This window comes from Panicum virgatum, chromosome 1N (genome assembly GCF_016808335.1).
Source record: "Panicum virgatum strain AP13 chromosome 1N, P.virgatum_v5, whole genome shotgun sequence".
In the NCBI taxonomy this organism is placed as follows: Eukaryota; Viridiplantae; Streptophyta; class Magnoliopsida; order Poales; family Poaceae; genus Panicum; species Panicum virgatum.
The window spans coordinates 44,965,597-45,089,001 of NC_053145.1; the positions used below are offsets into that span (position 1 = coordinate 44,965,597).

At 46.6% G+C, this 123,405-nt stretch overlaps 7 protein-coding genes and 2 long non-coding RNA genes across 14 annotated transcripts; 5 read left to right on the forward strand and 4 right to left on the reverse strand.

The window, feature by feature from the left end:
* Window positions 1-23,727: 23,727 nt before the first annotated feature.
* On the forward strand, window positions 23,728-24,931 carry LOC120656038 (vegetative cell wall protein gp1-like). The gene has a single exon (XM_039934019.1). It carries the CDS (start codon window positions 23,785-23,787, stop codon window positions 24,361-24,363), a length of 579 nt encoding a protein of 192 aa, XP_039789953.1. The 5' UTR covers window positions 23,728-23,784; the 3' UTR covers window positions 24,364-24,931.
* A 20,325-nt stretch (window positions 24,932-45,256) lies between these two features.
* Window positions 45,257-45,942, reverse strand: LOC120654108. Its single transcript, XR_005666988.1, has 2 exons — window positions 45,832-45,942; window positions 45,257-45,730 (listed from the first exon to the last, which is right to left on the reverse strand). It is a non-coding gene; the product is annotated as an uncharacterized LOC120654108 (long non-coding RNA).
* A 12,054-nt stretch (window positions 45,943-57,996) lies between these two features.
* LOC120656039 (protein PSK SIMULATOR 1-like) lies at window positions 57,997-62,859 on the reverse strand. Of its 2 annotated transcripts, none has more exons than XM_039934021.1 (13): window positions 62,333-62,859; window positions 61,844-62,216; window positions 61,224-61,549; window positions 61,014-61,106; window positions 60,841-60,931; window positions 60,548-60,641; window positions 60,230-60,327; window positions 60,036-60,105; window positions 59,842-59,939; window positions 59,245-59,361; window positions 59,084-59,160; window positions 58,932-58,976; window positions 57,997-58,829 (listed from the first exon to the last, which is right to left on the reverse strand). In XM_039934021.1, exons 2-13 carry the CDS (start codon window positions 62,162-62,164, stop codon window positions 58,298-58,300), a joined length of 1,962 nt encoding a protein of 653 aa, XP_039789955.1. In that variant the 5' UTR covers window positions 62,165-62,216; window positions 62,333-62,859; the 3' UTR covers window positions 57,997-58,297. The 2 variants fall into 2 exon arrangements, with proteins under 2 accessions (XP_039789955.1, XP_039789954.1); XM_039934020.1 differs by having other exon boundaries at window positions 58,005-58,829; window positions 62,329-62,842.
* Window positions 62,860-73,136: 10,277 nt separating this feature from the next.
* Window positions 73,137-74,274, forward strand: LOC120656040. Its single transcript, XR_005667804.1, has 2 exons — window positions 73,137-73,857; window positions 74,010-74,274. It is a non-coding gene; the product is annotated as an uncharacterized LOC120656040 (long non-coding RNA).
* A 3,035-nt stretch (window positions 74,275-77,309) lies between these two features.
* LOC120656041 (zinc finger transcription factor YY1-like) lies at window positions 77,310-80,682 on the forward strand. Its single transcript, XM_039934023.1, has 6 exons — window positions 77,310-77,692; window positions 77,797-77,855; window positions 78,618-78,817; window positions 78,923-79,012; window positions 79,747-79,890; window positions 79,959-80,682. The coding sequence occupies exons 1-6, from the start codon at window positions 77,649-77,651 to the stop codon at window positions 80,463-80,465; spliced, it is 1,044 nt and encodes a 347-aa protein (XP_039789957.1). The 5' UTR covers window positions 77,310-77,648; the 3' UTR covers window positions 80,466-80,682.
* A 1,058-nt stretch (window positions 80,683-81,740) lies between these two features.
* On the forward strand, window positions 81,741-87,643 carry LOC120653569 (putative multidrug resistance protein). The gene is made up of 6 exons (XM_039931284.1): window positions 81,741-81,974; window positions 82,097-82,151; window positions 82,243-82,882; window positions 82,985-83,525; window positions 85,302-86,192; window positions 86,279-87,643. The coding sequence occupies exons 1-6, from the start codon at window positions 81,741-81,743 to the stop codon at window positions 87,641-87,643; spliced, it is 3,726 nt and encodes a 1,241-aa protein (XP_039787218.1).
* Window positions 87,644-95,329: 7,686 nt separating this feature from the next.
* On the reverse strand, window positions 95,330-104,141 carry LOC120656042 (putative multidrug resistance protein). The gene is made up of 6 exons (XM_039934024.1): window positions 103,890-104,141; window positions 103,765-103,819; window positions 103,019-103,658; window positions 102,372-102,912; window positions 96,875-97,747; window positions 95,330-96,786 (listed from the first exon to the last, which is right to left on the reverse strand). The coding sequence occupies exons 1-6, from the start codon at window positions 104,139-104,141 to the stop codon at window positions 95,422-95,424; spliced, it is 3,726 nt and encodes a 1,241-aa protein (XP_039789958.1). The 3' UTR covers window positions 95,330-95,421.
* A 638-nt stretch (window positions 104,142-104,779) lies between these two features.
* Window positions 104,780-105,778, reverse strand: LOC120656043 (alpha-amylase/trypsin inhibitor-like). Of its 3 annotated transcripts, none has more exons than XM_039934026.1 (2): window positions 105,346-105,778; window positions 104,780-105,300 (listed from the first exon to the last, which is right to left on the reverse strand). In XM_039934026.1, exons 1-2 carry the CDS (start codon window positions 105,753-105,755, stop codon window positions 105,072-105,074), a joined length of 639 nt encoding a protein of 212 aa, XP_039789960.1. In that variant the 5' UTR covers window positions 105,756-105,778; the 3' UTR covers window positions 104,780-105,071. The 3 variants fall into 3 exon arrangements, with proteins under 3 accessions (XP_039789960.1, XP_039789961.1, XP_039789959.1); XM_039934027.1 differs by having other exon boundaries at window positions 104,780-105,296; window positions 105,342-105,778; XM_039934025.1 differs by having other exon boundaries at window positions 104,780-105,778.
* A 2,210-nt stretch (window positions 105,779-107,988) lies between these two features.
* On the forward strand, window positions 107,989-118,083 carry LOC120656044 (putative multidrug resistance protein). 3 transcript variants are annotated; one of them, XM_039934030.1, is made up of 3 exons: window positions 107,989-108,811; window positions 115,471-116,358; window positions 116,440-118,083. In XM_039934030.1, exons 2-3 carry the CDS (start codon window positions 115,492-115,494, stop codon window positions 117,808-117,810), a joined length of 2,238 nt encoding a protein of 745 aa, XP_039789964.1. In that variant the 5' UTR covers window positions 107,989-108,811; window positions 115,471-115,491; the 3' UTR covers window positions 117,811-118,083. The 3 variants fall into 3 exon arrangements, with proteins under 3 accessions (XP_039789964.1, XP_039789963.1, XP_039789962.1); XM_039934029.1 differs by lacking the exon at window positions 107,989-108,811 and adding an exon at window positions 113,870-114,383; XM_039934028.1 differs by lacking the exon at window positions 107,989-108,811 and having other exon boundaries at window positions 113,871-116,358.
* Window positions 118,084-123,405: the final 5,322 nt, after the last annotated feature.

Consider the following 123,405-nt stretch of genomic DNA (forward strand, 5'->3'; position numbering starts at 1 on the left):
TGTTGCCACTTCATATGATGCATGTACCATGTCCTCTGCAAGTCAGATAAGCTGTTGGAGATTCTCAAACCTAGCCCTAGCTTGTACCACCACGTTACCATTGGATCCATAATGCCAAGCATTTCTTCAGTTCCGTGCGCTCTGAGTTCTTCAGGTTGACACTGAGCAAATGAGATCTGAGAGGACATGTACTTCGAACAATATTCAACTGTTGCCACTTCATATGATGCATGTACCATGTCCTCTGCAAGTCAGATAAGCTGTTGCTTTGTTGCTTCTATGGCGATATATCCAACACTGTTCTGGACCGTGCCAACCGTATTTATGTGACACGTTGTTGAGCAAAGCTAACCGCATGGGTTTAGGTAACTCCTTAAATTTCTGCCATACATTTAGGAGAAGTGGCATAACTGAGAACCCTGATCGTCAATGCGCAGATGATCCCCTCTTAGAGCTGAGCACCCTGGTTTTCTTTCCTTAATCTAAAAAAAATTCAGGTGCTTAAGAGAAAGAACACCCCGATTCAACTTGAGACGACGCATCAGTGCACGTACGGTTAGTTGACAGCTGGAGATGTCAGCATGCATGATGCATGTATTGTTTGCCAACTAGAGGACGACGGAGAAGGGGCAGCTCCATAACGCTGCCAAATAGTAAAGCCTCAAATGATTGTCCTAAACAAATGGTCCATGCGACCATGCATGGGATTGTGCCTGAAACCATAGAGTATGAGGCTATGAGCTAGTGAGACGACGTCTGAAGTTTTTCATTATTGGATCCCATGCATATGGGGGTGACTTCATTCATCATCAATTCCTTCCTTTCTCCTCCGTGTCCTCTTGCTGATCTTCCGCCGTTAAGCTATCCCTATCCCGTCCATTCCTGCATACGCAATTCCAGAACGCAACGCAGCCGGCGCCTTATACGGATCATGGATCCGAGTACGTACAAGATCGTCCCGGAAAAAGAAAGACCCAGTACAAGATACAGCTAGCCCGGAGGTACTTAAGGCCGCGTACGACCGGATCCAACAGTATTCTGATGAGAGATCGAGTTGGCGTCTGGATTACATGTAATTTATTGTTGCAAACAGAGAAAAGATGATGCCTAGACTAATGATTTCTGTCCATCATGCCGTCCGTCCGCACGTTTCTCTGCTGCGCAGTCGCGAGAGCTAGCCTGCTGTCGGTGTTGTGGTTCAGTGTCGCCGGTTCGATCTAGCAGCCTTTCATCGTCAATTGCGAGCTTAACTCTGATCGATCTCATCACGGCCCATCACATCGCTACTGATCGATCCACACCTGAAGTAAGATACTACTAGCTCGATCTGGGCTGGATCATGCATGCATGATTCATGAGGATGCGGTTGATGATGAGCGTTGTCTTTTGCAGCGGGAGAAGGTGAAAGAAAGAAGTTAGGAGGGCTCGATCGGCATCGTCGTTGATCATGCATGCATGATTCATGAGGATCGTCGTTGTCTGTCTCAGCAGTGGGAGGAATCTAACTTACACTAAATATAATGGCCCCTCCAAGTACACCTAATGATGCACTATGCATGTGCATCGTCTGAATTTTTTTGGATATTTGGAACAATGAATTTTGGGTTTCACATTTCCACCGAGAAGGTGGTTTGCATCTAATATTTTACCAATAACCTGAGCCTCCCCATACCATTGTCTTTAGATAATGGAATAGTGTCGGCTCGAAAAATGATTAACTATCAAACTACTCGATTGCTAGTGTGTCGTGTGTTGGATCGGATATGGTCTAGCACACAATGACTCGAGAATTTAGACTGGTTCAGGCCGAAAAATGCCCTATGTCCAGTATGGGAGGTGGTTCTCTTGCTCTATTGCTCGAACCCAGGTGCTCAAAGTTAGGGGGGAGCTTACAAGCCTTCAAGCAGTGGTTCTCTCGAACTCGGAATGAGTCGAGAGTCGAGAGCCGGATGTCGGATCATTCCCTACGTGGGGGGCTCTCTCCTTTTATACTTCAAGTTGGGGCCCTCTATTTACATATTTCTATTGTGGTGTCTTGGTCCGCCCGGGGGTCCTTCGTCTTCGTCAGTCGGCGGGCCCTGCCCGGTCGGTCGGGAGTGGAGAGGCTTATGTCAGGTCGGTTTTCTTGGGTGACGGGTTGTCAAGCTGTTGTCCCGTCTTTGGTCAATCGTAGTGGCTTTGCCACTCGGTCGGGGGCTCGGCGGTCGTCTTCTCTCTTGTCTGTCCGTACGGGTGCCTCCGTCCGTATCGCCGCTGCGCGTCCTACCTTGGGTGGCTTCTGACCGAAGGATGGCATGCCCGTTGAGGGGCGCCCTGCCATGGTCAGGCGGCGCTGCCCTGTCACAGTTGCTGGCGTAATGGAGTGGTGTTCAGGGAAAGCCATTATTACGGCGTGCGGGACGGAGCTCGTTGACGCCCTGTCCTATCTCCCATCCATTGCGTCGTGCAGGCTGCATGGCCCGCATTGTGCCCCTGTCAGGGGATCCTGTGGATCATGCGGGTGTGGCGTGCGGAAGAAGTGGGCAACGTGTGCAGACGTACAGGGGCTGGCTTGACCAGCACGCCCGTTGTACTGGGCGGAGTTCTTGGAGCGCACGACCCGGGTCGCTAGGTACGGCGCTGACCCCGAGGGTCCTCGGTCAGGAGGTCTCCATGTGTCCCTTAGAGGGTCGGCAACTAGCCGGGCCGGGCTCTGAAGGCTGGCGTTCGCCCGTACCCTTTGTGGGCTTTGTTGGAATGCGCCTAAGAGGGTGTTGGGCTAGTATTTATTAAGGCGGGTCCATTATGGATCCTGGGTTTACGCCACCATCAAATAGTTTAATATATTATCCTCTATATTACAGTGCAAGTTGCATATAGCTAGAGTCCTATACCTTTTCAGTTGGTCCAAAGGAAAGTGATTTATATAAGAAAACTTGACGGGGGGATTAAGATGGCCCGCCGTTTTTTATTAAGAGGAAGCGACTTCAGCTTCCCGTCCGAGAACAACCCCCCCCCCCACCAACCCTAACTTATGTGGCTAGTGAGGGGGATTTTTTAAACCCAGAACCTGAGGAGTGGTACCGGAGCCATCTAACCAAGTCAGCTAGAGACCCTTTCGCCAACAACAGTTCTTCTTGGTAAATGCTTAATAATGATTTCCAGAAAAAGGAAGCAGCCAGCAGCTAGTGAGAAGGACAAAGCTCTAAAAGAAAACTGAGAGCGCGATTTCTCAACTGCATATATATGTTTTCTTTTCTCTAAAAGAAAACATGATATTTGAACAGAAGTAATATCATTGGGACCGATGCGTCTTAATTGATCTCTTTAGCATTCTGTGGTCCTGATGAGGACGTACAAGGTGATGCCAACGGATCAGAACTGATGCCCTACTTAAATGGCAAGTGAAGCCAGCCACTCTTATTTCTCCTTGCACGTAAGTTGTTGGAGTATAGATTGTGCTGTAGCGGTGTAGCCATATGTACCATGCATGCACATCACAGTGCTTTGCTTATTATCATTGCCCGCGATGATGTCCTGCTGCAGCTACCTAGAACCTCATATAGTATTGTCATTCAGTGATTCAGTGATTGGTGCCCGTTGCCGAGTCTGCTGTTCTGCCCTGTATTAGTGCTAGCGGAACTAAAACACTACCTAGTTCCTCATTTTTATTTTAAAAATCAGTGATATTTTTCTTAAAATGTGCTTAGATGAAATGAAACTGTTGCTCCTTTAATTTGTGAGAACATTATTAACGAATAATCTGAAGAATTCTGAAAAGATGATACTATATATACAAAACTCTCCTATCGGATCGCGGGATCCTGACACCTGGCGGATCTCACGGAGTCTAGTGGCGTGCCTCTAGACGCCCTTTGTACAGTTTTTTGACCGCTGTTTTTTCGTTTTTTGTTTGTTTAGCCTTCCGTGGCTCCAACTTCTTTATTAATAGAATTGGGCACAGTCTGTGCTCATTCGTTAAAAAAAAACTCTTCTATCAATGATTCCTCGCCCAAGCAATGGTATCTGTAGGAGACATCAAAAGGTTCTCTAGTGGAGATGCTTTGGATGCTTTCAGGGTGCACGCCCTTTTACAAAGGCAATATGACAATGCATGTACCGGTGCCCCATATGGTTAGCCGGACCACTGCTTTTTGTTTGCTTACCTCTGCGATGTTTCTCTCCTAGCGAATGTGAAGTCGACCTGATCGACTAGCACCAACAGGAACGCCAGCCATGTTTCTCTTGCTTGCCATGTGAAACGGCTGGACTAGCTGATTCGTTTAAGCAAAATAAAACCACGGGCAGGACTAGCTGCTTATTACTCAACCTGCTAGACCCTGATGCACATTTAGCGCATATAGCTGATCTGTGCACCTGTTGATCTGTTGCATATAGAGCGCGCTGTAACGAACATGGTCCCATTTAGGCCATTTCGAGTGATTTTGGTGATCGAGTGACAACGCAATCCATGGGACTAATGATTTTGCAAGATCATATTTGTAGGATTTCTTAGGTTCCTTGGATGACATCCAAATCCGAGACGTCTAATGCACCGTCAAGACGAGATGTCCAATGCACCGTCGAGACAAGACGTCCAATACACCGTCGAGACGAGGTGTCTAACCCAACGTAGAGATATCAAGTCGTAGTGAAAAAGCAGAGAAGTTGGACATATGCAATGATGAAGAAGAAAATAGAGTAAGCTCGGATGATCCGACGACCACAGGGTCGGATAAACATGTCAATGCACTCGGATTATCCGACGCTACCAAGAAGCAGGTCGGATTGTGACTCGTAGCATTCTGCAGAGAGCTTGTCACGCGGCTTGGAAAAATGCCTTCAGGGTCGGATTATCCGACGGTGAGAAAAAGTATGTCGGACAAAGGCTCGGGTGATTCTGCAGAGAGCATGTGTTGTCGAGATGGAAAATTACCTTTAGGGTCGGATGATCCGACGTGGTGACTTCGGAGCATCGGACTAATGGGCAGTAGCAATGATCAGTGACCGTTGTTTGAAATTCAAATTTGGCAGTGGCACCGGATGATCCGACCTGTGATTCAGAACACGTCGGACTAATAGGTCGGATAAATGACGTCAGCAAAAGTTGCAAAGGGTAACGGCTATCGTGGAGATCGCAGTGGGGTCGGATGATCCGACGCCCTGGTCAATGGACAGGTCGGATTATCCGACGCCTATGCAGAAAAGGCATAACGGCTACTCAACGGCTAATCTAAGTTGGTGGCCTATATAAGCGCATCTCCCCGGCCATTTTAGAGTTGCTGGAGTTCAGAGAAGTCTCACACACATCATCAACACCTCCAAGCCAACCAAAGTGCTTATTGATCACATCTTTAGGTTTAGCACTAGTTTAGCTCTTGAGTGAGTGAGTGAGCAAGGTTGTGTACCTTGTGTCGTGGTTCTAGGAGAGAACCATCTTGTACTCGGTGAGCCGGCCATCCTTGGAGTCTTGGTGACTCACCGGCAACGTCTTCGACCCTCCGGCTTGGTGTGGAGCGGCGACGATAAACTTTGTGCGAGGGACGTGGAGACCCCCTTCCTTGGTGGAGAAGCTCCTTAGTGGAACCCGGGGCCAAGGTGACCGTGAGTGTTCACGAAAGCGACTTGATAGCCGAGAAGCAATACTCTTTGTGAGTGCTTCAACAACGTAGATGTAGGTGTGCTTTTGTGGCTAACCGAACCACGGGATACGTGTCACAAGAGTTTGCGTTCTCTCATCCCTCTTTAAGTTTCCGCATTTACTTATTGCAATCTTTGTGTGCCTTTACTTTCTAGAGTAGAATCGTGATAGGATTGACTATAGGTTGTATAACCCTTTTGGGATGAGGGTTTTCATACTAGAAGAACACTAGTTGTATAATCTTATTTTAATTTATGTGCAAATAGTTGGAGCTTGAGGTTAAAGTTTTTAGTTTGCCTAATTCACCCCCTCCCCCTCCTAGGTTACGAGCACCCAATTCCTTTCATGCGCGCGCCCACACACACACGGCACCTTAGATGTAGCGTTTATTCTACACAGTAGTTAAATTATTGACCGAACTGACCAAAAATCGATGCGAGTTACCGAATGACAAAATCACGTTCAGTAAAATGATGTTTATAGTAATTAGTTAGATGTAGCTACATCTAGGGTGTAGAATAGCACTTGTATGTGTCTGTGTGTACATACGCTCACGCGTACACACTAGGTGTAGAATATTATTCTGAGGAATGTTGAGTACTCTATCCTGCTTGTGATAAGTGAATTGTCAACCGTGCGGTGTGATCGTGCGCTTGGTCTTTGGGTTGCAGGTACACGGGCGTCGAGTGTCGACGGGGAGCTGCCGTGGAGGTGCTGTGGCCGATGGACCGTGCGGTGGACGGCGGTGAAGGGCAGCCGGGACCGGAGCTCGGACCGGGCGGCAGCTGTGGCGTCAACTCCTGGATCGAGGGCGCAAGCGGCAACGAAAGGCGGGTTTCTTGGTTTGCGCCACAAAACCAAGGAGGCGGACGGTGGTTGAAGACGCCAAGTCGTGGAGGCACAGGCGTCGGTCTCGGGACTGACGGAGGCGACGGGCGTCGACAGCGTCTAGGGTCTCGCTGTGGGAGAGGAGGTGACGGGCGTCGGGCAGCGTCTAGGGCCGTCAGATGGCCGAGGCGGGAACGGCGTCTAGGGCCATGGCGTGGAGGCGGGAATCTTCCCGCGCGTGAGGTTTTGGCGGTTTTCTCAAAACCGGCCACCTATCCGGGTTTCGCGGACCCTCCAAAACCACGGACTGGATCTTCATCAAGACGGCGGCATCGTGGAGAAGACGTCGTTCCGAAGAAAGAACCTCGGCCGTCGGATGAGATCGTGTACAGGGGGTGCTGCATGCCAACCGGTCTGACCGGTCCCTGGCACCGGTCTGACCGGTCCCGCGGGTATAAATACCCCTTCACTTGTGTTAGGTTAAGAGTGGATTTTAGAACTTGTCCGTGAATTGTCTATTCCTCCAGGCCGCCGCCCCTGTGTCTCCCTCCCTCTGTTCCTCTCTTTAGAGTAGGTTTTGATTATGGATTTGTGAGACTTTGTATTGGAGTTGATTGGGAAAGGAGGTCCCATCCTCCAAGTTTTCGGGGGTTTTCTGGGTGCCACCGGTCAGACCGGTAGGCAAGACCGGTCAGACCGGTCTGCTAGTTTTTGAACAGACTCGACCGGTCAGACCGGTCCTGTGCACCGGTCAGACCGGTCCAGGCAGATCAATTCTGCAGTTTTTCCGATTTGCTTCCGATTTACTTCGTGGTTTCGCTCGCTCGTTCGAGACCTTTTGTGTTGGTTTAGCTTTTCAATAGCTACTCCAAACTTTGGTCAGAACGCTTAAGGGCTTGGGCGATTTTGGGACATAGGCCGACGATTCGAATTTCGAAGAAATTTTGATCGGCTCCCATTCACCCCCCTCTGGTCGCCGGCTTCGGTCCCTCAATTGGTATCAGAGCTTGGTTGAGGTTTTCAGTACCTTAACCGGTTCGAAAACCACTCGGCGACCATGGCGAGTCTTGGTAAGATCCCGGTGTTTTCCGGCGAGGACTATGCCTACGGGAAGGTTCGCATGAGAGCCTTCCTGCAGAGCATGGGAGCCGATGTCCGGGAGATTACCACGAGCCAGCTTTACGAGGTGCTTGCTGTTCGGGCCACGCCTCTTCAGGTGACCCAGCACGAGGCTAACGCCAAGGCCATCAATGCCTTGTTCGCTGGCGTTTCTCGTGCGGAGTTCTCACGCGTCCAGGGTTTTCAGGAAGCCCACAAAATTTGGACGTGCCTTGAGAACTACCACGAGGGTACACCTCAGGTGAAGGCCAGACTGTTCGAGACTCACCGGCGTGAGTACGAGAACTTCACACAGGAGCCGGGTGAGAGCATTGACTTGATGTTCAGTCGTTTTTAGTCGATTGTGAACAAAGTCAATGCGAACAGATCTGCTGGTGCCCTTGAGTACACAGAGCACGAGAAGGCCCTTAAGTTGCTTTACGCACTTGATCGCTCTGTGTGGGATCTCAAGGTGAACACCATCATTGAGTCTGCTGGCTATGAGACTCTGATGGTGAATGAGCTTTTCAGCAAGCTCAAGGCCACGGAGGTGGATAACCAGACACGAGCCAAGCTCAATGGTGCCCCTCCTTCCAAGAGCGTCGCTCTTGTGACTGGCCCAGGTGGTGGATCGAGCTCTAACGCCAACTCTGCTCTTGGCTTTTCTCTTGCCTCTTTGCCTTCTGTTTCAGATGAGCAGCTGGAGACGCTGGGCGACGACGACTTGTGCCTCCTGATCAGCAAGTTCCAGCGCGTCTACCACAACAGGCAGAGGAAGAAGAACCCCGGGTGCTACAACTGCGGCGATCTGAACCACTTTGTCGCCGATTGCCCCAATAAGTCCGGCGGTGGCTAGAACAACTCCTTCGACTACTACCGCCACCGCCACCGCGACGAGGGAGGCTCCAACAAGGAGCGTCGGTGCCCCAAGCACCGCAGTTGGGACTGGGGAGGACGCTTCGACAAGGAGTCGCTCAAGAAGCACTTCCAGTACAAGGCCAAGAAGCGGGAGAAGGCCTTCCTGGCGCAGCTCAGCGACCTCGACAAGAGCTCCGACACCGACCGCTCTTCTTCACCGACCTCCGACGACGACGACAAGAAGAAGAAGAAGAAGAAGCGGGACAAGGAAGCCACTGGCTTCATCGGCCTTTGCTTGGCGGCCGGTCGGCGCAAGAGCTTCTGCACCATGGCTGGCGAAGCCGATGGTGCTCGTGCGTCTTCGGATGGACATGCTACACCGACGCACTCCGGCTCTTCTCCTGGATCCGAGAGCGATTCAGAGGTAAACTCCACGATCGACCTGCTTGATACAGAGGTTAGAGAGTTGTACGCCGCTCTCGACAACCAGAATAGGCTGCTTAAAGAAGCAGCTAGAGAGCGTAGAAAGCTTAGGGCTGAGCTGGCTTGTGCTATGGAGAAATCTAGTGAGGATGAGTGCGCTGGCTGCATATCTCGCATGAATGATCTTGTTGCTCTCTGTGCCAAGCATGATGAGAACGTCGCGAACATAGATGTTGCTAAGACTTCGCTTTTCTGACGTGTCTCACGAGCTAGCCAAGGCCAAGCATTAGCTTGAACTTGTCAACGACGCTCCCATTGTTAGTGATGTGCTTGAATGCGATGAGTGTCCTATCTTCAAGTCTGATCTAGCTTCTTTGCAGTCCAAGTTTGCTACTGTTGTTTGTGAACTAGAGGAGCTTAGATCTAGGCCTGCTTTGCTTGGTGCTTGTAAGCTTTGTCCCACGCTTAGGTTGGAGCTAGAGGAGAAGAACGCTTTGATCAAGTCTTTTGGAAAGACTAAGGTCGTAGAGTCTAGCCCACCTATTGACTACTTTGTTTGCCCTGGTTTGATTGCTGATTTAGATAGTCTTGCGGTAGAGAAAGCCAACTTAGAGAATGAGAATACCTATCTTAGGGCGATTCTGAGTTGGGTTTCTAGCAGTGAGCCGCAGTTGGGCATGATGATTAAGCAGTTCAAGCGTGGTGATGGGTTTGGGGTTGGTTACACATACACGAAGTCAGACTTTGACAGGTTGTATGGTAAGATTGGCAAGGCTGCTGGGAACACTGCTAGCACGAGCACGCAGCCTTCGCTTGTCGACCCCGTGGATGGTGTGCTGAAAGAACCACAAAAAGCACCTCCACAGAAGCAGGTTTGGGTTCCAAAGCCCAATGAGCTGAGGAATCCCCTCGACACGCTCCCTGCTGCCACAGCCCAGGTTGCCCAGAAGAAGAGGGCTGCTCCTCCCCGTCCGCAGGCTAGGCCTCCACCTCCCAAGCGTGAGGTGAGGTACCACTGCGAGTTCTGTGACAAGGAAGGTCACCTGGAGGAGTTTTGCTTCAGGAGGAAGCGGGCTGTGAGGAGAGAGAGCAGGAGAGACGGAACGTGGACATGTACTCTGCTCGGGTGCATGATCCTTCTCGGCGTGGTGGTAGGCGACATGCTAGGGCACGCCGTGTAGGTGGAGGTCAGAGAGACGGTGGTGGTTATCGTGCTCCAGCGGGTGGTCGCTTTGCCGGTCGTGCTCCTGGTCGTTTTCAGTACGGCTATGGACCACGGGACCGAGGCTTTGGAGGAGGTTTTGAGGCTCCACGCTTTCCTCGCGGTGGTGTTCGTCAGTCACGCGGTAGACGAGATGGGGGATACGCTTTGTCTGGTTTTGCTAACCCTTCTGTAGAGCAAATGGCTCGACACTGGTTTGCTTCTCACTTTGCTAACCCCAGTGTTGAGACATTTGCTCACCCCTTGTCTCACTACTGATGTGCACGTCGGAGGCATGGAGAACAGGTGGATCATGGACTCCGGTTGTTCGCGCCACATGACCGGGAATGACAAATGGTTCTCCAGCCTCACCCCGATGCGCTCAAAGGAGTCATTGTGTTCGGGGATAATGGAAGAGGAAAGGTGCGTGGACTTGGCGCTGTTCGAGTTTCTGATCGCTTTACCCTGAGAGAAGTTGTTTTGGTTTCGAATCTAGGTTTTAACTTGCTCTCTGTTTCGCAACTTCTTGATGAGGGGTTTGAGGTTCGCTTCAAGGAGGGTTGCTCGCGCGTTTTGGATTCCAGGGGAGATTTGGTTTGCCGGATTACACCTCGTGATCGGGTTTTCTTGGTTGACTTCTCTGGAACCCATTTTGGCCCCTCTCATTGCTTGATGGCTGGTCCTTCTTCTGATCTGTGGAAGTGATATAGGAGACTTGGACATTTGAGCTTTGACTTGTTGTCGAGACTGAGCTCACTTGGCCTGATCCGAGGATTGCCCAAATTGAAGTTTGAAAAGGACCTTGTTTGCCATCTGTGTCGCCACGGGAAGATGATTTCCACTTCACATCCGCCTGTTAATCAGGTGATGACCTCTCACCCTGGAGAGTTGCTACACATGGACACTGTCGGTCCTTCTCGGGTGATGTCTGTTGGTGGGAAGTGGTAAGTTCTTGTGATTGTGGACGACTTTTCTCGCTATTCTTGGGTCTTTTTCATGAGAACCAAGGATGAGGCTTTTGAGTTTGTTCGAGACTTGATTTTGAGGTTGAAAAACGAGCTACCCCAGGCCATGCGAGCGATTCGCAGTGATAATGGCACAGAATTCAAAAACGCTCGTTTTGACGCCTTTTGCAGTGATCAAGGGCTCGAACACCAGTATTCTTCTCCCTACACTCCCCAGTAGAATGGAGTTGTAGAGCGGAAGAATCGGACGCTGGTTGAGATGGCGAGGACGATGCTCGATGAGCATAGGACTCCTCGCAAATACTGGGCTGAGGCGGTTAACACCGCTTGTTATGTGTCCAACCGCATTTTCTTGCGTGCTTTCATGCACAGGACTTCTTATGAGTTACGGTTTGGACGCCAGCCCCGTGTTGATCATCTTAGAGTTTTCGGTTGCCGGTGCTTTGTGCTGAAAGATGGAAATCTTGATAAGTTTGAGTCTCGCTCGTCTGACGGTGTTTTTCTCAGTTATGCTTCTCACTCTAGAGCGTACCGTGTGCTGATTATTGATACTAACATTGTCAGAGAGACTTGTGAAGTCACTTTCGACGAGACTGCACCGTGCAATCCTTCTGTCTTTGAAGTTGCAGGACATGATGAGCTCGGCACCTCCATCTTTGAAGATGAGGAGGAAGAAGCTGCAGATGGCGAGGCTGAGGCTACCACGCGTGCTGTGGACCCAGTCGTCTCTGCCACGAGCTCGGACGATGATGACGGCCCTGATCCGACTACGTCTACTTCCCGGGGGCTGTTCGAGGAGGTGACTCAGGCTTCACCAATTGCACCTGAGGAGACACCAGCTTTGGTTGAGGAGGAGGCGACTTCGACACGGGAAGCACCGCGACACATTCAGCGCCGCCATCCACCTCAACAGATGCTAGGTGATCTCAACGAGCGAGTCACCAGGTCCAAGGTAATAAGTATCGCTGGCTTTGCTCATTCAGCGTTTGTTGCTTCTTTTGAGCCCAAAGATATTAGACACGCTCTTTCTGATTCTAATTGGGTCAATGCCATGCATGAGGAACTTGAAAATTTTGAAAGAAACCAAGTTTGGGTCTTAGTCGAGCCTCCACCAGCTCGTAATCCCATCGGAACGAAGTGAGTTTTCAAAAACAAGCAGGGTGAGGATGGTTTGGTTGTTCGAAACAAGGCTCGTCTTGTTGCCCAGGGGTTTTGCCAAAAAGAGGGTATTGATTTTGAGGAAACTTTTGCCCCTGTTGCTCGTTTGGAAGCTATTCGAATCTTTCTTACATTTGCTGCTTCTAAGGGTTTTAAGGTTTTCCAAATGGATGTTAAATCTGCCTTCTTGAATGGTTTTATCGAAGAAGAGGTTTATGTGAAGCAACCCCCTGGTTTCGAAAATCCCAAGTTTCCAAACCGTGTTTATAAACTTCAGAAAGCTCTTTACGGTTTGAAACAGGCACCTAGAGCTTGGTATGATAGATTGAAAACCTTTTTGCTGGCTCAGGGCTTTAAAATGGGATGTGTTGATAAAACGTTGTTCCTCATGCGATCTGGCACTGATTTTCTTTTAGTTCAGATATACGTGGATGATATTATCTTTGGTGGCTATTCTCACGCTTTTGTCTCCAAGTTTTCTAAGCAGATGTCTAGGGAGTTTGAGATGAGCATGATGGGTGAGTTGTAGTTCTTCCTCGGGCTGCAGATCAAGCAAACTCCTCAGGGCACTTTTGTCCATCAAGCCAAGTACACTAGAGACTTGCTGCAGAAGTTCGACATGAGTGACTTGTCTCCTCAGCCGACTCCGATCAGCACATCTACGGCGCTTGATGAGGACTTTGACGGCGAGGCGGTGGACCAGAAGGAGTACAGGAGCATGATCGGCTCTCTCCTGTACCTGACGGTGACGCGACCGGACATCCAGTTCGGCGTCTGCCTCTGCGCGCGGTATCAGGCTTCGCCGCGCACTTCCCACAGGCAGGTGGTGAAATGCATCTTCAGGTATCTAAAATTCACCCCTGAATTTGGTCTTTGGTATTCTGCGGATTCTTCTCTGGTTTTGGTGGGCTTTTCTGATGCCGATTTCGGTGGGTGTCGGTTGGATCGCAAGTCGACATCCGGCACTTGTCAATTTCTCAGTACATCTTTGGTGTCTTGGTCCTCTCGCAAGCAGGCTAGCGTAGCGCTTTTTTCCATAGAAGCTGAGTATGTTGCCGCTGCTAGCTGCTGCTCCCAGATACTTTGGATGAAACAAACCTTGCATGATTATGGCTTGAGTTTCGGTAGGGTTCCCATCTTTGTAGACAACATGTCAGCCATTAGCATTGCAAAGAACCCTGTCCTACACTCCAGAACCAAGCACATAGACATCTGATTCCATTTCTTGCGAGACAATCATGAGAGAGGACACAAAGACCAGATCCATGTCCCTTCAGAGAGGCAAACCGCAGATATCCTCACCAAAGCGCTAGAGCAGGACACCTTTGCTCGCTTGCGAGGGGAGCTTGGGGTTTGTTACCCCTTTTGATCGCTGCCTTTTCTTTGGTTAGCTTTGTAGGTCTTGTTTGCTCTTCTTTTTGTTCTCTAGGTTTGGTAGTTGCATTGTGCATATGCATTGTACATGTTTGCATTTTGCATTGTCTCACTTGCACTAGCATTCTTGTATACACTGCTATGATCTTCTACTACCTGCTAGTGTGAGTTGATAAATTTGATCATGTATAGCTTGCTCCACTGTGTATATGACATCATCTGAGTTAAGCTATTTTGATTTGAAAAACTGAAAACATGATCACCCTATTTTGGCTACTAGCATGTTAGGGCGTGTTGATATGCTTTGCTATCTTATTCATGCTAGTGTGGCTTTCGTTCAGCAATTCATACTTGAAATGATTTAAATCTGATAAAATTGCTTGAACTGTTCTTGAAATGGATTGAAAAGATCCAGGTGGGATTGCTTGTCGCAGTGATCGAGCTTTCGGGACGGCTCACTTTGCACTTGTGAGAACCCGGGCAAGGCTGTGCATGACTGAAACGAGTGCTTTAAGCTTCTGATTGTCTTTTGGCATAGGCTTGGCCTTGTTGCTAAGTAAAGCATGGCAAGCTTTCAACCCCTGGCATTAAGAATTGCTTGATATAAATTTGATTGAAAAATGAATGTTGGCAAGTTGTTTTGGCTGGTTTGGCTCACCTGTATGAGTTTGATTAGCACTGATTTTCATTCCCTACTTGTTAGTGCTAGATCATGGGTGATGCTTTTATTTCTCCTAAAACTGAACTTGCCTAGCTCTAGACTGTTTTGATATACTCTGTTGAGCTAGATGCAGGTCTTGTTTATGGATGCACACGTGCTTGTGACTAGATGTTGCTCATATCCTTGTATCCCTGAATGCTTTGACTTACACCTCCTGCATTGCATTCATTGCATAGCATCTGTTCAGGGGGAGTTTCAGCTTCAGGGGGAGTTTTAGGTCTTTTTAGGCTTGATGTGTGCATGTGCCAACAAGGGGGAAAATTTTGAGAGAAGTGATCGAACAAGGGGGAGACTTGTTTGATTTTTGAAAAAAATTGTTGTGCACAGGGCTTCGAGAGTGCATCATTTTGGGAGAGTTGCACTTGTGAGAGGGAAAAGCTTTGCTTGGGGAGTTTCTGCTTTGTTCTTGGCTCGGCTTCGAGAGTGCATCATTTTGGGAGAGTTGCACTTGTGAGAGGGAAAAGCTTTGCTTGGGGAGTTTCTGCTTTGTTCTTGGCTCCTGGTTTTCCTCGTTTTCCCTACGCTTCTTGCATGACTGCGTCGAGCGTTACCTCTGTCTTTGAGGAGTCATATTTTGGCTTTTGATCGATTGCGTCGAGCCTTTGCCCTTGTCTTAGGGGATCGATTTTGCTTGAGTGAGTGACTGTTTCTGCCTTTCTGAGCCTTTTGTCACTTGCTCGTGCGTCTTTGTTCTTTTCTGGTTTCACTTCTCTTGGTTCGTTTGGGGTGTGTTGACAATGCACTCATCAAGGGGGAGATTGAGGAATGTTGAGTACTCTATCCTACTTGTGATGAGTGAATTGTCAACCGTGCGGAGTGATCGTGCGCTTGGTCTTTGGGTTGCATGTACACGGGCGTCGAGTGTCGACGGGGAGTTGCCGTGGAGGTGTTGTGGCCAATGGACCGTGCGGTGGACGGCGGTGAAGGGCAGCCGGGACCGGAGCTCGGACCGGGCGGTAGCTGTGGCGTCCACTCCTGGATCGAGGGCGCAAGCGGCGACGGAAGACGGGTTTCTTGGTTTGCGCCACAAAACCAAGGAGGCGGACGGCGGTTGAAGATGCCAAGTCGTGGAGGTACGGGCGTCGGTCTCAGGACTGACGGAGGCGACGGGCGTCGACGGCGTCTAGGGCCTCGCTGCGGGCGAGGAGGTGACGGGTGTCGGGTGGCGTCTAGGGCCGTCAGAAGGCCGAGACGGGAACGGCGTCTAGGGCTACGGCGTGGAGGCGGGAATCTTCCCGCGCGTGAGGTTTTGGCGGTTTTCTCAAAACCGGCCACCTATCCGGGTTTCGCGGACCCTCCAAAACCGTGGACTGGATCTTCATCAAGACGGCGGCATCGTGGAGAAGACGTCGTTCCGAAGAAAGAACCTCGGCCGTCGGATGAGATCGTGTACAGGGGGTGCTGCAGGCCAACTGGTCTGACCGGTCCCTGGCACCGGTTTGACCGGTCCCTGGCACCGGTCTGACCGGTCTAACCAATCGGTCTGACCGGTCCAGCGTACCGGTCTGACCGGTCCCGCGGGTATAAATACCCCTTCACTTGTGTTAGGTTAAGAGTGGCTTTTAGAACTTGTCCGTGAATTGTCTATTCCTCCAGGCCGCCACCCCTGTGTCTCCCTCCCTCTGTTCCTCTCTTTAGAGTAGGTTTTGATTATGGATTTGTGAGACTTTGTATTGGAGTTGATTGGGAAAGGAGGCCCCATCCTCCTTGTGCCCTTTGGGCTTTTGAATCAATCCAATCCCCTAGTTTTTGTGCCCTTGTGTGATGGATTTTGATTTCGTTTTTGGTGCACATGATTGCTAGGATTCTACGAGCTCTTTGTTGTGATTCTCGTGCTTCTGATACTGTCCCAAACCCTCTGGAATCACGAGCTCTTTTGAATTGGATTTCTTGAGTTTTTGAGAAAACCTCAATCCTTCTTGATCTCCCCTCGAATTCTCGGGATTCTTTGATCTTTAGGACAAGATCTCTTGGGGATATGTTCACGGGGTAGGGGCGAAGGAATCCCCAAAGTTTCATCGATTTTCGTGGTCGTTTGGTTGAGATTCATCGTTTGAATCCAAGTTTTCGGGGGTTTTCTGGGTGCCACCGGTCAGACCGGTAGGCAAGACCGGTCAGACCGGTCCTGTGCACCGGTCAGACCGGTCCAGGCAGATCAGTTCTGCAGTTTTTCCGATTCGCTTCCGATTTGCTTCGTGGTTTCGCTCGCTCGTTCGAGACCCTTTGTGTTGGTTTAGCTTTTCAATAGCTACTCAAACTTTGGTCAGAACGCTTGAGGGCTTGGGCGATTTTGGGACATAGGCCGACGATTCGAATTTCGAAGAAATTTTGATCGGCTCTCATTCACCCCCCTCTTGTCGCCGGCTTCGGTCCCTCATATTCTACACCCATCTTCTATTAGTAGCAAAAATAATTATCAAAATACTAAACTAAATTTACAAATTACTGAACAATGTTCGGTAATAGCTCGGCGATTACTGAACTACTGAAAATTTGTTTAGTAATTCTGCTCATTTAGCTGTTGGTGTAGAATAAACTGCTACACCTAAGATGTAGAATATAATATAGCACATGGGTATACATACATACATATGCATGTACATATACATATATACATATATATTCTCTATCAAAATCATTTTAATTTTACGCCTTCAAGTATAAATAAAATAAAACACCTCTCGTTTTACTCCATGATTCATGATTGGGAGGAACAGAAATCTGACAAGGCAAGTGACAAAATGATGGATTTTGACGGGGAAACAAACTCTGAAGTAAACACCTGCCGTCTCTCATAACCTAACCCAAGAATTTGTTCCTTCTACGAGCCAAATCCCCAGCGAAGGGTTAGGTCAGGTCTGCAGTGTGCGCCACATGGCCCGTATACAATGGCCAGAAAAAATAATTAACCTGAAAGTGAGAGCGGAATCACCCCGAATTTCCATGGATTCTCGGCGCCTGTCTCCGACGACCCCCGTCCTCCTTTTCCGGCAAGGCGACGCCAGATGATGCTACGGGATGTGCATCGTTTTCAGGCAACTTCCGGGGCTTTGTGATCTTGCCCTTGTCCGTTGCGGGCTGAAAACGCTCGCGCACTGGAAGCCGGTGGAAAGGCGCGCGCGTCCGTATGCGACGACGGGAGAGGTTGCAGACGCAGGCGAGGCCAGGGTTGCGTAGAATGGGGTCGATAGATGTACATGCAGAGCAGATCGATGAGGGAGGCGATGATGACCGTTGAAAATGAAAAGGAAGCCAGCATGTGCAGAAACACACTGCACCCTCATTAGTTTATTTTGCAGAGATCGTTGTTTGAATAATTTCACGAGATCATCATTTTTCGTTTTTCGATTCCTACGTCCCAAACAGACCATATATAGCCTGTCGGTTGTTAAGTAATCTATCAGGACAACATGTTTTGATTTCACCAGAGTTTCTTTAGTGTCCGAGTGCAGCCACTAACCTAGTTCATCATGCAGGAGCGTGTTTCACCCATTAATCTTATTCGTCATGTGATGCGTGGCATGGCCCATGGCCTCACTACTAGAAAACAGATCCTTAGTACCGGTTGGAAACCGGTTTTAGTCCCGGTTCTCCAACCGGTACTAGGAGATTGAGACTGAAAGTCTCGGTCTTCGTGAACAGATATTCTACCGAATGCTAAAGGCCATCTTTGGTACCTACAAGTGATTCTTTAGTATCGGTTGGTCTTTCCAACTGGTATCAAAGTGTTTTCACTATTTTTCTAAATCCTTGTATTATTTCAATTGTTTATTATTGTTTGTTCTTTCAAAATTATATTGCTACGCATACCCAAACTATATACAACTATACGTCTATTAGTCACGTTTGAGTTAAAATAATGTATGAACTGCCAATTATGTAATTAAGTTATTTAGATATAATAATAGGGTGGCCCGCTGCCGCCGAAGGTTATTAGCTTAAGGTAATTTTTTTGACAGCAAATCAGTGCAATTATAGACCATGTTAATTGCCCCCAATCTGCAACATAGGTAAAGTGTGTGCTCTTTTTTTATTCTTGTGTTCTAAGTGATCGTGTGGGTTTTTATAATGAGTGGTGCAGAGCCAACCTCTGACGAGCACACTTCGGCTTTATGGTACGGATTCGTTAAAAGGTATAGGAGGACCCTTTCATGCCCCTACTTTTAGAGCATCTACTAAATTTGGCCAGTGCCAAATTAGCCATAGTATTCCTGGTCACATGCGCATGCTTGTTCACCGCCTTGCTTCAAACCACTCAAATTCCGGTTACATGCATGCTTGAGTCTATATAAACAAACCAGTGAATGCAACACATGGAGATGAGAGCAATACAATAGAGGATTATTGAGTTTGTTTCCAGTTTTATTCTAGCCAAATATGCATCATTTTCGCCTGAATTGTAATCATGTGTCACTGTGCTTGCTTCGATCATGGAAGACGGGATTCTTGCTCTAGGCAAATGGCAGAAATGTTCTTGCCTTAACCAAGAACTTGTCTTCCATGGTCAGAACAAGCACATCGACACCTGATTACATTTCATCCGGGGAGAGCGCCGTGGGAAGAGGATGAGCCTTCACACGACTCCTCAAAAATCAGGCCTTTGCTACGGTACTCCAATTACCTTTTAGGAGGTAAGAGTTCAAATAAATCTTAGCCCTTGAATATTAGGAGAAAAACTAAATAACTAATTAATTAAAGAAAAGTCTGCCGGCCATCCTAACTACCTGCATGATGCTTCCGTGGATCTAGTAGGGGCTTGCAACTTTGCATGTACGCATGCATGAAAATCTCGATATCCTCCCCTATTTTGTTAGGATTCAATTGTGTGCACGTTTCTTACATGCTGGTAGCTAGACACATTTTGTTACATGTCGATCTCTCTTGTTTGGAAACATTTTTTTTTCAAGTTTGTCATACACATCTCAAGATCTCATATCATTACAAAATAACATTATAAACTCACGGTGGTTCCTTCCTATGTCACAAAAAATGATGCAAACTCAAGTATGCAAAGGCTCCAATCATGTTCGTGTCATTCCCCAAGGAAAACAAAAAAGTAACACTCACACATGTACACAACTCCATCGACGTATCAATCATGTTAGATCTAACTTGTGCATGATATATGATGTATTTATGTTAAAACTCGTGATGGCAAAAATGTTGCATACATCATACAATCTGCTGGGTATATATGTCACGCGCATAGAGAATAAAAAATAATTCTTGTCTCAATTTAATGGCCCGCACATCATGTGGAAAAAAACAGAAATATGAGATCTCAACTAATCATGCATGCATGTTAGATCTAATCCTATATTTTCTAATTTAAAATATATAGAATAAATATCAAAACTATTACCTTCTAAGAGGTAATATGACATTAGATAAACAGTCCACAGTTATTTGGGTGTACCATAGCAAAGGCCCAAAAATCAACTAGCAAGGTGCACAAGTTAGTAAGTTTGTAGATAGTAAATATCAATATGAGTTATATTATATTAATGTTTGCACATTGCTTATTCTGATTGATACTCCCTTTTTCCACGTTTATAAGGCACACCCGCATATTAAGATTCAAACCTTCTCATCTTTGACCAATAATTTGACTATTAATTTTTTTTATTTTTACAATGTAAATTTATATGATTGGATTCGTAATCAAATATAGTTTACAATGGTTATAAGTTTATAATCATAAGTGATATAATATATAATAAATAAATAGTCAAAGTATTGTTTAGAATATTATGTCATGTTCTATCATACCTTACAAACGTGGAAGGAGGGAGTAAATCTTAAGACTGATGAAGTCACCATAGTACCGTACTAGCTACCCGCTTCCTCGGCTAGGGGGATGCCGTCGACAAGTTTCAAGGTGGGGAACGAAAGGGGGGAAAGAGGTAGCACTTTCTTTTGGCGCTGGCCCTGATCTCTTCCGGCAGGTTCCTTTTCCGGAGAGGTACCGGTTGCTTTGCTTTCCGGGTGTTTTTCTCGCCGATGCTTAGCTTGCTTGCCCAGCTGATGGAGATGGCAGGAATGTTGTGGTGTACGCCGGTGGCGCTTCCAAACTGCCATGCCAAGGGAAGGAAAGAGAGGCACTCGGCCGGTTTGCTTGGGTGGAGAAAGAATAATGTCTTGGCGTAAACCAACAGTCTTTTTTTTTCTTTTTTCTTTTTACCGTGGATGCGTCTTACATTTGTTCCGTAGTTTGTAATTTACCCATGTCAGTAAAAGGACGGCATCCCGTGTCTTGTAGTTTCCGTCCGTGAAGCTAGATTCGGAGGCAAGCTAATCTTTCGTATCATATAGATGCAATAAATAAACACCAGTAGGGACATTAACTATAAAGAAACAGTTCACTGTAAAAAGCTCTCAGACAAACAGGATACGGCCGGCCAGGATACGAGAGAGATGGATGGGTCGTGCATCGCACTCAGGTGACGGCAGGAGGTTTGATCGACCGCGTAGGCCCTTACTTGCATGTACTGCAACCCTAATAATAATCTAACTGTCCACTTCTGCAGTTCTGCCGTAGTTAGTATTGTAGCTCAACAAAAGCTCGCTGTTCTACTACACCCTAGCTACTAGCTGCTCACTGGATCGGAGCTGCTAGTAGCGGAGACGGAAAACGGCAGCAACCGCTCGTGTCCTTGTCTCGCGTACACGTGTGCGCTAAAAATAATACTCGATCGTACGCAGAGCTCGGTAGCTGCATGCTTCTTTTTTGAACCTAGCTCATCACTCTCTCACACTGGCCGGGCATGCAAAAGAGGACGGATCACCAGCTGAACCTCAAATTGCAAATGGAATACTGCTATAATTTTCTTGAAAGCATGCAGGCCGAAAGGGTTGAGACCGCGGTGCCTTGGGTACACCACCTCTCTCTGGCTCTCTTTCACCTTTTTGGAGAAGAAAGAGACCTGCTCATCCACACGTACAGCTGAGTATACTTGCTGCGAGCAACGAAAGAGTCAAAGAGCCATGGCTTTAATAGGGGGCATTTGCATGTGAGCGACCATCCAACCATATCATCCATATAGCTTTTGCATCTGATTTTGATATACACAATCCTTTTGACTTTAAAAGGAGGAGAGTTGCGTTGTATGGCAAGAAACAGTATGATATATGATGATTTAATGCATGATTTACGTGTTGTGCTGCTCTGGTTCAAATGGCTTTTGTATTTTCGCAGTATCTATCATCACTAGATGAAACGATAAGGTAGAGACTCCTTTACCTTTTGATCCGAAAAAGAAAAGAAACAACATGATTTAGAAACGTCGACGTATAAGAATAAGAGTAAAATTCACGGGCGGTACATGAACTTGGCAAGCAGTGTCATTCCGGTCTCCAAACTCTGAAAATGTACATCTAGATCCCTAAACTTGCTAATCGGTTCACGTGAGGTCCAAATCTCCATCGCCTCATGTCAGGTCAACCTTTCTTCTTCCTTCCTCTCTCCCCATCGCCTCGATCTCCCGCCGGTGGGTGGCTCTCGATCTCCCGTCGGCTCATTCCACGCGGCGGCGGTGCCTGGGCGCTGGAGGAGCGGACGGCGGTGGCGGTGGCGGCCGGGCTTGGGACCGGAGGACCGAAGGACTCCACTGCTTCCTCCGCCTGGGCGCCGCCCCTCCCCTGCTCCCTCTGCCGGAGGCCAGCACGGGGCGCACGCCGGCACGCCGAGGCAGGGGCAGCCACCTATGCCAGCGAGCAGCAGAGGGCGGAGTAGAGCGCGGGCAGGGCGGCCTCCCACGCTAGATCCAAGAATGCGCGGGCGGCGGGCCTCGCGGCGGCCATGGGCAGGGGAGGAGCAAGGGCCTCCCTCCTCGGTGGCCTCCCTCCCCGGTGCGGTGGGCGAGCGCGGCGCCGAGTCCCGGTGGCCATGGGCGGCGCGGCCCTCCCCTGCTCCCTCGGCCGGTGGCCCGCGCGGTGGCCATGGCGCATGCGCGGCAGTGAGGCCGTGGGCGCGTGGCGTGCGCGGGGCGGAGCAGTGCAGCGTCGCGGCGGAGCAGGGGCCCCGCGGCCGGCGGCAGGCCTCGCGGCGGCCATGGGCAGGGGAGGAGCAGGGGCCTCCTTCCTCGGCGGCCTCCCTCCCCGGTGCGGCGGGTGAGCAGTGCGGCGCCGCGGCCAGCGGCGGGCCTTGCGGCGCCATGGGCAGCGGAGGAGCAGGGGCCTCCCTCCTCGGCGGTCTCCCTCCCCGGTGCGGTGGCCCGCGCGGTGGCCATGGCACGTGCGCGGCGGCGCGACCGTGGGCGCGGGGCGGAGCAGTGCGGCGTCGCGGTGGAGCAGGGGCCCCGCAGCCGGCGGCGGGCCTCGCGCCGGAGCAGGGGCCCCGCGGTCGGCGACGGGCCTCGCGGCGGAGCAACACGGAGATTTGGACCTCACATGAACCGATTAGCAAGTTTAGGGACCTAGATGTGCATTTTCAGAGTTTGGGGACCTGGATGACACTGCTTGCCAAGTTCATATACCGCCCGTGAATTTTACTCTAAGAATAAAAAGTAGAGTTACAAGTCAATTGGTGCCCGGAACATCTTGGTCATCGGTCCAAGGGAAAGCAGGGTTCTATATATGCCACTCGTCCAGATGATGTCGCAAAATATATATGTGTAAATTTTAAACATATTGTTTGAGTGGAAGGGTTGGGATATTCAAATTTTTGATTGAAATTGCTTTTTTATGTGTTCAAAGAGGAATTGCATTGTATTAGGGAAAAAAAGAGAGCAGCATTATTTGTGATTTGTATGTTGTGCTGCTTTAGTTTCAACAGCTTATGTATTTCAGAATCTATCAGTAAATGAAACGATAATGATGATAATCCTTTACCTTTTGCACCGAAAAGAAAAGGAACCCAATGACCCAGTAATGTCGACATATCAAAAGTAGAGTTACTAATCAATTGGTGTATTTGTCCAAAAAGTAAATCAATTGGTGGCCGTAACATCTTAGTCGTTGGTCCAAGCGAAAAAAAAGTTACACACCGGCCACACGCCCGAACCTTGCACAAAGATGTGTAAAATATAAATTATTCAAGCGAAAGATTCGAAAACACAAACTGTAAAAAAATTTTGAATGCGCTTGAAATTGTTGCTTGAAAGTTGAAGCTCCTTTCGAAAGAGCAAAAGTTTATCTGAAATGGTGAACACAAATTGTTCGAGCAAAAGTTTAAAAGTTTTTCGAAAGAGCTGAGCTGACAAGCACGCGGAAGAAAGAAGCAGCCAGGCAGCCACGTCAGCGTCCCACGTGGCGGACGCGGGGTCCTATAATTAGGGGTGGTAAAGGGCCCAACATTTTGAACTAGAAAATCTAAGGATCGGGCCCTAAAAGGGTCGAGCTCTAAACATATGTATTTTTGGACTAAAAATTTTAAAAGCTTTATTGAACTATGAAGAAGCCATTAGGGCCATGGCCCATTACCACCCCTACCTATAATATTCCTTCCCGCCGCGCGCGCAGCATAAATCCCGACCGAGCGACCCCAGCGGCTCACCCCACCAGGCCACCAGCCACCACCACCATACAGAGCTTCCCCCCGATGCCCGCCTCCCCGTCGCATCCCTCGCCGGCGCCGGCGACGCCCTCCTCCGCCGTGGCCAGGCCCGGCCGGCGCCGGCGCCTCCTCCCGTCCAAGTCCAGCCACCACCCGCCGCCGTCCCTGGCGCCGGGCTCGCCGTTCTCCTTCTTCCCGCCGTCGTCGCCGTCGCCGTTCCACCAGTTCCTCCCCTCCCCGCTGCGCGCCTCCGCCGTGCCCTTCTCGTGGGAGCACCGCCCGGGCATCCCCAAGACGCCCGCCCGGGCCCGCTCGTCGTCGTCCTCCAGGAGCAAGGCGCTCCCGCTCCCGCCGTCGCTGCTCGCCAGGTCCTGCGCCGGCGGCTCCGACCCCTACGCCTCCGTCGTCCCCGCCGAGTACGCCGCCGCCGCCGCCGCGACGGACCCGCACCCGCCGCCGGACCGCGCGGGCGGCCGTCTGGGGTGGAGGGTGCGCTGGGGCCGGCGGCGGTCGCCGCGGCTGGGCGACGCCCTCGCCCAGTGGCTGTCCATGCTCAGCCTCTACCGCTCCTGCAAGCGCGCCGCCGCCTGCTTCGCCGCCAGGGCCAAGTCGCCGGGCGCCTGACAAACTCCGACCTCCGAGAGATAAGTTCCCCCGCAATCTGCTGCTGCCGCGCCCGCCGCGACATCGATCTCTGAACTCCGATGATCTCTCCCCGCGCCGTTCGCGCGTGTGCTAGCTGTGTTGAAATACTGTTGATAGCAAGTAGTGTGATGGGGTTTGGATTTGCGACGATGATGATTCGCTGTAAATTAGTGATCGATCAGGATTCAGGAGGAGGCAGTGCATACTAGTAGTAGTAGTATACGGGTACTATATGATTCCATTTGATACATGTGCGTAACTGTTGATTAGTGCTGCTCCAATAATTCGGCAGGCATTTAGTTGCGGTCGATGGAGTGCCGGTGCTGTTGTTGACTTGGTGGTGGTGGTGGTGATGCATGGTGGTGTGCTTTAGCTAGTGAGGATTCATCATTAATTATTGGGTTTATTTCCGTTCAAAGTTTACAGCTGAGAACTTTAAGCTTGTGTGGTTGAGTTACTCTGGGTGGACGACAGGGCCTGGGATCGAAAGATGAAGCCTGTAATCCAGAAAAGCTGAAAGGTGATGAAAGCGTGCAGCAATGACATACTTGTGACGTACTGTGATTTTTTTTTTGACATGGATATGGTCTCAGATATGCAGCTTTGACTTATGCTCCTACTTTTTATGTAAAGAATTACTCCCTCCGTACCTATAAAACACCTATAAAACTTGACGTTTTGGACAAGGTTTGGATCAAACATTGAGAATATAAATCATCAATAATTTTTAAGTTGTTGAGTTTGCAAATGTGAAAATTATATGAATAGATTTGTCTTGAAAAATACTTTCATAAAAGTATACATATACCACTTTTTCATAAATATTTTTATAATAACAAGTGGTCAAAGTTATGTTTTGAAGACCGTGTCGTTGTCCTAAACGTCAAGTTTTATGGGTACGGAGGGAGTACACTTTTAGGCTATGCTTTTAAAAGCACGTACTGGGTCCTTTTGACATCAAATTCTACAGCTACAAGTATAATTATGTTTCCCAACATTTTTTTTTAAAAAAGTGGCTAATATATAGTTTCTAGTTACTCCATCTATTTTTATTCACGTGCCATGTTAGATTTGTCCTAAGTCCAACTTAACCAATATTGATCGAATTTATAGAGAAAAAAAATAATATTTAGAATATCAAATTTAATTTATTGAATCTAATATAAAATTTATATTTATATGTTGTGTAGTCTAGTAGTTGTTATATTTTTCTATAGATTTGGTTAAAGTTGGCTAACTTAACTTAGGACAAACCTAACGATAAAAACAGAGGGAATATTTTGATAACTAGCTACCAAACTATGTAATGAATTTGAGGGACATTAGTTGTAGGTGATTGGCAGAACAGAATTGTTGGGATGCTTGAAATTATACTAACATAGTGTTAGAAATTATAGTAACAAAAGTGTTTGGCATTCCATGGGCCACATACAAAATAATTGTTGCGAAAGAAACTCTTATAGTGAATTGCATGCTTTTGACAAAGATTATTTTGTTTCAAAAAAAACAATGCATACACATATTTACCTTTTTATTGTAAATATTTTTTTCTGCGAACTGAAATATTACTATTTCTAATTGTGGTTTTAATTTAGAAGAAGCTGTAAAATTATTATGTTAAAACCGACTTTCATGGAAATTTATTAACAATACATACCCGATAACTGAATAAAGTAATAGCACACGGCATGATATCGATCCAAGTAATTTATTTCGGAATGGTAAAAAATTATGGAGTTTATCCTGCCTTAGTGGACACGCAAAACAAGCGCCATGTTTTATATATTACTTAATTAAAGAAGAAAACACTACTACTAGCGCCGGTCCGCCGGATCGGAAGCGACAGGGAGGAAACGATCGAATTTTGCGTGACGAGGGGTGCGTGTGTAGGTATAGCTTTTACTAATAATTAATTAATTTGCGTTGATAGCGGACAGCTTGGAGCTTGAAGCGCGCGTGCACACATACCAAATCACGCACTATTCTGTGGTTGTCAGGACAAAAAAAACACGAAAAAAATCCTCCCCTTTCCCCATGCATGGTATAGAGATGCATAGCAGCTTCGGACACATGCTGTGCAAACAGGCCCTTTCGGCTGAACAGATAGCTAGCATGCCCTGGAGAGGCTGTGCCTTGCTAGCATGAGACGACCATCCATCATCTGTCACTGCATCGAGAGCGGACAAGAGCGGTCGTCTTTGAAGCAGTTGGTGATCGATGACCGGCCGGCCGGACGACGGACGCTCGAGTGTCCTGACGCCAGGGTCTACCTATAGCTAGCGTGTTTCGTACAGCATGACGCCGTCATGTACTAGTACGTGCGCGCGTCCTTGTCACTGGGATCCCGCGTGCGTGATCACGGGATCAGTATATGATATGATGCCCTCCGATCGATCCTAATGTCAATGGGTTGTCGGTCAAAACCCACCGGCGAGTAGCAACAGGCAACACGAATAGCCAGAAGGCTGCCGGAACGCTGGCCGGCACCGGTCCCTCGGTCAACGGCCTAGATCCTGGTACACGCCGATGCTTCCGGAGATGCAGGGCGTGCCACCTGACCTATACCCGATCAGAAAGGTGCGAACGTGCTTTCGACGATTTGCATGCATGCATAAACACGTGTAACTATTAGTCCGAGCCGTGGTCGGCTCCGCGGGACGACTCTTGCATCGGCTTTTAAAGAGCCGATCGAGTCCCGGTGTCAGATCAGATCTGTATATATCCGAATATTGACAGTTAAAACAGATAACAGTAAAACTTGCTTTAATTAACTCTAGTTGATCCACTCCACGACGGTTAAAGCTTCACTACTAGATCGGATCATCCTACATGTAATTGGGCCTAATGAGCATGATAGATGGCTAAACCCTAACCAGAACGGAGGTATAAGAACTAGCAAGAGCCGATTCCCGGAACAAATCCCCATTAAGGCCAAAACAAAGCATCTGACATACCACCGGAACATGCAATCCGTTTGCAAGGCCTAACCTAGTAGATATTGAGCCAATTCTCAAGGAACAAGAACAAACCGTAACAAATCGGATCTACTAAATGAAACAAAGCAAGGTATTATCTCTGCACGACTAACTCTACGTAACGAGAATTAGCATAAGATTAGAACATGATCGTACAGAGACATCATGATGTTCACAGATAATAAACAAGTAAGCGCATAATGAATCTACTAAAACATACTGCGAAACATCAGGATAACTAGCATTACTCGCCATCAAAAACGCTTTAGCACGAGTAATACCAAGATAGAAGCAAGAGCAATGGCGCCCTGATCACGAGGGGCAATCAGGGCAACATGACACTTACTTGGATGAAACCCTAGAATTAGGGGCGGCGGTGCGCTGAGGTGTTGTTGCAAAACATGATGACGTTCTCCTTTTTACGAATGTCATAAGGTACATATTTATAGTCCGGAGACTTGGAAAATAATCTAAACTAACGTGTCCATACTGGACTCTATCTCTAACTCAAACTGAACTTAAACCTAAAGATACATGACCCAAGTGGCCCGAACGCCCACGCAGGAGCCAATTCGTAAGCCTCCTTTAATTTCTGCATTAAGCCCAACTCACTTGCGGCCCATTAATCAACCCTGTTAATTTATGGCGATAACACATGCCCTCCTGGTTTTGGCAATGATAATTCCAAAACCATCTCGTTGCTTCATCTCCCTGTTGATGCTCATTAAAACGCACTACAACCACCATGGAAGACGCAACGTCTCTGCAGCCGGCTCCTCGCAGAATGTGAAAGTGCCGATTCATCTTCCATTTTTTTTCTTTTTAATCTCACCCTGAATCGACTCCTTTCACCACAAACTCGTCTTCCTCCCTCAGCCAAATGGCGTAGAGCACCCAAACCTCTTGTAGCCATGGCGATCTCCTCCTCCTCTGGCTCCAATTCCATCGGCTCCCCTTTTCCCCCTCTTCCTCGAATTCCTCTGTCTCCTCCCTCGACCCCATCTCCAAGAGCCGAGAGCCGACGCCGGAATACAACCCGACGGCGGCGCACGAGGCGCTCGCTCCTCTGCATTGGGATGTAGAGGAGTTCGACTTCGGGGTCGTCTCTGAAGACGACGAACCCAAGACCAACGGCGAGGACCTCCGGCTCCTGTCCCAGGAAGAGCTGGAGGAGAGTAGCGACGACCACTTCTCCTGGGACGGAGTCGATTCCTGCTCGGAAGAGGAAATTGACTCCTCCTATGACGAAGACGACCCGATGGCCGGAAGCGCCTTCCAATTCCTCGGCTCCTCCGAGGAGGACAGCAAGGAGGAAAGCAACAGCGGCGGCGGCTGGAGCAGCGACAACGAGGCCAGCGACGGCAGCAGCGCCGACAAGAGCGGCGGCAGCGACGACGACGGCGACGACAGCGACGGTGGAAACATGGCGGCGCGAAGCCCCAAGCACCGTAGGCTCCTAGGTACCTACAGGTGGTAGATGTAGGTAGTACTGTAGGAATAGTACTATAGTGTAGATTGAGCCGAAGGATTCGCCCCTTTGTCAAATCGGCTCTTCCTCTTGTAAAAACTTTATCTTTAATGAATAAAGTTCCTTATCACTTAATTGCTTGCTTGGACAACCCTCCAAAAGCCGATGGCACCGCATCGGGCTTTACCAATATCCAAGACCTGACGAAATTCAAAACCGGAAGTAACCCGCAAAAGAACAAAACCACACCCCCGCTCTGAATCCGACTCGAAATAGATATTCCAAATCCGAGCGCAATTCGAGAATCCCGCTTCATAAGTTCGAGCGAAAACTCACAGTATCCAAAACTTCAACCAGAGCCCGCAAAACAATCAAACCCTAAGTAAGCAGATCTGAACCATGGCGGACTCTGAAGCTCAAACAACGAGATCTCCAATCGTAGATACAGCAATCCTCGGCCTGGAGGTAATATTCAGCCTGTCCTTTCAACTTTCCTCAACTCATTAATCCTCCGAATGAATTAAACTCTGAAACATGACACCATGTATAAATTTCTGAATTTCTGAACTCCTGGTGTCAGTCATCCTTTTGCCTCATCCTTCCAATCACAAATCCTTTTGTCTTGGCCCACGATTTTATGAAAATCCCATAGATTTAATCTCCTGTGAAGCGAATAGAATCCCCTTCGTAAGTCAAGAAATTAATTTAAATTCCTGGGCCGACTGCTTAAGAGCCTGGCCTAATCCACCCGAGAGCTGGATTGCATGGTACAGCAGAGTAGCAAAAACCTATATGCCCTTGTGGCAAGAATTGAACATAGCAGATGCACTCAGTTTATCATTATCCCCCGTTGATAAAGATGAAACCTTCTGAAAACCATCGGCTATTTCTGGTTCGACGCTCTGAACTGCTTCCTCTTTGGTCATGGACCCTTGACCCCTACTCTGCTAGAAGTTACCATGATTACTGGCCTTGACATTAGATCCCCTGATCCTGCAGCCCACAGAATGGTAGAAGTCCCCTTCAAACTTTCATCCAAGGCAGACTGCACAAACTGGAGTACTTACATGAACCAGCACATGAAGACAAAAGGTCCAGTAACTAAAAAGGAACACACAACCTTTTTAAATCTTTGGTTAGAACATTTTATTTTCTGGGGTCCTTCCTTAGCTCCAACTAAGAATTACCTTCCTTTGGCTTACCATCTGGCCCATGGCAACCGCACCAGCCTAGGCAAACTTTTTCTCGGAGAAACATACAGATGTCTCCATCTGATGACAACTAGTTTGCTCAACCAAAGGAAACTCAAAACTGGAGGCCCTTGGTGGTTCATTCAGCTATGGGCACAACTCTACTTCCAGCATCAGATTCCAAACTTTCAAAGCATAGCCAAGAATTCCTTCCCCGATGAGAATGGCAAGCAAATTAGATGCACTAGCTATGGCCAAGCCCTATTCAGCCTTCCTGGCAGCAAACTGAACTCGACAGATGCAGCAAACTGGTTTAGAGTCTTCTACAAAGGTCTAGACAATCCCCTCTACTTTCCATTCACTGAATCTGAAGCCTTTGAGAACCCAGCTACCTTCAGGCTGGACAGCTTTGCCGATGACGACAGCACTCGGCATTTATATTCCCTGATGATCCGACCTGTCTTCCTCCCTGTTGGCATAAGTACTTCCAACAGAATCATCAAACCAGGTTATGAAACCTATCAACCAGTCGTAGCAGCTCGGCAATTTGGCTTAGGACAAGTCCCTCCCCACTTCCATATTCACCACTTGGTGGAGAGTAGATCCGATTTACCTGATGGTCTTACCAGTTCAAGATGCTACAATATGTTTGACAACCTCCACATTTCAATACCAGCCGATCTGTCCTTTACTCCCTCGTCAATCGGTTTTAACACATGGTGGGGAATGTAGAAAACTCATGTATTCAGAAGAGCTTTAGGCCCTCTACAGCAACAAATTGTTCCTGATTATGCAATCCCCGAGGAAGAGGTACTGAATCCGTGCACTTTTTCTAAGTCCTCCACCACTTTACTTGGCTAACCCTACTCACCTTGCCTACAGCAACAAGATGATCCAGAACCCATGACCAATAACGGGGAGCCATTCTACTTCCTTCCAACCGCCCCTGATGTTCTTTTTTGCAAGGAATCACCACCAATGAAGAAAGTAATAATAACTGTTCAGCCAGACTCACCCCAGTCGGCTTCTAAGCGGAGACAGACCTCTGGAAGTGCTACCCCCCGAGTCCCAACTAGGAAAAGGAAGATCATCGCTAGATGAGTCATCAAGAAAATAGCACAATCTTCCGCGAATCAATCAGAATCCAACACCAACCAGGTAATTCATTCCTCCGAAACTTCTTCCTTACGCATATATATTCTGGTTGAATGTAATCCTATTTTCAGGACGCAGCTGGAGACACCTTCAGTACTGGAAGCCCAACACAACAGGGAACCACCGTTCATGAAGCCGACACAGGAACAACTGAAGTCCAAGAACAGCAAGAACCAACCATCGTTTCAGCAGAATTTCGCAGCGAAGGAACTGCAACAGCTGATGTATCGATGGAAGTTCAACCTGGGATTCCCGATGCTCCGATGGAGGTGCGTGACGAACAGGCTGACATAGCCGATGCCCCTATTGCTGCCTCAAACCCAACTGAGCCGATCACACCTGGACCGACCATTGCTTCTTCCTCAGAACAGGTAACACTACATGAGCCGATTCTAAATCAGCCGATAACTCCATTAATGCACCTTGTTCCAAAACTAACACTGATATCTCCACAGGGCTTCAATATTTCAGATTTGCTCTCCTTTGACCCAGCATCAATGGGTCTGATCGCCCTTGGAGCGAAAGTACCACCATCACAACAGCCGATTGACCTCGCAGATCAGCTTCAACACATCAAAAATCTGCTATCTGCTCCAATTAGTACCCTGGTTGACGATTCCAGTGAAATAAAGAAAATCCTCGAGCAGATAGAATCCCAACTCCCAGAGTCACTTCAGGTCAAGCTCTGGCCAGACAGCCATCTTCTCTTCTTTCGGGCAGAGGTCAAAGCAGCACAATAGAGAATAGAACTACGTCATTCTCAAATTCCTCTGAAAGCCGACATCGCTCACAAGTGCAAGATGCTCAACCAGAAGAAAGCAACTCTGGACGCCAAAATCGATATCTTCGCGAGTACAAGGCGACTCAATCTCCTGGAGAAAGAACTGGTGGAACTCGAAGAAAAGGTCCGCACCACCCAGAGACTAATCCACGAGGAGAAAGCCTCGATTGCAAACTCCAAGCAAGAAGCCCAAGAAATAACCGAGCAAATAAGGGCAGAGTTCGCAAAGATAAGCACCTTGAGTCAACAGATAGTAACAAGCGATGACAAGGACGATGAAGCGATCATAGCAAGAGCCGACGCCATACGCGCAGAAGCCATCCATGCCATAGAAGGCTTCCTGAACTAGTAGAACAATTCAGAGAACATTTAATGTTGCCTGTTAAATCTAAAACTCGTACCTATTAAAAACATGTTAAGTCGATGGTTACACATCGGCTGCCTTGCTTCTCATATATATATATATATATATATATATATATATATATATATATATATATATATATATATATATGGCCAACTCAACGTGTTGGCCTCTCTCACTTTTTTTTACTGGCCAACTCAACGTGTTGGCCTCTCTCACCTTTTTTTTTATTGGCCAACTCAACGTGTTGGTCTTTTATAATACAGCCAGATGGATTTCATCGGCTCTTGTTATTCGTCTTCCCACATGCTCGAGAAATATTTCTTGAGGTGTTGGCCATTGACGGCTACAGGAAACTTGACATCGCCCAATTCTTCAAGCATGTACGCATTTCCAGGCAAGACTTGATCAACCTTGTACAGCCTATGCCAAGTTGGAGACCACTTACCATACTTTCTATTTTTAGTTCCCAATGGTAGCACTGCCTCCCAAACCAGGTCTCCAACTTGGAAATCTTTTGGCTTGACCTTTTTGTTGTATGCACGAGCATCTTTAGCCTTGTTTTCCTTGATCTTCTCAAGTGACCAAAGTCTTAGCTCCGTGAGATCCTCCACATTGTCGCTCATCAAGGCTGCATACTCCTCAGCCGACAGATCATTCTAGAACTCAACACGCCTCGATCCGGCCGTGATCTCCCATGGCAACACAGCGTCTTGACCGTAGACCAGATGGTATGGTGACGTCTTGATGGATCCGTGACACGAAATACGATATGCCCACAAAGCCTCTAACAACACCTCGTGCCAGCGCCTAGGATATTCATCGATCTTCCTTTTGATCAGCTTGATAAGGCTCTGGTTGGATGCTTCAGCATATCCATTAGCCTGGGCATAATATGGGGATGATCTGATCAGCTTGAACCCCGTGTCATTGGCGAACTTCCTAAATTCCTCCGATATAAAGACCGATCCTCCATCGGTCGTAATGGTCTGGGGAATCCCGAACCTATGAATGATGTGCACCAGCTTCCAGGAGTAATTCCATCCCCTTGCGAACGGCCTCATACTCTACTAAATTATTGGTGCATGGAGTGGTCATCCTGATGGAAAAGGAATAAGTCGCCGCTCGAGGCGATACCAAAAGAATTCATACACCGCACCCATCATCACACGCCGATCCGTCGAAAAACATGGCCCATGGACGTATGAAAAGTGCAGCCACATCAATGCTGACCCTGTCTGCAATGAGATCTGCTAGTGCCTGTCCCTTGACCGCCTTTGCCGGTTGATATCGGATATCGAACTCTGACAGCACGAACATCCACTTTCCGAGTCGGCCTTTCAGAACAGGAGATGACAGCATATGCTTTATGACATCCGACTTGCAAATAATGATTGTTTCCGCCAAGAGCAAAATATGACGAAGCTTTGTACATGTAAAGAATAAATAGAGACAAAGCTTTTCAATATCAGGGTACCTGGTCTCGGCGTCCAACATGCGCCTGCTAAGGTAGAACATAACCCTTTCCTGTCCGTCATGCTTCTGAACCAGCATCGAGGCGATGGAGTTGTTGCCTACAGATAAGTATACGTAGAAGGGCCTGTCTTGCTGTGGAGGAACCAAAACTGGAGGCTTCGACAAGTATTCCTTGATTTCATCAAAAGCTTGTTGCTGCTCTGCCCCCAGTGAAATTCATCATCGGACTTGATTTTCACGAGACCCATGAATGGCTCGATACGTCCAGACAGATTGGAGATGAATCGTCTGACAAAGTTGATTTTGCCGATGAGCTTCTGCAACTCCTTCTTCGTAGTAGGTGGCCTCATCGTCCTTACAGCTTCTTGACTTTATAGGCCGATTTCGATCCCTCGCTCATGTACCAGGAATCCTAAGAACTGACTGGCCGATACACCAAAGGCGCATTTCTTCGGGTTCATTCTGAGCCCAAACCTCCGAGTCCGCTCCAATACCTTACGCAAATCTTCCAGATGTCCCCCAGCCGATGTGGACTTGACCACGACATCATCAATGTAGATTTCTACCAGTTTGCTGATGAGATCATGAAAAATGTAATTCATGACGCGTTGATATGTCGCATCGGCATTTTTCAATCCAAAAGTCATAACCAAGTACTCGAACAAGCCGACCGCGCCTGGTACTCTGAACGCGGTCTTGCTTATATCCTCTGGGCCATGAAGATCTGGTTGTAGCTGGCATTATCATCCATAAAGCTCAGCATTTTGTGACCGGCAGCTGCGTTGATCAATATTTCCGCAACGGGCATCGGATACTCGTCCTTTGGCGTTGCTCTGTCGAGGTCTCTGAAATCCACACAGACTCGCCATCGCCATCCTTCTTTTGTACAGGGACCACACTGGAGATCCATTCTGCATACCAACATGGCCTGATGAACCCTGCATCCAACATCTTTTGCACCTCTTTCTTAACCTCCTCTAGGATTTCGGCCTTCATCTGTCATGCTCGTTGTTGAAATGGCCGAAATACTTTCTTAAGCGGGAGCCGATGTTCGATGATGCTTCTATCTAGACCGGGCATTTCAGTATAATCCCACGCGAAACAATCCCGGTATTCTCTCAATAGTGCTATCATCGACTCACGCAGGCTCGGGTCTAACTCCAAATACGAATTATCTACCTTTTGGGGCCGGTCGCTGGGACCGGCCTCTCTAAACCTGCTGAATTCCATCGCGTGCCCAGATGTGTTTATTCTGTGAGGCCAGTGGATAAGACCAGCCTCAATCCATTTTTTGTCGCTTCGATCCAATCACATTCTTCTAGCACAATCCCTGAGATCGGCTCTTGTCCTTCCGCGTCCCAGGCGTTCATGTCTGCGAGCGAAACCTCGCTGGAGTCATCTGCACAGACCACCTCCACTTCATCACCATCCCATTGAACCAAACACTGGTGCATTGTGGAAGGAACACAATAATTGGCGTGAATCCAATCCCTCCCAAGCAGCACTGTGTACGTGCTCTTACTGTTGACGATGAAGAACGAAGTTGGGATGGTCTTGCGGCCAACTGTCAACTCCACATTGAGGACGCCCCTTGCCTCCGATGGCTTCCCGTTGAAATCATTGAGCATTACGTTGGTCTTGATAAGGTCAGCAGCAGAATGACCCAATTGGCGCAGCACTGAATACGACAACAAATTAACTACGGCGCCAGTGTCGACCAACATCCTGTTCACTGGCTTGCCGTCGATGAGGCCCTTGAGATATAACCCCTTCAGGTGTTTGTAGCTTTTTTCCTTGGGCTTCTCGAAGATGATCGGCTGGGGGCCAAGATCGAGCTGCGCGACGGCCAACTCCTCCGATTGGGGCGCCCGAAACTCTAATGGGAGCACGAACACCATATTCACATCAACCGATGGCTTGCCATCGGCTTTTGGCTGCTTGGGGCGCCACTCCCTCCTTGGAGGGCGCCTTTCCACCCTTCATGGGTGCCTGACTTGCTCCGCGAGATCAGGACGCGCCTTCCTCAGCACGTCGAGGTACCTTGCTTCCGCCTCTTCGAGATTGCTTAAGCGCTGCACTCTGCGCTTCTGCGAGCGACTGAGTCTGTCAGGACACCATCGTGGACAATGATACTTATCCTCTCCTTCGAGCTCAAGATCATCCCTGGATGGCCGCTCAACATGGTCATCGTGACGCGCTTTGGGCCCCAAGCGCCGGAACACCGACGTCTCGCCTGACTGGCGTCACCGAGGCCTGCACTCCAGGCAAACATCGATAGTAGGCAATCGGCTCATGCCGGAATTCCAACAGTACCTGAAGAACGGGCAATGCCAGTGGTCGCGCACAGCCTGGCGCCTCCCCAGCGTTCTCCCCGCGCGGTGCTCGTACTCCTCCTCTTCCGATTCATACCGGCGACGCAGCTTGTACTGATACTCATATTTTTCAAGAAGCCGATTGGAAGCTGGGAGTTGATTGCGGATGTGACACACTTGTTCTTCAGTAATATGTTGCTGCTTCGACTCGTCTTCATCATGGAGCCGTTTGCCAGAATCGGCCTCTCTAAACCTCTGCTCGTCACGGCGGCGTATGGGCCCCGCCATGTTAATCTGGAACGCAAAATTCTGGCCCTCAGGTCTAAGATCCAACAGCTCCACCACGTTAGTTTGTGGGAACGGTTGACTGTCAACCTTCATCGTGTGTTGGGCTAGAATTAATCGGCCTTTAATCGACCTTGCTCAATAGCCGATTAGATCTGCCGATGCAGCTCCTTGCAGTCATTCGTGGCATGGGTGAACGAGTGGTGCCACTTGCAGTACGGCCTCCCCTGCAGCTCTTGCGTCGTTGGCAGCTTGTGATTCTCTGGGAGCTTCAACTGCTTTTCCTTGAGCAGTAGATCGAATATCTGCTCTGCCTTGGCCACGTCAAAGTCAAAGCCCTTCACAAGCCCCTTCTGTTTGACCCACTTACACGGGACGGGGTTTGCCCCCCCGGGTCCATTCTGCCACAGCCACTTTTTGTTCCCCGCTAGAATCATCAGAATCATCTGCTTGGGCCATATTCACATGGCGCTTGAATTTTTCTAGGTACAGCTCTGGGTGATAGTGTTCATACGTCGTGAGCTTCTGTACCATGTGCGCAGAGAGGTGAATTCCAACTGAAAAGCCAGATCCTTGATCGGCTTAGCGAGCCCCAGAACTGCCAAATCGACTGCCTCCTTTTCTGTGATGCGCGATGAGTAGCATCGATTATTAACCTCTTTGAAGCACTGCATGTACTCCGACACACTTTCACCTCGCTTCTACTTGACTTGGGCGAGGTCGGCAATCCCGGCTTCAGCAGCCTCTGAGTGATACTGGGTGTGGAACTGATCTTCCAGCTGCCTACAAGTGCAGATCAAATCTGGGGCAAACGATGTGTACCATCCAAAGGCTGAGCCCGTGAAAGACTGGCAGAAGAACCAGACCCTCAGAGGATCCGATACTGAAATCATCCCAAGCTGAGTTAGGTATCGGCTCACATGCTCGATGGAGCTGGCCCCTTCTGACCCACTGAACTTGGTGAACTCCGAGAGCCGATACTTGGGTGGCAACGGGATCAAGTCGTAGTCGCTTGGGTTCGGCTTGGAATAGCCGATCGCCTTTCTATTGGGCAGAATGCCGAACTGGTCCCTTAGTATTGCGCTGATCTGCTCCACACTAAGAAATCCTGGGGCCAAGGGCTCAGAACTCGGCCTGGTAGCGTACTTCTCTAGCCATGCTTGTTTCTCCGCATCTGTCGCTGAAGCTCCTGTACTCACCAGTTGTCCCGCACGTGTTGGGTTGATGTTGTCAGGTATGTACACACACATGTAGCCGTGTGGGATCTCCTTAGGCGGCTCGCTCAGGAACTGGCCCTCCCCAGGATCACCGCCGATCCTGTAGACGATGTAGATCGGCGAACTCTACGGCCCTGGAGTTGTGAGAGAGTATGGCAATGGCGGTCTAGACTGAAGTGGGGCCTCTCCCCTGTGACTCCCTAAGATTGGTCCCGATGGGGAGTACTGGTTCTTGATCACCTCCTGGACGACGCGATGTGCCACACGCTCGAGCTCGTTCACCAGGCTTTCTGACGGTGAGTGAGTGAGCCACCATGTAGTTCATCTCCTAGCGCAGGGCTCTGGTGCGCTCCTCTGACGGTACGGACAGGTCGACGTTGTCAAGAGCGCCTTCGGTTGAGAACCCCTTTCACCTGATGCCGTGGTTGCGGGTCTTCTCGAAAGAGCCGATGAGATCGGCTTCGAACTGAGCTTTGACCTCATCATACTTCTGCTGGTGTTCGGGGGTCAGCTCTTCATACGTGACAGGGTTGGTGGTCGGCGGAACCGGCGCTTGGTTCTGAGGTCCAGTCATCCCAGCGGTGGATGTTGTTGCTAATGAAGGTCCCACCAGGCGTGCCAGAATGTGTTGTCAGTCAAAACCCACCGGCGAGTAGCGACAGGTAACACGAAGAGACGGGAGGCTGCCGGGGCGCTGGCTGGCACCGGTCCCTCGGTCAACGGCCCAGATCCTGGCACACGCTGATGCTTCCGGAGATGCAGGGCGTGCCACCTGACCTATACCCGATCAGGAAGGTGCGAACATGCTTTCGACGATTTGCCTGCATGCATAAACACGTGTAAATATTAATCCGAGCCGTGGTCGGCTCCCCGGGACGACTCTTGCATCGGCTTTTAAAGAGCCGATCGAATCCCGGTGTCAGATAAGATCTGTATATATCCGGATATTGACAGTTAAAACAGATAACAGTAAAACTTGCTTTAATTAAATCTAGTTGATCCACTCCACGACGGTTAAAGCTTCACTACTAGATCGGATCATCCTACACGTAATTGGGCCTAATGAGCATGATAGATGGCTAAACCCTAACCAGAACGGAGGCCTAAGAACTAGTAAGAGCCAATTCCTGGAACACATCACCATTAAGGCCAAAACAAAGCATCTGACATACCACCGGAACATCCAATCTGTTTGCAAGGCCTAACCTAGTAGAAATAGAGCCAATTCTCATGGAACAAGAACAAACCGTAACAGATCGGATCTACTAAATGAAACAAAGCAAGGTATTATCTCCGCACGACTAACTCTACGTAACGAGAATTAGCATAAGATTAGAACATGATCGTACAGAGATATCATGATGTTCACAGATAATAAACAAGTAAGCGCATAATGAATCTACTAAAACATGCTGCGAAACATCAGGATAACTAGCATTACTCGCCATAAAAAATGCTTCAGCTTGAGTAATACCAAGATAGAAGCAAGAGCAATGACGCCCTGATCGCGAGGGGCAATCAGGGCAGCATGGCACTTACTTGGATGAAACCCTAGAATTAGGGGCGGCGGTGCGCCGAGGTATTGTTGCAAAATGTGATGAGGTTCTCCTTTTTACGAATGTCATAGGGTGCATATTTATAGTCCGGAAACTTGGAAAACAATCTAAACTAACGTGTCCATATTGGACTCTATCTCTAACTCAAACTGAACTTAAACCTAAAGGTACATGGCCCAGATGGCCCGAACGCCCACGCAGGAGCCGATTCGTAAGCCTCCTTTAATTTCTGCATTAAGCCCAACTCACTTGCGGCTCATTAATCAACCCTGTTAATTTATGGTGATAACACAATTCCAACCCAAAACACTACTAGTAGTTTCTATATTTGACATGTCATATAGACACTACTCATAGAAATTACATCCCCAATGGATGGTTTCTTCAAAATAAATTGATATCCAATCATATTTCTTCTCTCTCTTTTCTCCCTCCAATCACCTCTTCTTTTATCTTAATTTTCGGGTAGACATAGTTTCTTGTATGAGATCCGGTTTCTTCATGTTTTTTCTTCTTTCCTCATTAACTCACTTGCCAACTCAACTTTTTGCTTATGTGGCACAATATTTAATACTATGGAAACCAGCTGAGATTGAGGGTTAGGACTGCCCCCATGTCGCTCCGGCTACATCTATGCATGCAGTTATATTGTAGGCTCCTTGCATCGTATAGTAGGCCAGCACAGTGCCCTGCCTGCCATGGATTCCGATCCATCGATCGGGCGCCGGAGCGCCGCGCGCCGCTTTCCGACGGTGGCGCAAGACATGTAGGAAAAGAGGCGGACGGAGCCTCCGCACCTACCACTACCAGGTAGTAGTAGTACGTAGCTAATCACGGCGACTGCCGGCCAATCTATCTGCCACATGCGGCTGCTCGCTCGCTTCGCTCGCTAGCTTGGCCAACTAACCATAGGCATGGCTGCTCCCGCTCTCTTCTTGGTTGCTCACATCGATCTGTCCCTGCCTGAAGGTCAGAATGGATGTCCTTCTCATTCGTTCGTCAAGAATGTTTGGCACCAAAGACACATGCAGATGTGCACATCGACAAGCTATTCGTGCCCCTAGTTTGGTTCCCCACCTCAGGTCTACCCCTAATTTCTTTCCTACCTCAGTTTTACCCTCCCACGCGACACAGATCCCTCAGTTCTACCCGCACAGACGGATTCCGTCTTTCATTGACAAGTGGGCCCCACATTTTCACCCAATATATTTACTGCGTTGTCTCACCGACCAGCGGGACCCACAAAAACTTACCCACGATTCACTTTCACAGCGGTGATTCCCGATCGGATTGGATCGAGCGAGGCCGGCAGCTAGGTTTCCAGGCGGGCCGCCGCCGCCGCATCCCCGCCGGCGGCCGCCTTGCCGAGCCTCCCCACCGGACGCCGCTCAGCCGAGACTCCCCACCGGCCGCCGCCCCGCCACCTGCGTCGCCGCTCCGCCCCGAGCGCCCCCGCCGCCTGTGTCGCCGCTCCCCTGCCTGTAGCGCGCGGGCGTCGCGTCCCCCGCCGTCGGTGTTGTCGCGCACGTCCCTGCAGCACCGCCGGCCTCAGCTACGTGGCTCCCCCGGCCTCCTTGCTTCGCCCGGCCGTCCTCCGCTCCCCGACACCGAGTCCAGGCGGCTCCCCGACATCGGCCCCTTTCCTGGCGCACGCGGCTTCCGCGCCCCGCCGGCAGCCTCTGCTCCGCAAGTCCAGGCAGCTCCCCTGGCTGGCCTTCTCGCTTGCACGGGGTGGAACCTCCCCTAGCCGGCCTTCTCGCTTGGGCTCCTCCCTCCAGCTCTCTGCTGCTGCGCGCTCCTCTCTGCCGGTGTTGAACTTGAAGGTAGTTCTTAGTTCTTTGCTCTATCTTGATGCGGATAAGCTAACTGATAGCTTGTAATTGCTTGCCTTGTTGTACTTAATATGATAGTAGTTTATTGGCTTGCTTTGTTGTACTCATAGTAGTTCATTAGGAATTGATTGCTCTTATTAGTTGCTGCACTCAAATAATGGTTATGAACTGATTGCTTCTATTAGTTGGTGCACTCAAAATATTCCTCTTTTTTTCTCATCAAATAGGATGGAAGCAAATACTTCCGAGCAGCAGCCACAGAATCCAAGTGAGACAACAAATCCACCGGCTCCATTAGATGTGTTGCCTGATGATGATGAGAGACTTTATCCTGAGCTTGTTAACAGTGTTGCACAATTCGAAGAAACAGATGAAGAGGAGGGGGAGGAGAATATTAACATGGCTGTGAATGGGGATGATGACGATGACATGCCAATCATTGAATATGACAAAGAGAATCCTTCCCTTGATGAAGCCAGTGTATTTCCATCAATGGTCGCTTTACGGAATGCACTTGCTACCTACTGTCTTAAGAATGAATATGATTATGAAATTGATAAGAGTGAGCCAAAAAGGTTGACTGTGCATTGTGTATTCCAGAGGTGTCAGTGGAGGTTGCATGCCTCGCCAATGAGGAATAGTAGAATTATTCAAGTGAAAGTGAACCCGCATCGTCACTCTTGTCCAAGTGCTGAAAGGAAAGCCTCAATGAAGTTGTGTAAGAGTAGGTGGTGTGCTGATGTAGTGTTGCCATGGTTGATAGAGAATCCATCTATTGGTCCTGCTGAATTGGTGAAGAAAATCAAAGAGAAGTATGGTGTTGAGGTGCCTTACATGAGGGTCTTTTATGGAAAGGAACAAGCTCTAGATATGATTTATGGTCCTTGGACAGAAAGTTTCAAGTTGTTGTACACTTACAAAGCTGAAGTGGAGAAGGCATGCCCCGGAAGTGTGGTAGAGATTGACCACCATCCAGTGGAGTACAAGATGAAAGGCAGAATTAGGGAAAAGGAATTCTTTAGGAGGATTTTTATTTCATTTATGGCATGTTGGAAGGGGTTTCTAAATGGTTGTAGACCCTATTTGGCGGTGGATGCAACTTCTTTGAATGGACGGTATAGAGGACAGCTTGTGGCTGCTTGTGCAATCGATAAACATAATTGGTTGTTTCCGGTTGCTTACGGCGTACTTGAGGCAGAAACAACCGAAAGTTGGACTTGGTTCCATGAGCACTTGCGTGCGGTAATTGGGCACCCTGATGGGTTGACTATACATACCGATGCTTGCAAGGGCTTAGAGATTGCAGTAGATAAAGTGTTTCCTGGAGTGGACCATAGAGAATGCATGAGGCATCTTGCTGCAAATTTCGGCAAGTACTATAAAGGCAAGACATATGATGACAACCTATGGCCAGCATCTTTAACTTATAGCGTAAGGAAGCATAACTTTCATTTGAATCAGATGTGTGTAAAGCCAGAGGTGAAGGCATACATGGAAGCCGAGCACCGAAAGATATGGGCTAGAAGCAAGTTTAATGGAATATGCAAGGTAGACTATGTGAACAATAACCTTGCAGAGTCTTTCAATTCATGGATTAGGCACATCAAAGGGTATCAATTGATTGACTTGATAGACAGGATTAGGCAGATGCTAATGGCCAAGTTTGAGTTGCGTCAAAGAATTGCTTGTGAAAAATTTGTTGGCCACAAAATAATTCCGAGTGTAATGAAAGCACTACATGAGAACACTAGATGTTTGAAGATGACCTTGCTTAAGCGCAAGCCTTTAGCGGCAGAGGTGACAGTGTTGGATAAAGAAAAGAGGGAATTTAGATATCCAGTGGACTTGGAGAAGAGGACATGTACTTGTAGAAAGTGGCAGATTAGCGGGTTGCCGTGCATACATGCCCTCTTCTTCATTACTTCTCTTCGTGGTTCAGCAGCTGAAATAGATCAGTATGTGCATGAATATTATTCTATGGACAAGTTTAAGGCAACCTATGCTGAGAATGTGCCTTCTATAGAGGCAAAGCACCAGTGGGACATTGTTGATCTAGGCTTCGTGATGCATGCTCCAATTCAAGGAAGAGCACCGGGAAGACCAAAAAAAGTTAGAATCAGATCAAGTGTTGAGGGAGCTGGACTTGGGCCTAGAAAGCGAAAATGCAAGAGATGTGGCAGATTTGGACATTTTGCAAGAAATTGTAAAAATGCAGTTGATCCATCTTTTGGAGAAGATGAGCATGGGAATGAGGAAAATGCACTAGAGACACAAGAAAGTGCACTAGTGCAACAAGATGGACCCTCTAGGTATATTTGTCTATTCTTGGTTATTATACTTTTAAGTTCAGCTACTACTTCCTCCAATGCGTGTACTATTTTGGGTAACCCTACTATTTTTCAGGGCAAGGAGTGCCCCTAAGGGGAAGAAAGGGAAGGGAAAAACTGAAGAAAGATTGGAGAAAAGCACTATGTAATGTTGGCTGATTCTTTGTTACTGATTCTTTATTGTTGATTTTTATGTTTTTTACTGTTTTTATGCACATGGCAAAGAATCCACCTAAAAGGAAGAAAGCAATTGAAGATGGTCCATCCAAAGGAAAGAAAAGGAAGGGAGGAACTGAAGATAGTCCAGCCAAGAACACAAGGAGCAAGCAACTCAATATTGCAAACAAGACAAGAAGCAAGAAAAAACTTGTTGTAGACTGTTGATGTCTTTTGACTTGTAATTTGTGGGCTGTGATATTGATGTATTTTGAATTTAGGAACTTATGGATGGTATCTCATTGTTGGCTGACTTAGAGACCCATGAATGGTAGTAGATTTGTAGCATGCTTGAACATACTATTGGTTTGATTATGTTACTTTTCTGATTTTATGCTGTCAAGAAATTTTAAATTACGCCAATATTAGGAAAAATACTGTCAAAATTTTTAAAAATTATACCGAATTTAAGACGTATGCTATCAAAATTCAAAATATTATAAGAAACTATCAAAGCTTATTATGCCAGACTTTTAGGACCGTATTTTACGTTTAAATGAACATTATGTTCAAAAGTTATGTAGATGAAGGACTTCTTTTTAGTTTAAACTTGAAATTCCTACTAAAGTGTCTCTGATTAAAATATTATACATAAACTGTTGCTAAATCATTTGAAATTTTTATGCTAAGATTCTAGGACCATATTATCACTTCATGCCAATTTTCAGAATTTTTGGATCACATTAGACAATTATTATTTATTTTATCTAGTTTAACACCTATAAATATGTAGTAAACTATTTAAGCGTTAAAAAATAATAAATATCACTGAATTACATAATGTTTGCCTTTAAATGAATATATAGTGCAAAATTGAAGTAAAAATAATTGAATGTTTATTGACTCTAGTTCAAACTATGAACTTCAAGTAGAATCTTAGGAAACCTCTTTAGAGATGTTCCCATTTGTGAACAAAGTATATATGAACTGTTGTTAAATGTTTCAAATTATTTATTACAAACTTTTAAGATCATATTATGACTCCATGCCAAATTTCATTATTTTTAGACCACATTTACATATTATTTTAATTTTCTGAAAATAACTACAAAAATATGAATTTTGTATTCGGTTCCATATATTTGAAATTTTGAACTAATTTTGGATATGATGTATAATTGTGTATAAGTAATTTAGTGTATATTTTTTATGGATTTTTAGAAACCTATTTGAGGTACCTATAGTTCAAATCCGAATTCTAGCAAAAAGTTTTCTGTAATTCATTTAATTGATACAAACTAGTTCATAGGATAACTATGTATGTTACACGTATAGTCATCTTCTAGCACTTCTGACTGGTTTGGTGCATGCGGCAAGTCCTTTCCCTTGGGGTGCTGGGTTCGAAACCTGCCAGCACTGTTTTTTCTATATTTTTTTCTATATTTTCTTTTCCCGCTGGTTCAGTTCAGTACAGGGTGGGAGGGGAATAGCGCTGGTTCTAGCCCGTTGCAGAGGGTCTGATCACAACATTAGGACATGCCCTATGCTAATGGTGTCTATCTTGTTGAGTTATTATCATATACAATTTGTTATTTGACTTGAGATATCACTAATTTTGGCGGTCTTAACTGCAGAGAGCTTCAGGTTCACGAAATCCTTCACAGCAGCAGTCAGGCAATGCAAAAAGTCAAGGAAGTACCACACCTTTGGCAATAGAACCTGCACCATCCAAGCAGTCTAAAAGAAAGCGTGCAGCTTCATCTTCAAGTCAGAGCAAGTTGCTGGCAAGTGACACGACTGATTCATTATATCTATTGGAGACATGCTTACATTTCAGAACATTACAAAATCAGCCATAGGCCTCCACCGATTACAATACAGAAACACAACAACAACATAATGCAACTACGTTGTTCACTAATTGTAGATTTCAGTTCACGAATTTCTTTTCATGCTCCCTGTCGTTGAGCATACATGGCATCCCATTGTTCAGAAGAATTCACAAATAACTCTATCATGCTCTGTCTCAAAGACACCAAGTCTTCGATCACCCTTCTTGCTCTGCCAGAAAACTCTTGGTCGATCCAGTACTTGAACTCGCATGGCTGCTCAACTTGGGAGCAAGACAAGAACCTCCGACCTACAGTTGAACCAGACCAGTTACAACACAAGATTGGGTACAGCCCGTGGTGGCATCTCAACCCAGTTCTGACCACCATCCCTTCTCTATGCTCACCAAGTAGCCGTTCAAGCTGCAAATTAGAATAACAGATTATTCTCATCACAAATTGACCCTTACATCCTCAATTTCAATTGAAGCACATGACCTGACCATGAGTCACAAATACGTTACCTCCAAGTCCATGCCAGTCGAATCCGAAGCTTGAGCGCCGGGAGCTCTTTCTTCCTCAACCACACCACGCGCCGCTCTTCTCCTTGCCTGTGTTGCACCTCTCGGGAGCGCTAGAGGATAGTTCGAGGACGAGTTTGACTATTCTGCCAACCAATTTCATCAAGCAATCCATCTGTTGTAAGTAAAAATCAAGAAACTAAGTGTACATACCGTGCTCGTCTAGGACGAGAACAATGATGAAGACGTCGGAGCCAGGACCAGAGCTGCGCGAGGAAGGATGGTGCCGCAGGGAGGCGGTCGATGGGGACCCGCACACAGGAAGGGCGCCGGCCGGGAAACGCGCGAGGGAGGCCGTCGATGTGGGGACCCACGCGCCGGGAAGCGGCCGGGCGATCGGCGACGGTTAGGGTTCCGCCGCGCGCGCACCCGAGCAGGAGAATCGGCGCGCGGCGCGAGCCTAGTGGCGACAGGCACAGAGGAGGCGGGGAGAAGGCAGCCGCCAGGGAGGTGGGCACGCGGCCGGCGAGAAGCAAGCGGGCAAGCCCAGATCCGCCGGGGGGGCACCCGGCGCGATGCCGCGTGCGTCCGGGAAGTGACCGGGCGGTCGGCGGCGGCTAGGGTTCCGCCGCGCGCACCCAAGTAGGAGAATCGGCGGCGCCGCGCGAGCCTAGTGGCGGCTGGCGGGTAGGAGGCGGGGAGGAGCCTCAACCGCAGGTAGCCGAGTACAGGAGGCGGACGGCGGACGACAGACGGCGGAGAGCCTCGGCCGACCGGCGGGGAGGCTCGGGCGACCGGCGGGGAGGCTCAGGCGGCCGTGACCGACCAGAACCCTAGCCGCCGCCGCTGGGAGATCGGGATCGGGATCGGTCTCACCCGTGGGCCATGGAGAAAGAAAGAATGGGAGTTCGTCGTGGGTCCCACTGGTCAGTGAGTATAGAGATGAATATATTGGGTGCAACTGTGGGCCCCACTTGTCAATGACGGACGGAAGCCGTCTGTGCGGGTAGAGCTGGGGGATATGTGTCGCGTGGGAGGGTAAAACTGAGGTAGGAAAGAAATTAGGGGTAGAACTGAGGTGGGGGATCAAACTAGGGGTATGAATATAATATACCCTATTAATAACCAGTGGCCGATCCTCTCCTCCCTCTTCTTCTCGATCGGTCTCGCTCGTTGGTATAGTACTATAGTAGTAGCACTGCTATCACTGGATTTATTTCTGGATTAATTATCCGCGTCTTAATCGAAATCGCAGGGGGCCGGGTCCGTATCGAGTTTAAGGGATAACAAACCTTCCCATTTGCCAAGTGGTAACTATTAGATGCCCCTCCAACTCTCTCTAGTTCATTTTTATACTAATTCTCCAAAATCATATCTTAATTTGAAAATTAGTACAAAATTTTGAACTAAAGAAGATTGGAGATGCACATAAGGGTCACCCATTTGCACCCCTACAAACCTTCCTTGGGCCACGCTGAGAGATCGAGCACCCTGGAGCCATGACGAAGACATGCGAGATCAGCCGTATCATGTGGCCTTCTTGAAGCCCTTACGCTGACTTTCAAGGTCTATTTTTTGGTGTAATTTTTCATATATATATATATATATATATATATATATATATATATACACACACACACACACACGGCAGCGCTATTCTACACTCTAGGTGTAGAATGCCATTATACACCTAACCAACCCAACAAGCCAGCCCAGGTACACCCAACCCGGCCCATCCCCCAACCTGTCCAGCTTATATGTCCCGCGAGCGGCGAGTGCGAGTAGTCCCAGATCGACGGCGCGCGGGCAGCGGTGGGGCCAGCGGGGGCGGAGGCTGCGACGGCGCGCGGGTAGCCGCGGCGGGGGCGGAGGTTGCGACGACACGCGGGGGCTGCGGACGACGGCTGCGTGCGGCGGGATCCGTCGGGGGCGTTCGCGTTGGCCAGCGGCAGTCAGCAAGCAAGGGACAAGCCGGCAGCACCACGCAGCGGCTGCGAGATTCCGGCGGCGAGCAAACGGCGCTTGTGGCTTAGTGTAACACGCTGGGATCCGGTAATTGCGCTTCGTAGCACCTAATTTATAACGCCTATTGAGTTGTTCAGCATTCTGCCAAATTCTTCTCCCTCTTAGTTAGTTCTCTTCCCAACACCTAATTTCAACTACTCTTACCAGATTATTGTGGCTATTGGTGATCTGAAATTAAGGTACCTAGGTTAGGAGGGTCTCCACTGCCTCTCCTTGCTAGTGATTTGCATGGAAGTAGAACAAAAAACCCATGTATCCTAGTAACTGCAAAATTTGCTGAACTTTTGGCTTAGCGGACTATGAGAGTAAATTTGGATTACTGAAGAATAGGATACTAATTGTGCAAAGTAATGAACAATAATCTGAACTGAGAACTGTGAGTAGAAATATCTGTTGTTAGACTGAACCCAATTGTTACTGAAGCTGATGGGATGCTATTTAAACCAAAAGTCCAAAAGGATGGATTACTAAAAAGCTGCTATGCATTACTGAACCCAAATAATAGACTACTAAAGGTTATGGAAATATGGAATGCACTATTGAACAAAATTCACAAGTGATGCTCATAGGATCTACTGAAAAAAGGATGCTTTAGAATTACTGAAAGGATGGATTACTGAATTATTGATGAAATTTGTGCACTGCTTAAATAGTGCCAATGCACTACGTGATCTACTGAACTAAATGATTTGTTGTTGGTTGCTGAAATACTATGATTGCAGGATGAAAAATAGAGTGAAAAGTCAAGGGATGACTATAAAACAGAGAGAAGGAATCTAAGCGGGATGGCTGCAAATTAAAGAAAATTAATTCGCCAGCAATCGAGCAATCCCTACGAATGCACTAGTTCAGGAGTTTTTTTATCAATTATTGAGGTCTCTCAATCTTATGTAGCTTAGTAGTCCAGTAATTTGTAATGTGTCGTGTGATGGTGGTAGTTTATTAGTTTTTTTTCAGTAGCCCAGTAGTCTAGTTATTCAATTACTTAAGAAATGTATTTGCCAGATATCGGCAATTCAGTAGTATTTTTTTAGTTCAATATTTTTTCAATCAATGCATTCTCTCAATCTATTATTATACAGTATTTCAGTTAATTCACGGGGAGCAGCGATGGCGCGTATCTGGAGGCGGGGGATTGCTGAAAGGCTTTGCTAGGATTTGAAGTATCTAGCTCTAGATGGTTTATTAATTAGCTTATTCAAACTATGCTGAGTTATTGAAAATAAAATTTCACAAGCTCATCAGTAGTTTTTGTTACTGAGCTCTGTTCAATCCCATGTAGTTTAGTAGTATAGTATTGTGGTTTGATCCAATAGTTTCTAAATAGTTCAATATTGTTAAGTTAATTGAGCTTCCTCGATCATCTGTATTTTTCAGCATTTCAGTAGCTTACTATTTTAGTAATTCAGTCGTCTAGTATTTTTTTTCCAGTAGTTCGTGAGGTCAATTTTGAGCCATTGTGTAAGAATTCAAATGCTCATTGAGGGGGAGCACAAAGCCGAAAATCACCGCAAAAGACCTCAAAATACTGAATAACTGGATCTTCGCATTACTGAACTCAAACAAATGTACGGAAAATCCCAAATCATCCAGAAAATGTGAGAAAATCAACTGGATGCATGCAAAATACTGAAATACCGGATCTCTGTACTATTGAATTCAAAATATACATATGTACTGATAATGGATCTCTGGATTACTGAATCCATGATATACATAGGTACTACTCTGTGTATTACTAAATCTACATATGCATAGGTATTACTGGATAACTGAAACTCTGAATTACTAAATCAAGCATGTAAATGGATACTATTGAAAATTATTCCTCAAAAACGTGAAAAATTACTGGAAGTGTGTAATACAAAACAATTGATTCTCTAGTTTACTTAAAATCCAATCATATACATAGTTGGCGGTGAACATAAATATTTATACATATTACTCACGATTAACAGTCTCATGCAGCCTCCCAAAACAAATCTACAGATAAATAATGTACATAGTTGGCGAGTGAGAGACGTCCTCGGATCGGCAGCGCATGGGGCCAGTGGGAGCTGTTGCGGCAAGGGCAGCGTCGGCGAGGTTGCGGGCGGTGCACAGGCCGGCGAAGGTAGCTGCGGCGCACAGGCGGGTGCAAGGCTGAGGCAGCGCAGGCCGGCGAGGGCAGTGGCGGCGCGGTTCAGCACGGCGGCATGCAGGCGGGCTATATATACATCCAAATTACTAAATCAACATAAAATCATCCCTCCTCTCCCCTCAAAATTTGCAACAATTACTGGCCTGCATGGAATACTGATTAACTGGATTTATTGACTACTATGCTTGCAATAACTACTGATTAGTTTCAGTAGTTCAGTAATGACTAATGATTACTGAACTACTATACTAACTCAGAGCATCAAAGGTTTAGTAATGACTGAAAATTACAGATATTGTGCTAACACAACTATTTTAGTACTACTGAAATAATAAAGTAATAAGCTACTGGATCAAACAACTACTATGCTTGCAATAACAAATTACTAAATAAGATCATTGAGAGCGAGAATAACTGAAATGCTACATTGTATTACTGGGTTACAGAGAAATACTGAAAAACACGCAAGTACTATTGGGGTATTGACGGATTACTGATATTTGTAAGTATTACTGGATTACTGGAGACATCGTAAGCGAGGGTTTAGTTCTTTGTCATCAACAATCGGTAATAAAACAAAAAAATATTGGGCTATCTACAAATTACTAATACTAAATCCTAAAAAAATACTAGCCTAACTAGCCAACATTGAATGTGGTTTAGAGCATTGATAAGTTCAGTAATCGCTGACAAAATATGGGCATATGATTTTTGGATATTGAACATTACTCCCACTGTTCTCACCTCAATTTCTCAGTGTCGTTGACTAGGCATGAATTGAACTACTCCATTAACCAATTACTAAAACAAAAAAATCCCATGGTGCAACAAAAATTGTGTTGCTGAACTAACAAATAAAAAGTCATAGGTGCAAATCAATTATTGAAGCCAAAATGCTCACATATCTGCTAGGGCCAACTCCTTGAGGGATTACTGAAATGCTACATTGTATTACTGGGTCACAGAGAATAACTAAAAATAACAAGTAATACTGGGGTATTGAGGGATAACTGATATTTGTAAGTATTACTAGATTGCAGGAGACGTACCGTAAACGAGGGCGACAGGATGACCCCATATCCGGAAGAATTGGGATTTAAATCTTTGTCATTAAGCATCAGTAATAAATAAAAACTGCTGGGCTATCTACAAAACCTAAAAAATACTATACTAAAATCCTAAAAAAACTACTAGCCTAACTGAGTACAGCTTAGATTGTCAAAATATTCAGTAATCGCCCACAAAAATGGGCATGAGATTTTGGATGTTGAACATTACTCTCGTTGTTCTCATCTCAACTTGTCAGCATCGTTGCTTGCTTAACTCCTCAGTCGCTACTAAAAAATTATTGAAAAACTAAACGCTTCCAATGCATGAATAAATGCTAGCATAAATTACTGAAGTACTGGAATTAACGACATCATGAATTACTGAACTGCCAATGCAGTAGTTTGTTAGCTAAACTTGCTTGTGAGGCCGAACTACATTTTGAATTAATGTTGCGCTATGGCTAGAACTAGGTGAACTGAAATGCAGAGAACAATATGCAACAGAGACAACATCACACAAAAAAACGCAAAACTAGGTCACTGCTACTTTGTGACCAGGCTAAAAATGAGTTAATCTGCTAGAACATCCTATTCCAATCAATCAATCATTCGTGGGGTGCTATGAATAAAAAAGGTGGGGTGATGCACACCAGAAAAATGCCACGCATGTAAAAAAGGTTGGGGGGAGATTCCCAAGTCATTGACTGCTCTGCCGCTCACCGCGCTGCTCCTGAATCGCGCCGTTGAGAGCGTTCCCCTTCCCTACCTCTGCTCAGCCGCTGCCTCCCGCTCGAGGAGGCCACGCTCTCCAGCGAATCACGCCGCCGAGGGCCCTCCCTTCCCCTTCCCCTGCCTCCGCTCAGCCGCCGCGCGCAGAGGGAAATCTCGCGCACCCGCAGCCCCCGAGTTCCGCCGCCGCTTGCGGATCACGCCGCCGTCACCTCCTCTGCCACCGATGGCTACTGGAAATGAGTTAGGTCCCCGGGGGTCTGATCGGGCTCGCGGGGGTGGGGTGTTGGGCTGTCTGGGCTTGAACACGTGGGCCGTGACCGAGATGGCGGGCGGGTGGTGCGCGCGAGTCGAGCTGGGATGGTTTGTCTGGCTGGTTGGGTGTAGAATGCTATTCTACACCTAGGGTGTAAAATAGCGCGCGCGCGCACACATATATATATGTGTGTGTGTATATATATGTATATATGTGTATATATATGTATATATGTGTATATATATGTATGTATATATGTATATGTATGTATGTATATGTATATGTATGTATGTGTATATATATATGTATGTATATATATATGTATATATGTATGTATATGTATGTATATATATACATATATATGTATGTATATATGTATGTATATGTATGTATGTATATATATGTACATACATATATATACATACATATGTATATAGATATATACATATATATACATATATATATGTATATGTATATATGTATATATATGTATGTATGTATATGTATGTATATATATGTATATATATAATAACTTTTATTAACAGTAACCGGAAAGACAATATAGTGACAGCCAACTAACACAACGGAAAAATCTACCTACACTATTCCAACTAACTAATTCACGCGTGGTTTGACTCCGCATGGTCTTCCAAATAGAAATTTACTCGTACTTTCTTCTACTATATACCCGCATAATGTTTTTAGATCAGTACCATGCATAATAAAGTATTTTTTCATATATGAACCCAATGATACCATCTTTTGTATGCAACGATGTTTATATCATGCCTAGCTATTTCTTAGTTTAAATTACGAGTTTTTATTTTAAAATACTAGCTACGTACGTGCATGCCTCACAAAATGTCACTAGTTGGTTGTGGTCAGAAACCTGCGCCTATGGGTGAGACTCTTTGCCATGACTTTCAAGGTCCTTTTTCCCTAGCCATATACATTACCCATCAAGTTTTTAACCAATATGAAAAAATGACTATGATCAACTAACCTTGATGGGAAATCTACTAATATAATAAGGGTGGCTAGTCCTAATGCATTCTTTTCTGCATATTAACTTATTAGTGCTATATATGATCTTAAGATGACATGGCACAAAGTTAATAATTGAGTTCCAACAATGACTACTCTTCTCTTGTTTGCTCATCTATGCTCTTAAATTAAATACACGTCTCCTCATCGAAGAATGTCATATATCGATATAGATGAGCATCACAATCCCCTTTTTGCTTATAGCACTATCATTGCATTTTCTTTCAGATTCTGCCCCATTAATTAAAATTGCAAGGATCCATATCAAGTTAAGGCCCTGTTTAGATCCAAAAACCCAAAATACAAAATTTTTGTAAATCACTTGCATTGTGTACTAAATGTATTCGAAAAATAAATCGCATTACACAAATGGACTGTAAATCGCGAGACGAATCTAATGAGCCTAATTAGGTCGTGTTTGGACACTAAATTGCTACAGTAAAGCTGCAGTAAACATGTGCTAATGATGGATTAATTTGGGCTCATTAGATTCGTCTCGTAGTTTACAGACGAGATCTGTAATTAGTTTCGTTATTAGTCTATATTTAATACTTCAAATGTTGAAAAATTCTCTGTCAAAATCTCAAAATTCAAAATGCAAAGTGAACTAAACAGATCCTAAATAATGGTAACCGGCCCCAGATAGAGCACCCGTTGCCATGATATATATGTTCGGACTGTCAACACTGAAACGAAGATATAGGGCCTGTTTTTTTTCCTATATATAGGTTGTGTAATCTACTAGCTTATATATATAATCTCACATGGATAACAAACACTGCATACTTCCATATCATCATATACTCCCATGGCCTTTCCAAGGTATGCTTATTTCTGATTATATAATCTACTACATAATCTGGATTATATATATAGGCCCTCTTTTGTAGGGCTCCGGCTCCGACTCCAAAACCGGCTCCAGCCGGAGCCCTGCCAAACGGTGGATTTCGCAGCCGCTCCACGTCTGGAGCTGCACCTGGAGCCCCTCGCGGCTTCCACGCGCGAGGCGGAGCCAGGAAAAGGTAGCTCCACGCGGCTCCTGCTGTCCGTGGACACTCTTGTCCTTCGAGGGAAGTGGACGGTGGGAGCGAGGCTGCTTCACGCGGCCCAGCGGGGAGGACGGCGGCGTAGGGACCTCGCGGTGGCGGGGCGGCCGGCGGAGGGAGGTCGGGGCGGCGGGGGTCTCCGAGGAGGCCTGCGATGGAGGAAGCTCGCGGCGGCGGCGGTCCCCGAGGCAGACGGCGACGTGTGGAGCAGTGAGGCGGCAGAGGGAGCTCGCGGCCGACGGCGATGCAGCCCGAGGCGCGGCGCGGCTGGGCAGAGAGAGCCCAGATCACCGGCGAAGGGGAGGTGGGGCGGGCCGCCGGAAGGGAGGAGGGGCGGCGGCCGGTGGGGCCGAAGCTCGCTGCGGCGGCCGGCGGGAGGAGCCGGTGGCCTGCGCGAGGAGGACCAGGAGGTGCGGGCGGCAGGAGGGAGGTGGGTGGAGAAGATAAGGCGTGGAGGGAAAAAAAAGAAAAGGGAGAGAAAAAATCAAAAAAAGAAAAAAAAAGGAGGGCAAGTTAGACATTTTACAATCTCAATACAACAGGTGAAGCCGTTTTGCCAAACATTTTTCAAAACGGCTCCAACTCCACCAGAGAAGCCGCTCCACCAGAGGAGCCGGAGCCATTTTTGGAGGAGCTGGAGCTCTGCCAAACAGGCCCATAGTCTGACCAGGAAACAAACAGGACTGTAGTTAAACACATAAAGATTGCAGCCTTTATAGGCTGTAATAAATCAAGAATTAATAATGCATGTGGTTCTTGGTGCAATCGTTTTTCTGTAGCTATATAAATTAACCTTCGAGTCGTTACTAGGCACTAGTAACCATTAACTATGTCAGAAAAACGTAAATGATAACCAACTACTTTGATGCCAAATCTAATAATCTACTACTATTTGATTCCGTGTGACTCTACGCCTATTCTAAAACCTCATGTTTAAGAACAGGTGCTGCTGTTGCAATTCATTACTAGGTGGTTTTGGTCAGAAAGCTGCGCCAATGGGAGGCGCTTCCTTCTGTCGTTAGTGATCAACGCGTGTACTTGAGGTCTTGAGCCCCAAACGCATATGGCCGGATTCGTAATACATGATGATGTGTTCTCAACTTCTCATCACGCTTTCCGTTAGTTTATTAATCATCGCAGGTGTGTGTACCACTTTGCACCCTCAGTAGCTAGCTAGTATATTGTATCAAGGTATTCAACGTTCCCTCCTCTCGATCGCTGCTGCCCGGAAGAGCGGAGCATGGAAGTTTGGTATTCGGTGGCGCTACACTTAAACACACTGACGTCCACATCCGCCACGAGACACGGGTACATGGCATGCGGCGCAGGCAAGGCAGACGCCCCTGCTGGCACACGGGTCCAGCTCGATGGGTCTCACGTGCCTGTCTCGACGGGCACCAGGGCTTAATTTGGGGGTGTGTATGAAAGTGATCGGGTGCTCTAGCCTAAGAGGGGGAGGGGTGAATTAGGCACTAATAAAAACTTAGACCTATGGCTCCAACTAGTTTGCACAAAACTTAAACTAACACATACTATCTAGATGTGCAACTAGGTTGTTCTAGTGTGAAACCCCTATCCCAAAAGAGTTTAGCAACCTATAGTCTTTCCTATCAAGAAACTACTCTATGAAAGTAAAGGCATACAAATTGCTAGTATGAAATGCGGAAGCTTAAAGAGCGGGATATGAGATAGCAAACTCTTGACGCGGGTGTTTATCCCGTGGTTCGGTTAGCTACAAAGACACACCTACATCCACGTTGTTGTAGCACTCACTAAGAGTATTGCTACTCGGCCACCAAGTCTCTTCCGTGAACACAATCACGGTCACCTTGGCCCCGGGTTCCACTAAGGAGCTTCTCCACAAAGGATGGGGGTCTCCACGTCCCCCGCACAAAGATGTCGTCGCCGCTCCACACCAAGTCGGAGGGTCGATGACGTTGCCGGCGAGCTTCACGCTCCAAGGTGCCGGCGCACCAATCTCTTGTTTTGGTTCGCTAATGAACCACAGCACAAAGGCTTGAAGCCTTGCAATCTCACTCACTAAGAGCTAATCCTTTACACAACACTCTCAAAGTGTGCTAAGGGCTAAGGATATGATCTTGATGTTCTTGTATGGCTTGGAGATGTTCTTGGGTGTATGTGGGATGTCCAACAACTCCAGCAATCTTCAAATGGCCGGGGTGAGGCGTATATATAGGCCACCAAGTCTTGTAGCCGTTGCTCCAACGGTCAGCAGAAAATCTGCGTATCACCGGATGAACCGATGCCTCTGCCTGGGGTAGCGTCGGTTCATCCAGTCACTCATAGACCGAAGTAGCCGTTGAACTCCTGACAGCTGACACAGTGACCACCGATTGAACCGATGCTTAGCCGTCGGTTAAACCGGTCACTCACAGCACTCAACTCTTCTGCTGACGTCATTACACCGATGGTATGCACCGATGCACCACCGGTTCAACCGGTGCTGAAGACTTGGCTCTAGCGCAACTTGCATCGTCTCTGGAATATAGTACGCCCAATGCACCGATGCCCCTTTTTGAACCGTCGGTTCATCCGATGCCTATAAGCTGACTTGGCTTCGATTTCCTTCTGTACCAAAATACCATGGCGTCGGTTCTTCCGACAACCATCGGATGCACCGATGCCCATGCGTTGGTTCTTCCGGTGCTACTGACCGAAGAGCTTTCAGGGCGCTGCCCTGAGACCCGCGAGGGGCGGCTCCCCCTCGACCCTCGTCCGCTAACCGGGTAGCGGAACCCTCGTAGGGGCGGCCCTTCGGGCCTTGCTACGCCTATCTTTTCTTTCTCTTTGTCACATCACTTGAACCTAAAAATCTGAGAATAGTCATCTTAACAATCATATTAGTCCAAGTATTGTGTTGTCATTCGATCACCAAAATCACTCGAAATGGCATAAATGGTGCCATGTTCGTTTCAGTCTATCTACAAGCACGCGCGGTTGGTCATGATTCCATCACAGAAGTTGTCCCTGCTGCTCCACCTTCCACCGTCATCCCTGGCGGAGGCGCCGCCCCAGCGCCTCCGCCACCACCGCCGCTAATAACCAAGCTTACCATTGCGCTGCCCATCCACTACCGTCGTCTTTTTGCCCCTGCTGCCTGCCATCGTCCATTGGATGTCCAGCTACGCCTGGCTGGCGGCGCTCCTATGCCGTCTCGCCCTTCGCCGGCCAACCCGCCACCACCGCCAGGCCGCCACCGCCTCCGGCCCACTCGTCGACTATCGGCCATGGAAGCCTTGGTAACCCAGAAACCCTAAAGTTCCACCGCCTCGACCCCCATCCAGACCACCGGCGACCCCCTCCTCCACCGCTCCCCGGCCACGCCCTCCTCCCCCTTCTCTAGCTCGCCGGCTGCCGTCCATCCTCTCCTTGCTGGAGGTAGAAGATGAACATGGTGGATGCCGCGCGTGCAGCAATGGGTCGGTAGGAAATCGCACGCATGAATAAACTTCCCGTTCATTTTGGCCCTGGACTCGAGTAGTCGAGTGATCGAGTCGCCCACGTGATGCGGCACAGACACGTACAGCCGAGACCCCTCCATCCACCCGGCTCCGGCCGGCTGGTAGAGTAGAGCCGTAAGCGAATCTCATCATGCGTGGGCGCGTGGCGCTCCGTTCCAGGTCTGTTCATCATGGGATATTGGGATGGGATGTGTTGCTGGCCCGGCCGACTGGAATCCAAGCTTGCTGATGCAGCAAGCTCACGGCTCCTGCTGTCTTCGTCCCTGCTGCCGACGGAGCGGAGGATTCCATGTTCCTTCTTCTTCCCCTGGGGCTCATGGCATGCATCCACAGCAATCATGTTTCGATGGCTTCCCAACAACCTCAAGATCCCTGGACAAAGAGACCGCGACACTGCAGTACTCCTCAACTGCACGCCTATGTATATATGTGACTGCAGAATTTCTGCAGGCATTATGTATGCTATACAATCTCCTAACCAACAAGATCGCTGACGCGAGACCATGGTTCCCAACACCTGATTTTGGCCTGGCCTCTCCCTTTCCTCCATAATTGCATCACACTTCACACTGACAAGCCGTTCGATCACACCTTGCTGCCTGCCGTGAGAACCAACACCTGAACTTTTATTTTCACTGCGCTGACTAAAAAAACTCAGTGACCAGAGGAGGAGGTGTCTGAACATCTCACGGCTGCTTCTAAACATCAGCTCTGTCCAGCGCCTTGATCCGGTCGATGTCGAAGTGAACCACCGGCGACGCGGCGGGCGACCGGCTCGGCGTCAGCGGGAACACCCTGCCACCGTGCTCCCGCGACGGGTAGGGGCTGCCGCTGCTCTTGCTCAGCCTGTCGTTCCTGCTCAGGCCAGGCCTGCCGGCGCCGTGCGCCGCCGTCGACAGCTCCTGGCTCTTGCTCTTCCCGGGGGAGCGCCGCCGCGCGTACACGTCCAGCAGCATCTCGCGGTCTTCTTGGGTGAGGGCAGCGGGGCCCCTCGACGCTGCCGCTGAGACCGGCGATCGCGGGGCCGCGTGGCTTGACTGCCCCGGGGAGCGGACCGGGGATCGGCTCTGTGACCTGCCGCCCTTGTTTGGCCTGCTGTAGCTGATGAGGTGGTGGAGCCACACTACCAAATCCAAAATGCATGCTTCTGTCTTCTCCTTGTCCGCGTGATAGAGGGTCTCGATCTTCAGCACGTCGGGCTGGCCAGTCTGTTGTCGTGACAGGTCGTTCCTGCGCGAATTAGCTCGCAAATCAGATAAGAATTCTTGCATTTTGGGACTACACTTTAGTACATTGATTGAGGAACAGGTAAAAGGAAGATGAGTGCCTTACCCCGTGTTTGCCCACTCACCGACCCATCCGAATCCATGGTGTGCTCTGGTATAACATTGCAAACAAGGATTAACACAAAGTCAATACCTTGAAAGGATCAAGGTTCTGGCTGGATCTATTTTTATGTACTTAAACAGCCCAAATTGAAGTACCTAGCTGTATTATTAGCAACTGGGACAATCCATTGCAATGTCTTCTCCATAGAATATCTGATTTGAGTGATTGAGACCTAACACAGAAAAGTACAATTTAGGAAACAAAGCTTCGGAGTAGAGGGCTGTCAAAGTGAGCAACATTTCAAGCATCAGAATACCTCTTGAGATTCTGAGGAAGTTAGCAATCGTGTTCGAAGAGGGGACTTAACATTCGGGGGCAGACCTTGGTAGAGCGCATCTCTTGTACTTTGAGGGGGGACAGAGCTTCGGGAGACCTTATGTAAGCAAAGTTGGTTAGTAAACAGTTCCCCAGGACTGTTCAACAACTAATCGTACATGGTTATAGTATTTGTCGAATGTATATTTGAATGATGCTCACTAGCAAGCATAAGCAAAGATATTTAGTTCTTCCACAATATATTTTTCAGTGCAAAAAATGCATACTCATGTTGGTACATTTCGTACGGTGACTGATTGGTTATGAAAAACAGCACTTCCAAAACAAAATTTTGGAGTAGCAACCTAACCGTCTTTTTGAACCTTACTCTATGAAATCATTGTCTAATATACGGCTACAAGTTGGAACAATACAACATAAATATCTAGAGTATATAATAGATATTTGATCTGCTAGTTTCAGATAACCCAACAGTTGATAGTTTGAATGTGGAAAATAAATGCAGTGAACCAATATGGACACTTCCAAAAGAGAAATGAATTTGCAAGATATATTTCAGTAATCACATGAAACTTACAATATTGTCAATCTGAGAAAAGATATTAGCATAATGAAGAGAGAGCCCAGCAGACCCTAGCGTTTGACGGTTCTCTTGGGATTCATTTGAGTTGCCATCTACAAGAACCAAAAATACAGAACAAACAAATCAATTGTAATTAGATGGCAACTATGGCTGGTTTGATGATAAATAGACTGGATAAGCGAGCTTACCACAAGGCCCAAAAGTATCTCGAATCTCGACATGTAAGAAGTGGACAATATCTACAAGCTTCTCCATGACCTACAAATAGGAGGTAGAATTTGCACTATTCAACTTGCTTATTAAACACAGACAATCAAAAAATCGCCATCCGTACACTTCCTCTAGTGCATGATTTCAGTGTAATTAAATACAAATTACTTACATCATCAAGAACCTTAGACCAGAGAGACTTTTTCTTCAAACTATGTACATGCTTCCTCTGGCTCTTCAGTTCTTGTCTGATAATCTGAACCGTGTCCCCTGTTCATTCATGGTAGGCAGTTATAAGTTTGATGAGCAATAGCCTTTATGTGAACTGGTTTCCCCAGAAGGTTGGATGTAAGGCGACATGTTAAGCTTTCTAATAATCTGGGCAATAGTCTTTTATACAAATAAGTTTGACAAGGATCAGAAGAATTGGATTGGCAGCAAAATAGCATCTGAAGCTACAAGGGTGATACATGGACAAACATGGAAATACCTCTTTCAAATGCAACTGATCTTTTCTCTTCCTCCAATTTACGGCGATAGTCTTGCTCAAATCTATCCAAGGCATGTAATTCATGGTAGAGATCCTATGAGACAAGGGAGATAGCGATTAAATCATAAAAAAAAAGGCTAGAATGAATGGTAACTGAATCAGAAAAAAGGACTAGAGGAAGCAAACAGATAGCATGATCTGCAAACATTAGTGAATACCACATGTAACCAAAAACAGTTTGTTTTTATTTAAAAAAAAAAGCTAAAGGCTTTGCCAAAGTATGTGATACTCACACCAGTGTATTGAACAAGGGTCATCAGTTGCTGCATATCTGCTTTTGCCATTTCTTTTAATCCTGGTTGGGGTGTAATTTCTGAATCTAGCCTGGAAATAAACATAAGAATAACTAGTGAGATCAATGCACTTGGATATCGATGATTAAGGCGCATAAGCAGTGTGAGCCTACTTGGAGAAATAACGATCCAGGTTGTGCCACTGAGGATCTTTGCAACGATTTCCGAATCTTATGACTTCTCGTGAAAATACTCTCAGCTCTTGCCTGCAAAGATGTGTCCAGAAAATGAAACCTTTCATTCTTTGGGAACATGAAAGTTGGGCGACAACATCTGCTAAACCATAACACAGAATCAAAATGTTAATACATCTGTTAGCAAACCTCTTGTCAGCTGCAGCGATCCTCATCAGATCATCCATGTCGCTTGAAACTAAACGCTGCACACCTTCAGATAGAAGGACAGTGTCTTTCAAATACTTCAAGCTTTCTTTTGACAAAGAATGCAGGAGGCTCATGCCCTTCACTATTGTGTTTGCAACCTCGAATGCAAGGATTGATATTTTGTTCCCCTTTCTTGTTGCAGCTGACATGAAATCCCCACCAGGGGTCAAACTTGTCATGCTGCTACTCAGGTTATCGAGGACCTCCACTGCTTTCCCAAGTCCAGATGTACTCTTTCTACCAAGTGCCAAACCTATATCTGAAACCTGCAAGAAGAGTTCAGAGAAACAGAAGCATTATCAAACCTGGCAAAAACAAGCTTTCTCTGAACTATATAAAACATGACTGAATATGCAACGCGATAGATTGACACATTACAATATATGAACTTAGCGGTTAGTGCCTCTGATCAAACAAGATGACAAAGTGATATTATTTTTAGCAAAATTATTGAGATGACACACAATGTAATACAACAGCTAAGTCTTAGTGCATGATCTAACCGCATTCTCTGTGCAATTATACAAGCTAGTAGTACATTTTCAGAAGGAAAAACTTGCCTTGCTCGGACCAGCCTTGCTGGAGGTGCTTCTCCTGGGTTTCCCGGCCTTAGGCTTCCCCGACTCGGCACGCGTCAAATGCGGTGGCTCCTTCGAGATGGAATGGCGAGCCTTGCTGCCCGTGGACGGCGGCGGCGAACCCTTCTCAGGGAGACGAGACGCCTGATCGCTCACCTGCTCAGGCTCTGCCACGTCCTCGACGGGCGCTGTCCTTGCCGAGAAGGCCCTGAACTCGTGCTCCACCACGAACCCCATCGCCCGGAACGAGAGTTCCGTCGGCGATTTGTCCCCGGGGATCCCCGCCGAGCACACGCCGCCCATGGCGACCAATGCCGATTCGCCAAGAAGTCAAATCGCTCCACCAGGCGAGAACCTGCAAGATGCGAAATTGGCGGCGAATTCGCTCAATCACACCCAACGCCGGAATCCATCGCCGGCGATAAGAAAGAAGTACGCGAACGCCACAAAGATCAAACCAAACTTACCCACCTCGAGTCGTCGCGTCGACGACGCGCCCGCCGGCGAAAAGAATCAACGCAATAAGAGGAGGGTGACAACCTCCAGGGGGAAATGCGCCCTTTAGAGCACCAAACAAGGGAAGAGAATAGAAGGTATCAACAACTACCGGGCAAGTACCGATCGAGAGGAAGAAGACAGGGCAGCCCAACCCAGGTCGGCCTATTCCGCCGCCGATTAGTCAAGAAAAGCCGGCGTCAGAGCGACGGGAGGCAGATGGAAGATTAGACCTTTGACGCGACCCAACCGCCGTGGAAAACAGCCGCAAGAGGAGCTCCGGACCGGAGCAGAGCCGGGGCGCCACCAGCGGCGACAGGCACCTCCCACCGGCCGCGTTGATGGCGGCGGCCTGACTGGCAGGAATCGCGTGCTTTCCGGCTGTTGCTCCGATGTGGATTTGATCGGCGAGGGAGACGGTCGCGCTTGCTTGCTTGCTTGTGTTTTCGTCTTCTCCGTGCGGAAATTTTTATTTTACAAGGAATATAAAATGGAGAATGGGCAAAGTCCACGGTTGGGAGGGGGTTATTAAATGCAGGTGCTGTCAGCCCACCGCAGCCATGACTTTTTGTTGGGTTTGACTTTCCACCTGTTTTTAAATCTCCTGGTGTGTAACTCTGAATTTTCTTTTGGTAGAGCATGGAATTTAGAGATAATGCAGAGGAATTTCTTAATATTTGAAAAGCCCAGTCTCATCTGTTCCCATCTGTCTTGTTGAGTTGACTGGCCATCTTGATGAGCAATGCCGCTCTAGTAGTTTAGATAAGAATTCAACATGGCAACATGCATTCTATTAGAGGAAGTTTACGAGTAGTCACTCGGTACAACTGTTTTGGCCCTATGGATGAGAACCTTTCTTGTTTCAAAGATGACCCAAAATAGAACATGTAGAAATATCTATAATTAAATATAAACGTAAGTTCAATCTGATGAAAGTGTAAACTATAGAGGAATGGTGTAAAAGTGTTTTGATTGCTTCACATGATTTCATAAGAATTTTAAGATGCCCCTCTTTGACATACTAATATGATTTGTATTACATGATAAAGATGGAGAACATAGTAAATACACTAGTGTTTTGCACGTGCTCATGCGCTCGGACAAGCACATAATTTAGGAGATGGACAAACACATAATTTAGGAGATGAATGTACTAAAACTGGAAGTACGAAAAAGTAGCAAGTACTCCTTCCATCCAAAAAATAAGTCATCTTAAAAATTCTAAGATAAATTAACCAAAAAACAATCATATTTACTCCTATTTACTAACCGTATTTGAACTAATAATTAATTATTGTTTGCACATGCACTTTCTAATTAGAATAAGATGACTTATTTTTTTATAAATTTTGAACTCCAAAGTGACTTGTTTGTTTTTTATAGAAGATTGTATAATGTATATTATAACCGCAGATCTGGTTGGACCGATGTTGGCGTTTCTTATGCCCAAAAGAATATATTCTGCAAGCGTACAAAATCACCACTGTAGCACTTCACCTTGTAGTATTCTAGGGTATCGTATTTTTCTTCAGAGAAGAACTATGGTAAAGAGTATCGTAAATCGAGTGATAACCGTACTAGCTTAATCAACCAACTAACTAGACGGGAGTAAGCCAGATAGATAGATAGGATAAATGGCCAGTCGATGATCGAGTGACACAAAGAGACTCAACTCCTTAGAGAGGTAGTAGCTGGGAGGACAACGAGTGAGATAAGACACCTGATACACTTTTGAACTATCGAGCTAGCCTCTCTAAATCAGACTAAACACCTAACTAGTCTTTAGAAAAGCATAGCTTACTTCGGCGGCTGGAAGAGGAAGGACTTCAAAAAGGGATGAGAAGGTGTAAGGATCACCGGGGTGTCCGACCCTAGAGGGGGAGGGGGTGAATAGGGTCGCTAATCGCTTTTCTATCCTAGGGCTCAATCTAATTGCATAAGATAAACCTAACACGTCCTACACATGCTAGTTATGACTAAGGTTTATCTATGCTACCCTCTACTTACCCCAAAAGACTTGCAACCTATAGTCAATCCTAATCAAACTAACTAGGAAAGTAAAGGTAAGCAAGAAAGAGTAAATGCGGAAACGTAATGCGGTAAGTAAAGCGGTAAGGGAGAGGATATGCAAACTCCCGTGAAGACACCAAGACACACGATTTAACGTGGTTCGGTTAGGACACCAAAGTCCCTCCCTACGTCCACGGCCACTTGCTCACAAAGAACAAGTGTGATACCGAGTCTCTTCGCTTGATCACCGTCTTGCCACGCCTCCAAGGCTCCCGACAAGCAAAGGCTAAGTGACACCAAGTCACAAAGACGAGGTCACCGCCACCGTCTATCTCGAAGCGTCACCACGGCACCGTCTTCACTATCTTGGAGCTTTAACACCAAGTAGGGGCCTCCTTCCCCGCACAAAGTGTCGTTGCCACTCCACACCAAGTCGGAGGGTCACACGACGAGTACAAGTGTTTGCTTGCCGCAGCAAGACTTCTCTCAAGGGAGCTCTCGCAAGAACTAATCCCTAATCAAGCACTAAGCACTCTAACAAGTGTGCTTAAGCCTATATGATGTACAATGAAGCTCTATGGTGGTTGGAGATGATCTTTAGCTCTAGTATACTTCTTTGAACTCCAGCACTCTCAAATGACCCGGCTTTGGGGGTATATATAGGCAGCACAAGCAAATATAGCCGTTGGAGAAAAGCTGCCAGAAAAACGCTTAACGCCGGTTAATCCGATGCTCCCCAAATCGCCATCGTCGGTTTAACCGGTGATACTAAACTGCCCACTGAAAACTAGCCGTTACGTGTACGGGCAATCAACCGATGCAATCGACTGGTGTATGTAATGTTAGCGTCGGTTTAACCGGTGAGTGCAACTGTCCTCTGATCCTTGAAAAACAAACTCTCTGGACAACTGCACCGACGCCATTAACCGGTGCATCATCGGTTCATCCGATGTATGCATTTTTCTTGGTCTGCTTCTGCCATTGCACCGACGTATTCAAACTTCCTATCGTCGGTTCATCCGGTGCCAAACCCTAGCCCACAGGCCATCTCTGTCATTGCACCGATGAGTACATTTTGCCTTACGTCGGTTTAACCGGTGATACTAAAACTCCCAGACGTGCTCAAGTCAATGCACCGACGTGTGTAATTTGCTTGGCGTCGGTTCAACCGGTGACTTGATTTCTTTTAGGTTTCAGGGCGCTGCCCTGAGACCCGCGAGGGGCGGCTCCCCCTCGACCCCCGTCCGCTAACCGGGTAGCGGAACCCCCGTAGGGGCGGCCCTTCGGGCCTAGCTTCGCCTCTCTTCTCTTTGTCATCACTTGAACCTAAAAGCCTGAGTATATCATCTAAGCAAACACATTAGTTCAAGTGTTGCGTGTGTCATCAATCGCCAAAACATTATATTGAAATATGGCATGAGAGGCCATTTTCGCTACAGAAGGGAGTCCAACAGCAACCTGTAGTACTGCTATGAAAACACCCGAACGTGGTGGACTACAAGGGACGGACAGGGCTATCACCATCTGCCGCCTACCACAACGGTTCTGTGGGGTGGAACACACTTTCTAGCTAACACTAAGCTCAGACACCATATCTGCACTCGGTATTAGGATTTCTCTCGATGCTTTCAAGAGAAATCCCCCTCAACCTAGAGCACTAACTTGAGTAACTGTAGTCCGGACGAGAAAACCCGTAAGGTAAGATTCCGATTACGAGAAAGATAACTTAACCTAAGCTAGAGGTACAACTTCCGCGCTCGAGCTGAACACTCAGACTCGAGAAGATAAAGGAAAGTGGAAAGTAAAAGCTGACTCAGAAAATAAAGAAGATAACTTATATTTATAATGTCAAAAAAAAGATACAAGAGCTATACCAGACTTCCGAAGACTCCGGAATCCCGAGCAAGCTCGACTCGACTCTAACTCTCAAGCTACTAACCTACCCTAGAAAGTAAAGTGAAGAGAGAAGAACTCCAATGGTGTGTGTTACAAGTGATGGATGGGGTCTCTATTTATAGTCTTCCAGGGTCGGTTCTTGGCCGGTAAAATAGTTGACATCAGTGGTAAGCAAGTGTGGCGGTTGAGCTTAACTTCCACGCCAAGACCCAGCTCTAAAGGCTTCCAGGTGGGGCCGGTCGGCCTCCCCTAGGCCGGCCAGCCTAGGGGTGTAGCCATCTGGCCACCGCCTTCTCCTGCATGCTCCTGTTCTCCTCCTGGTGTCGGTGTGGGTTGCTTGACTTCGACGCAAGCACGTGCTAGGCCACCCGGCCTCTCTGGCACATCTCGGCCCTCCGCTGCACCGACGTTGTACTCTACGCTTGTGATTTGTCCAGGGAGGTGGATCACTGATTACACTTGAACTTGAGCTGATTTGTGGGTCCTTTGATCCATGTCAATGCCTTTCGGTCCGTCAGATTAAACTGGCATCCAATCCTCGACTCAGGGCATTGTATTCATGTCACATTGCCCCTGGATCGAAGACGTGGCACTGTGTGTGGGGGTGCCAGACCGGCCGGCTTAGGAGAGGCCGCCCGGCCTGGGATTTTTCTCATTTTTGTCCAATTTTGGTACACTTGCTCCTGGAATCAAAACTCATCCAAAACTTGTGGATCTCGTTACAAATAAATAAAACATAGTGTAAAGCTTATTTTATTCCCGAGAAGTTGACAGCTAGAATGTGAAATAATGACCGTCAACAACCGACTAAATCATGTATGTCTAGATATGTCTTCATTTGATAGGCCGTAGCAGGGGAAAGAATCGCAGAGCAAGAATAAGCCAAATAAAGAATCCAACAAAAGTAAGGGGGGAATCGCGAGGAGGTAAAAAAACCACGCAGCAATCTCCCATACAAGAAACCGCCCCAACACTGCACGGAAATCTCAAGGAAAAGAACACAAATTTAAGGGGGTGTTTAGTTGGTGAAAATTTGGCGAAATTTTTTTGTGGAGAGAATCTTACCATTTAGGAGTAATAAATATAGATTAAATATAAAACTAATTACATATCTCGCCGAGAAATCGCGAGATGAATCTAATGAGGATAACTAATCCATGAATCGCAGATGGTTACTGTGGCATTAATGTTGCAAATTATAAATTAAGTAGGCTCATTAAATTTATTTTGCAATTTACAGCCCATTCATGTAATAAGTTTTTTTTCATCTATATTTAATATTTTATGCTTGTAAGATTCTCTTTGATGGGTGCAAAATTTTTGATGGGGAACTAAACAGGGCAACAAGAGAGGAGGAAGGTGGAGGGATCGAAGGAAATAGAGACTTAACCTAGAAGGAAAAGAACAACAAAAGAGAATCAGTCAATCGGCGCAGGATAGAATTTAGAGCGCGTTTAATTATTTCTCAAAATTGTTTGGGCAAAAAATTTTGGAAACATTTACAACACTAATTATGAGTATTAAATATAGACTAAGTATAAACTAATTATACGGATGGACGGAAAATCGCGAGGTGAATCTATAAAGCCTAATTTATCCATCATTAGATATTGTTTAGTGTAGCACGATATTGTCTAATCATTGCATAATCAGGTTCCTTAGATTAGTCTCGCGATTTTATTCGGGGGTTATGAAATGAGTTTTGTCGGTTATGTACATTTAATACTCCTAATTAGTAGTTAAACGGTCGAAGTTACTGTAGCACAGGGAAAATTTTGGGAATACCTTATCCTAAATCATCCACAAGCAACCGTGATGAGTCACCATGCAACCGCGACAGTGCCACACGCGACAGGCAGGAAACAACACAAACCAACCGATAGGCATAGTAGGGGCAGGGATTTTCCGATGACGTGGCCGGGGTGCGCGGGCGCCTCCCCCGCCACGAATGTTATCGGAGATGTGTATACGGGAGTACGGTGGGGAGTTAGAGGGGCATTGCCCTCCCCTTGGTCCCCTCGGACCCTACTAGCTCCATTCCCATTAGACATGATGATTGTACATTTTTCTTTATGGAATGATAATAAAATGGGTCTATGTGCTTTGATTAAGTATTTATCTTATGATCTAGCTAGCTAGGAGCAATATCAAAGTGTTCACATTGGTCTACGGTACCTCTAACCCAAGTTAAATCAACCTTACGAGATGAAGTGCTGGCAATAGATTTCACTCAAGGGCAACGACTATGATGGACAACGGAGAGGGAGAGCAGTATGTTACGAGCCACACCCACATGGGCAACGACAATGATGGAGTGATTGGGAGTGGGATCGGAAATGGATTAAAGTGTTGCCCGCCCATTTTCCCGAGATCCTATTTTCATAGAAAAATCATTTCATGAGATAATACCAAGCCTTTTTTCATTTTTATATTTAAAAAAATTAAAATTTCAAAAATATATGGCCGTTCCAAGAAATTTCAAAAATGGGCCCTTATCGCCCATGGGGAGGGCGATAGAGGCAGGGGGTGACAGGCCTTTTTTGTAAAAAAAATTTACAAACCAGTCCTCGGTCAGCGCGGCGCGGGGGCTCGGCGGCGGGGCGGGGGGGTCGCCCCCCCTCGGGCGATAGGGTCCCCTCCTCTATATAAGCCCCCCACCCCCATTTCCTCCTCATTTGAGCCCAAAAATTCCACCAAAAATCTAGAAAAAAAGAGAGTAACTTCTACCAAAAATCCTGAAAAAAAGAGGGATAAGGAGAAGGTAAGCGGCGAAGCCCTGCCGGATTACGCACTTGTGATCTGCAGGTAATTATATTTGAATCCATTGATATTGTATAGCAATTTAATATAATTAGTGCTATAGTAGAACAATTTAAGTACGAGTTCGAGGATAGAATTATTTTTTGGATAGTGAAATATAGAATTGTAAATTTACAATGACAGTACCTTATTGATATTACAGCATAAGGCAATGGCTGCCTCCAATTCTGGAGGATTTTCATGGACCGAAGAAAAATCTAATATAATACTTGATATCATGACACATCTTTTAATCAGTAAGAAGTTGGATCCATTAGCGGATGGTACGATAGAGATGGTGTTGTCCAAAATAGTAGAATTTAAAGATTTCACAATATTTCGAGGTATTACAACGCAAGATACAAAGGGACACCTGCTAGAATATCGGAATATATACATGAGAGTATGTGAACTAGCGAATCATCCTAATTTCATTGAATTCTTACAAAGTTCTTGTAAGATATGGATGCGGACAGAGGTGTATGAGATGCACATTAAGGTAACTCTCATTCAGTTCTAATTCCGTTCGTCATTTGGAATCTATATTTATAAAATAGTAAAATTATTGTTTAATTATATGTTAGGATTGCTTCGAGGACACGGAGTTGATTAACAAATCGATACCATATTTCCGTAAATTGGTATGTATCTTCGGTGGACTTATGCCGCAAACTAGCCGAAGAAGGTGGAGAAGATCTTTGGGTGATAGTACTTGGCCTCCACAAGAACAGATGACCGGATATTCGTCAAGTCATGTTGAAGCACCTCAAGCTCCAAGTTGTGTTAACTGGGATGACGACATGGATGACTTCATGCCCCCCAAACCATGACCTCCAACACATGATATTCCTCCCCCTGTACATGAACCTAGATCCAGAAAAGACAGAAAGGGAAAGGGAAGAGTTTCGTCAAGTCATGCTGCAGCACCTCAAGCACCAACTTGTGTTAACTGGGATGACGACATGGATGACTTTATGCCCCCCAAATTGTTAGTAACACATGAATTATCTTATAAATATTAATATATATGCAAATATAATCAAGAGACTCACCGCGCCAGCTAGTGACTGCGGGTGAGTATCAACATAAACCAGACGAGCCCGAGTCCGGGGTAAGTGGACTCGTGAGGTAAGCCCTAAATGAGTTGTCTGTGTGTGGTCCTATTGGATAGACTAAGTGCTTGTCTGCCTGTTCCCATTGGTTCACCCATGGCTGAATCTTGGTGAGCCAATCAGCTGAGCACGGCAAGCCACTCCTTGACAACCTATAAAAGTTGATCGGACCTGCTTCTTCCACGCGGTGAACCAGAACAAAATGGGCCTCCAGGTCATCCTTCCACGAGGCCGCCACCACACGCGGACCTACAGCCTCCCCGACGATAGGGAGGCCGAGGAGGCAGGCCACGTCCTGCAGCGTAGGAGTCATCTCCCCACACTCCTCTCCAGAGGTTTATCTATGGCGCTAGATGCGTATTTAAAGACAGAAATGTCTACTCCATTTGGCCCATATAAAACATTGTAGTCACCAAAAAATATTTGAAGCGCTAGATGCGTATTTAAAGACAGAAATGTCTACTCCATTTGGCCCATATAAAACATTGTAGTCACCAAAAAATATTTGAAACTGCATCTTGCTCGACATATCTGTATATCACAGAATACTTATCGAGTTATACTTTTTACTTCACTACCTTATTCAATAATCCGTAAAAACTAAGTATGGATTTCAACTACAACATTTAAGTATTCATAGCTACGTGATGACAACCAAATTTTATACTGCATATGCGAAATTCTATTCTAAATCGTAATTAATTTATAAACACGTCTCTAATAGTACTGCAATTATAATAATAAACGCGTAGTCTTAATTTCCTAAACTAATAATAAACGCGTATTCTTAAACTCCTACTTAAATTGGTTCTACTATAGCACTAATTAAATTTAATTACTCTACAATATCAATGGAAAAATATATAAGTTAAATATAATTACCTGTAGATCACAAGTGCGCAATCCGGCAGGGCTTCGCCGCTTCCCTTGTCCTCACCCCTCTTTTTTTTGGATTTTTGGTGGAATTTTTGGGCTCAAATGAGGAGAGAATGGGGGTGGAAGGCTTATATAGAGGGGGGACCCTGGCGCCCGAGGTGGGGGCGACTGCCCCCCTGCGGAGCCCCCGCGCCGCGCTGACCGATGATCGGTTTGTAATTTTTTTTTACAAAAAAAGCCTGTCGTCCCCTGCCTGGGCGACAGGGGGCCTGTCGCCCCCTGCCTGGGCGACAGGGGCTCATTTTTGATTTTTTTTGGAACTGCCATATATTTTTTAAATTTTAATTTTTTAAAATATAAAAATGGAAAAAAGGCTAATACCAATACATAGCAGCCCATGAGTCCCTAATGGCCCACGCAATGGTGTCCAAGGCTACTAAGCCCAAACGCTCAAGAGCCCCAATACTCACGGCGCAAATGGGTGATCATTAAATACACCTTCAACTCTCTTTATTTCAAATATTTGTACTACTTCTTCGAAATAGAATCTTATTTTAGAGAAACAGTACAAATAATTGAACTAATGAGAGTTAGAGGTGCATCTAAAAATCAACTATTTGCACGCCAGCATTGACTTTATATTAAAACGTGCAATTCACGTCCGTTTCCATTATATCTTAGCCATACATATTCCCTGCTCGACTCCGGTGATAAAATGTGGACATGAGAATGGGTGTGTATGTTTTTCACCTATTTCTCTCTATTTTAATGATTTTCGATCCATTTCTCCTAATTAAAAGACAATATACCCTAACCAAAAGTATGATTAGATGTTTGAGCTTCTAAAAAACCATCTTGTTTTGGTTTTGCACTTTATTTTCATGGCTTGTGCCGTAATTTAGTTAGGCGAGCTTAGCATCCTAACAAATTAAAGCACAATATACCACGTTGTTAACTTCATATCTCAAACATAAACTCAACAATAATTCGAAATGGAAATATGCTAGGATTGCAATATCATAAAGCAACAATTGCAATACGTAAATATTTCTAATACAACATTATAAATTGTTGCAGTACTACAAACCATACGTTCATTGCAACATCATAAACCCAAACTATTATACCAAATATCACTTTAATACAACATGAAAAATATTTTGGATGTCCTTTTTGCTAGTTTTCACTGTGTAGTGAGTTGATGTGGCAGTTGGCATGCCTTCTATAACACATTTTAACACTAGCAACAAAGAATGAGAGGGGGGATCTGGCATCTTTATCGGACCAAGCTACCAAATGCAACCAAAGGTTGTGTAGGTTGCTCAAACTGATCTCTGTTTCCATCTTGACCTGCCTCTAGCTATCTATGCTGGTTCCGATGGTCCGTAGTTATTGAGATTAATTGAACCCAATGCTAAGGGAGAGAGGGATGGATGAAGTTGAACGACAATAAGCTTCAATGATCTTTTAACCACCCTTTGCATAAGCAAAGCAAGTGGAAAGCGAACAGCAACATGAGAAAGCGCATGTATGCGTGCATAGAGCAAGTATGAGCAAATTAATCAAAGTGGGAGGGATACAAACATGTAACTTAGACATATAAGTGAGGGAGGGCCGAACATAGAAGACAAGTGGCGAAATAGAAAATAACTAACTCGTTTGGATGAAAAATTCGGATCCGGTACCTTTTATTGGCTATATTTGTGGGACAGTCGAGTTTCGTGATAGAATTAAATTAAAGCATGGACATTAAAAACAATAAACTCGTTTGTATGAAAATTTCGGGTCCGACTAATTCCCTTACATTTTTATTTGTGGGCCTAAAAAGCCTACAGCCGCGCCAAAGTATTTCCATAAAACTTACCAGATCTATGCAAGTGAGCACGTATACATACGTGCCAGAACGCTAAAAAGTTAAAAGGTCTTCTGCATATTTTCTAGACGAAAACCGCTGTTTGGGCAAAATTCGTGTGTTTTCTTTTTTTTAACAACCATTCGTTTTTTATCCCGCCAAACTAACGACCCCGTTCCGAACTTGTCCAATCCCCCATTGTTCCACACCAGGGATCTTTAAAAGACGAAACCTGACCCTGCTCTTCCGCCCAAAACGAGCGCACGTAAGGCCACGTTGCCGGCGAATCTCGGTCGTCCGATCTCCGGTCTGGTTTAATCGTGTCGTCCGTCGGCATGGACCGCGGTTGGGTCCAGAACCTTCCCGTTCCTGAGCACATCGTCTCTGCCGCTCCTCATCGGCTCATCCTCGCTCCACCGCGAATTCGCGGCCCTACTCGGCTCCTCCCTCCCTGTTCCCGTCCGCTGCCTCCTTCCTTTTCTAGCCAAGCAGCGGGTGCGACGCCGCGAAGAAGGAAGAGGAGATGCGACTGGCGCGACGCAAAGCAGCAGATCAGCGGCGGCGCCGGCTGTGATTCTCTCCACCTGCTCCCCTGAGCCGCAGCCCTTCTCCTCCTGGCCATGCACATTGTCTACCCATCGTCGCTATGTTGCAGGTTCACCACCTCCGTCAATTTGCAGACGCGGCCCACCAGAGCTCGTCGTGAGGGTGCTGCCAGCTGCCTTCGACACAGCGGACAGCCGGCAGCCGCGCATGGTGGAACGCATTACGGCTGGTTCTGCCCGGCGACATCGCAGCCCGGGAGCCGGATTGGCGGCAACTCGGCGACGGCGTCCTCCTTAACGCCTGCTGCTGTGAGAGAGGACTTCCCATGCGCACGACAGGAGGCAAGCTCAAGCAGCAAGGTGGATGGTGGACATGCACCGACGCATCGACACTAAGGCCTCGCGTTCCAGGTCCAGGTCCCTTCCATGCTCCCTCACTCCATTGCTGCAGTCCCCTCCTCTACCATTGTTTGCCTCCCACAACGAATTGCTATGTATTTCAGTTATTCGATGAAATGCCCCGGTGTACTTGTTTAACGATGAATGCAATAATATTGCTGCAGGTTCTTATGCTCCAGTTATAACATCAAATCTACCTTCCAAATTCCATACGGGTGCAACAAGTGAGACCACTAGATAATTGGCGTATGCTAACCGTAGCTCATTTGTTGGTTTTCTTTCAAAAAGTTATTAAGTTTGCTGAAGCTATTAAGAAATTTTCAGCATTGTTATGTTAGTTTAGTACAAATTAAAGCGATTCAAGCTAGCTTTCAGGATAAACCTTTCTCCAATATGGCTAAACCTTGGTGCGATCAATTTCCTATATCATATCTCACAGGCTGTCCTTAACTTCTTCATATTGTACAGGCTATTTCAGCACCTCATACAACCCCGAGCACCACAATTCATAAATTTTCTTAAAAGGAATGGAACTTTTCAAAAAGGAATGATTTGTGTTAGACTTTTCTAAAACTTACATGATTAGTTTATTAGCTGTATCACCTTGGTATAACCGAACTTTTTGAGATTGTTGAAGGAATAGGCTACCCCTTTGAGCATGTTCGAAGACGGAACAATTCCTATGAACGTATACGCAGACCCTACCTCTATGACCATCTTCGAAGACTGAGGCTTGTATTACATAATTTTGTGAATTCAACACAGGAATGTGACACCAAGGTCCAGCGCCTGGTAAGGAGTTTGGTACAGGTGATTGCGATAAAGGAAGAAACATTAATTTTTTTTCCTACCACATCCACGTTCATCTGCCCATCACTGTGATTCTAGACACAAGTTGCTACTACTAAAGTTTACTGAAAGTGAGATTCATGACACATAATATTAGCTTGTCGTCGATTTTGCCAACCAGATTGATAGCAAAGAGTGATGCCTTACTTTTACACTGCCTAAAGGGACAAAACTTTGTGCAGGTTACACACAAAGTAACCTGCAATCAGAGGAGTGACAAAATGACTCATATGGCCAATTCAACACTATCAAACATAGGTGTACATTTAAAAAAGCATCTGTTTACACACAGACAATTTTATGGTACAGTACCATGTGTAATGAGAAAAAAAGTATAGTCTTCAAAAATATTCTTAAATTCAACTTCAAAACCTGAACTTTTATCTTAATTGCTGGACCCATATGAGTATATTACTTTATTCTCTCAGGTGAAGTCCAGAGTATACAATTCCTGATTTCTGTGGCTGTGTTCGGCTGGCCCATTTTCTGCTGCTCCCAGCTGCTCTCGGCTGGAGGGTAGCAGCCAGCCGCTGGCTGCAGTGCAGCAGGCCGGCTGCTTTCAGCAGCTGTGACTGTAGCTGCTGTTGGTGGTTTTGGAATTTAAATTTTGCCATCAAATGGGTACGTACTTGCGTCACATAGACATGTGCACACAAAAGTTTGAACAAGTCATTAAACATTATTACATCCATAACAATGGGCACATATGCTCCGTATATGAAAGACATGTTAACATGCAACAGCCATAACACAAGTGAAATTTTGGCGCCAACTTCGCAAGCAAAATTTGCACCAAAATCAGTTACCAATCACCAGTTTTATAATCATCTAATCATACAACCGAATGGAGGTCAGCCAATTACCAAATTACCAACTGGTCGTGCATTATGCACTATATGCACAAATCCAAACTTCATGAACCGTGGTCTGCAGCCTAGACGAGCTGCTCATGGCAGCTGGTGCTAATTGAGACGCCATGCTTACTGCCAATTGCCATCTCCAAGCATACACTGCAGTTACAACAAAGGGTAATATGCTAATTACCAAATAAAGAAGGTCCTAACAGCCTGACTAATAGTCAACTCCCAACATAAATAAGGCACAACTTGAGCCCTTGCATTGAATCAACTACATGCAACAAATAGCAGATGCACGACAGCCATGTGGTTCTGCTTGCTTCCTTGAAACAAAAGGTTGTGTTCACAACAAACCTATGCCTCCATCCCAAATCACAGTGCATCTCCAGCACATGCACCGTCAACAAAAGTAGCATGCTGCAAAAAACCCAGTCAACATCCTCTCAAGGTCAGAGATCCGTAGCAATGAAGGGTGGAAGGGAGCCGAGGGCAGCAATGGATTATCGGGCAGTTCCCGGAGATGAGGGGTGGCGCTGCGGTGGGCTGATGCCGCGACGGGGCTACGCAGTGCAGGCGGCGCTGCTTCTTTGGCGTCTGCGTCCGGGCCGCCTGCTTCCTGGGCTGGTTATTCATGGATGCCCGCTCGTACACGTCGTCGTCCCCCCTCAGCCCCCTCTTCTCCCTATCATGTAGGTGCGGCGGCGGCGGCGACGGCGAGGAGGCCTGGGAGTGTGTGCAGCCGAGGAGTCAGTAGGTGAAGGTGAGGAGCCGTCCCGCCCGAGGGACCCGGCGGACGGGCCGATTCGGCCCGCGCCACTACAGAAGGGCCCGACCCCCTCTGGATCTGCGACCTCACGGCGGCAGGAAGGACGGAGGGCAGCCGGAGGGGATGGGGGTGGAGGGTGCAGGGCGGCCGGTGGTGATGCGGAGGTGCGACGCATGGATGGAACCCTAGCCAGGGGCGATAGACAGCGAGAGCGACTAGAACCGTTAGTGCGGCAGCGAGAGCGAGAAGTATCGGCTGATGCGGAGGGCCTGCGAGGAGCCGTTGGTGCGGCAGCTCGGAACCCACCAGCCGAACGGCTGGAGTGGGCCTACCGAATAGCTAGGCTAGGATTCAGCCCAGTAGCAGCCAGGAGCAGCCGGAACTGCACCAGCCGAACACGGTGTGTGATTGTAGAGTCTATGAAGTTTAGTTGATCTATAATCTTGATTATTGTGCAAGACATACTTCAATATGTTGTTTCTCTATTTTACCCATTATTGCAAGTTGTATGAGAATGGAAATATAGTGCAAGTGGGCCTTGAATTTGATTGGAAAATAGTATTTCCATCATAGAAAGAATATATACATGCATTGTCCAGTCCTCCGCTGGACCAGGCCAAGCTGACATACTTTAATATGTTGTTTCTCTATTTTACCCATTATTGCAAGTTGTATGAGAATGGAAATATAGTGCAAGTGGGTCTTGAATTTAGTTGGAAAACAATATTTCTATTTAATTGGAAGCGCGGACCTGGTGCAGCGGTAGAGCCTATCGTCCGTAATCGAAAAGTCGCGGGTTCGAAATCCAACCTCTGTACAGTCCGGAAAGCCTACAACAACACTGAGTACGCGCATTCTCCAGTCCTCCGCTGGATCAGGCCAAGCTGGCGCGGCAACGCCGCGCCCAATGTTTTTTTTTTTTTTTTTGAAGTGGACGCCCAATGTTTTTCTAGTGGAAGACGAAGCGCAGCGCACGCCCGGAAAAGAAAAGGGCAGAAGAAAGAAACCTGATCCACCGCGTTGCGTTGGGAGTAGTCGGATGGCGCGGGGAGTCGCCGAGTCGGGCAATGGGATCCGATAGCCATACATCTTCTCGCGGAGGCTGCTGAGGCGGTCGCCACCATGCCCCTGCCCTGCCCCCATCGCAACGCACCAAGGAGGACTCCGCCTCGTGCTCCTCCTGACCTCCTCCTCCCCAGTCATCTTACCCACCCGTACCACCCTCCCCGCTCCCCTTTCCTAACCCGAGTCCCAATCCCTAGCCCTCTCCTGCCTCCTACACCGCCGCCGCCGCCGCCAGCCGGCACCCCTGCCCCCCGCCGCGCCCGGAGATGCAGGCCGCCGCCCGCCAACGCTTCCGGTGGGTCAAGGAGTGGTGAGTTCCCGTCCGCCGGCCTGTCCGTCCCCGGGCTGCTCTCCCTTTTCTCCCGGGGCCCCCGCCCGGTCCCGCGGTTTCGATCTGACCTCTCGCCTCTCCAGGGTTCCGCAGGACCTGGTCGTCGCCGGAGGCCCCTGCGCTCTCTTCAAGTGGGTGCGAGGTACGGCGCCGCCGCTGATTGCTTGCTGCCCCTCCTCCCCGTCGCTGCTGCTGCTGCTGCTGTAAAAACGCAGCCTTTCAGAGTGTTACTGTAGTGTAATGCCATGTTGTTATCGTCATGTTTATCGCTGTGAGGATAGAGGATTGCCGTCGGCTTTAGGAGACACTGTGGTTTGCTTGATTAGTACTTAGGCGCTAGCAATTCATCCATATCTACTCGAATTCCCAATTCCTTACGGATACAGTATGAGTATATGACCAACCGACCAACTGACCAAGCAAAACCAGTCTTTTCCTGCTTTTTTTTTTGAGCTGATTGCATCACCTATGTGTTACTTGTAATGCTTTTGGTGCACTTATATGGGATTACTATTGAGTTTCTCTCTTTATTTTTCAGATTTTAGTAGAACAGTACCGATATATCCATAGGCGCAAACTAAGAGTAGTAAGTTCTGTTGAAACAACTAGTGGGAACCTTACGGTTTATTTAGTGATTTACCAACCAGTGTGGTAAATGAGTTCTTTTGGATTGCTGACACCTCCTGTTTGGTGTGGACAATGTAGTGCACACCACAACTTTGTATATGAGCACTATAGTGTTCTCTGCACTTTTCCAATAGGTAGATAGTTGAATTCTATATTGGATATGCTGTTTGCTTGATGATTGTTAACTACGCACTAGCTGGATTGTTTCTTGTGCGGTTTGTTCATCATATAACCTCTTCATTTCTGCTGTTAATATTTTTGTTGCATTTATCTACAGAGGATAGATTGGCAGCTTTGAAAGCTAAGGACAAGGAACAGGGGGCAGAATCTGCAATACCTGAACCGAATACCGAGGTTCTCTTCCTGTGCAGCTATGAAGGATGTGGGAAGACATTCTTTGATGCTGGGGCTCTTAGGAAGCATGCTCATGTCCATGGGGAGAGACAGTATATCTGTCACTATGAGAACTGTGGCAAGGTCTTATTCATTACTCCTACCTACATGACAGTAGTTTTCAGATTGTGGTGACGTTGCTCTCTGAGTTGTTTAACTGATGCTTTCCCACTGAATTTCATTTTGCAGAAGTTCTTAGATAGCTCGAAATTGAAGAGGCATTTTCTTATTCATACAGGAGAAAAGAACTTTGTGTGCCCTCATGAAGGCTGCGGGAAGGTAATCACCATCTCCTCTCCATTATATTTGCTACTTGTTTCTTGGATGCAGTTTCTTATCTGATTATGTATGAAAAATGTGTATGCTTTCTCATTCATAGCACGAATGCTTGTTCGTGGAGAAGTAATTAGTGCTGGATTTGGAAAATTCTGATGCTTGTTTTCTTTTGCGGTGCAACTCTTTACTTTACTGGTATCTTTGTCTCTTTGATCATCTTCTTATTTTTCCATTGGCTGCATTAAGCTTATATTGCACTATCTTCCTTGATGATTCAACAAATGCACTATCAATTCTCCACGTAAGATTCCATAGTATCCTGTTTCAACAATGGTTACTGTTGTAATAAATGCAGAGTTTTCCCTCTCATATCTGTAGATATGCATTCCATTGTTGACCACTACTCCTGCAAGAAATATACACTAATTGTCTTGTGCAATCCAGCATAAAATGCTTAAAACGATTCCCAGAATATACTAGATGTCTGAGTGGATGAAAATCTTACTAGATGCTAATTTAAAGCAGCTGTCCCAACAAGAGACTTGCTCTTTGTCTCTGGTATCTTTGTAAGGTCTGCTAGAAGCTTTTCTGGATGCATGACATCATGGGGATGTATTTGATATGTCATATTTTCTAAGCATCAAAATAAATACAGCTTCTTGGCATTTTTTCTTGTAAGAATTTACTGTTTATTTGGCAATATGTGTTATTAATGTGCTCTATTTTGGTTATCACAGGCTTTTTCATTGGATTTCAATTTGAAGGCACACATGAAAACACATTCTGCGGATAACTATCATGTGTGCCAGTACCCAGAGTGTGGCAGGAGATTTACACAAGAATCAAAACTAAGAGCTCATATCAGGGCACAGCATGAGAAAGTAAGATCTCTTATTATATGTGAATTTCTACTTGGGAAAGAAACATATTCTAATAATGATTACTATAGGTTGTTGGCCTACAGAATCCAGGTCCATCGACAGTGAACCACAGTGCACTGGGAGATTATCACCAGCCCCCTAAACCAGTAAAGGTTTCAGCAACTCCTCCAGCTCCCTCAGCTGAGCGTCCATATGTCTGCCCTTATGAAGGCTGCGACAAGGCATACATTCATGAGTACAAGCTGAACCTTCATTTGAAAAAAGAGCACCCCAACCACTACCAGGATGGTGGTCCTGCCCCTTCTTCAAAACGCAGCATCTCAAAGAGTTCCAACAGAAGCAAACCAGACATCCTTGCTAGGATGCCACCGACCAAGATCCCGAAGCGCAAAGGAGGGTACACAGCACCATTGCCAGCCGTGAGCGTCCCCGAGGAGCACCAGTGGTCAAGGAAAGTGACGTACGAGGATGACAGTGAGGAGACTGAGGAAGAGGGGGACAACAATGTCGAGGATGGATGGAGATACAACAAAGCTGCTAGCAGCGACGATGAGGAAACCGAAGACGAAGATTGAGCTGGGTAGCACCCATTCGTTGTTCAGTAGTTGTGGATATAATTTACATACAGACTTTTTGGGGTTATAGTTTTGCATTATACATGTACAATGTCAAAATAAGGCTGACTTGTTAGTAGACAACAGAGGTTTTAGTTGGCCTGCCCCTCTCATGTAGGCGTCTCATGACTTCAGAAATTATAATGAGTCATTGTTGCAATTCGTCTGTGTTTGTATCCTTTGGTTTGCTGTCATGACTCATGAATGAGTTAGCGTGGCCCTTCCGATCTTTGACAATTAATATAGCCAGCCTTACATTTGTAATCTCTGCTAGGGTAGCAGAACGAACAAGAAAATTGGCCTGTTGCGCCATCGCTAGAGCGTGTGCGTCCGCGGATTCGGCGCGAGCTCACATTTCAAGCCCTGATCAGGCTTGCCGAACATTCGTGTTGACTGGTGAGAGCTGGACAACCTGTCAAAGGAGGACAACCCGGCCGGCACCGGCGCTGAGTTCCGGCGAGGTTTCTTGATGCTGCAACTCCAATGGCGCTGAAGGTTTTACCGTAGCCCAACCCCCAACGCTGAACAAGGATGAGATGAGAATAACGAGAAGCAGATGAGTAGATCCTTTTTTTTCCTTTGGTCCTCCTATGCCATCCGTCATATAAGGTTAACTATGCATTAAGATGAAAGTGCAGTATGTAGGCTGGAAAAAATACGATACGTTTTGCGCATTGCATGATTTTGTGCAAGTTGCATATCGTTATAGTTTGTAAACTTCACCTACAATTAGTTGCCGCCCTCATTTAGCATCTGAAAGTGTTGCTCCAAATGCTTCACTTTCTGACCAGTACTTCAGTAGTATCGGCCGGAATTTGACTGTCCTGATCTCCAAATCCTTTGCTCAAATCACAAAATTTTAAATACAAGAAGTGCAGCCCTTTCATCCGTCTACAGTTCCTAGTTTAACTATTATACGAACTTGAATATGACATGTTGAGGCAGCAGCAAGCAAGCAGGTGTACAACAAAATAAGAAGAGATGCCAAGCCAGAAGATCGAGACCAACCAATGCTTGTTGGTCATACAAAATTGGGGTTCTGTTCACGGTGAAGTGCAGCCGAAGACAACCGGATCGAGCGCACTTTGCGCGTCCGATCTATGATTAGTTAAGCTACTAACTAGCTAGGTCGTGAGCTAAGTCAATTACAATAGTCCGTCGTCGCAGCTTGCAAGTTCTTCACGAGCATCTAGCAGAGGCCTGCCGGCTAGCTTGGTACCTCATCACCGGACTGGCATGGACGGCGGGGAAGCCGCAGAGACGGCCGCGGCGGCGCTCGGGCCGTCGTCGTTCATGTCGGTGTTCAAGCACGCGGACGGGGTGGACGTTGCGCTGATGGTGCTGGGCCTGTTGGGCGCCATGGGCGACGGCATGTCCACGCCGGCGATGCTGCTCATCACCAGCCGCGTCACCAACGATTTCGGCCGCGGCCCCGACCAAGTCCAGGACTTCAGCGCCAGGATCAACGCGGTATGTGTGCTCCCGGCCCTCCTCTACGCACCCATTGCTTTGCTAGCACCATCATCGTCATCACCGTCGACTGAAAAGCTTGGAACTGCATGTACGATCAACTTGCCGCTGGTCTTGATCAGAACGCAAGGAACATCGTCTTCTTGGCGTGCGCCTCCTGGGTCATGGCGTTCCTAGGTGAGCAACCAACCCTCTCACTGCTGTGCTACTTAATAGCAGCTACTTAATTTGCTGCGGCTGACCTGCACGCCCGTCTCGTCCAATGCAGAGGGGTACTGCTGGGCGCGAACGGCGGAGCGGCAGGCGTCGCGGATGCGGCCGAGGTACCTGCGGGCGGTGCTCCGGCAGGACATGGAGTACTTCGACCTCAGGCCGGCCGGCTCGGCGTCGGAGGTGGTGACCAGCGTCTCCAGCGACAGCCTCGCCGTGCAGGACGCGCTGGCCGAGAAGGTGCCCAGCTTCGTGATGAACGCCACCATGTTCGTCGGCAGCTACGCCGTGGGGTTTGCGGTGCTGGGGCGGCTCACGCTGGCGGCGCTGCCGTCCGTGCTGCTGCTCGTCGTCCCCGGCATCATGTACGGCCGCGTCCTCGTCGGCCTGGCCCGCCGGATCCGGGGCCAGTACGCGCGCCCGGGCGCCATCGCCGAGCAGGCCGTGTCGTCGGCGCGCACCGTGTACGCGTTCGCGGCGGAGAGGCGCACCGTCGAGCGGTTCTCGGCCGCGCTCGAGGAGTCGGTGCGGCTCAGGCTCAGGCAGGGGCTCGCCAAGGGCGTCGCCATCGGCAGCAACGGCGTCACCTTCGCCATCTGGGCCTTCAACGTCTGGTACGGCAGCCGCCTCGTCATGTACCACGGCTACCAGGGCGGCACCGTCTTCGCCATCTCCTCCATCATCGTCAATGGCGGCCTGTGCGTGAGGCTCGGCAACGCAGTCGGCTCTCTAGTAATTGGACCGTGGACCAATGAGGATGACACCATTAACTGACCATGCCGAGATCAAATCAAATGCAGGGCGCTGGGGAACGCCTTGTCGAACTTGAAGTACTTCTCGGAGGCGGGCTCGGCGGCGGAGAGGATTATGGAGGTGATCCGGCGGGTGCCCAAGATCGACTCGGGAAGCGACGCCGGCGAGGAGCTCACCAGCTTCGCCGGCCAGGTGGAGTTCAGGAACGTCCAGTTCTGCTACCCGTCACGCCCGGAGAGCCCCGTCCTGGTCGACTTCAACCTGCACGTGCCGGCGGGGAGCACGGTGGCGCTGGTCGGCGGCAGCGGGTCGGGGAAGTCGACGGTGATCGCGCTGCTGGAGCGGTTCTACGACCCAGCGGCCGGGGAGGTGGCGCTGGACGGCGTGGGCATCCGCCGGCTGCGGCTCAAGTGGCTGCGCTCGCAGATGGGGCTCGTCAGCCAGGAGCCGGCGCTGTTCGCCATGTCGGTGCGGGAGAACGTGCTGCTCGGCAAGGAGGATGCCACGGCGGCGGAGGTCACCGCCGCGGCCAAGGCGGCCGACGCCCACAGCTTCATCTCGCAGCTGCCGCAAGGCTACGATACACAGGTACACACGCAGCGTCCTGTCGTAGTATCAGATCAACCATGATTCCGTTTCTTAGTGCGTTGACATCTCAGTTCTCTCTAATGTCGACAGCTAAGCTGATAGCATGTTTGGCCTCTAGCTGAATTGGTTAGGTGACTCTAGTAGCACTCCTTAAATCCTCGGAAAGCTGGTAGCTTTCTCTTAATGAAATTTTTAAAGATGCTCCCTCTATTTTAAATTATAAATTATTTTAACTTTTCTAGATTCATAAATCTTGCTAGCATCTATGTATGTCTAAATATGTATCTAAAAATAAAATAAAATGGCCTATAATTTCAAACGGATGGAGTACGTAGTCATGGTTGCCGTACTGCAGCTAGCCTGGGATATAAAACTACAAACTGGACATTAGTTATTGGCACATGTATGGAACGCGTGCAGTCATTGTATAGTTCAGTGGAACTCTTTTCTTCCCTTTGTAAGTCACCGACGAGTTTTTCTTTATAATTGCAAATTAGTAATTGTATATATCTCACCATCTCGTTTTATAATCTTTACCAACCTGCCCTTCAACCTCTTGCCCATATGAGGTCATCTCCCAAGCCAATCATCGCATACACGTAAACCTCCGTCCAAAAGTACAAGATATTTACAACCCTTTGATAAAAAATAGTTCGGCTATCTAGTAAGCACAAAAGACCAAAACATATATATAAAAAAGAAGCACATGAGTAAGCAACACTGCTGCTCTTGAAAGCAACACTGCTGCTGCACATGAATAAGTCTACTCCTGTAGTCCTACACTCCTACTGCCGTAGCGGCTAAGTGAAACGGAAAAATAACAACCTAGGAAAGACCTTCCTCAAACCTAAGATTCAGAGAGAGCTGCCACCAGAGTTAACTGGCTGCCCTTCGTGCCCCAGCCTCCAAATCTCTCTTGATCCAATGGATACAAAGTCTTATGTGATCTGGATTATTTTTTTCACCTCTTTCTTTGTTTCGTGATTGTAAACGCTGAAACTTCTTTTTCTTTACCTCTTAATATATTATAATTCAAAAAGACTTTCGTGTATTCTGAAAGAAAAGTTATCCTCACATTAAATTTGAGCTCTTCGATGTACACCCAGTAGTCTCAATGAATTTATAGGACTTACCGTTGAAGCAGGAGTGTACTCATCTAGGAAGTTCAATTAGCTTGGAGAGCTCCAAGGGTACCCAGCTTGGCAGCTTCTAGTACGGTGTGATACTAGTACTAGGATTCCTCATTCCTGAAACGCAACAGTTCATTAGAAAAAGATGTGAGCTAGGTGTTCAATAGAAGCTAGCTACAACACAGGAATAGAAGCACTACATGTGTGCATCATTGGAAGGACTGTCTAGTAGTATGCATTTATTTAGAGCGCGTGGGCACACACACCATATATGTCTATTTTGCACAAGTATCAAATATGCGTGGAGATCTCCTGATCAGTATTAACTGTCTCTGTTATGTGACGAACACATCAGCTAAGTTTGAAGTGGAAAAGGAAGCCATGCATACAAAAACTTGCAGAAGTAGCTTATGATCAATTCTATATCTTCTTGGCTCTTGCCTAAGCAGAATTGCATTATATTTAGTTGTTACAAGAACTACGAACAGTTACAGTGGTTAGCTCGTCAAGCAACTAACTCATTGTAATCTGTTCACCCTGCCCCCATTAAAGACATTGCACATTGGAACTGAAGTTCTTAGCTTCTTCCATGAAAAATATGATGATGTTCCTGATCTATCACTAACCATGTCTAAAACAACAACAGGTGGGAGAGTGCGGCATCCAATTGTCCGGAGGGCAAAAGCAAAGAATTGCTATTGCCAGAGCAATCATAAAGTCACCCAAGATCCTCCTCGATGAAGCCACAAGTGCATTAGACACAAAATCAGAGCGTGCTGTGCAGGCAGCACTAGACCTGGCTTCTGTGGGCCGTACTACTATTGTCGTTGCACATCGCCTCTCTACTGTACGAAATGCTGACATGATTGCTGTCATGCAGTCTGGTGAAGTCAAGGAGCAGGGTTCCCATGATGATCTCATTGCCAATGAGAATGGCCTCTACTCCACTCTTGTCCATCTTCAGAAAACCAAAGATTCAGGTGAGATTAATAACCAGATTAGTGGAATTGGTACAGTGTCTGCTGCTATAGGACAATCCGAGAGACACAGTATGAGCAGGAGGTTTTCTTGGCCTCTCAGGTCAAGCTCGGCACGATCAGTGGGTGATGCAAAACATGATGGCAACAAAGAGGTGCCAAACCTCTCTTCCCCATCTTTCAGAAGGCTACTTATGCTTAATGCACCAGAGTGGAAGCAGGCATTGGTGGGGAGCTTTAGTGCAGTTCTGTTTGGAAGCATACAGCCTATCTATGCATATGTCATGGGGAGCATGTTCTCAGTCTACTTCTTGACAGATCACTCCGAGATCATAGATAGAACAAGGGTCTATGCACTCGTCTTTGCCGCTCTTGCGGTGCTCTCATTGTTGCTCAATATGTTGCAGCACTATAACTTCGGTGCCATGGGGGAATACCTTACAAAGAGGATTAGGGAACAGATGCTCACAAAAATTCTTACTTTCGAGATCGAATGGTTTGACAGTGATGAGAACTCCACAGGAGCCATATGCTCGCGGCTTGCCAAGGATGCCAATGTTGTAAGTACACATATACAAAATACAAAATAGATGTTAAATTCAAAAAGAATCATACCTGATCAAATATGAAAATATTTGTATTGCAGGTGAGGTCACTTGTTGGGGATCGAATGGCGCTTGTAATCCAGACAATTTCCGCTGTGTTGATTGCATGCACCATAGGCTTGGTCACTTCTTGGCGCTTGGCGCTTGTCATGATAGCAGTGCAGCCACTAATTATTGCTTGCTTTTATGCCCGTTGTGTCTTACTAAGGAGCATGTCCAAGAAATCACTACAGGCACAGTTTGAGAGCAGCAAGCTAGCTGCTGAGGCCGTCTCCAATATTCGCACCATCACTGCTTTCTCGTCCCAGAGCCTCATATTACACCTATTTGACCAAACACAGGAAGGACCACGCAAAGAAAGTGTTCGGCAGTCATGGTATGCAGGACTTGGTCTCGGCACCTCTGTGGGTCTTATGGCATGCACTTGGGCCCTCGATTTCTGGTATGGTGGCAAGCTCATGGCTGAGAATCAGATTACTGCCAAGGCTCTCTTCCAAACCTTCATGATTCTAGTAAGCACAGGCCGTGTAATTGCAGAGGCAGGTAGCATGACAACAGACCTCCTTAAAGGTGCTGAATCAGCCTCTTCCGTTTTTGCTGTTCTTGATCGGGAAACTAAAATTGACCCTGACAATCCTGAGGGATACAAACCGAAGAGGCTGAAAGGCGGGGTGGAATTTACAGGAGTTGACTTTGCATACCCTTCTAGGCCAAATGTGATTATATTCAAAGGGTTGTCCTTGACAATACATCAAGGAAAATCAACAGCCCTAGTTGGGCAAAGTGGTTCTGGCAAGTCAACCATCATTGGGCTTATAGAGCGATTCTATGACCCACTTAAAGGGATTGTGAAGATTGATGGCAGAGACATAAAAATGTACAATCTGCATGCATTGCAGCGACATATTGGGTTGGTAAGCCAGGAGCCAACACTGCTTGCAGGTACAATCAGAGAGAACATCATGTATGGCACAGAAATAGCAAGCGAGACTGAAATTGAGGATGCAGCAAGGTCCGCAAATGCACATGACTTCATCAGCAACCTCAAGGATGGATATGACACATGGTGCGGTGAGCGAGGCTTTCAGATTTCAGGAGGGCAGAAGCAACGCATTGCAATTGCCCGTGCCATCTTGAAGAATCCAGCTATCTTGCTACTAGATGAAGCTACAAGTGCACTAGACAGCCACTCCGAAAAGGTGGTGCAAGAGGCATTGGAACGAGTTATGATGGGGAGAACAAGCGTAGTGGTGGTACACAGGCTCAGCACTATCCAGAAGTGTGACTTGATTGTTGTGCTTGAGAAAGGAATTGTTGTCGAGAAAGGAACACATGCATCCCTCATGGCCAAGGCACCCTCTGGAAAATACTTTGGATTAGTTACCTTGCAGCAAGGGGGCAGCTGACACTGAGTTTTGCATGACAAATCAGAATAACTCTCCAAATTTGCAGCTCATTAAAATAAAATGATTCACCATTTTATTAACCTGGAAGAAACAATGTTCAGCAAACATTTAAAATTTCCTGTGGCAATGGCCTATTTTTCATCCCGTTGCTCTATCAGTTGATAGAAGTGTTCCAAGCTTCCAGTGTCTTCATACAGCTATTTGGATATGGATTGCATAATTGAAATGGGCAAGACATTTAGCATATATAAAGGGCGTGAGATGGAAGCAAGAAAATCTCTTCCTTCCCCTTCCTATGCAAGCCAGATTAGCTACTGGAGACAGAACAGAGTCATTTTCCCTATAGAGCGATAGACAGAACCAAGGAGAATCTCTCTATTAGATATGATGACCACGCCGTGTTTTCTTTTGCTGGAAAGCATCCACTCAGCCTTCTTGCCCAGTGTACCACTGGTGGCAGACTAATCCCTCAATATGAAAACAATATCAGAGTGAGGACAGAGTTTTTTATCCCTGTTTTGAATCCGAGACCTTTTGCTCACCGTGAAAGGCTTTGACCATTCCCAAGAAAAAAAATCTATCATCCAATTTGATCTCTCGTATAGGATTCAAAAAATAAAAAGAAGAGACTGTGACTATTTTATGTTCTACTATTATACACATAGGCCACAAATAGTCAAAGTCCAAAGATCATGGACTCAATATAGCAGGTTGCATAATGGACAGTACAAGAAGAAACAATAAGAACTGTGAGCAAGCTGGATGTCCAATTGTGAGCTTCTAGTTCCTGTGCGTGCATCTTAAGTTCTTGACATTCAACAGTGGCCACATTAGGACCAACTATTTGTTATTGAGCAGGATATGTATAAAAAATGCGTTTGTGTCCACAACCTCTAAGCTCTACAGGTAGTTCTTATTAACTGTGAGGAATACACAACGTATCATAATTCAGAAGAGCACAAAAATCATATACCGCTACCGTTTTCCCTTATCGACGCAGTACTATGAAGATTAAATATCGAGCTGAACGAACGAGATCTGATTCTGCAGGATCGCCAATAATATCATCCATGTCTGATGTCCACAATAATGCACAATAGGAAGTTATTCACCAATGCCCAAAGGTATTTCCCACAAGTCAGATCCCTAATTAAATCTGAGACAAGCAATCGATACACAGGACAACCCAAACCCAAGCGCGTTATCTGCCTCAGATTTTCTCGTACGGGAATTTAATCATTTATGCAGGTATGGTGCGTGGTGTATCACCTGAAAACCGGCCAGAGCAAGAGGAGCCGGGGTGCTGATGGTAGCGCCGGGTGGTTCGTCAATGGCGCGGCGCCGGCCCTGGATTGGATGCCGATGAGCGTGGTTGGAGGCTTGTTCTAGCTGGGCGACGGTGGCGTCGGCGGCGCGGGCGCGCGGCGGGGCACGGCGACGGAGCGGTTTCCGCCTCCAAGAGGTTCTCTTCTCGCGTATGTCTTCTACAGCCGTTTACATGTTTTCATTTCTGGGCTTTCTGGGGGCCCGTTCCGGCAATGGGCCTCTTGCTGCAGGCTTCTTGTTATTAGGAGATTATGATGGAATAAAATTCTGTCAATATTTCCTGCGCCCGTGGAAATAAAAATGCAAAAAAACCCAAGAAATTAATTTTTTTCTGGAGCAAAACCAAGGAATTTGTTACGAACTAAAGGTTCGTTTGATCTCATCCTTGACACGGGTCAACAGGCGCAAGCGGTTGGCCACACCCCCTCGCGGATGGATCGACGTGACGGTTCCAGAAGCACTACAGAGGGGCATCAGTTACTGTTTACATCTTGTATAAATAGATTCATTTGATCAATGGAAATCTCTCTCGGTTCCTTTGGGAATCATTGTTCCTACTCGCGATTCACATCAAAATACGTTATCAGTCACGCACTCGAGACACTGAGAAAGAAGGCCAAGAAGAGAAGAAGAACAGAACAGAGGAAAAACTCCCGGCGACTTCGACTCGCGAGGTACGATGCCTAGACGTTTACCGTCAATGGACGACATCGTTGTCTCTGTTCTTCGTCTTTCTCGCCAGCAGCGCACTCGATGGGTCCAACTTTTCTCAATGGGCGACGGACATCAAGGTCAATCTGTCAGTTCGTGGACTGTATCAGTGTTTGACTCCACCTGATGCAAATGATCCACCTATACTAGAGACATTGAAATATGGGGTCTTATATATTTTAAGAAACCATATTCATCCAGATTTGAAGTCGGAGTACATGTTGAAGATGGACCCATTGAGGTTGTGGGATTCCAAGCAAAGGTATAAACAGCAAAAGATGATTATCTATTCTGAGAGACTTCCTATGAGTGGAACCAGTTGCGCATCTAGGATTTCAAATTCGTTGATGCATACAACCATGCTGTTCATAAGATAAGCCAGAAACTCAAGTTCTGTGACAAGGAGCCCTCTGATGCTGATACGATTGAGAAGACAATGTCCACAATGCTTCCATCAGAGCGACTCATCACTCAGCAGTACCGTGAGAAGGGTTTCACAGTCTACGCAAATCTGATACAGACTTTGCGCCAGGCAGAGAAAAATCATGGGCTCACTGTATGGAACTCACAGCAGCGACCTCCGGGCACTGCTCCTCTGCCTGAAGTGCATGTCACTCAAAGGACTGGGAGGGATGGCTCTAGTAGTCACCCTAGAAACCATTCTGGTGGTAAGCGGAAGAAGTTCCGTAAACCTCGGGGAAACTTCAACAACAAGGGAAAAGACATTTTTAAACCCAAAAGCAACAACAGCAATAAGGCTTGTTTCAAGTGTGGTTGTCATGACTTTGCTAAGAAATGCAAGACCCCTCAGCATCTGGTGGATCTGTATCAGAAGTCCACGGGCAATGGGCAGAAGGTTCAAGGAAAGAAGTATGAAGCACACTTCGTCACTCATGAGCATGAGGCTGGCACTTCGGCCCCAAACTCCAATGGAGCGAGACCAAGTGAGACCAAGACTCTCCATCAGGGGGAGACTTCTTCGGGTGACGACAAGATGATCGTGGAGTACGAGTCCAACGACATCTTTAGGGACCTTAACTATATTCGTTATCCTATTAGTTATGTATTTGGATAATTCGATTTGCAAGACTTGTAATATTGTGACATGATGTTGTCCTTACTTTGGTTGTACTAGCACTATGTTTACAATATTTATGACATTCATATGTGTTTCTATATATTTGCATGAATTTCTATGTTTAATTCTGCAAATTATATAGATTTTCTACGGGAGTTGATCCGATGGAGGAAGAGATGTGCCTAGTGGACAGTTGTTCATCAAATACTGTACTTAGGGAAATAAAATATTTTCAGACTCTCACCAAGAGAGAAGGAAATGTTTTAACCATCGCTGGACGCGATGCTATGATAGTGGGTTCTGGACGAGCCACTATTGTACTTCCTATGGGTACGCAGATAACAATCGAAGAAGCATTGTTATATCTTGATGCAACTCGTACCCTCCTAAACTACAAAGATATCCGTTGTAATGAAATTCATGTTGAAACACATGAAGAGAATAAGGAGGAGTTCCTCTTATTCACCAAGGACAACGGATTAGGCAAAGAAACACTAGATAAGGTGTCATCTCTCCTGTCTAGATTGTACTATACATACATAAAGCCCGTACTGCATGTTGCATACAAGGTGATTTTTCAAAACGCCGATGCATTCTAGGTTTGGCATGATCGACTTGGGCATCCCGGAGTTGGGATGATGAGGAAAATCATAGGCAATTCGATTGGTCATGATTTGAGTAGTGCTAAATTTCCACAATCTTCGGATGTCATGTGCACTTCGTGTGCAACTGGGAAATTGATTTTGAGATCGTCGTATCTCAAAATTAAGGAAGAGCCTCTCAAATTCTTTGAGCGTATCCAAGGTGACATATGTGGACCAATTCAACCATTATCGGGACCATTCAGGTATTTCATGATTTTGATTGACGCTTCTACGCGTTGGTCACATGTGTCGTTGTTGTCGACACGCAACCATGCATTCGCTAAATTGATCGCTCAGGTTATTAAACTAAAAGCGTATCATCTTGAACATCCGATAAAGTCCATAGGAATAGATAATGCTACAGAGTTCACATCACATGCCTTCAATGACTATTGTATGGCACAAGGAATTGAACTACAACATTCGGTTCCATATGTTCACACCCAGAACGGATTGGCAGAAGCTCTAATCAAGAGGATTAAGCTTATCGCTAGACCAATATTGCAAGGTTGTAATCTACCAACAACGTGTTGGGGTCATACAGTCTTACATGCTGCAGACTTGATACAACTACGTCCAACTGCCTACCATACAGCTTCCCCGCTGCAAATGGTGCGAGGTGATCCTCCAAATATTTCCCATCTACGGAAATTCAGTTGCGCTATGTACGTACCGATCTCACCACCCAAGTGAACATCGATGGGGCCTCATAGGAAAATGGGGATCTATGTGGGATTTATATCTCCATCGATCATAAAATACCTGGAGCCTATGACTGGGGATTTTCTCACGGCCCGGTTCACTGATAGTATCTTCAATGAAGATCATTTCCCGGTTTTAGGGGGAGAATTTAAGTACCACATTGAAAGCTAGGAAATAAACTGGGATGCAAAGGGCATCGCTAATGAGGATCCTCGTACTCAGGAATCAGAACTGCAAGTTCTAAGAATTCTGAATTTGCAAAACATAGCAAATAATCTGCCAGACGCATTTACTACTGGTGAAGATGTCACAAAGTCATATATACCCGCTAGAAATGTGCCAGAAAGAATAGAGGTACCAAAAAAAACTATTCAACTTCCTTCTTCTGGGAAGAGTGGAAGAAGTACGGCAATTCCTGCAGGTGCGGCTTCTCGTAAGCGCAATAGGAAAGAGAAGGATACTCCTTCTATACCAGCAAATATAACTCAACGGTCAGTTGAGAGAAGTGAAGTGGATAGGAAAATTCCACATCCCGCATCAACAATGCACACCTTTTCTAATGCTGGGACTTCGGAACGCCCTGACGATGTCGATTTGGGAAATAACGAGCCGTCGAGAGGAGTACAAGAAATTTCCATAAATTATCTTGATACTAGAGAGACATATGATCGTAAGGTTATAGTTGTCGACATATACTTCTCCGAATCATTTGCTGAGAATCTCCATAAAGATCCATAACCTAAGTCTATGGCAGAGTGCAAGAAGCGCTCATATTGGGATAAATAGGAGGCAATTGATGCGGAGTTAGCCTCGCTTGCTAAGAGAGAGGTATTCTCATCAGTGATAACTACACCTCCTAAAACCTTTTCTGTGGGTTTTAAATGGGTTTTCATTCGGAAGCGGAATGAAAACAATGAGGTGGTGAGATACAAAGCAAGGATAGTAGCACAAGGGTTCACGCAGAGACCCGGAGTTGATTTTAATGAAACATATTCTCCAGTTATGAGTGGAATTACGTTCCGATATCTTATATCATTGGCAGTACAAAAACGTCTATCTATGCAGTTGATGGACGTAATGACCGCATATCTGTATGGGTCACTTGATTCGGATATTTACATGAAAGTTCCCGATGGGATTCTATACCGAATTTGGACGCGAATCGCAACATGTATTGTGTAAAACTAAAAAGGTCTTTGTATGGCCTTAAGCAGTCGGGACGAATGTGGTACAACCGACTGAGTGAGTACCTTATGCAGAAGGGTTACTCTAATAGTGATGATTGCTCATGTGTCTTCATCAAAAGATCCTCGTCAGGATTTTATATTATATCTGTGTATATTGACGATATCAACATTATTGGTAATACACAGAATATTGATGAAGCTCGCAATCATTTTAAGACGGAGTTTGATATGAAGGATTTGGGTAAAACCAAATTTTGCATTGAATTGCAAATTGAGCACCTTCATTCAGGAATCCTAGTGCACCAGTCTACTTATATCCAGAAAATATTGGAGAAATTCAATATGGATAAGTCATATCCAGCCAAGGCTCCCATGGTTGTAAGATCTATTGATCTCGAAAAAGATGTTTTTCGACCACGGGACGAGGGAGAAGAGATATTGGGGTCAGAATTCCCCTATCTCAGTCTCATTGGAGCACTTATGTATCTCGCGAATAGCACCAGGCCTGATATTGCTTTCGCAGTGAATTTACTTGCAAGACATAGTGCTGTTCCGGCGAAACGTCATTGGGCAGGAGGAAAATAGATCCTAAGATACCTGAATGGCACAAAAGACTTGGGTTTGTTCTATCAGAAAAACCAAGATCCTACGTTGGTTGGATACACTGATGCTGGCTATTTGTCTGATCCACATAATGCCAGATCGCAGACAGGATTCGTTTTCTTACATGGTGGAACTGCCATTTCTTGGAAATTGTCTAAACAGACATTAATGGCAACTTTCACAAATCATTCTGAGATAATTGCACTTTATGAAGCATCACGGGAGTGTGTATGGCTTCGCAGAATGATTAACCACATACAACAGTCGTGTGGTATTGGTTCTTTGGAATCACCAACCATTATCTATGAGGATAATGCTGCTTGTGTTACTCAGATGCAAACATGCTACATAAAGAGCAACATCACGAAGCATATTGCTCCTAAGTTGTTTTATCCTCACGAACTCCAACAGAGTGGTGAGATAAACATCTTGCAAACGAAGTCTTGTGATAATCTTACTGATTTATTCACAAAGTCCTTACCTGCTTCAACATTTGAGAAATGTGTTAGAGGTATTGGTATGAGAAGACTTCGGGATTTGCAAGATTCAGGGGGAGATACCCCAAGTGGTATGCCTTGTTAGAATGCATCACATTGTACTCTTTTTCTCTTTATGAGTTTTTTCCATGGGGTTTTCTCTATAAAGGTTTTTAATGAGGCAATGTTGACACAAGTATATGTCAGTATTTCTAATTTTTCCTACGGGGTTTTTATGGAAATGCAAAAGACATAGATTATTCTATTGAACTCGTTGAGTTAATGGAGTAATCATAAGAAGGGAATATTTCTCTTTTTTCCCACTGGTTTTTTGAGGAATAAAGCAAGTTCATTGATCAAAGGTGGATTCGATCAAGGGGGAGTGTTACGAACTAAAGGTTCGTTTGATCTCATCCTTGACACGGATCAACAGGCGCAAGCGATTGGCCACACCCCCTCGCGGATGGATCGACGTGACGGTTCCAGAAGCACTACGGAGGGGCATCAGTTACTGTTTACATCTTGTATAAATAGATTCATTTGATCAATGGAAATCTCTCTCGGTTCCTTTGGGAATCATTGTTCCTACTCGCGATTCACATCAAAACAGAATCAAATGTTTTTTCGTCGCCCGTGGGCTGCCAAAATCCGTTTGGCTGAAAGCATCGGCAAGCACCCCGCTGAAAAGCCAAACTATCCTATATAATTCTTCTGTTTTTTATATACCACATTATGTTATTAAGTTTGTTGTAAATTAAACTTGTTCATCAACTTTAACCAAATTTATTAAAAAATGTAACAACATCTATGCTACCAGATATTACACTATTAAAATATATTTCATAATGGATTCAATGAAATAAATATATGTGCTCGCGGCACACGCATGCAAAGGGCTACTGATGGGAACGGACGGCGCCGAGCGGGAATAAAAATTCAGTGCGGACGGACCCCAAATTCTCTCCCGTGCGGGACCCATTTTGCCACAGGAAATTTCATTGGTTTGCTGAATATTGGAAAACGATGCTGTATTGTCACAGAACCAGCTGCGTCAGTTGCATCCTTGCTGCAACCTAACCAATCTAAAGTAAGTGCCGGAGGGACCCTTGGCCATGAGGGCTGCATGTGTCCCCTTCTCCACAATCGTTCCCCTATCAAGCACGGCGATCATGTCGCAGTTCATGATGCTGGTGAGCCTGTGCGCCACCACTACAGTTGTCCTGCCGATCATCACCCGGTCCAGCGCCTCCTGAACCACATTTTCAGACCGGCTGTCCAGCGCGCTTGTAGCTTCATCTAGCAGCAGGATGGAAGGGTTTTTCAGGATGGCACGAGCGATCGCGACGCGCTGCTTTTGCCCTCCGGAGAGCTGAAAGCCTCGGTCGCCGCACCACGTGTCGTACCCATCCTTGAGGTTGCTGATGAATTCATGTGCATTTGCAGACCTCGCAGCATCCTCGACTTCTGCCTCGCTCGAGGTTTCCGTACCGTACATGATGTTCTCTCTAATGGTGCCTGCAATCAGTGTTGGCTCCTGGCTGACCAGCCCAATGTGTCGCCGCAATGCCCTGAGATTGTATGTTCTTATGTCTCTGCCGTCGATCTTCACCACCCCTGCAAGTGGGTCATAGAATCGCTCGATAAGCGCGATGATGGTTGACTTGCCGGAGCCACTTTGCCCAATGAGTGCCGTTGACTTGCCCTGCTGTATGCTCAAGGAAAATCCTCTGAAGATGACTGCATCTGGCCTTGATGGGTATGCGAAATCAATGTTCAGAATGTCCACCTCGCCTTTGATCTTCTCTGGCTTGTACCCATCAGGACTGTCAGGGTCAATTTCTGTTTCCCTGTCAAGAACAGCGAACAATGAAGCAATTGCATCCGAGCCTCTAGCAAGATCCGTTGTTGTGCTACCTGCTTCTGCAATCACACGCCCTGTGGTCACTAAGATCATGAAGGTCTGCATGAGCTCCTTGGTGTCGATGTGGTGCTCGGCCATGAGCTTGCCGCCGTACCAAAAATAAAGGGCCCATGAACATGTCATAAGGGCCAAGGAGGTGCCCAGGCCGAGCCCCGAAAACCATGACTGCCGAATGCTTTCCTTGTGTGGCCCATTCTGTGCTTGCTTAAAGAGGCGTAGGATGCAAGCTTGGGACGAGAAGGCACTGACAGTGCGAACGTTGGACACAGCTTCAGCGGCCAGCTTGCTGCTCGGAGACTGTGCTTCTACTGACTTCTTGAACATGCTCTTTAGCAAGACACGCCGAGTATAGAAGCAGATGATGATCAGAGGCTGCACTGCTAACATGACAACCGCAAAACGCCAAGCGATGACCATGCCCATGGTGCAGGCGATGAGCACCGCAGAGCCTGCTTGGACAAGCAGAGCCATTCGGTCACCCACGAGTGACCTCACCTACAAAAAAAAACTATGCTTTGATTAAGTTTGATTCTTTTTCAAGTACGATCGATCATAAACTTTAGCCATTTGCCTATGTACATACCGCATTGGAATCCTTGGCTAGCTGCGAGCAGATGGCACCAGTAGAGTTCTCTTCACGATCAAACCACCCAATCTCAAATGTAAGGACCTTTGCTAGCATCTGTTCCCTGATCCTCTTTGTGAGGTATTCGCCCATGAAACCGAAGCTGTAATGCTGTCCAATATTGAGCAAGAATGAGAGCACTGAAAGAGCAACAAACAAGAGAACATAGACCCTAGTTTTTTCCTTAATCTCGGCATGATCTGCCAAGAAGTAGACTGAAAACATGCTCCCCATTCCATATGCATGCACGGGTTGGATGCCTCCAAACACAACAGCACTGAAGCTCCCGATTAGCATCTGCTTCCACTCTGGTATGCTGATCATAAGTAGCCTTCTGAAGGATGGGACTGGAGGCATTGATGATGACGACTTCTCTATACTGTCATCGTTTCCTACATCTCGTCCCAAAGATGACTCCCTGCTCATGTTGTGCCTATTGGATTGTCCAGCAGCAACAGATGTACTAGCGATTCTGCTGATCTCATGGACTTCATGTAAGTCTCCAGTCTGCTGAAGACGAGTAAGAGATGTGTAGAGGCCATTCTCAATAGCACTGAGCTCATCGTGGGAGCCTAGCTCTTTGACTTCACCGGACTGCATGACAGCGATCATGTCAGCATTCCGGATGGTGGAGAGGCGATGTGCAACAACAATAGCTGTTCGACTCGTAGAGGCTAGGTCAAGCGCCTCTTGCACGATACGCTCCGACTCCGTGTCCAGTGCACTCGTGGCTTCATCGAGCAGGAGGATCTTGGGCGACTTCAAGATTGATCTGGCTATAGCAATCCTCTGCTTCTGCCCGCCAGACATTTGGACACCACTCTCACCCACCTGTTGTTATATATTTCTGAACTGGTTAGTATCACAGTAATTAAGAACATGAGCTCATATTTCAAAGTAGACAGAATTCTAGCTCAGAGGTCGTTAGATGGGGTTCAACTGCTAGTTTCTTGACGAGCAAAACTGTAGTTTCTTGGGCCTAAACGTACTTGGACTTACAATCACTTCTTCCAAAATTCCAAATGGCTGGATATATGAGAACTTAACTTGAATATGGGTATACCTGCGTACGCTTTTCCAAGAGATTGAAGCATCATCTTACTGTAATTTGTTGTTAGATTTATTGTAATTTGCTTAACCCTGTAAATATTTATGCCTTTTAATAAATGTTTCCTTAAAAAAGCATCATCTTATTGTTACTAATTACTAATTGGAGGCTCCTTCTGAAGTTTCCACGTGCAACTACATAGGATCTTAGGTGGACACTCTAAAATACTATTATTAACTAGCAAGGTGGCCCGCGCAAATAGCGCGGGTAGCTAGCTCTTTTTTCCAATATTTAGAATTTTTTACTCCAAAGTAATAGATGCAAATAGTTTTGTTTAGACATGTAATTATAATAATTGCCACATGTGCTATCTATGTTTTTTGTACTATCATATTCTATGGTGTTTTTACATGACTTAATAGAGAAATGAGTACCTTATATAGAATCATATCTTTTGGCTATTTACTGAAACTAACTAATTATTTTAAATATTTACTTTTGACATGAGTATTTCCTTTTTAATTTTATTGTAAATACACAATTTTTGTAAGTGTTTTAGTTACAGTGCGTGATAACTTATTCCAAATTTTTTAGAAAAAAGATTCAGGTATGTTGTTCAATATATACTGCTAAAAGTAACAATATACTTTATTTTCTTTATCCTTCAATCACCCATTGATATAACCCCATATATGCATGCCCCCATATTAGCTTTGGTATAGCTATAACATGGTCACCACCCCCGATGGTACACATCTTTTCCTCCAGTCGAGCCCTACATGTGGCTTGCTATAGACTGTATGCATGTGAAACATCAAATGTTTTAGATGCTTTGTTCTAGCTCGCATCGACACTCTACCGTGATTGCATCATATTTTCTCTCTCCTAAATGTTTTAATCTCAGTTATCAATTAATCACAATGCTTCTCGTAGTCGCTAGTGGTGACACTATACTTTTGTAATAGCAACAGTCTGTAGTCTATGTAAGGTAACGTCTGCGTAAGGTAATGCTCAACCTGGTGAATGGGTTGAGATTATGTTGTGGCTGCACCAATGTGCTATCATTGCCATGCTCTATTTTTTTCATACCCTTGTTATTACTACTGTGATTTTCAATTCTAGAGACTCTTATTAGCTCACTGCTTTTCTGGATTGAAATTGATTCTTAATAGTGTAATTATTTTTTTCTATATTTTGATTGTACAATTATTCTCTATATATATGCTGCAGCTAAATTTATTTTTCTAACAAAATACTATTTTTTCCATGTTAGTAATTACCCGGCCATCTTGTAATCTGACCATGCTGAATTTTTTTCTGTGTTTTCTTTTAATCATAGTTCCATATAAGCTGCTGCTATTAAGTTGTGCTTCTCTATGGCCGCCTTACTAATGTAGTCATGCCTCCAAATTTTTTTCACAGTGCACATTGTCCAACTTGGCAATTATTTTCTCCATTACACATCCATAATGCAGTGAGCATGCTAATGTGCAGGGTAAATCTATAAATCAAGCTAAGGCAATCAATAAATTTTAACCATGTTTAAGCTTCAATTCCAAAAACCATATACCCTCCTTTTTATTGTAGGAAGCACGTACATGTGCTATAAATCACAACTTGACCCGACTCTCCTCTTTTCTTACAACTTTCCATCCATACTGCATGTGCTTACTTTTTTGTTGTTTTGGTGCACTATTGAGGCGACCGAATTAAACTATTCAATCATGATAATTGAATCTTGATCACATGATTAAAAAGATTCTACATATAGGTCATATTTTTAGTTAACGTGAGAACCTGGAAATCCAGGTTGATCAAGACACCTATTAAGTTAGGAAAAGAAAGATTATTATTGAAATTTCAGTTTTATATGTGTATTTATTAGTTGTATTTGATATAGGCTATTTGAGTAAGTATAGACCCGTTGGATTTTCATAAAATTCAATAGTGTAACTCTTCTCTTTTTTTTCCGGTAATTTCTAGATCCACTCAGTGAACATGGTAGCTTTTTATTTTATTTTTAATTTTGAACAGGTTAAGTTCTATTTTTTTATTTTTTCCAAATCTAAATTTAGTTATCTAATTATCGTATTCGGTATGGACTCTTTGATCACATCCTAATTTTTCTTACTTTTTTAAATTTAGAATTATTTATTTACTAATTGTTGGATCAAGTCTTAACTTTTTTTATTTTTCAAATTCTAAACTTAGCTATCTACTAATTGTATTCGTTAAGTACAATTTGGTATATTCTTAATATTTTAATTTTGAAATTAGTATTTACTGGGTTAAATCCTAATTCTCTTATTTTTCTAATTTTAAATTTAGCTATCTACTAATTGTATACAATGCAGAATCTTTATTTTTTTTCTTAATTTTTTTATTTTTCAAATTATCTATTTACTAATTATGTTTGATATATACTCTTGAGTTAGTTTAGATCGTTACATCTTCGTAAAATCCAACAGTATAAATTCCTCTCTTTTTTAAATTAACACTAAAATTTTTAGACACTCTCGACGAACGCGGTGCATTATTTTAACACTCTTGAGCTATTTCCTTCCTAATTTGTTTCTTAATCCCTATACAAATTAATTACTAATTTTTTATTTTATCTAGTTGTTAGTCATATTTGATATGTACTCTTTGGTCAACTATTAAAATCTTTATATTATTATAGGTTTACATCATGTAAATAAAAACTAATAGAGTTCATATTTCTCTTTTTTTAATACATACAATCGGCAAAAAATATTTAAGTAATTGTTTGGTGTTCCAAGTTGTTCACTACTACATTGCACAGAAAATCACATACCACAAGCAATCCTAACCTTCACTGATCGAGCTTGAGGTAACAGCTAGTACTCCCGCAGATCCGACCTGATCCAACAATCCTACTTTTGTAAGATGTTAATCGGATGGAGGATGAATCTAGCATGAGGCGGGTGCTGCTGCTGCATGGGTGGTGATATGTGCCACGGCCGCGGCGTAACGGCTGGCGGCCTGATGTGTTGGTTGTCGAGCGATGGGAGATGCATGCGCGTCAAAGCAGGAGAGAATGGGACGGCACGCTCGCTTCTGTGGCTTCTACATATCGGTGCCAAGCCAAGCTGCGTCTACATAGCATCATATTGCATATGCGTTATATTTGGTGCGGACTCTTCGGTCATATACTAATTTTTCTTATTTTTAAATTTCAAAAGCTATTTATTAATCGTATTTGATATGGACTCTTGAGTTTTTTTTACACCGTTAGATCTTCATAAAATCCGACGGTGCACATCCTTTTTTTTAGATTAACGTGGAAATTTCTAGACCCTCTCAGTGAACGTGGTGGCTTCTTTTAACTTTTTCTAACACTCCCTTATTAATACAATAGATAGATTGGAAGCTCATTTTGAAGCCTTCACATCAAGCCACTTATCATCCTAAGTAGATACTCTAAAAAAATCAAGAAATTCTTACAAAAATTAGAAACATTCAGCCACCAATCCACCAACTCTAATCATAATATTTGCTGAATCTGTTATCTTTTCTAATAAATTACACACTTCTGCTATTACAAAAATAGACTAAAGTAACCCCTAAATATGTATCAAAATTACCCACCTCTACCATTATATTAAAAAATCTAAGTAACCCCCTAACCTTGTTGTAAATTACCCACCTACGCTATTATAAAAATAATACAAAACCCGCTAAATTTGCATATAAATTATCTAGTTATGTCATTATTAAAAATTAAAGTAACCACTAAATCTGAATTTAAACTATATAATTATAACAAAAATTAAAGTGTACCAATATAAATTCTAAATTACTATTTCTATCATCATTATTATTATATTATGTATGCTATTGTTTATAAAAAATTCTACTTATGATATGTGTCACCATATATTCATATATAATAAAAGAGATAAGAATACCAATTCACAAATAAATAGTTCCATTAAATATATATCAAATATACATGGAGGTGTGATGCAAAATCAAATCTATTGCAACTAGATAATGATAATTATGTATTTTAGAGTATGTGTTAGAATATTTAATAGACGAAAGATGGTACGATATAGATAATTATAATTATTATCTATAAGTTTTATTTTTATATAATTCTAATTAGCCTGTGCAGGAGCACAGGCTGATGGGCTAGTTACAGAATAAAAAACCTATAAAAACTCACTAAGTTTCTATGAGCTGAGGCACTCTTAGGTATGAGATATCCATAGTAAATTACTCCCTTCATTCTATAATGTAGGTAATTTATTTCTAGAATATTATGTATCTCGATGTATAGTAAAATTTATATGTCTAGAAAATTAAAAGGATATATAATTTGAAATGGAGGAACCACAGTCACAGGTGATAAGTAGTGCGGTGCAGGACGAAAATATAAATTACTTGTGTGTTGTAGCCCTGCGGCAGCTTCGTGATGAAGTCGTGTGCGTTGGCCGCCTTGGCAGCAACGATGATCTCCTCCACCGTGGCGTCTTCCTTGCCGAACTGTATGTTCTCCATTATCGATGTCGCCAACAATGGTGGCTCCTGGCTGACAAGCCCCATCTGCGAGCGCAGCCACTTGACCCGCAGCCGCCGGATGTCGACGCCGTCCAGCAGGACCTCCCCGGACGATGGGTCGTAGAAACGCTCTAGCAGTGCTATCACCGTCGACTTCCCCGAGCCGCTGCCGCCGACTAGCGCCACCGTGCGCCCCGCCGGCACGCGCAGGCTGAAACCAGCGAGCACTGGGCACTCCGGTCGCGACGGGTAGCGGAAGCCGATGTTCCTGAACTCCACCTCCGCGGTGACATCGGGCAGCTCCTCGCCGTCGTCGCTCGCCGAGTCGATCTTGGGCACCCGACGGATCACCTCCAGGATCCTCTCCGCCGCCGCGCCCGCCTCGGAGAAGTACTTCACGTTCGACAGCCCGCTCCCCAGAGCCCTGCACGCACGCACGGTTGATGCTGATTCGTCAATGGCGCCGCCACCATTGTCGATCCTCACCGATGAATGCAGAGTACTAGCAGCCCGGCCATTCACGTACGTACAGGCCACCGTTGACGATGGCGGAGGAGATGGCGAAGACGGTGCCGCCCGGGTAGCCGTGGTACATGACGAGGCGGCTGCCGTACCAAATGTTGAAGGCCCAGATGGCGAAGGTCACGCCGTTGCTGCCGAGGGCGACGCCCTTGGCGAGCCCCTGCTTTACCCCGAGCCGCGCCGACTCCTCGAGCGCGGCGGCGAACCGCGCGACGGTGCTACCCTCCGCCACCGAGGCGTACACGGCGCGCGCCGACGACACGGCCTGCTCGGCGACGGCGCCCGGGCGCCCGTACTGGTCCCTGATCCGGCGGGCGATGCCGGCGAGGAACCGGCCATAGACGACCCCGGGGACGACGAGCAGCAGCGCGGACGGCAGCGCCACCAGCGCGAGCCTCCAGAGCACCGCGAAGCCGAGGACGTAGCAGCCGACGAACAGGGCGACGTTCATAGCGAAGTTCGGGAGCTTCTCTGCCAGCGCGTCCTGCACGGCGAGGCTGTCGCTGGAGACGCTGGTCGCCACCTCCGACGCCGAGCCGGCCGCCCTGAGGTCGAAGTACTCCATGTCCTGCCGGAGCACCGCTCGCAGGTACCTCGCCCGCATCCGCGACGCTTGCCGCTCCGCCGTGCGCGCCCAGCAGTAGCCCTCTGACGACACATCGAACGCACTGCGCCTCAGATCAGTTCAGAGCTCAGACCGATCGATCCTCCTCTGAAATCTGAATCATGCGTGTGCTGGGGAGTTGTTAATTACCTAGGAACGCCATGACCCATGAGACGCACGCCAAGAAGACGAGGTTCCTCGCGTTCTGTGATCAGATCATATCAGGATGCAATGCGATGGCAAGCAAGCTGCCTCGTCAGTCTCCGGTAACCTACCTCGTCTATCCTGGACGTGAACTCCCGGACGAGGCCGGGGCCGCGACCCAAGTCGTTGGTGACGCGGATGAAGAGGAGCAGCGTCGCCGGGAACGACAAGCCGTCGCCCATGGCGCCCACCAGGCCCAGCAGCATCAGCGCCGCGTCCACCGCGTCCGCGTGCGCGAACACCGACATGAACGACGGCGACGACCGCGCCGCCGCCGGCGCTTCTTCCTTCTCCCCTGCGGCCGTTGCCGCGCTGCTACCCATGTCCGGCGAGCTCGCGCGCATCGCTAGGCTGGCAGCTAGTGTGTGTGTGTGTGTGTGTTTTGAGACAGGTTGGCAGCTAGCTGGAGTTGATTTCAGTTTTGTGGGACCGATGCGATCGACACGAAAGGATTGCGATCTTGGCCTGGCGTGTTGGCGAGTCGCCACTGCTTGAGCATCTCAACTGCCCCCCAGTGGCATCTCGAATAGAGTAGTATAGATGATGATGCACAGCACAGGTAATCACGACATAGACATGCATGGACGGCACGCTAGCTGCTGCCTGCACTTGCGCACAGGTACGGTGTGAACGAAATCGTTGAGATCGAGCTAGCATTAGTTTTTTTACTAGCATTAGTCAAACTATACGCAGGCATGTACCGGGGTTTATGTTCATCTTGTCACGACTCGATCTGTAATTGGCCTGTTGGAAAACTTCACATTCGTTCAAGGTCAGGTACTAAGTAGCAGTGCGCCTGGAGCTGTTTAATTAGTACCGGCTGGAGCCACCAGCTGACACTAAAATGCACCACCGACGTCCGCGCGCAACAGCTAGTGGCCACTTAGTACGCGTTCATCAGTCAAGTGCCTGTGGATGAAGTTTTGTTGCAGATCTCGCGTATAGTCTATTAATCAGAGTGTAATAAAGCTACTTACTCTCTTTTATTTACGTCGTTGAACATTGACTTTGATATATTCATTTATGACGTATTTGTAACTTGAACCTGGCGCACATACAATGTGCATCTGATCCCTTTCTGAAACCGGGTGTGACAATGCCCGACGTAATCGTGTGTACATACATGGTGTATCAGTTGTTGTTGCTGCACAAGTTATTTATAAACTTATTCATTTGTGCTAGTTTATATTTTTTTCACGTCTCGTGGGTCAACTACGTACGTACGTTCAGCTCGACCGGCCGAGCTCATGGAATCATGGGCAGAAGACGACGTTGTAGTTGGTGCCGCCGGGGCAAGTGTAGGTGCTGGTGTCGTCGTCCTTGGGGTAGCTGTAGGCGTCCGGGCACAGCCCCTTGAAGAACCTGGAGTAGTCCGTGGGCCCGCAGCTGTTCGCCGCCGGGCCGGTGCAGCAGTACTCGTCGGTCTTGAACACGGTGCACGGGTTGTCGCAGCCGCCGGGGGCCTGCAGCGCGGCGGGGCACTGCGCCGCGACGTCGGCGTCGCACCGCGGCCCGCCCTTGGCGCACCCGGAGCCGCCGCCGGCGGGCAGGAAGTCCATGGGCACGTTGAAGCCGTCCACCAGGGAGATGTCGATGAAGTCGAGCCCCTGGAACTGGTTCAGCCCGAACTCGGCCAGCGTGTTGGGCGGCTGCCCGTACTGCGTGCAGCGCAGCACGCCGCCGCAGTCCCCCGTCTGGCACCGCCCGTTGCCGCTGCCGTCGAAGGAGCAGCCCGTGCGCGCCCACACGCGGCCGCCCGTTGTCCCCGCCGGCACGTCGATGCTCCACGTCGCCCCGTTGTCCAGCTGCTGCCCGCCGCCCGGCACGGCCGCTGCCCACACGGTGTACGGGCAGTTGTTGGTCACGGTGAAGGTGGCCGCGTCGGCAGCGGCCGCGAGTAGGAGGACGACGAGCGGGAGGAGGTGGACGGAAGCCATTTCGTTCACTTTCTAGTACGGTAGAGATGCTGATGCATAGTGGAGCGGAACGGGTGAGTATATATAGCTGTGGATGTGGTGTGGATCGATGAACTGGAAGAATTCAACATTTGCGTGCTGGAATTTTCTCGCCGAGTTTCCAAGCTTCCACGAATTTGCGTGCTGGAATTTTCTCGCCGAGTTCGGCAGGGAAAAATCAGGGGATCAGGGGTCAGTCATTCTTGAGAGAGAGAGAGAGAGAGAGAGAGAGAGAGAGAGAGAGAGAGAGAGAGAGAGAGAGAGAGAGAGAGATCACTCAGGGGTCAGTCACCGGCGACCGGCTAGCGTCTCGGAATTCCTCGCGAGGAAAGCTATCCGGCGCTTTTCAGCCAAATTTCCTGCACTGCTCATGACCTGGTCAGAAGCTCAGAGTACCGTCCCGTCTGAGAGCGGTGGAAATGCATCACCTGAATAACCGTCGCTTTCCTATGAGTTATTCGCTGTGGCAAAAAAAAAATGAAATCAAATAAATAGTCGAAAACATATGTTGTTCTTAGTTTGCAACTACCAAGTAGTAGTAGTAGTAGTGGTGGATGATAAGTCTTTGATTTAAATTATCTGTGCGGTTGCCACAAAATAGAAAAAAGGATTTATTCCCCGAAGTTTCTTCGTTGGTTCACCATATGTTTCTGCTGACAGAGTCACGGTTACGTAATAGGAGCACTAAATCTTCTTCGGGAAGAAGGAAAAAAAAAGAGTTGGAAAAATGATCAGTGGAGCGTTGGTTCACCATATGTCACGGCGTGATGAACGGACAAGTGAAGAATCTGAATGCCAAAGGCGCATCCGGCGTGGATTTTTGAGTGTCTATTCGCTGGTGTCCGCCGCCATGCTTAGTTTACAGTTGCCCGTAAGTTTCCTTCCTCCCGGTCGATTTTTTCCACCGCAGCACATAGTGGGCCTTACTGTGCTAACATATCTTCTCTCCTGCAGCGCATATCCCACTCACGTGATCCCCCTCTTTCTCACCCGCTCCCTTTCTCCTCTATCTCATTTTCTCTTTCTTCTTCTGGATCCAGGCGAGGCGAGCGCTGGGGCCGGCGGCGCTCCCCAACGCGGACGCCGTGCTCGCCTTCCTCGCGGGCCTCGGGCTCTCCCCGAAGGAGGTCGCCGCCGTCGTGGCCTCCAACCCACGCGTCCTCTGCGCGCGCATCAACCGGTCCCTGGCGCCCATCTCCGCGGAGCTCCGCGCGCTGGGGCTCTCCCCGTTCCAGATCGCGCGCCTCGCGCAGATCGCCGGCCGGTACTTCCTTTGCCGCAGCTTCGTCTCCAAGGTGCGGTTCTGGCTCCCGATCTTCAGCTCCCCGGAGCGGCTGCTCCAGGCCAGCGACTGGAACTACTTTTTTTTTTCATACAAATTTGTATACAAATTTTTTTAGATGTACTTTTTTTGTTTCTTCCATTTGATAAATTTCTCTGTCAAAATTTTTCTCGTAAATTTTTTTTATCTCACCAATTTGTTTTTTGAAATTTTTTCTACCCACCAAAATTTCACTCGAAAAATTATTTGACTCATAAAAAATGTCTGAATTTATTTTTTTCAAAAAACGACAAAAAAATTTCTAAAAACGAAAAAAAAACTGTTGGAAAATTGACCGTACGGGAGCCTCCCGTACGGTTGAGCCTCCCGTACGGTTGACCGTAAACTAGCGTGACCCGGTGTCCACCCTTCGTGACAGCCCTTACTCTTGAGATCAATACAAGGATTCCATTCCTCTCTCATCTCTCATTTACATTTGAGCACTTCTGGCTCTGTTTGTTTTCATCAGTTTTTGTTTAGTCCCTGTCACATCAAAAAGAATTTTACCATTTAGCAATATCAAATAAAATTTATTTATAAAGCTTTTTTACAGATGGGTGCTAATTTGCGAGATGAATCTAATGAGTCTAATTAATTCATGATTTGCTACAGTGATATTACAGTAACTATCCGCTAATTACGGATTAACATACCTCACTAGATTCGTCTCGCAATTTGGCCACAGAGTTCTGCAGTTAGTTTTGTAATCAGATTTTATTTAATATTAATAAATATCAAAATTCTTTTGAATATAACATAGTCTAAAATTTAGCTCAGAAACCAACCCTAAACACATAAAGCAGCGGGGGCCGGAACAGGCTCGCCAGCGCCCAAGCGGCAGCGGCAGCGGCAGCGGCAGCGGCAGTGGGGCTCACCTGCACGTGCCTAGCGATGCGGTGACGGTTGCGGCTTGGCTGGTGGGCAGGACTGGAGAGGCCGAGGACATTGGCCTCCTTTGGTTCCCATTCTAGGGATTCTAGAATGGCTTTTTTAGCCCCCGCATGAAGAGTCAAATGAAGTTTATTTGTAAATTTTTTTTCAGAAATGGGTGTAATTTTTTGCGACGAATCTAATGACGGTAATTAATCGACGATTAGCTACAGTGATGATACAGTAACCATCCTTAAATCACGCGGTCAAAGGGCTCGTTAGAATCTTCAGGGTTCCTAGCGCGGAGGTTCTGAAATTGGTTTTATAAACTGACTTTGTTTGACACCGTAATTAGCAGTTAAAGTATCACTATTCCCTAGAATGGCATAAACCAAACAAGGCCATTCAGTATTGACTGGTAGCTCGAGTCATCCCTTGTTTTGGCTCCTTCAAAATTTTAAAACTTTATAAGATTCCACATCACATCAAATTTTTGAACGCATGCATGAAGTATTAAATGTAGCTAAACAAAATAACTAATTACACAATTTGTCTGTAATTTGCGAGACGAATCTTTTGAGTCTAGTTAACTCATAATCGGACAATAATTACCAAATATAAACGAAAGTGCTACAATACTTTACGGCTTTCTTTTTACGCATCTAAACAAGGCTTCAATACTAAATGGGGAGCGAGCTTTAGTACCGGCTGGAGTATTAGCTCACTTTTTTCCTTCCCGAGTCCGTGCCAACCATTTGACGGAGCTCGGGTTCTTCTTCTCCATGGCGACAAAGAGAGGAGGTGCTGCCCATTTTTCTCAAGTTTTGTGGGGATTTCACTCATCCAAGTATGTCAGAGGTTTGCAACCTCATTATATCTTCTTTGTTTGTCTTTATTCTTTATTTAATGCTCCATAGTTAGAGAAATTTGTGATTCTTGGAAAGAGTGAGAATGAGCATGATTTTTTTAATTTATACATTGATTTGAGATGTATAGACCGATGACTTGAACTTAGAGAATATCTATTGGATAGTTTGGATGTGGCTAATTTATATTAAATTTTTTTAATTATTTTCAAGTGACATGGTTAGTTTGGTAGTTGGTATGCTTTTAGGTAGATTCTAGTTTTATACATGTATATAATAGATAAATTGCAATTTGAATGCTTATGTGAATGTGAAATGTCAAATGGAATAATTATTGAAAGTGAAACTAAGATGTATACTTGATATTTATTTGTAATTTTAATGAATTATTTTGATACTCTAATGATATATTTATTCAGGCTCACATTAAAACCGTCGAGAAGTTAAAAAAATCTTTATTTTTGAATATATATATATATGTGTGTGTATGTATGTATATGTCATTAACCTTGAACCTGCGGTGATGACACTACCATTCGGAGTTAGCATCGACATTCGCGACACGATGCGGAATAAGAACGTGATGAAGAAGTACGGCCTTGGCCCAATGAGAAAATTCTCATCTCATCGTCTTATTTTATATCTTTGCTCTTGGTAATATATGGCTTTCATTGGATTATTTTACAGGAGAACAATTTAGTCTAAGCAAACTATCATGAATAAATGAATAATTCTTCAATGCGGCCAATAGTGCAACTATAGAAACTTATTTAATTATATAATAAATAAAGAGAGATTATATCAAATTATCCCCATACGGATCTGGCGGCCGAAGGTGGACGGCGGCCATCGGCATGAGTGGGTGGCGACCATCCGCGGGCTGGCGGGCCGGCGGCGATGGAGCGGCGGCCGGATTCGATGGCGCTGGGCCCGATCCGGCGGCCGCAGGCGGACGGCGGCCGTCGGCACGGGCAAGCGGTGGCAGGCTGCGGCGGGCCAGCGGCGGCTCCTCCCTCCCGGCTAGATCAGGGATGGGGCAGGCACGGCAACAGGCGCTGGCGGCGGGGAACAGCAGCTGATGGGCATGGAGGGTTTGAGATGGGTCGTTGGCGGGCTTTTCTTTTCTTTTTTTTATTTTTTTATTCCATTTACTGTGGCGGACATGTAAATCGCCTCAGATAATGCTATGATTAACTGTGATGTTATCTCTAGGCGGTTGCAAAAACCGCCTCATTTAATGCTTTTTGCCCGTCTCAATAAGATTTGTGTAGTAGAGATAACTCATCTATAAACTACGAGACGAATTTATTAAGACTAATTAATCCATCATCAGCACATTACTATAGCTTTACATTAGCAATTTAGTGTCTAACGGCCAAATCTTCTCTCATCCTAGCAAGATCGGCCTCATAGTTACCCGTAGATGTTTGGTCAAAACGATGTGTCGTAGGATCAGTAGTGGACATCATTTGTGCGGCATACTGCGGATTGGCCCTAAGCCAATCATCCCAAACATCCTTGGGCAACGGTGGAGGAAAAAGGGGTTCACCGTATGATTTCGTCGTATATGGCGGCACAAAATCCGCCAATTCTCGCTCCAGACTATAATCAGCCGAACCAGGAGGAGGCGTGACTTGTGGCTGTGATGCAGAACCGAGCACCATGGCATCGGTCTAACCGGTCTGAGTGACCGGTCTGACCGGTCTGCCCACCGGGGCACCGGTCTGACTGGTCGGTGCGACCGATCTGACCGGTTCGGCCCTGGACGGCCGAACTGAGCCCGGCGGGGGTGTCTATCCCGCGAAATAATTCAGCGGCATCCCATACTGATAATTCTCTGACGGTGCGGCCTAAAGACTAGGGTTAGGGATAAAATTAGAATATTCATTGACAGGCTTTTTACCCTTGTTTTGCATACTCAAGTCAATAAGTATATCTTGCGTAAGTTTTTGAGATTGTTCGAATCTCCTAAAAAAGGCATCGGCGAACTGCTTAATCGAATCGAAGGTAAAACTTACCTCACTTGGAGTGGAAGCAGATGAAGCAGCAGCTGTAGCCGTAGTAGATGGGTTCGGCGGTGGCAGTGCAAATATGGGTATGCTGAATTCCTCCTTCTTGAACACGCCTTGCCGAATCTTCCCGAAGCATGCAAGCAATCTATTCTTGGCGTCCTCCTGTTTCTTCTGGAACGCAGCCTCGAATTGCTTGCATGTCTCCTCAGGTATGACTTCGTACTTGATGTCAATGGGAGTCACATCTACCTTGGGATCAACCTTTTCACCGCCATTGCGCCCGATAAACTCAGATCTGTCCCCAGCGGAGTCGCCAAAAAGTATGTTGACGCAAAATTGGCCAACACACAAGCGTTAGAACGCGCAGGATCACAACGATCAGAACCTGATGAGGCTCGCTGGTGACCGGTCAGACCGGTCACGCCAACCGGTCAGACCGGTCGGACGCAGAAAAGCTTCGCGAAGACCTCAAACCGCGAGCTCAGGAGGGACCCCGTCGGAGCTCGCAGATCTAGGGTTGTCTTGAGGTCGGCAAGCCACTCAAGACGTCCTTGAACGCCGTCGAGACGAGCAAAGAACAGCACGAGGTTGGAAAAGCTAGGGTTTGGAGAAAAATAAGAAAATAGTAGATTGATTGATTCGATTGTGTAGGAGGACCTCAATTGGCCGTGGCCTTTATATTTATAGGCCGGGATGACGTACCCCTTCCAAATCGGGTTACAAACGGACTCTACAACTCAGATCTAACCTGATTCGGAATACACAGGACCAAACTGGTCTGACCGATCGGCCCGACCAGTCAGACCGGTCGGCCTTCGGCAGTGCCAATTTTGGCTGCCAACATATTTATGTTATTATTTATATAAAAATATAACCTATGATATGTGTCACTATGTATTCATGTATGATGGAAGAGATAAGAATATCAACTCACAAACATGGTTCAATTAAATATATATATCAAACACACATGGAGGTGTGATGTAAAATAAATTCTATTGCAACTAGATAAATATAAATGTATATTCTAATAGAGTAATGTCCATTAGCGGTCTTTAAACTTGTTCGGTTGTGTCATCCCAGTCCCTAAATTCGAGAATCATCCGTTTAGGTCCTCAAACTTGTTCGACTATGTCATCTCAGTCCCTAAATTTAGAAATCACCAGTTTAGGTCCTCAAATTTGTTCGGTTGTGTCATCCCGGTCCCTAAACTTAGTTTTCAGTCTCATCTGGGGTCAAAACATGGTGATTTAAAAACTCTATATTAAAAATAATTCATAAAATTTTCATATGAACTTGAATGAAGATAAAGTTTATATCAAAATTATAGCTTTCGATAGGATCTACAACTTTATAGTTGAAATTTTTTTATTTGAACTCGTTTAGTGTTCCAAAATTTAATTTTAAATTTTAAATTTCAAAATCTATAGACTTACAACAATATTTTGGGACCCTAATCAGTTTTAATTCAGAAACTTTTCAACTACAAAGTTCTACAATTTTGATATAAAGTTTGTCTTCATTCGAGTTCATATGAAAAAATTATGATTTATTTTTTGACATAAAGTTTTTAAATTGTGTTGTTTTGATCTAGATGAGACTCAAAATCAAGTTTAGGGACCGAGATGACACAAGTGAATAAGTTTGAGGACCTAAACGGGTGATTTCTAAGTTTAGTGGCCGAGATGACACAACCGAATAAGTTTGAGGATCGAGATAACCCAGATGAATAACTTGGAGGACCTAAATGGCTGATTTGCAAGTTTAGAGACCGGGATGACACAACGGTACAAGTTTAGGGATCGATGATTGAGTTTGCTCATTTTAATATATGTGCCAGAATATTTAATAGATGAAACAGGGCATGAGATATAATTATAATTATTAGCTATAAATTTTATTTTTATGTTATTTCTAATTAGCCCGTGCAGGAGCACAGGCTAGTTAAACTCAAATCTGCATGGTTTTGTCCTACAAAATCAAGGGACAGCTAATAACTAGAGGGTTCCTTTTCATTTTTTTAGTGAAACCAAAGATAGAGCGGAATTTATTCCTGATAGAAGAGCCAACACTTAGACACAACGATAATGTTTTTATGACTCCAGTTGCAAGATTTTACACTCGTATATGGTCCCCATGGATTGGATTACACTCAATGTCTGGGCAGCAATAGCTAGCTTTTTGCTTGTTTGACACAGGGCTTAACAGCTTCTAGTAAATCCTAGCACTATCAAGAGAGTTCATTAAACACCCCCATCCCACACCTGCGCACAAAATTATCAGCCGCATGTGTCTGAAGTAGTGTGTCATCTGATGAACTTGTTAACATGTGCACGCCAAGTCTTCTCAAGTATTGCACCAATATTATATTTCTAATGTACTCTACTAAGGAGGGATGTACTCACCAATTGAATAGTCATTCGTTGTTTAGGCTTTGTTAGATTCCAAAATTTTACACCCAAAAATATCACATTAAATATTTAGACACGTGCATGAAGTATTAAATAAAATCTATTTACAAAACTTTTTGCATGGATGAGTTGTAAATCACGAGATGAATTTAATGAGCCTACTTAATCCATGATTTGTAACAGTGATTGCAACAGCGATACTACAGTAGCCATACGTTAATTATGGATTAATTAGGCTCATTAGATTCGTCTCGTGATTTACAACCCATCCGTGCAAAAAGTTTTATAAATAGATTTTATTTAATACTTCAAATATATAAGATTCTCTTTTAAATTTTTTTGCCAAAATGATCTAAACACACATTTAGTATATTCGATTCGTAAGCAGGTTTGAAAGCGAGAAAAAAGAGAGACACACATATATATATATATGCTAATCTACACTCTATGTGTAAAATAATATTCTACACCCAGCATCCAAAGTCCCGTTCGGATGGCCTGAACTGGCTGGGCTGGATGGGCTGATCAACCAGACCCACCATCCCCCGTCCGACCCTGATCGAGCCACCTACTTGGCCCACGGCGCACCCCCGCGGCCCAATGACCTATCCCCGCCGCACCACCCCTCTCCGCATCTCCTCTCCCTGTCGTCCTCTCTCCGCACCTTCCCTACCCATCGCGCCCCCAAACCACGCTCCCTGATTCGGCAGCGCTGTCGGCGGATTAGAGGGTGGGCGGCGGCGGCGCACCACCGGAGGACGCGGCGTCCTTGAGCATGCGCCGCTGGTCGTTGCGTAGACCTCGTCCTCGCGTGCTAGTGCCTGTCAATCCTAAACATGCGCCGCCACCGGAGAGTGTTGACGACGACGCCGGCGGCCGACGGAAAACGAGGCCGGAGACCCGTACCACCACGACGAGCGCTGTGCCGACATCCACAGCCATGTTAACGACCTCTTGCAGTCTTCATATGCTTCTTCTCATCATCACTCGTAGCAGGACATGGAGCACGCACTCTATGGACGCCATCGTCTAGCCTCCTCTCTTGCTGCTAGCTGCTGCTTTTGTTGTATCGCTAGAAGACCGGCAACTGTGACAGACGCAACCTTGGCTTCTTTTCTTCTCCTTCTTCGGTGAAGTTTGAGCTTGCTGCTGAATATTGATGCTCTAAATTGAGTAGTTAGGCCAGTAGTTTTGTTGTGATTTAGATCACTAATTTGTTAGGTTTAGTAGGTAGTTCAGTAATTTTTTCGATTACTGAGTGCTGCCAATCTGAAGTGACTAGTTAGTCTAGTAGTTCTGTAAGCATTTTCATTTCAGTATTTTTTTAATTGCAAGCAAAAAATATTTTGTCGCTTAGTTCAGTCATTACTGAACATTTGATACTCTGAGTTAGCAAAACCAAACTTTTTGCTCTAAACCGTGCTCAATGTTGGCTAGTTAGGCTAGTAGTTTTTGTTACGATTTTAGTACCAGTGATTTTTTAGGTTTCATAGATAGCCTTAGTTTTTTTTATTACTGATGATTGATGATAAAGAAATAAACCTCAATTCTATCGGATATGGGCCATCCTATTACTCACTTACGGTATGTCTCAGTAATGCAGTAATACTTATAAATATCGTTAATCTCTCAATACCCCAGAATTATTTGCGTATTTTCAGTAATTCTCTATAAACCAGTAACACTATGTAGCACTTGAGTTACTCTCAATAAAGCAGTAACCCAGTAATTCAGTATCTTGCCGGTCTTGCTCTGTTTTTCTCAATGATCCTTCATAGTTTTACTAGTGGCAGGTTCATGTGGGTGTGGCACCCCTTTCCAACTTTGTCACCTCATGCACATGACACTGATATTACTGAACTTCACTTTATAAGGGAGAAGGTTCCAAGTGAAGATAAATAAAGAGGCATCAAGTGTTTTTTAAGACTTTTGTTTTTGAAGGCTACTCAATAGCCAATATAGTTAATCGTGACTAATATGTGTACATACGTGTGGTCACCACCGAACAATATTTTTCCCAACTCTTTATTGTCCTTATAAGGTCGAACTAGGTGTAATCCGTATAAATTAAAAATTGCAGATGTTTACATTTGTTACTCTAGCCTATTGTAATCTGTTATAGCAAATTGAAATTTATGAGCATGGAACATCTTCCTTCTCCATTGAAATAGTTAGTTATCCCAACTGATATGTAACCATGTCCCCAAATAATGATAGGTAGGCGAGCGTGGCATCCAAATGTCTGGAGGGCAGAAGCAAAGGATTGCGATTGCCAGAGCAATATTGAAGTCACCCAAGATTCTCCTTTTTGATGAAGCCACTAGTGCATTGGACTCCCAGTCAGAGAGTGTTGTGCAAGAGGCGCTTCAAGTAGCCTCCATGGGTCGTACTACTATTGTTATCGCACATTGTCTATCCACCATCAGAAATGCAGATATGATTGTCGTCATGCAGTCTGGTGAAGTAAAGGAGTTAGGCTCCCATGATGAGCTCATTGCCAATGAGAATGGCCTATACTCATCTCTTGTTCGTCTCCAGCGGATTGGGGATACCAGCAGTGAGGCCAACGCACAGACTGGTAGAATTGGTTGTACTTCAGCTTCTGAACGAAAACCTGGCAGCCCTCATGACATGAGCAGGATGTTATGTTTGGATAACAGGCCAACTGGTGACGGAGGAGGTGAGGATAGTACCAATAAGAAGCCAAAGGTTCATGTGCCATCGTTTAAAAGGCTGCTGATGCTTAATGCACCAGAGTGGAAGCATGCACTGATAGGGAGCTTCAGTGCGGCGTTGTTTGGAGGTATCCAGCCCATGTATGCATACATCATAGGCAGCATCTTTTCGGTCTACTTCTTGACAGATCATGCTGAGATAAAGAACAGAACAAGGGACCATACGTTCACCTTTGTCGCTCTTGCAGTTCTTTCGTTATTGCTCAGCATCGGACAACATTATAACTTTGGTGCCATGGGAGAATATCTCACTAAGAGGATCAGGGAACAAATACTCAAAAGGATTCTTACTTTTGAGATTGGTTGGTTTGATCGTGATGAGAACTCCACAGGTGTTGTATGCTCCTTGCTTGCCAAAGATGCCAATATTGTAAGTTGTACGCAAGACTGATCTGATCGATTCTAGAATTCAAAGGACTGTCTTGACAAATGTCTATTATTTGTGTTGCAGGTGAGGGCACTTGTGGGTGACCGAATGGCACTAGTGATCCAGGCAGTTTCTGCAGTGCTCATAGCACGGACGATGGGACTTGTTATTGCTTGGCGCTTGGCCCTTGTCATGATAGCAGTGCAGCCACTTATTATTTGTTGCTTCTATGCTTGTGAAGTCTTACTGAGCAACGTGTCGAGTAAATCGAAGGAGGCGCAATCCAAGAGTAGTAAACTATCTGCTGAGGCCGTCTCCAATCTCCATACTATCACTGCATTCTCATCGCAAGATCTTATTCTATGCCTTTTTGACCAAGCACAGTATACAACTCGGAAGGAAAACATTCGGCAATCGTGGTTTGCAGGACTTGCCCTTGGCACCTCCGTTGGCATTATAGCATGCACATGGCCCCTCAACTTTTGGTATGGTGGAAAGCTCATGGCTGCCCACCACATTACAGCCAAGGCGCTCTATCAAACCTTCATGATTATAGTAAGCACTGGGCGTGTCATTGCAGATGCAGGAACAATGACAACTGACCTTGCTAAGGGCGCTGAAGCGGTCGCTTCGATGTTTGCCATTCTTGACCGCAAAACAAAAGTTGAGCCTGATAACCCTAAGGGATACAAGCCAGAGAAGCTAAAAGGTGATGTGCAAATTGTAGGAGTAGAATTTTCATACCCATCAAGGCCAAATGTGATCATATTCAAAGAGTTTTCCTTGAGCATACAACCAGGGAAATCAACAGCCATTGTTGGGCAAAGCGGTTCTGGCAAGTCAACCATCATTGCACTTATAGAGAGGTTCTATGACCCACATCAGGGAGTGGTGAAGATTGATGGAATAGACATAAAAATGTACAATCTCCGAGCCTTGCGACGGCACATTGGTTTGGTCAGCCAGGAGCCAACATTGTTCTCAGGTACCATTAGAGAGAACATCAGGTATGGCATCGAAACAGCAAGTGAGGAAGAAATTGAGAATGCAGCAAGGTCTGCAAATGCACATGGATTCATTAGCAGCCTCAAGGATGGGTATGACACGTGGTGTGGTGAGCGAGGTTTACATCTTTCAGGAGGACAAAAGCAGCGCATTGCAATTGCTCGTGCCATCCTAAAGAACCCTGCTATCTTGCTACTAGATGAAGCCACAAGCGCCCTGGACAGCCTATCTGAAAAGGTGGTGCAAGAGTCATTGGACAGAGTGATGATCGGGAGGACAAGTGTCGTGGTGGCACATAGAATTAGCACTATCCAAAAATGTGACTTGATTGTTGTGCTTGAGAAAGGAGCTGTTGTGGAGAAAGGCACACACACATCCCTCATCGCCAAGGGTCCCTCTGCAAAATACTTTGGATTGGTTAGCTTACAACAAGGAGGCAATCGGCACTGAGGTTTTCTATGGCAACATGAGCATTTTCGCAAAGTGCAGGCCATTTAAATGTCATCATCTAGACCAATCTGTTTGCCACAATAATGTTCAGTAGATGTTGAAACTTCTTCCTGCGGCAACAACTCATCTACACCAATCTGTTGGCCACAATAATGTTCAGTAGACAGAAGTGTTCCAAGGTTCTAGTTTCCTGATACAACTTCTGAACATGATGACTTGTGCAGCAAAACATTAAGAACTGAGCAAAAGTCATCTGTCCAATTGTGACTTTTAGTTTTCTTGTGTGCATCTTACGAAAGTTATCCTCATGTACCCTCCTACTACCCTGTATCGATGTTCCCGCGGATGCGGTTACCTACAGGCGGAGCGGCAGGCGGAGCGGATGCGGGCGCGGTTACCTACAGCTACAGGCGGTGGTCCGGCAGGACGTGGGGTACTTGACCTCCGGGCCGGCTCCACGTCGGAGGTCACCAGCGTCTCCAACGACAGCCTCGTCGTGCAGGACGCGCTGGCCGAGAAGCTACGCCGTCGGGTTCGCTCTGCTGTGGACCTGTGGCGGTTCACGCTCGTGACGCTGCCGTCCGCGCTCCTCCACATCGTCCCGGGCGTCGCATACGGGCGCGCCCTCACGGACCTCGCGCGCCGGATCCGGGACCAGTACGCGCGCCCGGCCAGGCGCCGTCGCCGAGCAGGCCGTCTCCTCGGTGCGCACCGTGTACTCGTTCGTGGCCGAGAGGGCCACCATGGCGCGGCTCTCCGCCGCGCTCGAGGAGTCGGCCCGCGGCTCGGGCTCAGGCAGGGGCTCGCCAAGGGCGTCGCCGTCGGCAGCAACGCTGCAACGGCATTGCCTTCGCCATCCTACGCCTTCAACATCTGGTACGACAGCCGCGGCCTCGTCATGTACCACGGCTACCCCGGGCGGCACCGTCTTCGTCGTCTCCTCCCTCATCGTCATCGGAGGCGTGTTCCGGATGGGGCTCTCAAGTGACTGCGCGCGCAGATGGGTCTCGTCAGTGCGGGAGAACATGTCAGCAGCCCCGGCCCACAGGAGACCGGCCCAAGAACCAGTCGGGCCAATAGCAAGGTGACCGGCCCAGAATGGGTACACTAGGCTAGTATATGTACTGAGAGATGAGGAGAGAATAGACAGAAAATGATGTAACAAACTAAACCCTATTCCTCTATCAATCCGACCTCCGCCGCCACAACATTCTTGCTGCCTTCCCGAACTCCAGTTCTTCCTCCTCCTCCCCGCTACCCTTCTCGATCCCTAACACCTGGTATCAGAGACTCGGTCATGCGCCTCGGGCTGGATCCGCACCACCACTACACCCGGCTCCAGAGATCCCTGGGTGCCATGGATCCTAATTCGAAGCTCCTGCTCGACGAGATGAAGAAGCTGGGCGACCGGTTCGCCCTGGTGGAGTCGCGCGTCGACAGCATGGAGGCGTCCCTGGGCGACCACTTCAAGTTGGTCGAGGAATCAACCAACAATCTCGTGAAGTGGCAGCCCGGCGTCGACTCCGCCGTCGCAGATCTCACCTCCAAGATCTCCGTCGTCGACGACATCTCCGACAAGCTGATCTCCCTCTCCTCCAAGCTGGATCGAGTGGTTCTCGATCTACTTCCAGCTGGTTCGGGCATCCTGCCGAACCCCGTGGCGGCTGCGGCACATCCACCTGCCGACAACCCGGCCGTCGGCCCCGATGGGCACCGCGTTGAGAACCGCTACCGGGAGCCTGGGTTTGGGTCGGTCACGACCATCACCCATCTCCCGGTCAAGGGTACGTCTCCTTCCCGTCCTCCACCCATCGAGTTACCTTCCCGTTCTCCGCCTTTCGAGTTGTCTTCCCGTATCCCTAAACCTCGTCAGTTTAGCACCTATCGTTTTCAGAGTTCCTCTGGGCCGTCCATGTACACCGCCTCTGGCAAACTACCCAAAGTCCCTTTTCCCAAGTTCAATGGTGAGAATCCCAAGCTGTGGCAGTCTAGATCTGAACGATACTTTGACATGCACGGGATAGATAAATCCGTTTGGGTACCAGTAGCTACGATGTATTTTGATGATGCAGCCGCACGATGGTTGCAATCAGTCGAGAGTAAAGTGTCATCTATTGAGTGGGAGGATTTCTGTAAGCTTGTGCACGACCGCTTTGGCCGTGATCAGCAGGAATTGTTGATCCGACAGCTTTTTCATATCCGTCAAACCAGCACCGTCACTGACTATGTTCAGCGATTTACTGAACTTGTGGACCAGCTTTCAGCCTACACCTCCAATACAGATCCCCGCTATTACACTTTACACTTTGTTGATGGTCTTCGTGATGATATTCGTTCTATTGTGCTGGTTCAACGCCCAAACGACCTCGATACTGCTTGTGTCCTTGCCGAATTGCAGGAAGAGGTCGGCGATCAGTCCCGCCGACGGGATTTCAGGCGGCTGGAGGTGCCGCTCGCGTCCAAGCCGACGTCCAGAAGTCCCCTGCCCCTGCCCCCGCCTCCACGTTCGTCTTCGACAGTTCCTATCCCGGCGACCGACCGCCGCGGAATGGATGCTGCTTGGGCCCCTTCCTCACCTGAAGCCAAGGCTGCGGCGCTTCGAGCTCATCGTCGCGCCATGGGGCTATGCTACCAGTGTGGTTCAAAATGGAGCCGCGATCATACTTGTTCATCCACAGTGGAGTTACACATGGTGCAAGAGTTGTGGGAATTATTCCAGTTGGAGGACGAGCACCCCGAGTATCAGGTGTCCAGCCCAACAACTTCTGAAGAATTGTTTCTGGCTCTGTCCAAGGCCGCGGTCAGTCGGTCCGACGCTCCTCGCACAGTTAAGCTTTCTGGCTCTATCCAACATTTGCCTGTTACCTTGCTCATGGATTCTGGCAGTTCTGCTTCCTTCATCAGTGCCCATTTGGCGGCTCGTCTATCTGGCATTTGCTCTTTGCCGACTGCGGTTTTGGTGCAAGTTGCTGGTGGTTCTACTTTGTCTTTGTCACTCTGTGCTTCCTCAGGCATTATGGTTTATTGGTGATCTGGCTTTTCAAACTGATTTGAAGGTGCTACCTCTTAAAGCCTATGACATTATCCTTGGCATGGACTGGTTGGAGTCCTTCAGCCCGATGACAGTACATTGGCAACAGAAATGGCTGAAAATTCAGTATGAGGACCAAATGGTGGTGCTGTAGGGCCTTACTCCACCATCTCCGGACCAAGTGTTAGTACAACTCTGTGTGGTCAGCGATTCTAATCAGCAATTACAGTCCTCTGCTCCCACTCTTCCTGCTGAGGTCCAGCACTTGATTGGTCAGTTCGCCTCACTGTTTGCTGAGCCAGCTTCCCTTCCTCCTTCTCGGGCATGTGACCATGAGATTCCTCTGCTCCCTGGAGCCCAACCCGTGAACATCAGACCCTACCGCTACCCTCCTGCACTTCATGATGAGATTGAAAAGCAAGTGGGCGAGATGCTTGATAAAGGGTTAATTTAACCAAGTGTCAGTCTGTTCTCGTCCCCGGTGTTGCTTGTCAAGAAGAAAGATGGGTCTTATCGCTTCTGCGTGGATTTCCGTCACTTGAATGCACTCACAGCCAAGTCCAAGTTTCCGGTGCCGATATTTGATCAGTTGATTGACGAACTAGCCAATGCGTCGTGGTTTTCCAATTTGGATTTGAGGGCAGGTTTTCATCAGATCCTGCTTAAGCCGGGGAAGAATTCAAAACTGCCTTCCAGACGCATTTCGGCCAGTATGAGTTTCGTGTCATGGCATTTGGCCTCACTGGTGCTCCAGGAACATTCCAGGGAGCTATGAATGACACCTTGGCACCGGGATTGCGCAAGTTCGTGGTCGTTTTCTTCGATGACATCTTGGTTTACAGTCGTTCTTATGAAGAACATCTGGATCACCTTCGGCAAGTGTTCCAGTGGCTGTCCAAGGACCAATGGAAGTTGAAGCTGTCCAAGTGTAAGTTCGCGCAGCGTTCCATATCTTATTTAGGCCACATTGTGAGTGCACAGGGAGTCTCTACTGACCCAGCTAAGGTCCATGCGGTAACTTCTTGGCCACCGCCAACTTCTGTCAAGGAACTTCGCAGCTTCCTCGGTTTGGCTGGTTACTACCGCAAGTTTGTTCGAAACTTTGGCATCATATCTCGACCGCTTACCAATTTGCTCAAAAAGAACACACTGTTCGTATGGACTTCTGAGCATGACAGGGCATTCAATACCCTCAAGACTGCCTTATCTACTGCACCTGTGTTGGCCATTCCGGACTTCTCCATTCCTTTTGCCATCGAGACTGATGCGTGCATTTCTGGTGTGGGCGCAGTACTGACCCAACAGGGCCACCCTTTGGCGTTTATCAGCAAGGCCTTAGGCCCCCGTAACATGGGTCTGTCTGTCTACGAGAAGGAGTATCTGGCCATCTTGATTGCAGTGGATCAGTGGCGCCATTATCTTCAATGTGCATTATATATACTGACCAAAAGAGCCTCATTCACCTGAACGAACAATGTTTGCATACTCCATGGCGGCAGAAGGTCTTCACCAAATTATTGGGTTTGCAGTATAGAATTGTGTACAAGCAAGGCTCTGAAAATAGGGTCGCCGATGCTCTATCCAGGCGTACCTCTGCCGACTCCTTGCTTGCTGTCTCATCCTGCACCCCGCAGTGGCTTGAAGCTGTGCTTGCATCCTATGCACAGGACCCGGTAGCAATGGAACTGATCGAAAAGCTTGTTGTCCAACCAGGATCTGTACCTAACTTCTCTCTGAAATCTGGTATATTGCGTCACAAGAACCGAGTCTGGCTGGGTCATGACAGTAACCTGCAGCGCCAGATCATTGAGGCTATGCATAATTCAGCCCTGGGGGGCCACTCAGGCATCCCAGTCACTTACAGTCGCCTCAAGCAGTATTTCTCGTGGTCGGGGATGAAATCTTCTGTTCAGGCATTTGTCCGTGCCTGCACAGTGTGCCAACAAGCCAAACCTGACCGTGCACGCTACCCCGGCTTGCTGCAGCCGTTGCCTGTTCCTGCCGGTGCTTGGGATATGGTTTCCTTGGATTTCGTTGAAGGGTTGCCTCGGTCTGGATTTGCCAATTGTATTCTCGTGGTGGTTGATAAGTTCTCCAAGTTCGCTCACTTTATCCCCATGAAGCACCCATTTACAGCTCTGACGGTTGCCAAGGTCTATATGGACAACGTGTACAGGCTTCACGGTATGCCATCATCCCTGATATCTGATCGTGATCGCATTTTCACAAGAACTCTGTGGCGAGAATTGTTCAGTCTGGCTGGTGTTCAGTTACGTATGAGCTCAGCGTACCACCCCCAGACCGATGGACAGACCGAGCGTGTCAATCAATGCATGGAAACTTATCTTCGCTGCTTTGTGCACGCGTGTCCCACCAAATGGTCTTCCTGGCTGCCTCTCGCGGAGTTCTGGTACAACACAAGCAAGCATTCTTCGCTGGGTCGCTCACCATTTGAGGCTCTCTACGGTCATGCTCCTCGCCACTTCGGATTGAGCGCGGCATCTGCTTGCTCCACTCCTGACCTCTCCGTCTGGCTACAAGAAAGGGAAGTTATGCACGGCCTG

Excerpts from the sequence above, each read along its gene's own strand:
- LOC120656038 (XM_039934019.1), top strand. The coding sequence starts at position 23,785 with ATGCCCGCCTCCCCGTCGCATCCCTCGCCGGCGCCGGCGACGCCCTCC.
- LOC120656039 (XM_039934021.1), bottom strand. The coding sequence starts at position 62,164 with ATGGGCGGCGTGTGCTCGGCGGGGATCCCCGGGGACAAATCGCCGACG. Across the intron at positions 60,106-60,229 it reads GGTCTAAGGTTCTTGATGAT|GTCATGGAGAAGCTTGTAGA; the intron begins GTAAGTAATTTG and ends TCCTATTTGTAG. Across the intron at positions 58,830-58,931 it reads GGTGAGTGGGCAAACACGGG|GAACGACCTGTCACGACAAC; the intron begins GTAAGGCACTCA and ends TAATTCGCGCAG.
- LOC120656041 (XM_039934023.1), top strand. The coding sequence starts at position 77,649 with ATGCAGGCCGCCGCCCGCCAACGCTTCCGGTGGGTCAAGGAGTG. Across the intron at positions 78,818-78,922 it reads ACTATGAGAACTGTGGCAAG|AAGTTCTTAGATAGCTCGAA; the intron begins GTCTTATTCATT and ends TTCATTTTGCAG. Across the intron at positions 79,891-79,958 it reads TCAGGGCACAGCATGAGAAA|GTTGTTGGCCTACAGAATCC; the intron begins GTAAGATCTCTT and ends TGATTACTATAG.
- LOC120653569 (XM_039931284.1), top strand. The coding sequence starts at position 81,741 with ATGGACGGCGGGGAAGCCGCAGAGACGGCCGCGGCGGCGCTCGGGCCG. Across the intron at positions 82,883-82,984 it reads ATCATCGTCAATGGCGGCCT|GGCGCTGGGGAACGCCTTGT; the intron begins GTGCGTGAGGCT and ends AATCAAATGCAG. Across the intron at positions 86,193-86,278 it reads TTGCCAAGGATGCCAATGTT|GTGAGGTCACTTGTTGGGGA; the intron begins GTAAGTACACAT and ends TTTGTATTGCAG.
- LOC120656042 (XM_039934024.1), bottom strand. The coding sequence starts at position 104,141 with ATGGGTAGCAGCGCGGCAACGGCCGCAGGGGAGAAGGAAGAAGCGCCG. Across the intron at positions 103,820-103,889 it reads TCACGTCCAGGATAGACGAG|AACGCGAGGAACCTCGTCTT; the intron begins GTAGGTTACCGG and ends ATCTGATCACAG. Across the intron at positions 96,787-96,874 it reads TAGCCAAGGATTCCAATGCG|GTGAGGTCACTCGTGGGTGA; the intron begins GTATGTACATAG and ends TTTTTTTTGTAG.
- LOC120656043 (XM_039934025.1), bottom strand. The coding sequence starts at position 105,755 with ATGGCTTCCGTCCACCTCCTCCCGCTCGTCGTCCTCCTACTCGCGGCC.
- LOC120656044 (XM_039934030.1), top strand. The coding sequence starts at position 115,492 with ATGTCTGGAGGGCAGAAGCAAAGGATTGCGATTGCCAGAGCAATATTG. Across the intron at positions 116,359-116,439 it reads TTGCCAAAGATGCCAATATT|GTGAGGGCACTTGTGGGTGA; the intron begins GTAAGTTGTACG and ends TTTGTGTTGCAG.